At 41.3% G+C, this 144179-nt stretch overlaps 1 protein-coding gene across 1 annotated transcript; it reads left to right on the top strand.

The window, feature by feature from the left end:
- Positions 1-50590: 50590 nt before the first annotated feature.
- On the top strand, positions 50591-140642 carry LOC118535891 (collagen alpha-4(VI) chain-like). Its single transcript, XM_036092516.2, has 37 exons — positions 50591-50666; positions 53982-54584; positions 56778-57365; positions 58065-58670; positions 62472-63101; positions 67208-67753; positions 68098-68652; positions 72060-72394; positions 73356-73434; positions 75439-75584; positions 75739-75831; positions 77680-77733; positions 84820-84891; positions 86049-86075; positions 87947-87991; positions 90020-90073; positions 92325-92387; positions 92720-92785; positions 98913-98966; positions 99084-99119; positions 103671-103733; positions 105476-105538; positions 106599-106661; positions 107202-107264; positions 109568-109618; positions 114058-114093; positions 114198-114260; positions 115709-115771; positions 116955-116990; positions 117966-118002; positions 120853-120864; positions 120953-121446; positions 129535-129625; positions 130934-131617; positions 132676-132775; positions 133270-133499; positions 140052-140642. Exons 1-37 carry the CDS (start codon positions 50591-50593, stop codon positions 140225-140227), a joined length of 7053 nt encoding a protein of 2350 aa, XP_035948409.2. The 3' UTR covers positions 140228-140642.
- Positions 140643-144179: the final 3537 nt, after the last annotated feature.

Genomic DNA, 144179 nt, shown 5'->3' with positions numbered 1-144179 from the left:
TAATTAAAATTAGAGCAGAAATCAATGAATTAGAAACCAGAAACACAGTAGATCAGATCAACGAAACTAGAAGTTAGTTCTTTGAAAGAATTAATAAGACCGATAAACCACTGGCCAGACTTATCCAAAAGAAAAGAGAAAGGACCCAAATTAATAAAATTATGAATGAAAGGGGAGAGATCACGACTAACACCAAGGAAATAGAAACAATTCTTAGAAATTATTATCAACAACTATATGCCAATAAACTGAGCAATCTGGATGAAATGGAGGCCTTCCTGGAAACCTATAAGCTGCCAAGACTGAAACAGGAAGAAATTGACAACCTGAATAGGCCAATAACCAGTAACGAGATTGAAGCAGTGATCAAAAACCTGCCAAAAAACAAGAGTCCAGGGCCTGATGGATTCCCTGGGGAATTCTACCAAACATTCAAAGAAGGAATAATACCTATTCTAGTGAAGCTGTTTCAAAAAATAGAAACAGAAGGAAAACTTCCAAACTCATTCTATGAGGCCAGCATTACCTTAATCCCCAAACCAGGCAAAGACTCCATCAAAAAGGAGAATTTCAGACCAATATCCCTGATGAATATGGATTCCAAAATCCTCAACAAAATCCTAGCTAATAGGATCCAACAATACATTAAAAGGATCATCCACCACGACCAAGTGGGATTTATCCCCGGGATGCAAGGTGGTTCAACGTTCGCAAATCAATCAATGTGATAGAACACATTAATAAGAGAACCATATGGTCCTCTCAATTGATGCAGAAAAAGCATTTGACAAAATACAACATCCTTTCCTGATTAAAACTCTCCAGAGTATAGGGATAGAGGGAACATTCCTCAAGTTCATAAAATCCATCTATGAAAAACCCACAGCGAATATCATCCTCAATGGGGAAAAGCTGAGAGCCTTTCCCTTAAGATCAGGAACATGTCAAGGATGCCCACTCTCGCCACTATTGTTCAACATAGTACTAGAAGTCCTAGCAACAGCAATCAGACAACAAAAGAAATAAAAGGTATTCAAATTGGCAAAGAAGAAGTCAAACTCTCTTTTCGCAGACGACATGATACTTTATGTGGAAAACCCAAAAGATGCCACCCCCAAATTACTAGAACTCATACAGCAATTCAGTAATGTGGCAGGATACAAAATCAATGCACAGAAATCAGTTGCTTTCTCATACACTAACAATGCAACTGTTGAAAGAGAAATTAAAGAAACAATTCCATTTACAATAGCACCAAAAACCATAAGATACCTCGGAATAAACCTAACCAAAGAGGTAAAGGATCTATACTCTAGAAACTACAAAACACTCATGAAAGAACCTGAAGAAGACACAAAAAGATGGAAAAATATTCCATGCTCATGGATTGGAAGAATAAACATTGTTAAAATGTCTATGCTACCCAGAGCAATCTATACCTTCAATGCCATCCCGATCAAAATTCCAATGACATTTTTCAAAGTGCTGGAACAAACAATCTTAAAATTTGTATGGAATCAGAAAAGACCCTGAATCGCCAAGGAAATGTTGAAAAAGAAAAACAAAGCTGGGGGCATCACGTTGCCCGATTTCAAGCTATATTACGAAGCAGTGATCACCAAGACAGCATGGTACTGGCACAAAAACAGACATATAGACCAATGGAACAGAATAGAGAACCCAGATATGGATCCTCAGCTCCATGGTCAAATAATCTTTGACACAGCAGGAAAAAACATGCAATGGAAAAAAGACAGTCTCTTCAGTAAATGGTGCTGGGAAAATTGGACAGCCACATGCAGAAGAATGAAACTCGACCATTCTCTAACACCATTCACAAAGATAAACTCAAAGTGGATGAAAGACCTCAATGTGAGACAGGAATCCATCAAAATCCTAGAGGAGAACATAGGCAGTAACCTCTTTGACATCGGCCACAGCAACTTCTTTCAAGATACATCTCCAAAAGCTAGTGAAACAAAAGCAAAAATGAACTTTTGGGACTTCATCAAGATAAAAAGCTTCTGCACAGCAAAGGAAACAGTCAACAAAACAAAGAGGCAACCCACAGAATGGGAGAAGATATTTGCAAATGACACTACAGATAAAGGGCTGGTATCCAAGATCTATAAAGAACTTCTCAAACTCAACACCCAAAAAGCAAATAATCAAGTCAAAAAGTGGGCAGAAGACATGAAAAGACACTTCTCTGAAGAAGACATACAAATGGCTAACAGACACATGAAAAAATGTTCATCATCATTAGCCATCAGGGAAATCCAAATCAAAACCACATTGAGATACCACCTTACACCAGTTAGAATGGCAAAAATGGACAGGGAAAGAAACAACAAATGTTGGAGAGGTTGTGGAGAAAGGGGAATCCTCTTACACTGTTGGTGGGAATGCAAGTTGGTACAGCCACTTTGGAAAACAGTGTGGAGGTTCCTCAAAAATTTAAAAATAGAGCTACCCTATGACCCAGCAATTGCACTCCTGGGTATTTACCCCAAAGACACAGATGTAGTGAAAAGAAGGGCCATATGCTTCCCAATGTTCATAGCAGCAATGTCCGCAATAGCCAAACCATGGAAAGAGCCGAGATGCCCTTCAACAGATGAATGGATAAAGAAGATGTGGTCCATATATACAATGGAATATTACTCAGCCATCGGAAAGGATGAAACCCAACTTTTACATCAACATGGATGGAACTGGAGGAGATTATGCTAAGTGAAATAAGTCAAGCAGAGAAAGTCAATTATCATATGGTTTCACTTATTTGTGGAACATAAGGAATAGCATGGAGCACATTAGGAGAAGGAAGGGAAAAGTGTGTGGGGGGAATTGGAGGGAGAGATGAACCATGAGAGACTATGGACTCTGAGAAACAAACAGGGTTTTAGAGGGGAGGGGGGAGGGGGGATTGGTTAGCCCGGTGACGGGTATTAAGGAGGGTATGTACTGCATGGAGCACTGGGTGTTATACGAAAACAATGGATCGTGGATCACCACATCAAAAACTAATGATGTATTGTATGGTGACATAACATAATAAAATTAAAAAAAACCCAAAACCACAGTAATCAGAACAATATGGTATGGGCATAAAAATAGACACAGATCCATGGAACAGGATAGAGCACCCAGAAATAAAGCCACACCTCTATGGTCAATTAATCTATGACAAAGGAGGCAAGAATATACAATGAAGGAAAAGATAGTCTGCACAATAAATGGTGTTGGGAAAACTGTACGGCTGCATGCAAAAGAATGAAACTGGACCACTTTCTTATACCATACACAAAAATAAACTCAAAATGGATTAAAGACCTAAATGTGGGGCCTGAAACCATAGACCTCTGAAAGAAAGCATAGGCAGTAATCTCTTGGTCTTCATCCATAGCAACATGGTTATGGATATGTTTCCTCAGCCGAGGGAAAAAAACAAAAATAAACAATTGGGATGGCACCAAAATAAAAAGCTTTTGACAGTGAAGAAAACCATCAACAGAACAAAAAGGCAACCTATGGAATAGGACAAGATATTTTGCAAATGATATACCTAATAAGGGATTAATATCCAAAACATATAAAGAGATTATATAACTCAACACCAAAAAAAGCAAATAATCCAATTAAAATGGGCAGAGGACCCAAATAGACATTTTCCCAAAGAAAACATAGAGATGGTCAACAGACATATGAAAAGATGCCCAACATCATTCATCATCAGGGAAATGAAAATCAAAACCAAAATTAGATATCACCTCACACCAGTCAGAATGGCTGGTATCAAAAAGATAAGAAATAATAGTTGTTGGCAAAGATGTGGAGAAAAGGAAATCCTTGTGCACTATTGGTGGGAATGCAAATTGGTAAAACTACTGTTGAAAACAATATAGAGGTTCCTCAAAAAATTAAAAATAGGATTACCATATAATCCAGTAATTCTACTACTGGGTATTTTCCTTCCCAAATTGAAAACACTAAGTTGAAAAGATATATGCACCCCTGTGTTTATTGTAGCATTATTTACGATAGCCAAGATGTGGAAGAAACCCAAGTGTCCACTGATAGATGAATGGATAACGATGTGATATGTACACACACACACACACACACACACAAATGGGGTATTAGCCATAAAGAATGTGATCTTGCCATTTGCAACAATGTAGATAAACCAGAGGGTATTATACAAAGTGAAATAAACCAGGCAGAGAAAGACAAATACCATATGATTTCACTTATATGTGGAATCTAAAAAACAAAACAAATAAACAAAAACCAGAAATAGAATCATAAATACAGAGCCTGGGTGGCTCAGTCGTCAAGCGTCTGCCTTCGGCTCAGGTCATGATCCCAGGGTTCTGGGATCGAGCTTCCGCAGGAAGCCTGCTTCTCCCTCTCCCACTCCCCCTGCTTGTGTTCCCTCTCTCGCTGTGTCTCTCTCTGTCAAATAAATAAATAAAATCTTTAAAACAAAACAAAACAAAACAAAACAAAACAAAAAAACAAAAAAAAGAAAGAATCATAAATACAGAGAACAAACGTGGTTGTCAGAGGGGAAGTTGGGGGGGTGAAATAAGTGAAGGGGATTAAGAGGTATGAACTTCCCATTAGAAAATAAATAAGTTATGGGGATGAAAAGTACAGCATAGGGAATATAGACACTAGTATTTTAATAACGTTTTATGCTGACGAATGGTAACTACTTATTGTGATGAGCATAGTGTAATGTACAGAATTGTTGAATCACTATATTATACACCTTATACACCTGAAATTAATATAACACTGTATGCCAACTACACTTCAGTAAAAAAAAGAGAGAGAAATAATATGGAGAGATCACATCCCATGTACCTTTATCCAGTTTCTCCCAATGGTAACGTCTTGCAAATCTGTAGTATAATATCATGACCAGGAAATTAGTATTGAAACAATCCACCAATATCTGCTTTTCGTTTTCACTGGACAAAATAGAAAATTCAGAAAATTTCAGTTCTACCATAATAGCAAAGACAAGAAAAATTGATGGAGAACGTCGCTTCACAATTTCTGCTACCATTTTCTAGGTTTGCAAACTGTGAGCACATTACCTAACATCTTTAAATCTCAATTTTCTCATCTAAATGGGCCAACATCAATGGGGAGATTAGTACCTGCTTCACAGGGCTTGCAGAAGATTGAATGAGATTATGCCCAGAAAGCGTTTAGCACAGTGCCTGGTGTAACTGAGGCACTGGACAAAGCCCTGTCCTGCAACATTTGGCTGTGCTCTATACTCTTCTGGTCGTTTCAGGGGATCATCTGTCAGTGCAGGCAGGGCCAGAAGGCATGGTCCCGGAACAGTGTTGCCTCTGAGCTGCTTGGATTCAGCTTCCTGGAGACTCATCGCCTTGGGGAAACAGAAGCAACAATAGCACCACCTCAGTTATTAACAGGCAATGTGTTTATCAGGTTCTTTTCTTCCCGTCTATGGGTATAGATCTACAATTCTTTATGAAATCCTTGGAGTCTGATGTATTTTGGAATTTGGAATTCATAGAAAAAAAAAAAAACTCCCCGAGAGTAGGAGTAGGACTGATTTCTTTTTTTTCTAAAGATTTTATTTTTATTTATTTATTTGAGAGAGAGAGAGAGAGTGTGCGAGAGCGCATGAGTAGGGGGAGGGGCAGAGGGAGAGGTGGAAGCAGACTCCCTGCTGAGCAGGGAGCCTGATTCGGTATATGTGCTGCCGAAGCGAGCACAGGGAGACTGATTCGGGGCTGGATCCCAGGACCCTGGGATCATGACCTGAGCTGAAGGCAGATGCTTGACCGACTAAGCCACCCAGGCACCCCAGGACTGATTCTAATGAGGAACTGGAAGCACACTTATCCACCTGGATTTCAGAATTCATATGAGCTATTGCTGTGTACCGCCCTTCCTCACCCCCTTTTGAATAGGATTTTCTATAGCAGGGATCATCCTAGGTGTCTTATCATGGTATGTTGGATATGTGTATATGTGAAGCAGATTTCTAGTCTCTTTCATTAACAGCTCTCCAGTCAAAAGGAGTGATATTAAAGGAGCTGCCCCCAATGAATCACACCCAAGGGGTCCCATCCATACCTGAACGTGATGTAGAGGACAAGATCAAGCTGATGTCATAATGATGTGAGGCAGGTTGCTTGTGTGGATCAGTTATCGTCTATACCCTCCAGCAAGTTTGTCTGCCACCCAGGGGCAGGCCTCTCCTTCCTGGACATAGGCCTGTGGTAACCATACCCTCTGCAAAGACTTGAATGTCAGCCTTCCAGGTCACCATGGCCCTTGCCGAAATTTCTCAGTTCCTCCCTTGTTCACTTTCTCTCAGCCATAGAAGCAGTAGCTGCTTTCTGAAATTTCTACTTCTGTAGGACTAAGATTCCTTTAAAAAAAAAAAAAATCCCTTTCAGTAATTAACTTCTTTTTAAGAGTTTGCATTTCTTCATGTTTAATTTTCCTATTAAAATTACCTAAATGGTTTCTATCTGCTATTACCTTCTATCCCATAATTAAAATATGCTTTTATTACACTATGTAGTTAATTACGCCAGGATCCTGAACAAAGAAAGAATACATTGTTTCTAGCAAAAGAGGTAAAGGTTCTGGGGACCGGATGACAGGATTTTCTTTGTTTTAGTAGTTAAGCTTCCAATCTGGCCGATGTCCAAAATAGTAGCCAAAGGCCCTTTCTGGGTAGCAACTTAAAAGTGCTTCCTCTCCACAAATTCTCAAAGGTTAAACGTGTAATATCAAATTAAGGAAGTTTCTACTTTTCTGATGATCTCAAGCTGGTTTATTAAAAGTAGAAATTGAAAATATGATCGTCTCCGTCTTTTTCAAAAGAAATTACGTTTTTTTATCGCAGATCTTCCTGTTACCCAATTAAGTGGCAGGTGTGTTGGTTTATACACATTTTCTCCCGGGCATGGGGAGCCATACTAGCATGTGCAGAATTAAAAACATCAGCAGGAAATGAAAGGAAAAGCTCTCAGATGTCTACTACCCAGTAAGGAGTCATTTCAGCTCGATTTTGCAGAAATGAACAATGAACGGCTTGCATGCTTCCCCGGGCAGGTTGTGCCCCTCCCCGTGCCTGCCTGGAGATCAGCTCCACTAGTTCAGAGCCCCATTCCACCCCTGTTGTCTCAGAGTGCCAGCCAGGATTTCCACGCGGTGTCTCTGTGCAGTGACAAATATCCCTCTAGGAAGCCTCTCTGACATCCTGGGAGGCCCGCCTAGATTATCATTTCAACCTAACAATTGTGCCTTCTCTTAGGGCTTTGGTTACAAAGGTGCATAGGTGATGAGTGATCTACTCGAAGAGCCCTGTTTTTCTTCATTAGTTTTTAGTGCTTAATTTTGCAGAATACCAGGTTTGTCAGAAACATTCATCCTGTCTAGAAGGAATGCACACTAAAGAGTATTAGAAGTAACACATTTTAACAGATTATTTCAAGTTTGACTATAGGATATCATTTCTAATTATATAAAAACAATACTATACAATGTGACAAAGGTCCACGCAGGAGAAACCTAATGAGAATAAAATCACCTGCCATTATTAGCACAATTCCTCCTGTTAGTGACTCAAGCTAGTTCCTGACTTACCTGAGCATTTCCATTTCTAATGCTGTATATCTCTATCCCGGCACATCACATGACTGGATGTATACATGCCTTTTCAGGATGGGATTAGGTTCTAGAGGGAAATGTGCTTTCACTGGAGGCGCTTTTGTTTAAGATTTGTTGACTTGATTTTCTAACATGACTGTCAAGAGTTTGCTCAATGTTTCTCTTCTAATTAAAGGAAAAAATAGGTAGAGAAAAATGTTTTTCTTCTTACATTTAAGCTTTCTTGGAAATCAAATTTATTTTGAGACCCAGTAAAATATTCTTAGTGTAAAATTAATCTATAAAAATCAGTAATATCTGCCAGCACCTCACGGTTTAAGCTATTTCCAAAGGTAAGTAAGTAATTTTGTTAACAATATTCCATTAACATCAATTGAGCACCAGTTGTATTCCAGATACCACACAAGTTGATAGGGATACAGTGTGTAAAACACAACAACTCTACCTTGAAGGTGCTCAGTTTGGTGGAGGAAAACAGATATTTGAACAAATAATTGTATCAAAAAATATCAAATCACTGCATCAAATGGTATTACAGATACTAAGTATTACAAGTGAATGAATGCACAACAGAAGATATTAATTTAATGACTAGGAAGAGTGAGTGAGTCAGGGAAGGTTTTTCTGAATCATTGTTTGAGCTGCAGACAAGTCCACATGGGGGATGAGAAAGGATTGTAAGTAGAGAGAATGTGCCGAAGTAGGAAACAGCATAGTGAGTTAACATAACTTCCAAAGACCGTGTTTCTAAGAGTGATTTGCAGACTAGTAGACAGGCCCTAGGGTGGCCCCCATGTTCACACCTGTAAGTGTGGGCCAGACCCATGACTTCTAACCAATTAAATATGGCAAAGATTATGGAATGTCACTCACCTGGTTACATTACTAATATATATGATGTGTGCATGTGTGTATATGCATTTATATGCATATATATACACACACACTATGTATACTTACTATATAAGATATATACATGTGGAGTGCCTGGCTGGCTCAGTCGGTAGAGCGTATGACTCTTGAACTTGGGGTCATGAATTCAAGCCCCACATTGGGGATAGAGATTACTTAAAAAAAAAAAAGAAAAGAAAAGAATGTGTGGAGCCCCTGTGAAAACTGTAGGTGAGAGGCAGTGGGAGATGAGACCAGAAAGGATGGTGGGGTTCAGTGGCAGAATGCCTCACATGATATACAAGGGAATTTTGACTTTGTTCTGTGGAAGAAAGAAACTAAAGAGTAGACGCTCCTAACCTGGGATTCATATATAGCTTCAGGAGTACCGTGAACACCATGAAATTAGATGCAAAATTTTGTTTGTGTGCATTTTCCTTTGCAAAATGGTCATAAATTTTGAGATCCCTAAAGAAGTCCATGACTACCTCTTCCTGCCAGGCAAAATTAGGAGCACTCAGGTAACATATAGGTTATCCACGTGGGTAATAATGACACTTACCATTCTGCCTGGTGCCAGAAGAGGCAGCTATGTGTCAAGTGCCCATCTCTTCATGAATTTGGGGAAACGAACTGAAGTTTGCTATATGATGGTGAAAAGGGGGGTGTTATATCTCAATAAAAAAGTAAAAAAGAGAAGGTTTGGGGGTGGTACAGCTACTTCGTCAGAACCTCAAAAGGAGGCAATTGCTTTCATCCATGCTAAATACAAATGCAATCCCTGCCCTTTGCCTTGTCTATAATACTCTTCAATTTCTCTAATTTTAGCAGACTTCTTTTCTTTGAAAGCACTTAAAATGCAGCTAGTCCAAATTGAGATGTGCTGTAAGTATAAAATTTATACCAGCTCTCAAAGGCTTAGTGCAAAAGAGAACATAGAATATCTTATTATATTTAATATTGGTTACATGTTGACATGACAATATCCTAAATATGTTGTATTAAATAAAATACTTTATTTTATTTTTTTTTTATTTTTAAAGATTTTATTTATTTATTTGAGAGAGAGAGAATGAGAGAGAGCACATGAGAGGGGGGAGGGTCAGAGGGAGAAGCAGACTCCCTGCCGAGCAGGGAGCCTGATGCGGGACTCGATCCAGGGACTCCAGGATCATGACCTGAGCCGAAGGCAGTCGCTTAACCAACTGAGCCACCCAGGCGCCCTTAAATAAAATACTTTAAAAATAAATTTTAGCTCTTTTGTTGACTCTTTCATATGTGTCTCCTAGAAAATTAAAAATTCTACATGTGGCTAACATATTTCTGTTGGCAGCTTCAGACTGTAACACTTGCTTTCCAAACAACATCTAGGTGGTGCTCTAGTCATATGTTACTTGCTGGGTTCTCAGGGAATCAGAGGCTGAAACGGGGGGGAAAAAAAAAGAGTCCTACTGGGAGCACTTTGTGAACAAAAGTGGGAGGAGGAAAGATTGGGAAGGGGAGCATTTGGCCAGCGTTATAGACCTGACAAAGTCTCCTCTGGTCTAGAGGAAACTCCAGAGCAAATATTGTACTTCAGAAGTGTCCCACTTTGGGCACCAGTGGTCAGGCCCTTATATTGCTGCCTTGCTCTGATCTTGGTTGAGGGCTATTCCAAGAAGAGGATGCCCTCCATTGAAAGCGGCAGCAGATGCAAAGGAGTTAAGAGCTGGAAGCAATCAGCCAACCATACTCTTCTTAGCTGGACAGTGAGTTCTTTCTTGAAGGGGGTTCTGACCAGAACAACTCAATCTGCCAGATTATGTTTAAAATCACTTTCCAAGGTCCCTCCATGTTCTGGGGATTGCTCTAAGGGTCAGTAGCCTGAACAATTTCATATAAAATTTAGTAAGAGCCACTATTTTGCTAGTACATCCAGCTCCAAATTGCATATGTCCCTAAGGATTCTAATTTGTTTGATCTTTTAACATTAGTAGTAATAATCATTTGATAAAGTGCACAGGTCTTGGGCGCCTGGGTGGCTCAGATGGTTAAGCGTCTGCCTTCAGCTCAGGTCATGATCCCAGCGTCCTGGGATGGAGCCTGCCTCAGGCTCTCTGCTGAGTGAGGAGTCTGCTTCTCCCTCTGCTCCTGCCCATGCTCGTGCTCTCTCTCTTTCTCGCTCACTCTTTCTCTCAAATAAATAAATGAATAAAATCTTTAAAAAACTTGCTGAATCATAAGATATGCATACGTTCAGCTTTATAAGATCTTGCAAAAACAGTTCTTCAAAGTGCTTATAGTAGTTTACATACCTGTTGGGGAACTGATCAAAAAGACATGACCCCCCCCCCCCCCCAGCGCACCTGGGTGGCTCCGTCAGTTAAGCGTCTGGCTCTTGGTTTTAGCTCAGGTCGTGATCTCAGGGTCCTGAGATCGAGCCCCACGTGGGGTTCTGCGCTCTGCACAGAGTCTGCTTGGGATTCTCTCTCTCTCTCTAAAATAAATAAATAAATCTTAAAAAAACAAAACAAAACCCATGACTCCTAATTGACATTTGAACTAGCCCTGGGGGACTCAGAGGCTCCTCACCCCTTCCCCTGTTCTTAAAGTGTGGGTTCCTCTTGCCTTTTCTGCTCCCAGGGGCTGCTCCAAGGACATAGCTTTGAGATGGTGATGTGGTATTAAAAACACCTGCATAATACACATAACAGCCCAGTTAGGGCCTCTTTATAAGCTTTTAAGATTTAGAGGGTGGGTACGGGTATCCATTGTCTTGCTGCCACCCAAGACACCCAAGACAAGCCTTGTATGTAAATTCCCTTTGCTATTATTAAAACTGCCACCTACCAACCTGGAGTGGCCTGCCTCTTTCTTTGGTCTCTCCCAGCCCTCTGTATACAGGGCTGGTTTCAGATTATACCAGGGAAGTTCCAGAGAGGGTTGTGAACCTACAACAGCCACCAGCAACATATGAACGTTCCAGTTCCTCCACATTCTCACCAACACTTCATATTGTCAGCCTTATCCATTTTAGTCATTCTAGTGTGTTCTAATTTAGTTTTATTAGTTCCGAATTCTCTTGGTACTAGTCACAGTGAATAGGTGTATGGTTGATCTCTATCTTCGTGCACTTTTTCCTCTACCAATTTAACATCCACCTTAAATGGTGAAATGTAATTAAGAAGATGTTGAGCTCTTTGATAAGGGGCAGAGAGTACTATTCCTCTTAATCACCTAGTCTCTATTATGTGACTTGCAAAGATTCAGAACTGGCAGATTGTCAGATTGTTCCAGAGCAAGGTCTGTAGGTATGCTGGACTGGTATGCTTTTTACCAGTCTAGAAAATACTCAGCAATGTGGAAGTGAGGAATTGCCATTTCTGTAGCCTCCTGAGAGGAGGGCTGTGTCTGTGCTTGCTCGGCACTGCATCCCCAGGGGGCAGCATTCGCCTCCTCTCATTCTTGAGTCCCCGCCAGAATGACGGAAAGGGATAAAGAAAGTGCAAACCAGGGGTTTGTACCTGGCAGGATGTGAGCTTAATGTAGCCTGCAGATGCATAATGTTGGCTCATGGTGTTTAGAAATAATTAGAATCAGTTATATTTTTTATTTTATGTTATTTTTTATTTTTTAAGATTTTATTTATTTATTTATTTGTCAGAGAGAGAGAGAGAGCACAAGAAGGGGGTGTGGCAGGCAGAGGGAGAAGCAGGCTCCCCACTGAGCAGAGAACCCCACTCAGGGCTCAATTCCAGGACCCCAGGATCATGACCTGAGCAAAGGCCGATGCTTAACCACCTGCACCACCCAGGCGTCCCAGAATTAGTTGTTTTTTAAAAGTTGGATTTTCACACCAATGTTTGAATTTCTGGCTTCTCTTAGGAGAGACTCCTAGGCCCGTACTCTCTTCTTGGAGAAGCTGTCTGGAGCTGAGCAGTGACTGCTCCAGTGATGTGGGACATGTGCTGTTCTACTTGCTTCCTACCCCCAGTCTGCTTCTCACACTGACATTCTTTGCCTGGGGTATGGAGCTAATGTGCTCTGAAGAGTTCCGGAGAAGCTTCAGACTGGAAATCATTCCTAGACCAGACTAGAATCCATCCTAGTGCTAGGTTCATAGTAGGTGTTAAATAGATACTTATTAAATGGACAAACGAGTGGCCACGAGTCCCTTCTAGAGTAAGAGGCTGTGAGACACGTAGTTCCTCAAGAAGACACAAGGTGGTGGTGTGCTCTCAGAAATCCACATACATGCCCGTGCAACCAACTGGAGAAGCCAAACACCATAGTCCTGATTTTCTTTACACGCCAAAATTTGAATTCTGTCTGCCATGAATATGTGTGCATATCTTCTAATAATATAAATACACTGTAATCTTACATATATCCTAACAAGTGTATCTTTAGCTACACATATACACATACACATATAATAAAAATGTTTAAAATTAGAAGAACCCGTGGGGGAAAAAAAATACAAAAACAAAAACAAAAAGACCCGTGGAAAATTAGAAGATACATAATTAGGATATATATAATGAATATATGTAATTGGGATATATACAATTTGGATATACATACAATTAGGATATATAATAGAATATATAGGTATAGTTAAAATGCATTTACAGTTTTTATATAATTAATATATTATGTATATAACTAGTATCTATTAAATGTCTATATATAAAATTAGGAATATACGAAGTTAGGATATGTAATCATATATACAGTATTCATGAACAATTAAGATGTATATACAATTATATATTTATACAATCAGAACATATAATTATGTTGAACCATATGAACGTACAAATATTTGACTATTTAGACCTTGAAAAACAGCCGTTTTATGTAGTTGAACCTAATGTTTCAAATGGGCCAAAGTTATTATATCTGTTAGAAAACAAAGCTCATCTCGTGCTTTCTTTCACTAGAATTTTCTCTCTTAGTTTCTAAATCTAATGTCCTCAATCTGTCAGTAACATGAAAAATTGGTCCCTTATTGGAGTAAGTGAGACAATATGACCAAGAAACCAAGGACCAACAGTTGTTTTTGTTTTCCTCATGTGGGAAATCACAGGGCAGTGTTTGTGGGCAGGGAAATGATTCCATTTTCCCATTACGTGGGGAGGAAAGGAGGTCACTGAAATTTCTATAGGAAGTCAGGCAGGGACTGAGGCATCAGGGATGGAGTCTGGAGGGAGTGTGGGAACACCTCAGGGCCATCCGCCTGCACCCAGATAACTCATGAAAGCTTTGTCTCCTTACAAGACGTGTGAGGTGATGGAGCCTGGAAGAGCAGTGTTCAGACACATTTAGGACCAAAGGCAAAACAGCCTGAAGGGTGGCAGAGGAAGAGATTAGGAAGGAAGGAAAGTTCAAGAACATGGACCCAGCACAGCAGACATGGGATTCACCCCTGTCCTGTCATCATTAGCATGACGCACGCTGTCCCTGACACCAGAAGTTCAAGGCCATGAGGCCATGGAGCCATGGTCAAGAGTCTTGGCTGGAAACAGACCTTGAGCTTCCCATGTCTCCTTTTTAAATCTAGACCGGTGGTTCTCAAAGTGGGGTCTCTGCACCAGCAGCGCCCAGGAACCTGACAGAAATGCACATCTGAGGGTCCTCCCTGCCCAGACCTCCTGAATCAGAAGCCCTAGGAGTAGAGCCCAGCATTCTGGGGGTGAGCAGGCCCCCAGCCCCAGGTGAGCCTGATTCAGCCACAGTGTGAGGAGCACTGCCTCCTTCCCATCACTTCCCCACAGCCATACCAATGAATGGTAGTCCTCCCTGCACCCTGGGCTCCACACACCTGCCCCATCCTGAGCCTGAAACATCCCTCTCCCTCTCTGCTTTGCTCTTCTCTGCCCTCCTCTAGGACGGGTGTGAGGCCCCCCAGGCTGACGAGATGCTGCTCCTCTGGCCCTCCCGGCCCCCAACTTACCTCTCCCTTAGCAATTATCAAATGCTGTCTGAACCATTGGCTTATGCACTTCCTGTTCACTACAGTGTGAACTGATCCAGTCACTTTGTTCTAATCTGCCATGTCTGGTCACAGAATGCTTAGTATTTGTTGACTGAAGTAATAAACTATCACTACGAGGCTAGCAGCTTTACACAGACTAATACACTACTATTACCAGTAATATTCTCTCTTCTGCCTACAGCCTCCCAGGGCAGTGCTAATTCCAGAAGCCCTGTGCAAGCCTGAATTTCAAAACTTTTGCTGCTTCTTTATTTGGCTGCTTTGACCGTGAGGCCATTTGTGGGAAGGGAGGCGAGGAATTCAACCACTGACAGCCTGGGCCTTCCTGAGCAGGGGCTTGCGTGCCGACCAGTGCCTTCCGGAGCTCACCGTGTCTCTGGGTCTGTCCCAGCTCTCCGTGTGGGTGGGCTGTCCTAGTGCAGGATGAGGGCATTTTGACCAAGTAGCTTTGGGTCCTTCACATTGGAAAATTCTACTGTGCTGCATGTCACAGACTTGGCCCAAGGTGCAGGTGTGATTGTATGTCCTGGCAGACCGTCCCCAGACCATCCCTGTCATGAGGCTCCACCACCAAACTCTCAAGATTTTCTGGAGAATCCATGAACTACTGAAAATGTGTTCCTTCTTATGCCTGGTCAGCCTATTCAAATATAGAATGCTACTACTCTGGCTTCATTGCCAGTTTCTGGCCAGGAATTTCCCCCCTGCCCCCGAAAATGTGCAGAGAAGATCCACTGTAAGTTTTATAGTCTGCCATCTCTATAAATCCTGTTTTTCCTTTTGTTCCTTCATTCATTTCACCAACTCCCTAACACATGAGCAAACAATTTGCATGTCCAACAACCAAATAGTGTGAAGAATGGCTATATGTATGAGTTATTATTTTTTTAAAGATTTTATTTATTTATTTGTCAGAGAGATAGCAAGAGCAAGAGAGAGCGCACAAACAGGGGGAGAGGCAGGCAGAGGGAGAAGCAGGCTCCCCGCTGAGCGGGGAGCCCGATGCGGGGCTTGATTCCAGGCCCTTGGGATCATGACCTGAGCCGAAGGCAGACACTTAACCAACTGAGCCACCCAGGTGTCCCTGTATGAGCTATTCTTTGACACATTTAAATATCCTGGGAAGATATCCTCGCTAAGTCAAAACAAAACAAAGCACTCAGAATAATGCTAATAGTATGATTTAATAGATGTAAACATTTCCTTTAAAGATATATTCTGTATATGTAAACATTTATTTGTATATATGTATATATACACAAGTATGTATGTATACAGAAATGCATAAAGAAGAGACTGGAAGGATACATACAAAACTAGTGATAGTGATCACCTCTGGGGAGGGGGTGAGGAGTGCTGGGGTGTTTAGGAGGACTTTCGCATACTGCTCAGGACACCTGAATGCTACGTGAATACCAAATGTCTTAGCTTGTGTTCCCCAGGAACAAGCTGCTATGCTATTAGGAAGTGCAAGCCCAGGGAGCAGGAGTGAGGGATGGTTGTGAGTCAGAGGAAGAAGGGGACCCTAGACAAAGATGTTAACAAATCAGCTGTTTTGTTTAATCCCATGGGATCCTTCCAGAAGAAGCTATTAAAACTGCTCAGTCTCAGGACTGTCGAGAGTGGTTTAAACATGGTGGATCCAAAGGAGAAACACCACTCTTACATGTAAAGAAAATTTCACTGTGGGGGCCAGTGGTGTCCAGGTTCACCTTCAAGATTATCCCAAGTGGTTCATTCTTGGAAATGCTGGTTGGGTTTAGTCTTAGCAGCCCTGCTCCCCTTATGACTCCAAGGTCAGAGCCTACGAGCCGAGATACTTACAGGAGGAAGTGGCGACCAAGGCTCTGGCTATCTTTGCTTGGGGGTTTGGGGAGGAAGAAAGTTGTTAAAAAGTACCAGATATAGGAACTCCCATACATGTCTGCCCACGGATGAGGATGACTTCAACATGCCTCACCAAAACATATGTGGGAAGTAGCTATGAAGTTGATATTAATACCCTCAAACCCCACGCTCTCTCTTTAAGTTCTTGGTGGATAGAATCTTCCAGCAAACTAGATGCTAATAAGCATTTCCTTACTTTGTGAGGCATTCGTCTGGTTTGGGCTGGCCTTTTTCCAAGGCTACTTTCTCCAGGGGGAAAAATGTCTTTAGGGACCCCATTCATATAGAAAAACTGATTCCCACCTCCTAAGTGTGGCATACGCTTCCTCTGTGATCTGGCTACAGCTTGTCTTACTCTACATCTCCTCACTGCCCCTTGCTCACTGTACTACAGCTGTGGTCAGCCCTGTGAAGTCATACGTTCTATCATGGGTAATGTACTATACTGTCCCCACCGCCAGAATTCTTGTTACCACCCCTCTTCTCTTTCCTTCAAGAAGCCTTCCCTGAACACTCCTCATCTCCAACTGGATTGGCTTTCCTCACCTTCCCCAGTTATGAAGCTGGCCCTACTGCATCGCAATTCCCTCTTCACGTGTCAGTCTCCACCACTCAGAAAACTCTTTGAAAGGCCCACAGTCTTGTTTTCCAGTGCCTCACAGACGCTTGCCACATAATAGTACTACAGTACTTACTGAATGAAGGAAGAAACTTAATTGTAAGGTTTTTATAGTTTGTCGATAGTATTTATAGTTTATTACTAACATAATTAGGGTTAAAATCCAGTTCATCACCAGAGAACGAAAAGACAAGCCACACACTGGGAGAAAATATTTGCAAAGGACCCATCTGATAAAGGACTGTTATCCAAATACACAAAGAGCACTTAAAACTCAGTAATGAGGGCGCCTGGGTGGCTCAGTCATTAAGCATCTGCCTTCAGCTCAGGTCATGATCCCAGGGTCCTGGGATCGAGTCCCACATCGGGCTTCCCTGCTCTGCGGGAGGCCTGCTTCTCCCTCTCCCACTCCCCCTGCTTGTGTTCCTGCTCTTGCTATGTCTCTCTCTGTCAAAAAAATAAATAAAATCTTTAAAAAAAACAACAACAAAAAAAAAACTCAGTAATGAGAAAACAAGCAACCTGATTAAAAAGTGGACAAAAGATGTGAAGAGAAACCTCACCAAAGAAGAGATACAGATGGCAAATAAGCATATGAAGAGATGCTAAATATCATGCCATTAGGGAATGGCAAATTAAACAACAGTGAGACCTCACTACACCTACTAGAATGGCAAAAGCCCAGAACACCGACGACACCAAATGCTGGCTATGATATGGAGCAACAGGAACTCTCCGCATTCATTACCGGTGGGAATGGAAAATGGTACAGCCTCTTTGGAAGACAGTGTGGAAGTTTCTTATAAAATTAGACATACTATCTATCACCTTATGATCCAGCAGTCATGATCCTTGGTATTGACCGAAATGATCTAAAAACTTGTATCTTCACAAAAACCTGCACATAGATGTTTATAGCAGCTTTATTCATAATTGCCAAAACTTGGAAGCAACCAAGATGTCCTTCAGCAGGTGAGTGGATAAATTGGGCTACATCCAGGCCATGGCATATTATTCAGCGCTGCAAATAAATGAGCTCTCAAGCCAGAAATGACATGGGGGAACCTGAATTGTATATTACTAAGTGAAAGAAGCCTATCTGAAAAGGCTTCATACTACATGACCCAACTGTGTCACATCCTGGAAAAGGCAAAACTATGGAGTCAGTAAAAAGATCAGTGGTTGCCAGGGGTTAGGGGGAAGAAGAGATGAATAGGTAGAGCATAGAGGAGTTTTAGGACAAACTACTCTGCATAACACTATAATGGTGGATACATGTCTATTATGCATTTTTCCAAACCTGTAGAATATACAACACCAAGCCTGAACCCTAATTAAACTATAGAATTGGGTGGTAATGATATGTCAATGTTGGTTCATAGATTGTAACAAATATACCACTTTGGGATATTGACAGTGGGGAAGGCTATTCATATGGGAGCAGGAGACATATAGAAACTCCCTGTACTTTCTTGCTTAATTTTGCCGTGAACCTAAAACAGCTCTAAAAAATAAAGTTTAGTTAAAAATCCAGTTCCTCTGACTCCAGTGATTTTACAATGAGACTCCCATCCTTTTCTCCTTGTACCCAACTCCTAGAAGGTACACAAACATATGGTAGATACATGTTTAGCCAGGTGATAACTCTGTTGTGAGATTTTAATTAGCCAAAAAACTTTTCGTCTGAAATAACCGGAAATGTTGACATAAGCTGGTGTGTAGATTTTGCGGAGACAGATACATTATAACAGAGACATGTGAACTATTTTCTCTAGCTGAAGGGAATCGATTAGACCTGGGCTAGAGCAATCTGGTTCAATGACCTACAGGAGTGTAGTAATGGTGGCCTCGAGGTGATGAGGCTGGCGATGGTGGTACACGGGGTGGTATGGATGAGGATGGCGGCGATATGCATGGTGGAGGTGGGAGTGCTACAGGTGGCAGTGGTAGTGATGGTGATGGTCGTGGTGATGACCATGGTCTTGGTGGCGCTCGTGGTAATGGTACGTGGTCTGGGGGGTGGAGGCGATAATGGTGGGAGCGGTTTGTGGTGAGGCATGTGATGCTGGTAGAGACGGCCCAGCTTGAAGGAGAAACTGCCCTCACCGAGAAGTTACCAGATAGCAGGGAGAGCCCCAGGAAATGGGGCCTCCAACCTCTAGGAGCATCCTGTGGTCGGGTGTGGTGGTCTGGACCGCCGTCCCCGCGCCCGCCCCGGCCCCCTCCAGGTCCCCGTGCACTTTTTTTTTTTTTTTTTTTTAGTTCAGGGCTGTATCTTGTGTAACGTTGACATTGTTACTATTTTGCACTGGTTTCTGTTCCGGTTGTGATGGGCTCCCGGGTGGGCAAGAGCCTGTGTGGATGAATGTGAGATCCTGGGGCCTCTCCCCCCACCAGCGCCTCAAAGCTGCCATCATGAGACTATCCAGCTACTGTTTCAGCTTCTGTGCAGATGCCCCCAAGCCATTAATTTCCCCAACAAGATGGTTGTGGTTGACGGGTATCCGCTGAAAATGTGCATGGCGTTTTAGCCCTGTAAGACGGCCCCCGGGCTGGGTCACTTCATGGGACTTCTTAAACAAAACGTCTTTCCTATAGGATCATCTGTGTCCCATTTACGACCAAAGAGAGAAGAGGCAGCCTTCTGTGCCTTCCTGCCTGACGTCGCCCAGGGCCTGCCCATTGCTCACCGCATGACCACCAACCACTGTGCCCTACGCTGCAGGAAACTGTGAAAGCCTTTTCTCCTTCCGAAGCATGTAAATAATCCCCTGTACAGATCATGGGGGTGGGGGGGCTGTTTTGTTATGGATCAGACATGGTGAAAATGTTCTTCCTACAGGAAGTCACTTACTTTTTTAAATTATTTATTTTTTTAAAGATTTTATTTATTTGATAGAGAGACACAGAGCGAGAGAGGGAACTACAAGCAGGGGGAGTGGGAGAGGGAGAAGCAGGCTTCCCGCTGAGCAGGGAGCCGGATGCGGGGCTCGATCCCAGGACGCTGGGATCATGACCTGAGCCGAAGGCAGACGCTTAACGACTGAGCCACCCAGGCGCCCCAGGAATTCACTTACTTTTTAAAAAAAATTTTAAAAAAGATTTTATTTATTTGACAGAGAGAGAGAGAGAGAGCAGGAGGAGTGGCAGGCAGAGGAAGAAGCAAACTCCCGCTGAGCGGGGAGCACCGATATGGGCTCGATCCCAGAACCCTGGGACCATGACCTGAGCCCAAGGCAGACGCTTAACCAACTGAGCAACCCAGGTGCCCCAGGAATTCACTTACATTTTACAATGTCCTTGCGAAACTCTTGCATCTTGCAATAATCTCATACTGCAGCTGAGAAAACCCAGGCCTGCAGAGGATAAAGAAGTTGCCTAAAGTTATCCTTGTCTTAGTCTGAGTTCCCCGAGAAAGCAGCACGTGAGACAAGGGCTTGTGTGCAGGTAGTTTATTTTGGCAAGTGATCTCAGGGAATATGAAGACAAGGAGGAAGCACTAATACAAGGGTGGATGTTCTTGACTGGGTCGTCACTCTGGGCAACGGGGGCTCCCCATAGCTTTCTTGGGGGATCTTCTGGGAAGCTGGGTAGAAGGTACTAAGAATTGTCTGCATGAGCAAGACAAGTGAAGAATCTGTTATGGGCTCTGGGTCCCTGTGGGTAAGGTTGCTACTGGGGTGGCGCCTATGTGGGAAGGACTGAGAGGCTCCCAAGCAATCTCTGCCTTAGAGAAGCCTTGGGCAAGACCCAAGGAGATAACAGTGCAGCCGAGGCAAGCTGCATCGCTTTCCACCTGCATGAAGCTGGTGAGCCAACATGTGAAGTCAGGCATAAAATGTAGGCACGGCTTTTAGGTGACGAAGCAGGGACTTAAACCAAGTCTGCCTAATTCCGAAGTCCATATTCTTTCTATTCTCTCAAGCGGTCAAGGAAGGACACATGTAAATTCTCACCATTATTTACGACTAAAAAGTCAAACTCAAATCATTGGCTATTCCCAAAGCTCAGTTTCTTATTTGCTAGGGTCACTACAGTTGTCCCACTATGACATCCACAGGAGGACGCCGTGCTTTGCACTTTAGCGTGTGCTCATTGTGACCTTTAGGTGGCGCTAGCCCATCTTGGCCGCCCCGGGCGGGTAAGGTGTGTGGGCTGTTAGACAAGTCAGAGTGGAGGATGTGATTTGGCAACCAGCAAGTTCTTTATTAATAGAGCAAGCAACATTTATGAAGCCTCAATAAATAGAATTTTAAAATAACCTTTAGAACATCATGCTAAAATAAATAGCAGGTTTTTATTTCCCACTGCTGCTTTTCTATAAAGATATTCTCTGATGTTCCCTCAAGTAAAATAACCTACAGCCCCCAGCTTTTGCAGACAGGGTAGATTTGGGAGTTTGCAAGTCGTTAAGTGTGGACTAAGGCCCACCTGTGTGAGAATCATTTTGGGTGTCAATTGAAACACAGATTCCTGGAAGTCTTTCCAGACCTGCCATGCCAGGGTCACGAGGGAAATCTGTGTGTTTACCACACACTGGGGGATTTTTATGCAGTCCAATTTCTGAGTCTAGATTCTATTTCTCATCTTGCTCTGAAGGGCCAGCTTGTCAGGAATCCGTCCTGAGTTGTCTCCCGTGACTAACTGGTACCAAACCCATCTGAAACAAATTAAACCTTCTAAAATTTACAAGGCTGCCGTTTAAACCCTGCTCCTTTTCTATTCACCATCTTTTCTAAGAACTGGCTGTGAGTCAGGGTTGGTCACCAGCGTGGCCACCTGATTCTTGTGCTTTGAACCTCCCTGAGCTGGAGCAAGGCGGCTCACCCTCAGGAGAATCTGCCTTCTGGCCACACTGCCAGGTGGGGTGGTGGGTTTGTATCGTGTCAACTTGTCTAAGTTGGAACTACATTTTCCAGAGTTTTCTTTCCTGCATAGTGTAGAGCCCATGAGACACTCTGTGTGAAACTTGAAGTCAGAAATGAATCAGCAGCTATATTGTCTTTAATGCTTGGAAGGTGGGTTTGGGGTGCCCGTTGCTGTGGCAGCTGATGCTCGGGGTGGCGCTCCCCTGGTTGGGGTGGGGCAGAAACCCTGCCCACACCTCTCGGCTTCTGCCCAGTCTCCTCTATGCCTTCTCCAACTCCTGCATCGGCTGTGTGTTTAGCTCTCTGACAAAGGGCACCAACTGTGCCTGCAGGTCCCTTGCACCACGGAGGCTGGGAGGCCATGAGAGACCGACCCGGTTCCATCCATCTTTGCCCTTTCCTGCTCCGCCTGAATATTCCAGCATGTCCTGTTTTTTTTCCCACTTCACATCCATCTTTACTTTTGCCGACCAGCCCTGCTGATTCAGTCCCCAGTACCAGATGTGGACACAACAGCCTTGTATAAACTGTTTAACCGTCCACATTCCTTTACAAAAGCCATTATTATTTCTATTTCTCCTAGCAGTTCTCTGAGTCAACCCTGACTGACACAGGTATGGAAAAAAAAATAACACTATCAGGCAAATCTGAAGCCTATCTACGTACTGATTTCTTATGACGAATAGTTTCTTGAATTTACCACAGTCATCATATAGCACCGGTGTTGTCACAGATAAACAAACAAACAAACAAACAAAAAACCAAAACTGTTAACAGGTAACAGGATTGCCCAGGATTCTGCAGACTTGGGCCCTCTTTTCAGATATCCTTGCCAACAAAGGTAGCCAGAGCTGGTCTTCTAATTATAAATTATTCCCAATGCTTCTCTTAAGAGTCTACTCTTTTTTTTTCTTTTTGGTTTGTTTTTTCTAATGAAGAACCAAGAGAAGACAATTTGGGACAGACTATAGGATATTTTGCTTTTTGTCACAGTTACTAGAATTTACAATAAAGTGGAAACGTGGCTATTGAAATTTGAATGAATCGCAGGTGTTTGGCTTTGAGAGGGGTCTGATAAACATGGGGAATGTTATTCTCCATTGCCCTTCCTGCATAAAGACTTACTTCAGTGGATGAGTAAAAATTGGTGTAGCTTCCTTTCAGGCCCTGGCAAGGGAAGTGGCAGCCCTGTCAACAAGCCTACCGCCCAGAGCTTTGTTAAGGCACAGTCTGGCTGTCACCTTTGTTCTGTAAGTAATCCCCAGGAAGTTTGTCTTCTTTCTGCTAGAAATAAGAGCTCCCGTGTATTGAGCTCTTTCTATGCACCAGGGCTGTACTAAACATTAAAATATATTATTTCGGTTCTTTCCATAGTCCTTTGAAGTGATACCATGGATGAAGAACATCTCTGTAATGTGTCCAGTTTCAAGTAGCTAGCAAGTAGCGTGCTCTTTCTCTACACCGGTAACTCCCACAGTTCCCAGGGAAGCGGCTGCGGCAGCACCACCTGGGAACTTGTTAGGAATGCACATTCTTGGGCCTCATCCCTGATCTACTGAATTAGAAACCCTGGTAGTGGAGCCCAGCAATCTGTTTAAAACTTCCAGGTGACTCATGCACACCAACATTTGGGGACCCCTGAATTAAAAGAGTCTACAAGGTCATAGACAACCAACTAGTAAGTTGAATTCCAAAGTTCCCAAATACTGTAGGCCACTGGCGAAAGGAAAGTTATAATGGGTTAGGGTACTACAGGAAGGTTCTTGGGGAGTAGATTTGGTTTCTGTAGAATTATCAGAAACTGGACTTAGTAGAGCAGAAAGGGAGAAAGTTGGGAAAGAGTGAGTTATGTTTCATACATTTTTTTTACAAATCCTTTTTTTCAGATTTTAAAAATTGAAGTATGATTAACATACAATGTTATATTAGTTTCAGGTGTGAAACATTGGTTCAACAATTCTATACCTTACTCAGTGCTCACCACAGTAAGTATAGTCACCATACGATGTTATTGCAATATTATTGCATATATTCCCTATTCAGTACTTTTTATCCCTGTGACTTATTTATTTTATAACTGGCAGTTCATATTTCTTAATCCTCTTTATCTGTTTTGCCCATCCCCCCACCCACTACCCTTCTGGCAACCACCAGTTTGTTCTCTCTGTATTTAAGAATCTGTTTGGGAGTGCCTGGGTGGCTCAGTGGGTTGGGTATCTGACTGTTAATTTTGGTTCAGGTCATGATCTCAGGGTTGTGAAGTTGAGCCCCACATGGGGCTCCATGCTGGGCATAGAGCCTGCTTGGAATTCTCTCTCTCCCTCTCCCTCTGCCCCTCCCCTCCCACTCTAAAAAAAAGAGTCTGGATTTTTTTAGTTTATTTATTTGTTTTATTTTTTAGATTCTACATATGAATGAAATCATATGGTATTTATCTTCTCTGACTTATTTCACTTAGCATAATATCCTCTAGTTCCATCCATGTTGTTGCATATAGCAAGATACTCTTTCTTATGGCTGAGTAATATATATCTATCTCATATCTCCTTTAACCATTCATCTATGGATGGACACTAGGGTTGCTTCCATATCTTGGCTATTGCAAATAATGCTGCAATAAACATAGGGGTACATATATATTTTTCAATTAGTGTTTCATTTTCTTTGGGTAAATACCCAGCAGTAGAATAACTAGATCATATGGTAATTCTATTTTTAATTTTTTCAGGAAACTCCATACTATTTTCCACAGTGGTTGCACTAATTTACATTCCCAATAATAGTGCATGAAGTTTCCCTTCTCTCCACATCCTTGCCTACACTTATTTCTTGTCTTTTTGATACTAGTCATTCTGACTGGTGTGAGGTGATATCTCATAGTGTTTTTGATTTTCATTTCCCTGATGATGAGTGATGTTGAGCATCTTTTCATGTGTCTGTTGGCCATCTGTATGTTTTCTTTGGCCATCTGTATGTTTTCAATTCAGGTACTTTGGCTATTTTTTAATTGGATTGTTTGGGGTTTTTAAACCCCTTATCAGATATATCATTTGCAAATATCTTCTCCCATTCAGTAGGTCACCTTTTTGTTTTATTGATGGTTTCCTTCACTGTGCAAAAGCTTTTTATTTTGGTGTAGTCCCAATTGTTTATTTTTGCCTTCCCCCCCCCCCTTTTTTTTAAACAGGACAAACCCAAATTTAATTATGTATATACAGAAGCCCCATAAGAACATGAGACCCAAGGACAATTTGGGTAATTGAGGTTCATATGCCATCCTGAGCTAAGGAATGGGATAGGGTCCTGGGGCTTCAAAAAGGAGGAGGGTAATTCACAGGACAATAAGAAGAACAGATGTTTGGTATTAGATGTTTGTCCTGCCATACAGATAGGTCATTCAGATAAGAAGTTATCTCTGGTAATAGATTTCTTTTTGGGCCAGGCCCCCTATCTAAATCCATTTAGGCAGTTAAGGAAGAGGTAAAAGGTTTTTTTGAGTCTGCTGGATCTTCTTTTTTTTTTTTTTTTAAGATCTTATTTATTTATTTGAGAGAGAGAGAGCAGGCTCATGTGCGTGCACACTCGCACCAGCAGGGGTGAGGGGCAGAGGAGAGGGATAAGCAGACTCCTGGCTGAGCAGGAAGCCCGAGGTGGGGCTCGATCCCAGGACCCTGAGACTATGACCTGAGCCAAAGGCTGATGCTTAACTGACTGAGCCACCTAGGTGCTTCAAGTCGGCTGGGTCTTGACTGCCTTCAGCTCAAAATAATCCACATGCCACAGTGGCCTATTTTGGGGTCAGGTATTCTGCTCTTCCTCAGGAAGTTTCAGTCCATAAATTGAGTTGGTAGATTGCTTCATCTCACTGAACTGATCTCTTAGTCCTGAGAACAGGTCAGTTCAGTTAAACGGGGTGTCTCATTTCAGGACGTGGTTATGCAGATGTGTTTCCAAAGTGAGACTAGGTTTCCAAATTCCAGAGCGATCAGATCAGGTTGTTTCACCTTTTTCACAAAGATATATCTTACCAAGTTGTTGATAGCTTAAGAGAAAAGAGAAGATTTCCTTGAATCCAGCTCAGTTTCATAATCTTGAAGTAATCAGAAACCTGCACTTGTCAAAAGGCCTTTCCTTGAACCTCCTTGAAGGCGAAGTACTTTTGCAGGAACACTTTCTTGAAAAGCACCAGTGTAAAGCAATAACTGTATCCATTTAATTTATCTGGTCTTTACAATCATACTCATGCTCCTAAAGATTTTGTTAAAGGATTTCTTTTCCTTTAGTGTCTGCAGTCCTTGGTCATGCCACTTTGAAGAATAAAGAGGTAGACCAGACCAGGGCAGCAAAGTTTATTGAGCGATAGTACAAAGCTCCCAAAGAGACAGGGGACCTGAGAGGCTAGCCCTGCTTTTTCCCTTTATCTGAAGAGACATATCCATAAATATGTTGCTACAGGTGATGACCAAGAGATTACTGCCTATGTTTTCTTTTAGGATTTTTATGGTTTCAGGTCTCACATTTAGGTCTTTAATGCATTTTGAGTTGATTTTTGTGTATGGTGTAAGAAAGTGGTCCAGTTTCATTCTTCTGCATGTAGCTATTCAGTTTTTCCAACACCATTTATTGGAAAGATGGTTTGTTCCCCATTGTGTATTCTTGCCTCTTTTGTTGTAGATTAATTGACCATATAGGTGTGGATTTATTTCTGGGCTCTCTATTCTGTTCCATTAATCCATGTGTCTATTTTTTGTGCCAGCACCATACCATTTTGATTACTGTGGTTTTGTAGTATACTTTGAAATCTGTGATTGTGATACCTCTGGCTTTGTTCTCCTTTCTCAAGATTGCTTTGGCTATTTAAGGTATTTTGTGGTTCCATACTAATTTTAGGATTATTTGTTCTAGTTCTGTGAAAAATGCTATTGGTATTTTGATAGGGATTGCACTGAATCTGCAGATTGTTTTGGAAAGTATGGATATTTTAACAATATTAATTCTCCCAATTCCTGAGCATGGTATATCTTTCCATTTGTTTGTATCATCTTCAATTTCTTTCACTGACGTCTTACAGTTTTCATGGTATAAGTTTTTCACCTCCTTGGTTAAATTCATTCCTAAGTAGTTTATTCTTTTCAGTGTGATTGTAAGTGGAATTGTTTTCTTAATTTCTCTTCCTTCTACTTTGTTATTAGTGTATAGAAATGCAACCGGTTTCTGTATATTAATTTTGTATCCTGCAACTGTACTGAATTCATTTATCAGTTGTAATAGTTTTTTGGTGGAGTCTTTACGGTTTTCTATATATAGTCCTCATGTCCTCTGCAAATAGCGACAGTTTTATATCTTCCTTATTACTGTGGTTGCTTTTTATTTCTCTCTCTTATCTGATTGCTACAGCTAGGACTTCCAGTACTATGTTTAATAAAAGTGGTGAAAGTGGACATCCTTGTCTTGTGGCCTGATCTTATAGGAAAACCTTTCAGTTTTTCCCCATCAGGTATGATGTTAGCTGAGGGTTTTTCATATATGGACTTTATTATTTTGAGGTATGTTTCCTCTAAACCCACTTTGTTGAGAGTTTTTATCATGAATGGATGTCATATTTTGTCAAATGTTTTTTTCTGCATCTGTTCAGATGCTCATATGGTTTTAATCCTCCCTTTTATTAATGTAATATGTCACATTGATTGATTTATGATTATTGAACCACTGTTGCATCCTGGGAATAAATCTCATTTGATTGTGGTGACTAATTTATTTTTTATTTTTTTAAAGATTATTTATTTTTTTATTTATCAGAGAGAGTGAGCAAGAATGTGAGCACAAGCAGGGGGAGCTGCAGGCAGAGGGAGAAGCAGGCTCCCCGCTGAGCAGGGAGCCCAATGTGGGACTCAATTCCAGGACCCTGGGATCATGACCTGAGCCGAAGGCAGGCGCTTAACTGACTGAACCACCCAGGCAACCCTGTGGTGACTAATTTTTATTATGTATTGTTGAATTTGGCTTCCTAATATTTTGTTGAGGGGTTTTGCATCTATGTTAATTAGAGATATTGGCCTGTAGCTCCCTCCTCCTCCCCCTCCTTCTCCTTCTTCTACTTCTTCTTCTTCTTTTGTAGTGTCTTTGTCTGGTTTTGGTATCAGAGTAATGCTGGCCTTGTAGAATGACTTTGGAAGTTTTCCTTCCTTTTCTATTTTTTGGAATACAGTACTTTTAAAATTTGCTGATGAAAGAAGTGTGGATTTATTGTGATGAGTAATATGGAGCTATTCCAAATGTCTGAGCAAGGGAGTGATCCACTTAGCTCAGAAAACTAGGAAAAGTTTACTAAGTTGGAGAATTCTTTGTGCATTTATACTTCAGTGAAAAAAAGCAAGGGTAAATTTTAGGTGCAAAATGTGTGGATGTGCACATGTATGTATGTGTGTGAGTGTGTGTAAAATGCTGGGATGGGGCAGCTCCTTCCCTGGACAGCTCCCTTCAGTGACACTTGTGATCAGGGCATGGTGAAGATGTTGGCTAACTTACTAAGGCAAAGCATTTTTGCTCATTATCTATGCCTGCTCTTTAGTCTGGGCAACAAACAACCATTACTGATTTGCATTAAACTCTGTTCTTCTCAAATGTTCAGCTGTCCTCACGCAATGTTGGCAAGAGTAGAGATGAGAGAAAACTGTGCTAAGATTCAATTTCTGGGAATTTCTTAACAAGATATGCAAACTGACACCTTTTTTACTTGCACACTGCAAGAATAATTTCCATTTCTTTTTTTTTTAAGATTTTATTTATTTATTTATTTATTTATTTGACAGAGAGAGACACAGCGAGAGAGGGAACACAAGCAGGGGGAGTGGCAGAGGGAGAAGCAGGCTTCCTGCGGAGTGGGGAGCCCGATGCGGGGCTCGAACCCAGGACCCTGGGATCATGACCTGAGCCAAAGGCAGACGCTTAATGACTGAGCCACCCAGGTGCCCCGAATAATTTCCATTTCTAAGGAAATTTTCAGTACCAACATTAATCTCATAGTCTTTCTCCTTCAGAGAATTATGTGGAATTATCTTTATATGTTACTTCTAACAGGAAACAACTGTATTGAAATATTCTCTTATATTGTGTAGTGGTTTGGGAATACAAAAAAACTAGAGACTCTCAAATGAAAGCATATACTTTAAAGACTGAATTATGCTACTGCCAGCTGCAGATTGGGATACGGACTCGGGCAGAACTGGATCTGAATTTTAGGTCCCCTGCTTAACCAGCTGTGTGGCCTTGGGCAAGTCACACTTTTCCAAACCTCCAGAGAAATAGAAATAATTAACCTTTGAGAGTTGTACAAAGGATTAGAAATAATGGATAGAAAGCAGGAAGCATGCTGGACACATTGGAGGCCAAGTAATAATTAGGATTATCTAATATACTTAATAATGTTGTAGTCGTCTTAAATGAAGAAAATGCACCCAGATTTTTTTTTTATAGTGGGAAGACTGTCCCTACATCTTTAACACTCCTGAAATACTGAAGATGACTTGTAATGATTTGAGATGGCCACATCTTGAAGATAAATTCCGAGAAGTGGAATTGCTCAGTCTGAGTATATGCATTCGTAATTTTGATAAATATTTCCAAATTGGTTTCTATGGGACTTCTATCAGTGTGCTTTCCCACCAGCCAAGTATACGAGTTAGGCAGATGTTTTTTGATGACATCCTTGTGGAAGTTTTACATGTCTGCACATTCTTTGATGCACCTCCCATTGAGAGGTGTCCACTCCCTCTGAATCTGGATTGGTTGTGATTGCTTCATGATGATATATGACTTCCGAGGCTATGTCATAAAAGGCCATGTAGCTTCTGCCCAGTTCACTTGGGATGTTCACATTATGGAAAGCAGCCATTCTGAAAGAAGTCTGACCACCCTGACCACCAGTCTGGACCCTGATGACTTGCCCCTCAAGTGTATGCCTCTGCATCTTCCCTCTTTCTAATCCAGGGCTTTCTCTGTTAAGGGGTGGGGGGTGTCCATTGGGTCTTTTAGTGAGCTTGGTTGAAGTTGTCAGCCTTGGGAACAACCCTTAGCTAACAGGAAACAGAGGCATTCAGTGCAGTTTGCTTCTCAGGAGGCTGCAGCAGGATCAAGCGCCTGATTCAATAACACAGCCTCTGTTCTGCCTATCCTTCCTCCCTGTCTTCCTCTTTCCTGCTTCCTGGCCTCGCCTTCCAAATTAATCACCTGCCTCCAAGTTGCTGTGTTAAAAGCTCTGCTTTAACTAAGACACTTACGTCTCTCTAGATTAGAAAAAAGGAAACCACTCAGGGAGAACACAGACCCAAGGTGCACATCTCTGCCAGGAGTGTGTCTGGTCCATTGTCCTTGGGTTATAAATGTGCCTGGCAGCCTGAATTCTGGTCTAAGCCCTGATCAGATAGATGGCGAAACAGATTTTTCCTCTTTCCTCTGGCAATCAGCTCCTTGATTCCAGCTTTTAAATGAGCTTTGCAGAGGGACTGACATCTCCAGCATTGTGTTCAGAGGCTGGAGCCAGAGGCTAAAATTTGTTGAAAATTCAGCTTTTATCCTTTGGATTCAGAAAAGACCTGACAAGAAAACCCTGCCCGTGGCCTATGCCATTTAGATCGGAGAGATGAGCTCAGCTGCTGGTGGTCACGTGGCCAACCCGTGTCTTCATCTCTGCCCACTGGGCAGGAGTTCTTTTTCTTTCTCTGGGCAGCACTTGGCTTGTCTCTCTTGAGAGAGAAAGGGAGTGGCGGCAGGGGGAGGGGAGGGGAGTAGAGAGAGGGACAAGCAGACTCCACGCTGAGTGCAGAGCCCAATGCGGGGCTCCATCTCATGACCCTGCATGGGCCCTCATCTACTGGGGCTCAGTGAGCATGTGGGCCCAGGGTCTGTCCTGTATGGAGACCCCAAACCCCACTCCAAGAGTATAGTTTCAGGGGCATTTCTCCCTCCTTTCTCAACCCAAATAATGGCCTCTGTCATATCTTCCTGTAAGCACCCAGCTGAATCTTCCATTGTGCTGAAACAAAGGATTTTTGACTAGTTTGTGAGGGAAGAAAGTATCTTAGCACAGACCAAGGTGGAAGGTGGGGAAGGACAGACTAATAGCATGTATACGTTTGTAAATCATTTATCCTGCTGCAAATTCTCATGAGCCAACATGTGAAGTAAATGAATCAGGAGAGAAACAGAGGTGGGAAGTGGAAAGGCGAGAATCACTCAAGGATGATTGTTAAAAATACTTGAACTCCACTCCGAGTTAATGGGATCAGAAACCCCCAGAGGATTTTATAACTATTCAAGTTTGAGATCTTCTGGTCTGCAGGGTCTGGAAACTTTTTGCTTCGCCCATGAACTGGCATTCTACTTTGAGCAAGGAAAGGTCAAATATAAGGTCCATCAGGACAGCTGCAGCAGACCACATGGCCCTGCCCCAGCTGTAAGGGGTGGCAAGGTCATGGGCACATGTGCAAGTGGGAGGGTGGGGGCTGCTTCTGGCAGTGCCGTCAGAGGGAAAACAGGTCACTTGTTGATTGACATTAAGGAAAAAGAAAGTGTTCAGGAGAGTTATCTAAAACTTGGGAATAAAGTAAAAAGATGACTGTCTGACATTTTAAATGCCACACTAGAGCATTTTCTAAGCCTGCCTCAGGGTCATCTGAATCTCAGGGGATATAACTTTGTTTGATTTGCTATTCACAAAATGATTAGATCCCATTTATTTTACAGCTTTGAAAAGTTAGAGATTAAGTTGCATTAAACTAAGAAGGGACTTTTTTTTTCTTGTCCAGCAGAGAAGATAACCCAGACATTAAGGTTTTATCGCCTCGTGGGGCACGAATCAGCATTGTATCTGACTTGGCACTCTTATTTTAGCATTCATTTTCTCCGCTGACTCTATAAATGAAATTTCTCATGTCCTCATGGAACTGGCTTTGCTTTTCTGCCAGTTTGCACGTTAATGAATTGAATAAAATGTTGAGTGTGCTTGTTATCTATCCGTAGGCGAATTATGATAACCTTCAAATTATGTTTTGGCAAAGCATACTGAGCGGTTTTAGGTCTGAGGAGTAAGCCGAGGCAGTAAGTAGGAAACCAGCCAAAGGGCTAAGAGTTACATCTATCAGATGCCAACTGAGACGATGAGCCCTAGAAGAGCTGAGGTGAGCAGTTCAGGATGAAGGTCACGAACACGACAAGGCTCAGAGCGTCATACTGTTTGGGTGCAGCGTCCCTGGGTGGACCAGGATTGTTTGGAGGCCCTGGTCCAGACGAGTCACACAACGCTTGCCCTGTTAGGAAGCTCAGTGCTAAGTTCTGTGCTCAATTGTTCTTCCTTTCTTCAGCCCAGAGTTTCTGATTCATTTTCCTCCTTTCTTGCTTTTTTTCTTACTTGGTCTCCTTCTTTTTGTTTTCTGTTTGTTATTTGAGGTACCATCTTATTATAAGCTGTTAAAATTCCTGTTATAGCTAAGCAGTGAAAAACTGATCAAGAAAATCAAGGTAGATGCCTCAGTATTACAACTTGACCTAAGTGCACATGGTTGTTCACAATTATGAGGCCCTTTGTTTCTATTTTGTTTTAGTTTTTGGTTAATATCTGTAGTGTCCAATAGTTTGAAGCTGGAGCTGTAAGTCTAGATAGAGGTCTTTACTATTAAGTTAGAAGAGAACAAGTTTCAGGTTACATTTATCCAGTTAGACATTTATATTTAAGCAGGACAAAGAGGCAGAGTAGGGTTAGAATTAGAATTAGTTTACAGACCACCTGTTTGGCAAATCGAGAAAGTGCTGGTTCTTTCTTTTGCAGGAGCTCTTGATAGCACCCCACATGAAAGAAAATGTCTCCGCTGTGACAGTGTTCTAGGGGCACGGTTTGGCTCACAGTTTAGGTAAGCGAGGGAACCAAGAATCCTTCCAAATCAGGGGCTGGACACCAGAACTTTTGAGAATCAAGCCTCAGGCAACATTTCCAAAAATACACTGGGCTTGTTAAATTCTTATATCCTGTTTGTATAATGATGGGGAGCATCCATAGTATAACTGGACAGTGCACACGTCTAGAACATCACCGATTTTACCAAAGAACCCATTTCCAATGGTCATGTTAACTAACAAAATACCTGGTGTTGGCTGGAGACAAGGACAGCTGAAGACTGATGGTAGCCGTCTCTGGGGTGCGGCCTTTTGATTAAGTGCTACCTGACCATCCAGATTAGGGCAATCTACTTCTCCTAGGGCATAGATGAAAACCAAAACCTACATGCCATACTGTGGGGAAACGTTTTAAAGATTTACCAACCACATCACACTCAGGATATGGGAACATTTACTGTGCTCTCTCTGGCTTGTGTAGGAATTAAGCCAGAATATCTTTGAATCAGCCTTGATTAAAATTAAGTTTCATAATTTCCATAGCAGTAAATTTGAAAGAATAGTAAGTGCTTTGAAAATGCAAAGCACTGCTTTACACAGATTATGAAGATTAGAAAAGATTTATACAGAAGTTGCAAAAAAATGGGGTTCAGCATGTTTTTAACCTGTATCATGGCATCATAAAGTTGATTTTCAGGCTAAGTTAGTTTTCTAGAGAGGGAGCGTTTCCTGTAATAGTCCAAAGTTTACTTAATATAAACCTTGGAAAGACCATTGATTAGTAACCTTGAGATCATTAGTTTGTGTTATGAGGAACTACATTTGTTAGAGTATTTACTGTAGACGACAGTGTTTATCACTCAAGGTTGAAAGCTACGTTTGTCATTGGAGATTGAATTTATGGCTAACTTTGGGATTATTGATCCCCTGACTATGATCTCTTGATCTTGTTGTAATTAACTAGTCACAGCATGAAAATTTAACTTTTTTTTTTTTTTGAGGAAGTTCTTGCACAAGTTCTATCCAAATAAACATTAAATATCTGACTTTAGCAGATAAAGACACAAAGCAAATTTCCTTTCTCCTACAGCGGGTTTGGATCTCTTGCCCTGTAGCCTGTTGAAGTTGTGTAACAGAATTACTGAATATATTCTGGATATAGTTTTAAAAATTATGATATATGAATGACCAAAAGTCCAGGCTTTGACTATATGAAGTTTGGGTATTTTTGTTTGTTTGTTTGGTTGGTTTCTCAATCCCTTCCTGTCTGCTCTTTGTCATGGGTGCAGATATCTTATCTCTCCAAGGAACATAGCTTTTGGAATTAGTCTGGATTCCAAGAAGCTAGTGAAGTGCCATTCCCACTGTGAATACTCAGCCAACATTTTGGTGATGACTGGGACTCTTCATGTCTCTGGGGATTCAAAGGTCCTGATGCCTTCCTCTCCAGCCCAAAATGAAGAAGGCCTTTATGTCTCTGTTTATAGGTGGTGGGGGTGGGGAACAAGACTGTGGTCCTGCATATCCCTTCCAGCTTCCAGATCAAGAGGAATTTGAGGGGCACCTGGGTGGCTCAGTTGGTTAAGTGTCTGCCTTCAGCTTAGGTCTTGATCCCAGGGTCCTGTGATCGAGTCCCACATTGGGCTCCCTGCTCAGCGGCCGGGGTGGGGTGGGGGTGGGGGGAGTCTGCTTCTCCCTCTCCTTCTACCCCTCCCCCCTGCTCATGTTCTCTCTCTCCCAAATAAATAAATAAAAAGTCTTTTAAAAAATTTAAAAGAGGAATTTGAGAGGGAGACAAGTCTGATGTCACCAATGGAAATAGAAGCTAGTTTATATACTAATATGTACATGTTCTTCTAAATAGGGTCTCATATTGGCTCGCAGAGTTGACAATCATCCCTCTTCTTCATGGCTGCTAACATTTTATCTCCTGAAGTCTTCACGAAGACATTATGAATCATAGATGACATTTCTTGCACCATTTCCCCTCTTGCTATTTCTTACCCATGAAGGGCTTGTGAGGGGTGGCTTACATCCAAGATTCTGCCACCGGCTGTTTGCTGTATACTTCTAACTGAATACACTAAGTTACAAATCTGTGACTAGCATTGCCTCATTCACTCCATTAGTTATGAAGAAATGTCTTTAAATTTTTAGAGCACTCTAGCTGTAACCATCTTTTAGGAATTCCTGCGTATAGCACCAAGCCTAAAACTCCCCTCCCTGGCTCCTCAATAACCCCTTCCCTTTCTGGAATCACTGTGAACTCCATCTTTTGGGTAAAGGTCCAGGTTTTGTCGGGTCTGAATAGTATTAATTCCTTGGTTAAATCCCATTATCCCTGCCATTTCCCTCCCTAATTTCTGAGAATCATCCTTTCATCCTCTGCCATCTGCCCTCCCATCAGTAAGGAGGAAAATGGAGATGCCTATTTAAGGCAGTTTGCAGATAAAAGAACAGAGAGAATATAAAGATAGTAGAGTGAGTAGATGTGATCAGTTACTGAAGAAAATGGTTGTTAATTGCTTATGTGTCTCTTGGGCAAATTGTATCACCTTTTACAACCTCAAGTTTTCTCTGCAAAATAATGAGGTTTGACTAGGTGATCTGTAAGATCCCTTCCAGGGCTAAATTATACAAACATTTGCTGCTGCTAGATATTGTATTCGGCTCTAGAATTACCGGTAGCAAAAGAAAACAGGAAGAGATGTTGAATTATCCGGTGTTCATTGATGAAAAGAGTGCAGGCTTGCATCTGCAGAGATGGAGTAAAATGCAAGTAAGAAAGTATAATTTAGGACCCTGGAAAAAATTTTAGATTGTGTCTATGTAAAAGTCGTAATGATGATTCTGTTACAAATGACCAAAATAAAAAAAAAAACAAACCCAACAAAACAACAAACCCTCAAACAAGCAAACCAAAAAACCCCCAAAAACAACAACAAAAAACCCCCAAACAAACAAACAAACAAACAAATAACAGTGAAAGGGCAGGTACTTGGTACTTGAATGTCCTCAGAGTTTCATCTCTGCTTTCCTCTGTGTTTTGGGGTCAGGCTGGCTGCCCCACAAAGCTGAAACCATGGCAACAGACAAATTCAGCATTTTATCTTTAAAGCTTCATAACTAGAGATGTTGGGGGAAAAAAATCTAAGGAAGGATTTTGATTGGTCAGGCTTGTGTCATATGCTGACTCCTGGACCAATCATAGTGTGGGGACTGTAGCTCCCACTGGAGCAGAGGATGGAATGGAAGTTTCTCATAAGGAGGCTATCATTCCAGGTAGGCAAAGAGTAAATGACTGTTTCATCTTGCCCTGGTTGTTCTCTTTATCCCTTTGACTCAGGGTTTGGGTCTACCATATAAATTTGCCCTTTTCAGAAGTCCATTATACCCGCAAAGCCCCTAGATCTTTTAAAAAAAAATTATGAGTTAGCTCCTGACTGAAGTTTGCCTGCCCAGTCTTCTCAGTGTCTATCTCTAAGTGCTTTTCATGGTAATGACTAGCAACCTTGATATATTTATCTCCGCTACAAGCAAATTGGCCAGAGGTGATAAAGTCCATCTGATAAAAACCACCAAGGAGACACTTGCCATCCAATAAGGTTAACTTGCTGAGTAAGGGGACCACACACCAAAGGGGCACCTCACCAAAGGAAGACTCAGGCTTGTTGTAGTATTTAGGGGGTGGTGGGGTTTAAGTAAAATTTCAACAAAGCAGTGTAATGCTCACTCAAAGTGAAGCAGGGGGTGTATAAAGGAGTTGACATCATGCCTGGGCTGAGATGAGAACTCAGGGTCCTGTTTCCTTGGAAACTACAAAGTTAAGATAAATGTGGAATGTTGCGTTCAAAACCCTTATCTGAAGCTCTGCACCTGGGTTGGAAATTGAGGCTGTTTTTCTGTGTTAAAATGATTTAAATCCTCTAGGCAAAAAAGAGGTGTTTCATTCTCACTAAATGTGATTTCAAACATCAGTTTCTGACAATCCATGATCTTAGAGAACAAGTTTTCTCATGTCCTTTTGTTAATTAACAAAAAGCATTCCCCCCCCCCCAAGCTTCGCAGAAGAGATTGATTCTCTTCCACTCATCAGGGTCTCTCTTGAAATAAAAACATGGTTTTTGTAATCAAACATCAAGGAGTGAGTTAAGGTGAAAATGTCATGTCAGTCACAAAGAGAAGTTGGAGGTCCTTTGAAGTTTACATACATTATTGAGGCAATTATTCACCATTTATTCACTCTGCAAATATTTGTGGAGCTCCTACTATGCTAATCTTTGCAAAGGGATAGAATTTTTATCCTTGAGCAGGTCACAATTTAGTGATGGAAACATTGCAGAAGGAAACAAGCCCGGTACACAAGGGTGAAGACAACGGTGGATATTGGCATAGATGTTTTCGAGAGCAAAGAGGAAGAAGTTGTAAACTCTGAGCTTAGGAATTTGGTCCAACTCATGGGGAGAATAGTCAGGGGGAGGCAGAATCTGAGGTTCTGAGGTGAGGAAACTTCGAGTTGGAGAAGTTGGCACATGTAGCAGACGCTGTTGATGCCATGCCCCAGATCCGCTCAGTGCATCTCTGAGCTCCCCTGCAGCTGTGGACAGTTTCTGAACATGCACATAGCTTCCCACCATAGTCTTCCACTTGAGAGATTTCTCAGTTGCCAAGAGAGCTTACTCAGCCTGCTCACAGGGCAGCTTGAAAGCGCCAAGGATTTCACATCTGCCCCCCTTTCAGTTCTCAACCACTGAGGGCTGGCATTCAGTGACTAAATCCCAACTGTATCTCCCTGGGATGATTCTGAGGGCCATTCTGAGTTTCTCAGAAGATTCCCATGGAGACTGAACCTCGGTTGCCTACCACAGTAACATACACATTAAGGCAAACTTCTGGGCTTTTATTCTTTCAGGTCTAACTTGCCATATTCCCTCTCTTCCTTCCTTGGATGGCTTTCCAAATAAATTGCCTACACCCAAGTCCTTGTCTCAGGGTCCGCTTTTGGGGGAACCCAAATGAAGATGGCAAGCTTCTCCCCTATGGGAGAAGAGCAGACAAGGAGAAGTAGGAATATTGCTTGAAGGTCAAGAAGTGGATACAGAGCAGAACAAAATGGTGAATGCTCTGAAGTAACAGAAAAAATAAGGACCTTGATATTTAACCAGGGTGTGTGTTAGAGAGTTTAAGATCTTGAGCCTAAAGTTATCTTGGGGTCTAAGCTACTGCTTTGGGGAATGAAAGGGAGACAGAAGAGGGGGATGCTGTGAGGTGGGTGAATCAGAGGGGAAAACATGACTTCCTGAGCAGGAGGGAACAAAAGACTGAAGTGCTGGTTGGCATTGAATATCTGAACTTCACTGTTTTTGCTGAAGGATTTTGCATATGATGGCTTGATTATTTCCCTCAGGGAATATTTAGTGAGCACTTACAGTTTCTTAGCTATATATGATGTTATTCTATTTCCAGGTAGAGCAAAGCTCTGCTCCTGTTATCCCCACATCAGGAATAATTAAGGGACAATTGATGAAGAGTGAACTAACCTATCATTTTGGAAGTTATCCTCTGTGTAGGAGGCTCTCTAGATTTTAGGTCAAATTTAACAATCCTGGAAAAACACAGAGAAGCCTGAATTCAACTCTGTTACTCATACACTATCCTTCTATTAACAATTTATTTTGGGAAACTTCACTTAACCCCATTTCCTTGAATACTTATGCCGGAATTGGGTCTAAGTATGGGTCTTTGGATTTTGAGATAATGGTGAATGACATGTATACAAAATGTGATGGAGATGGTAGTTGACCGACCCCTCCTCCACCTCCATTCTCCCTCTCCTTCTTTTATGGTAACAGAGTTGAACAGGGCACATGGTTGCTTGGTGGGAAATCAGACCTCAAGCACCCCTGCTGCGGGATGTGGCAGTGTCATTAGGCTCTGACCAGTGGAATGTGAGTGGAAGGAATGTGAGCAGCCTCTGACTCACTCTTTTAGGAGGAAGTCTGTAGGGTTAGCTCTTTCACCCTTCCCACTGGCTACCATGGTGGTACTTGCAGAAACTTCAGATGCCCCATGTTGAATATTAGCTTGGGTCCCTGAATGACTGTGTGGAGGAAAGCTGCTTGCTGACCTGGAACACTCACCTTGGACTGAACTATGTGAGAAGGAAATGACCTTCCCTGTTAGGTTTCTTTTTATAGCTGCTTATTAATTCTTAGTTTAACTCATGTATATATACACATATAAATACTTATATATTTCCTTTGACTCCATCCTGATTTCTAATCTGGTTGGTGTGGGCTGGTTTAGAACATCCAAGATGAGTACAGACACTTGAGCTTTATCCTGCTTGGTAAATGTTATCAATGCAGACAGTTTTTGTTGTTGTCCAGTTCATTAATTTATCCACCCATCCATCCACCTATTCATCCATCCCTTATACCTACTATTTTGAGACCTAGTATGTACAAGACCCTTGGCTGGGGATATCCAGGGGACATGAGTGACCCAAAGATGAATTATACCCTGTTCCTGCTTTCAACGGGCTCATAGTCTAGAGACTTTAGGTGGAGACTAAATCATTGAAATAAGGATAATTAGGATTAATTTTTATTCTAGGAATTTTTAATTAAATTTGAAAAAGTCTAGTTTTATTTATATTATTTTATTATTATTATTACTATTTTTTGAGAATGCTGTTCCTGGTAAGTTTTTGTATGCATTTTTGAGACCAGTGTTTACAGAAGGACTCTTTTTATTTAGTGGCAATAAAGCACGCATGAGAAAAAACAATGCATCAGTCACCATAAACACTGTTTTTTGCTCCTCCCTTCACCCCCCCTCCTTTCCCCCAGGAGTAGATTAAATACTGGAAAAGCTGATGTGTCATTGTACCCTTGAGCCTTGCTGTACTCTAGGGAATTCCCAAGGCTCAAACAGCTTCTTAAGGGATGAAGACCAGAAGGAGGAATTAAAAGAACAAGTCCGAAAGATTTTGCCAGGTAGGAGGAAATGCCTTTTCCCAGTGAGAGTTTGGTAGGTGGGAACTCTAGTTTGTTTCCAAGTATTTTTGCAAATGCCCCGCTTCTCTTTCACTTCCAGGCAGAGAGAGACAGGGACATATAGACAGACCAACAGAAGAGAAAGTGATATAGTTAGACCTCGTATAGCGAAGAGATGGAGAGAAAATGAGACAGGGATGAAGATGTGGAGGAAAAACCCCAAAGAGTATCTCTGTCAGATATAGAATAACCTTTAAGATTCAAAGTGTGATGAAAGGAGATCTGTAACTCTGAACTTTTGTGGAGCAGGAAGATGTGAAATATTTTAAGATTGGGCCCAGAATTTACCATCTGTGTGGAAAGGGGAAACCAATTTATGGGGACTCACACATGTCTCATGAATTATTTCACTGATGCAAATCTTTGGGAGAATTTAAACATGGAGATTAGTGTTAGAACTGTAAGGCCAAAGGAAGAAAGAAAACACTAAAGACTCAGGGAATAAACAAGGCTTTAGTAGAGATATAAATTCAGGTAAAAATGACTCTCTCAGAGCAATCCCAGGGGCAATTTTGAGTTAGAAATAGAGTTTTCTCCCATCTAGTTTGCCAGGATTCATATAATTAGACTCTCATTTTCCTTTCCATTTGACTACCATACACAATTTTAAGAAATAAGTTAGGTGATTATTTAAATTTTTAATGATAAATTTCAAACATAGAGCAAAAGTTACAGAATTCAGAGGGAATACGTGTATACTCACCACTTAGGTTCACCATGAACATTTTAATATAGTTGTTTTTTCACGTATCCATCCCTCTAGCCATCTGTTAATCCATCTTATTTTTAAATGCATTTTAAAGTAAATTATAAACATCAGTAAATTCCCTAAATACATCAGCATGCATATCATTTACTAGAGTTCAAGAAAATGATTATTTTTATAAAGAACTTCAAGAAAAGTTAATATAAAATTGGTCAGATTCGGATTTTATGGGCAATTTTTTGATGACTGGGGTTGATACTTAATACATTTAAATTCACTGGACAGACAGGGATGGTGACAGCTATTAAGGATGACTTCTGTGGGGTGAAAGGATCAAATATTGACTGAGAATTATTCCACAGGACTACAGGAGAAAAATCTAGCACCTTTTTGTTCTCTTTTGTATTGATCTTCAGAAGCTAAGAAATAGGCCCAGGGAATTGCAAATGCAAAAGGGTCCTTTTTATTTCAGCCCCCGAGTGTGTATGCCACAGGCTTTTGAAAGTAGCCTGCCATCACATATATTCTGTCTGGTAGTTTCTGACTCATAGGAATGGGCTTTGAAAGGTCTAGGGATGCATTTATTCATTACCAAGAGTAATGAAGCCTCGTCTACATTTTTGCAGAAATAGCAAATTTGGTGCATTACAGAGTCACTAGAAAGTGAAATAATGAATGTTATCTACCTGATATTTTGGCCTGAAATAAAAACACCATGAGTCTTTTAAAAAAGATCATACAAGAAATTGTTTTGCCCAAACATTCCAACCTAATCTTATGTCTTATGTTTGAGCAACTCAATGTGTAAGTGAATTTTTGTGGCTGTGAGTTTTAAAAGATTCACCTCTGGCTGCATCTCTCCCCTGCATCCTTGGGCATGGGTGTAGTCATAGACTGGCTCCATTTTAGATTTCTCAGAGATCTTAAACCAAGTCCCTTCTAATACTATGCCTGTGATCTGGTTTTACTTATTCTACAAATTTGCCAAATGTTTAGTTTTATGATATTTGTTCTGATTATATTTTTTAATACAAATGAATTAAAAATAAAATTATAATTAAAATATGAAAGTGAACCCAGTTGGCTTTGAGTCCTCCATTTACCAAAAAATAATGGCCTAGGGGGCACCAATCTTCCCAAGAATGCCTCTAACTCTTTGTATAAAACATTCTATCTTAAGAACAGGAAATCCTTTTTTTCCTGAACAAATGAATTTATGCAACAAATCTTTCTGAGCACCTACTGTGTGTCAGGCACTGGGGATATATCACGGAAAACAAAATTCCTTGTAGCACTTCTAGTTGAAGGTGGGACATGACAACAGGTAATTCATAAAAAACATGATGAATATTACATAGCATGTTAGAAGGTGATAAGAAAAGAAGAAAAGAGGAAAAGCAGAAGGGGGTAAATGGGGTTGGGTGTGCTGGGAGTACAAGGATGGGTAGCAATTTTAAGTAGAATGGCTGGGGTGGACCTTACTGAGATGACATCTGAGTAAAGACTTGAGGTAAGCCAGGGAATCAGCCATGTGGATATATGGGGATATATATCATATATGGGACCACATGGGGATGTGTGTAGATATATGGGGATATATGTAGACATAGATGGACATATAGGATATATGTGGATATTTGTGGATATATGTAGATATATGTGGATATATGTAGATGTGTATGGATATATAGGGATATATCTGGGTATATGGCGATATATGGGGAAGAGCATTTCAGATGGAGGAAACAGTATGTATAAAGACCCTAAACAGGGAGTGTAACTGGCTTATTTGAAGAACAGCCAGTAGGCCAAAGTGATCAGGGTCTAATGTGCGAGGGTGAGAGGTGAGTTAGAGAATACTGGGGGCCGGATTACATAGGACCTTGCAGCCTATTTTGTTTTTTCACTCTGAATGAAACAGGGAGCCATTGGAAGCCTTGGAGCAGAGGTGACTTAGATTTTAAAAGGATTTTGCTGGATATATGTTGAGAATAGACTTCAGAGAGAAAGGTTAGAAGCAGGGAGAGCCATGGAAGTTGTTGTAGTAATCAAGCAAGAGAGATGATGGTGGCTTGAACCAGCCTGTTTGCAGTAGCTGTGATGAGAGGATCAGTTTCTGTGTAAACAGCTTTAAACGTTGATCCAGCATGATTTCCTGGCAGGTTGAATGGAGGGCGTGTGTGAGAGAGGAGTTAATCATAACTCCATGGTTTCTGGTCTGTGCTACAAGAAGGTTGCAGTTGCCAGGAACTGAGAGAAATGAACAAAGGGAGGGAAGAAGGAAGGAAGGGAGAGAGAAAGAACAAAGGAGAGCAGAGAAGGGAACTGTTTTAGGTGCTGAGCATATATTAATGGTAAAGACACAGTTTTAACAAATCTCAGTTATTCATTGAAATACATGTACAAGTTTCAGATGAAGAACAGAACAGGGAGTGATTTGCCATCAGGCTTGGGTTAGGAAGGTGATGCGTGAGCTGGGTTGTGAAAGGTGACTAGAGCCTGCAGGTGTGTGTATGTGTAGGTGTGTGTGCACGTGTGCGTGTGTACTGGGGCCAAGGAGTAGTACAGAGCCTTCTAGGCAGAAGGAAGGAATAAGTGACATATTCTGAATCATCAAAGTCTGAGTGGACTTGGCAAACCACACTGACTTATAATTCTATAAACTCCAGAGAGATTTGTAGCGTGGTCAGTGCATCTTGCAATCCGTAAAGAAATATCATTACCTTTCCAAGGCCTTGATAGGTTTGTGTCGCTGAATTTAGCGGGTATTTTTTCAGTTTGTCTTAAAAATTTTTATTATACGCTATTTAAGATATGCAAAAAAGTTCAATGGCACTTAAGTTATTTTTAAGCTGAGGCCCTGCAGACAAAAGTGAAAGATTCAGCCCAAAGAACATAGACAGCTAAGATTTCAGAACATAAGATTTCAAAGAGCTTATCTCATCCAGGTGACCACCAACTTGCTTTCACACCTGGTACCCCACTTCTCCAATTGAGGGAATTTTCTCTCACTGCTGTAACATATGCTGTTCCTATACAAACCTCGCTTTCATCATAGTGTGATTATTTCCTAGACATAATGAAGCAGAAATGTAGCCACAGCTCTTTGATTCAAGCAATGCATTTTTTCTCTTGGAATAAAAAATGCTGAGGCTTGGTTCTATCAGTGAGAAAGGATTCAGTTTTTGGAATTTTGTTCTGTGGATTATTTGCTTGACAAGGTAATGGTAACCTCCCAAGTTTTATAGCTTTCTACAAAGTCTTTCCTACCCCATTAGCTTCTGCTGTCTTCACAGTAACCCTGCCAAGTAGTGATGGTGCAGTATCATAACCTCTATTTTATGCTGACAGAGCTGAGGCTTAGTGAGTTCAAGAGACTTCCAAGAAGCTACATAACAAGAATGTGGCAGGGTTGACACTTGAACCAAAAAATTCAAAGTCAAGTTCTATGCAGTTTTTACTGCTCCACACTACACTTTCTTCTCAGATTCTGGAGCAACTTTCTTAAAGGACATAAAAGAAATAAGGGACAGGGTGTATGATGCCCTAGGCAATTGCAGAAGGCCATCTTGCCCTTATTTACTACCCTAACTTGCTCTTTCTATGTTTCTTGGTGATAGGAAGTAGGGAGTGGCAGTGTCCTGACCTGCCCCAAGTCTTTAGAGGGGCCTGATCTACTTAGTGGATTGTAGGGATTCTTCCTGAATGAAACACTTGAGAAAGATAGGGTAGTTATTCCCATCTCTGGCAAAACCACGCTCATGAAATGCTGGGGTGATGGAATTTATAAGCTACACATAACTTGGAAGAGTTTGAGTATGATTTTGCCGTTGGATTAAAGCACTCAGCAGTTCAAACATTTATATAATGATCACAAAAGGGAAAGATTTATTAGCTTCAACAACGTATCCAGCACTGCAAAGATGTCTCAGATGGTGGCTCCCCCCTCTGTGTGTTCACAGCCCAGTAAGGCAGATAAACAATTAAGCAATGTCAATGCAATATGGCAAAGAGAGTAGGTGACCTATGAACCAAGCACAGTGGGAAACTAGGTGAATCAAGATATGAAGAGGGCCTAGGATATTTAAAAACTGCCCAAGAGCTGACATTCTATTCAGTTCCCAAATTTTCAACACCTTACAAATTGCGTGCTACTCTTGACATGACCACAGCTGATGGGAGTGTCATGGCCATCTGCACCCATTTCCTGCTTTGCACACTGCCCTGCTGAACTCTGCCATTGCAATCCTTATCCCTCCCTGGAGGAATGCTCCAGGATTCTGCATCTTGTTATTTTTTTTCTGAGCCTCATGACACATTAATTGTCATTGAAATGTTTGACACAGCCTCCCTCAAATATGTTACAACAAAGTTCTGTATATATCCAAGCCGTCATAGGATTCGTGAATGGGCACAGAAAGCAAATGCTAATGTTTATGCAATAGGTTAAGGCTAACCTTCATTTTTCTTAACTGTTAAACATGCCGTGTGGATTCTAATGTGATGTGTGCAGAAGAATCCGTTCATGTCCCCCAACTGTTTGCCTTCTGGAGCTTCCTGTGGCCCAGGACTGTTCTTGTGGTATACTCCAAGACTGTCTTGTAAGAAAGCCAAATAATACAGTGCTTAAAATAATCGTGTTTAAATGACCAGAAAAAAATTGAAAAAAAAAAGAGAGAGAGAGAACATAGCTCTTTACTATTTTAGGGAATAGAGTATAATTACAAAGCAAATTGAAAAAATGTGTTAAGTTAATTTTGCACATTTGCATTGGGTCTTTCATCTAAATATTTTGAAGCTTCTGCTTACCTCTCAGTCAGGTATGTGTAAAGAAAACCTTTTTAATTGATCGCCTCTTCCCTTTCCCCACCTAATTGATAATAGACACTTGCTTTTTTTCATGTGGAGCTGAAGATGCTGTTGAAAGTAAGTGGAGCAGACATCTGTCTGTCTGGGAACCGCTGCATGCTAAATGCATGGAAGAGTGGTTTTCAAAGTGTGGTCCCTTGGATCCACCCAGCATGCAAGTTCTCACCACCCAAACCTATTAAATCAGAAACTCTGGAGATGGGGTCCAGGAAGCTGGGTTTTAACAGGTCCTCTGGGTGATTCTGATACAATGCTCAATCTAAAAGCCACTGGCGTAGGACATTAGAGATGGCATCTTTTCATTTTATTTTCGAGGGGTCAATAGAGGGAGAACAGGAAACTTGAAGGAGACTGGTATATAAAGCACAGCTAGTTTAATTAAATGACATGAAGGTGGTTTATGGTTGAAGACTGAGAAGCTCTACCCAGGTCCCCTCTTCTATCCCACCTTCTGAGTTCATGCATGTCAGAAAACCAAAGGTCTCCAATAGATGTATGCCCTCAGAGCTTATGCATCACCTGGTGTTTGAGCTCCAAGAAGGCTTGCCCAGGTTCCCTGCACTCCAAAACTTTACCTCTCAAGGCCTTGGATGAGCCCTATTTGGGGTTGTCCAATACCTCTTCTGAGTCCTTGCATGTGCTGTTCCATACCTGGAATTCCCTTTCTCCACTTGCTCACTTGTAAATTTCTATTCCTCCTTTAAATCTCAACTCCAGCATCATCTGCTCTGTGAAGCCTTCACCAAGTGAAGAGAGATGCTCACCCACTGTGTTCCTCAGCACCTTGTACAGATTTCTATATTATTTTGCTCATCCCACAATATTACAATATATCCATCTCTTTCTCTCCACTAGAGTTCCAAGTCTTCTCAAGAGAAGAACTGTTTCTTTCATCTTATTTCTAGTGCCTGGCATATTATCTGGTAAACAGTAAACACTCAATAAAAAGGTTCCAAGAGTATTGCAATACTTTTTTCCTCTCTCTATGAATTATTATAATTCTGCTGAACCTTTGAGAGTAAGTGGGTGACCTCAAGACCCTCTGCCTCATATTATGTATATTTCTTAAGAACAAGGACGTTCTCTTCCATGACTACAACACAATGATCAAACTCAGGAAATGTAACATTGATACAGAATTATTATATAACATTCAGTCCATATTAAATTTTTACCTGTTTTCTCCCTTTATGTCCTTTATAGACTTTTTTTTTTCTAATCCAAGATTGTTCATTGCCTTTAATTGCCACTTCTCCTTAGACTGTTTTAACCTCAGTTGGTTCCTCAGCTTTTCTTTTTTATTTTTTCATGACATTAATATTTTTGAGGAGCACAGGTCAGTTGTTTCTTAGACTCTCTCCAAGTTTTGGTGTATATGGTTGTTTCCTCATTATTAGATTTAAGTCATGGGATTGGAGGAGAACTACCATATAAGTGATATAGTTTTCTCATGCATCACATCAAGAAGTATGTGATATTGAGGTAGCCTACCATTGTTGGTTACATCATGTCCACCATGTTTCTCTGTTGTAAAAGTACTTTTTTGCCCTTTGTAACTTACAAGTAATTTGTTAGGAGATACTTTTTTTTTTTTTAAAGATTTTATTTATTTATTTGACAGAGAGAGACACAGCAAGAGGGAACACAAGCAGGGGGAGTGGGAGAAGCAGGCTTCCCGCAGAGTGGGGAGCCTGATGCGGGGCTCGATCCCAGGACCCTGGGATCCTGACCCGAGCCGAAGGCAGACGCTTAACGACTGAGCCACCCAGGTGCCCCTGTTAGGAGATACTTTGAGACTGTGTTAAAACCTTGTTCCCCATTATGCTTCTACCCAATAGTTTTAGCTTCATTTGATGATTCTCCCCTGAATCAATTATTACCATGGTGGTTACTTGCAAGATAATTTTTTTTAATTGAATGAATCAGTCTTAGAAAATAGATTGTCCTAGTCAACTATTGAACTATTTGACTTCTCTCAGCATACTTTGAGAGAAGTGTCTTTCTACCCCACACTCATTAGAATTATTTCCAGAAAGAATCAGTATTCTATGCTAGCCCTACCTAATTGCTCTTCTTTTAATGGCTTCATTTTTTTTTTTTTTTGCCTCCACAATGAACCCTACATATTCAAATGCAAAACCCCTTCAGCAGCTTAAATTAGATATAAACATCTTCATGAAATAGTATATAAAATATAGGTATTAAGTCCTTAATCTATAGACCTTTTTCTCTTCATCAATGTAAATACACATATGCACAGCTGTAAAATGTTTATAAACTTCTGGCTTTTCCACTGGATTTCCATAAAAAGCTCTGGTACTTTATTTACAACTAACTAAAAATACTTCTCATTTCTTGTGATTAGTTGCATTAATACTAATAATTAGGATATAACAGAATATAAAAATGTAGATACCCTATTTCAAGGTTTTCTGTTTCATCCAACTTTATTAATCCAAGAGTTAAAAAGGTACGGTATGGTATTTTATTGTAACAATAGTAATAATAATCATAATCATAACATCTGAATTTATTTTGGATCATACTTCCTGGCACTTTCAAACTCTCAAGCTCTTTACTCTCAAGCTCTATTCTTTATGATCATGCATTCGTTTACTTTGCCATTAGATGAAAGTTTATTGGGGAATAAGATATTTACAGTCTTAAAGTATCTTCCCTCAAATTACCTATATACCTTCATGAGGAGGCAGTAGTGGGAGATTGATGTAGAAACTGAGGAACAGAGAAATCCAATTATATCACATCTATTATTGGAAAATTATTGGACCAATACCCTGGAGAGTGTTTGTAATATAGTGGGCAATGTAGTAGGTGTCCCAGATCAGTATCAAGCCCTTGAGAGTCCTCACATAAACCTCAAAAGGTGAACTGGCTAGCTCAAGTCCACAAAGCAAATGGTCAAGCTGACACCAGAATTAAGGCTTGACCTTTGAGGTCAAGGATTCTCCCAGTATTTTCTGTTACCATAAAATAGTAAAATAGATGTGGTTATCTCACATCCTTGAGTCATTTCTAAGTAGTAAATTAAGCATGCACAGTAGAAATGTGTCCTTAGGGAAATAGGATGGCTCCACCTCCACTTTCTGTTTTTTTTTTTTTAAAGATTTTATTTTTATTTATTTGACACAGAGAGAGAGAGAGAGAGAGAGAGCACAAGCAGGGGGAGCGGCAGGAGAAGCAGGTTCCCCACTGAGGAGGGAGCCCGATGCGGGGCTCAATCCCAGGACCCTGGGATTGTGACCTGAGCCGAAGGCAGTTGCTTAACCAACTGAGCCACCCAGGCGCCCCTCCACCTACACTTTCTGGAAAGAGAGCTTCAGTTGTTGGATAGCTAGGATTTCTGGGCATCATGGTATGATTTCCATACAATGTTCCTCTTAAAGGGCCCAAGACTGCAAAGTGATGTAGGCACAATGAGGATACTCCCCCAAACTCTTTGATGCACGTACAGTATGTGTTTAAAGTTTCCTGAATTTCTTAGTGTTTCTGGTATGTAAAGTTCCTCCCCCCAAATAGATTGTTCAGTTCTCTAAACATAAAAGCAAGGTTTGTAATTCCATTCTCTGGAGCACCCAAATACAGCATTTTGCACATAAAACTGCTCTGTGAAGACCAGTTGGTGGATACAGGAACTTAGGGCTTGAGTTCACGTTTTTACCCCACGGTACATTGCTCACAGGTCTTCATTTTACATGAGTTGGGCTCTGGAGAGTTGAGTGACAGTCTGGACTTGGGGATTTTCATTGAAGGGTTAGAGTTCCTGTCGTGCGCTGTACCTGGACTCGGGTTACATGGGACAGAGCCTGGCAGTCCATGGCCGTGTAGCTGTCATGCTACTTAACCTTTCTGGGGCCCGATTTCTTCATTTCCATCAACAAGATGAGCTGAGTAAGGTCTGCTCTGCTGGCCTTTTCCAGGTTTGAAGTGAGGAACCTGGAGATACCAGCATAGTAACTTACAAAGTAGCAATCAACTGAGAGTGAAAATTAAATGAATTAAGTAAAAAATATAAATTAAAACACACAAAACAAAATAACTTCCTTATTAGTGCACAATGCAGAGTATTAGTGTTCCTCTACCTCTATGGATTCTGAGTTTCAAATTAGAGGCAATACTTCTTTACTTCATGGTGGGTATCCAAGAAGACTTACTTTATTTAACAAGCACTTTAAGAGTGATTTCTATGTATCAGGCATAGCTGAAGTGTTTTACAGTAATGAGCTCACTTAATCCTGATGGCAAGACTACGAGGTAGATGTCATTCTTGTTCCAGTTTTATAAATGGGGAAACTGAGACACAGGGCAGTGAAGCAACTTGCCCAAGATCAACTGTTAAGTAGTGGGTCTGGGATTCAAATTCAGACAGTCTATCAAGAATCCTTACTTTTAACCCCCTGAGGATGCTGAGGATGGCTGGCTAAGAAGATAAAGAGGAGGTGTTCCCTGTTCCAGTTGAAACCTCATTCAATGTGAATGTCATGATTTTCTTATTTTTAAACACATGGACTTCTTTAGAGTCAAAAAAACAGAAATGGAATTGGGACTGGATAATTTTCATGGAGGCCTTCAGGAATGAATCCAAGTTTAGGGGAGGGAAGTCTGATATTCGGCTTCTTCTGGGAACATATAAAATATTTTCAGGCTATCCTCATTTTATCAGGCAGATGTGCTCCTGAGATATTTGAATATTTCTGCATGCCACAAATATTTATAAGGTCATCCAATGCTTGTATAAAAATACAAGCAAAATCATCCAGAAATGTTTATGTTCCACCAAACGAATTCAGTGTGTGAAACAGAAATTCTACCCATGCCCCATATGCTTTATCCTTTTATAGTCCTATCTGGACAATTTTAAACAGTGAAGTCTGAGGTATACACTCTGGGTGTTTACAAAACTCTTCCTGAGTTGGGTTAGCAAGACCATCTTCCCTGCACAATTGAAACAATGTAGCAATAAGCCCTTAATTTTGTATCAAGTTTCTGTTGGTCTGGGGAAAGACATGGTTCTATATATTTTTTTAAATCAACTTTTTGAGATATAATTAACATATGATATGATGCACTCATTTAAAATGTATGAAGACAGAATTTTAATTATGAGGTTTCTTTTTTTCCCCTAGGTCCATATCCAGAATGGAGACTTGGAAGGCGTTTTGGGAGTTCATCATTCTTGCAGCTAGTTTTGGCTTCATCAAGTCACAGAGAATTGGTAATGCATTGGATTCTCTAAGCCAAAAATGATGACCTTGCCAGGGACCTATGGTAGTGACAATCTTAAAAGAAAATAGTACAGAAGCTTCGTAATTAATGGAAGGGAAATGCTTCTTTTCAGGAGAGCTTAGAATCTAGAAGCTTTTAGTGAACAGCGGGCACTTGATTTTTTTCAAAGCTTAACCTCAAATGACAAAAATAAATAAATGAATAAATAAAATAGCTATTAAAAAATGCTATACTTCTGAATGTATTACCAGGCTCTCCAATGCTTTTGTAAACATCGGCCTACTCTCTTGACTCCGCATTTTGCTTTGTCTCCTTTAGCAGAGCTGTTCTGTGAGGTAATTGTCATCATGAGATGCATAGCTTCGCTAAACGCCAGTGATAGCTCTGGAATTTTTTTTGCAGTCATTTTAACAGATTGTTGTGACTTTTCATGCTGAAAGTCTCATGAAGAGAAGATTGTTTGAGTAGCCCGAAGCCCCACTGAGACAATATTGAGGTTTAAATATTTATATATAATTACATACACTGTTATTTGTTGGAGAAAAAAAAAACCCCATGAAGCTTTCTAAATTTTCCCTCCAGCTCTGACTCCCCGCTCTTGTGAACGGAAGCTGTGACAGTCAGTCTTTTCATGTTTCGAACACCTTCTAAAATGACAAAGGGCTGGTGGAGGGGTTAAGAAAAGTAACAATGTATGAAAAGGTAATACATCTCTCGAGGTGCACATCATGGAACCCATACTTATTTGCCTGGAAAACTGTTCCACAGCTGTGAGTTTTCTCCTGTTCGGAAAGATCATGGAAACACTCTCAAGTCTGTGTTTGATTTCTTCTGAAAGAGATGTTAAGGGGACAAACCAGGCAGCCATCCCTGGAGCACTCACTGAATTCTTTCCTCTCAACAGGATTGCATTCTGGAGCACCAAAGGGAAGTAAAGCTTAAAGGGCCATGAGCTCATTTATTATCTGCCTTTTCAATAATCATTCCACTCGGCTTTATGATCAAGATTAGGCAAACTCCTGAGAAGTGGGACTCTGGAACCTAGAAGTGATTCAATGTCCCTAGAGCACACCACCCTTCGTCAGCCCTTCTCTGCCTAAACTCTTACAAGGTCTTTGCCTTCCTATAATATGGATTTTTAATTTAATCTTCATTATGGCAGTCCAGAGTATGAACTGGATGTCAGGAGACCTGGTTTCTAATACTGGCTGTTCGAACTGATTTACGTGAGTTACTTTGCTTTCTAGGTCTTATTTCCTTTATCTGCAAGATGGGTAAATTTGGTTTACATTATTCTATACTTGCATTTTTCAATACAGTGGCCACTAGTCGCATGTGACTATTTAAATTAAATTAAAATTCAGTAAAATTTTAAATTTATTTTCTCATTTGTGCTAGCTACATTCCAAGTGCTCAATCACCACATGTACCTCGTGGCTACGGTATTGTATTACATTATCTCATAGGATTCTTTCTAGCTCTAAAATGTTCTGATTCCCTTATTTGGTTTCATTAATGTTCAATATTTCCATTCTTGTGATATCTTCTCCCTTTGTCCCTCCCTCTCCCCTTCTCTCATTCCCAAGTATTTCCTTCCTTAAATATTTTTTTGGGTGACTACTCTATGCTAGACACCTGAGTGATGGACAAACAAATGAAAGATACAGTGTCTGTTTGCATGGAGCCCACTGTCTAGTTGGGGAGATCGCCATTAGTTGAATAAGCACATTGATGAATGTTACATTACAAACCAAGATAAAAGAACATGATTCTATGGGAATTTATTAGAAAAAAAGAAAAGAGAGAGAAAGGGAAAGAAATTCAGTGGTTGGACTAGCATGTAGGGGCCACATGGAGCTTGGACCACGGAGAGCAAAATGGAGCGGGGAGAGTGAGTGTGGGGCCAGCCCCAGCCAGTATTTTAACTCTCCTGGCACAAGACCAAATGCAAAATGTATTTAACCAGCATGGGATAATCATCCCCTGGTTGTTGAGCCACTTGAAACTAACATCCTCTTCAGCTGGTTTCTGCTTTTGTTTCTCCTCTCTCTCATCACTGATTCATGGGTTCTCCTACCATCAGCACGGACAATCACATTGCGACGTGTGGGGGAAATGTCATGATGGTTACTGACAAACAGAGAGATCATAATCACCTCTTCCCTTTTTTTTGGTCCGCATGAGCACAGTGTTTAATTCGTGTATTTACTTCTTGTCACAGAAATGCAATGTTTGCGTTGGAAGAGACCAGGTCATCTGGTCAAGCCCTTATAGTAGAGAGATGCAATCTGAGACGCAGAAAGATGAACTATTGGCTCAAGTCCTGCAGTCAGCTGGCTTCTGATCCCTTCCATGCTGGAGACCAGGGTGGGCCCAGCTGGAGCACCACTCGCTCTGGCCACTGTTGGGGTTGTGTTTCCGGGGTTGGAATTGGGTTTGGAGGTAGTTGTACAGTGCAGGCTTGAGTTCAGGGAGCCAAAGGAGCCAAATGGGAGCCATGCTTATGGTAATGCCACGAGATAAAACTAAAAGGGGCTGGTGGTAGCTAGGGAGTGCCAGAGGTCAAAGCCGGAAAGCAGATGTCTTAGGTCAGGTTCTCTAGAGGCAGAGCCTGGGACAGGGATTTGGTGAATGTGTTATTGTGAGGGAGTACTCTTTAGGACAGACCTGTAAGGGAATAAGAGAAGTGAGACAGGCTGGGGGTGAAGAAGCCAAGCAAGGATGTAGCCTCAGATAACATCCAGCCTTGGCCTGAGCCATGGAAGATGCTGGAACATAAATGGCACCATGAGCTGTTTCAGTAAGGCAAGGGGGCCAGGTGCTTGTAAGCCCATATGATTGACCATTGGCCACCCAGGTGGTATAACTTTCCAGGTTTCTCCAGATGTGGCTGCTCTGCTCCCTTCAGCACGGACAGGTCTCTAGACCAAGTGTCAGAGGGGAGCAGTTCACTGTAGCCCTGGAAGCAGGTGTGCCGGGCAGCAAAGATCTAGGCGGGGCACCAACAGCATCCTCTCCTGGTTGAAAATATTTTCTTTTATTAAGTTTAAGGGATGGGTGGAGGGCCGTGGTCAGGGATCTCACTGAAGGGGTCAGATGTCTGTTAGAATGAAACAGAGAGTGGCAGGTGAACAAGGGTAGATGGTGGCCATGAGGAAGCAAAGGAAGATGCATATTAGCTATTGTCAAAGAGCTGTGCAGGCCGATCTGCACACTGTGAAGGCAACGAATGGGGAGAGATAGCGTCACCGCCAGAAGCTGTCAATTTTGTGCTGTTTTATCTTGAATTGACTCTCTTCCCCAGTCTGCAGGGAAGCGTCTGTGGGAGATGTCGTGTTTCTAGTGGACGCCAACATCAACCCCCAACATACCCGCAGCATGCGGAGCTTCTTGCACATCATGGTAAACAGCTTCAATGTCAGCAAAGAGACCATCCGCGTGGGGCTGGCTCAGTACGGCGACATGCCCCATTCCGAATTCCTACTTTCCACCTACCCCCGCAAAGGCGATGTGTTGAAACACATTCAAAGCTTTCAATTTTGGCCTGGGGGCCACAGATTGGGCCTGGCCCTGCAGTTCCTTCTAGATCAGCACTTCCAGGCAGCAGCAGGGAGTCGGGCAAGCCAGGGCGTGCCTCAGACGGCCCTGGTGATCAGCAGCAGCCCAGCTGAGGACGGTGTGCAGGAAGCCGCCGAGGCCCTGAGGAGGGCGGGCGTCTGGCTTTATACCGTTGGTGTCAAAGATGCGGTTTTGGCCGAGCTCAAGGAGATTGCGAGCAGTCCTGAGGAGAAGTTCGCCTCTTTTGTTCCCAACTTCTCTGATCTGGGCAGTCATGCTCAGAAGCTGCGGCGACAGCTCTGTGACACTTTGGCAAAGGCAGTTCAGCCTGTTGACAATGTCTTTCCAGGTACAGAAGACTTGCCCCTTCTTGTTTCTGATCTAGAAGTCACGGAGCTCAAAGCTTTATCTCTTCTTCATCTCTCCCACTGTCCTTCTTATTTTCCATATGTATGCATGTTGAATTTTAATATTACAATCTCACTAAACTATCTGTACTCTATGCTCCTCTCCAATCATTGACCAGAGACTTACCATCTTTTTAAATAAATATCATGGGCCATATGCTGGTTCTATATGCAGATGTAGTGGAAGTCCATTTTTGGAGGAAGAATATTTGTTCCTAGAATGATATTCTTCCTAGATTGAACTTATCCATGTTGCCTGGATGGGGGGTCGAGGAGGGGAGAGGGGCAGTAGATCTTCCAGGAAGCTTGCTTATTGCTTATTTTATTGCCAGTGTGTTGGTATAAAGTATTGGTTATGAGCATGAATTTAGGGGAAAGTACGGTCTGGGTTCAAGTCCCACTTCTCCACTTTTTAACTGTGTCAGTTTGAACAAGTTACTTTATCTCTCTGAATCTAAGTTTTCTTCCTAGGATGGTAGTACCTGCCTCAGAGAGTTGTTGAAATCATTAAATAAAATTATGCAAGTCAGGTGCTTATCGCAGTGCTCAGCCCATCAGAGGTGATAGCATTATGATCATTACCTGTGATGATCTAACTCATTAGCTTTGTACTTCTGTCAGTGGTGATGGGGCAGAGACTTGCCGAAATCCTTTATGAGTTAATTACTTAATTCTATGAGAAAGCAAAGACCTTTGAGCAGAGGAAGAGAAGCTTGCTAGTGGTTTTCATCAAAATGCATAAGAGGATAGAGCCTTCATTACTTATTCATTATTGTGGCATTTCTACAGAAGGTAGGTAAATTGGAAGAAGTGCTAAAACTTTTCACCCATTTGATGCTGCAAGTCTATGGTGGCAGTATTGCATTTGTACAACCAAATTATATACCTTGCTTTTGTGTATCACTTCAGGGTTTACAGAAAGGTTTTATATACTTAGTAATACTAACTACCATTTGCTTGGTACTATATAGTTTGCCAAACTTGTTTACATTGCCCAACTGACTGATAGATACATACATAAGGCGATTCTTTGTTAGACCCATAGGGATGTGTATGGTACATAAGGCAATTAGTATTTACTTTTACATAGATATGTAAGGCAATTGGTGTTATTATTATTTGCATTTTTCAAGTGAGGAAACTGAGGCCAAAGCTAACATAACTGGATGGCAGAGCTAGGATTTGATTCCAGGATCTTAAGACCAGATGCATTCCAATAGGACAAGTGTCATGGATTGTGTTCCCCAGAAGCAGAGCTTGAGGCAAGGATTTGGATTTACATTATTTATTATGGAAGAGCTCCCAAAGGGTTGGTAAGGATGTGGGGGGTGCAGGACAGAGAGTAGAGAAAAGAAAGGAAAAATGTGATCTCAGGCAAAAGTTCCAGAGGGTAGTTTTAGCTTGATCCTACAGGAGAGCTCAGGAATATAAATTATGCTTCAGCTAGGCTTTCATATATTGTAGGCAAAGCAGCTCCAGTAGCTGAAGGGAAGTCCTCCAACGTACAGTGTATAGAAATGGTAACAAAGAATTCAAAAGGACTTGGGCAGAGCACAAATAATGTCTGCTATAGTAGATTATCTTATTTTATCCTCCAAACAACTCTGTGAGAGTGTGAGGGCTGGTATAAAAGTTTCACTGCTGCAGAGAAGAAAGCCAAGTCTCAGAAAGGTGTGTGATAGATAGGTCACAGGGCTCCTAAGTGGTGGAGCCACAATGATGTGTATAATGGAATGCAGGACGTATTCCAGTTTTCTGACCTGTTGGTACCAGTACTCTTGTAGAGATGAAGTTTATTACCACTGGAAAGAGGACAACTCCTTTCTCAGCATGCTACTACATTTATAGAAGGGGTTTTCTTCTTCATGAGATTCAAGGGATTGTCCAAGTGTGTTCCAAGATTAGACATATCAGTAGAACAAGACAGAAGCCTCAGGAGATGATGGAGTTGAGGGACGGAAAAGCACAAAAAATGTTGTCACTTCTCTGAGCACTGTCATTTAGGGTATCTGAGGACCACAGAGTCTAGTCTGACTGGCCCTGCTCTCCTTTCTGTACACCATTCAGCCCCATTGGTTCTAAGCATTTTGAGTGAAGACTCACAGACTCCATGACTTTTGTCCTCTTTCTTGCAGCTTGCAGAGAGGCAGTCTTAGCAGACATTGTCTTCCTAGTAGACAGCTCAACCAGCATTGGACCTCAGAACTTCCAAAAAGTGAAGAACTTCCTTTACTCTGTCATCTTGGGGCTTGACATCAGCAGTGACCAGGTCCGAGTGGGACTTGCTCAGTATAATGACAACATCTACCCAGCCTTTCAGCTGAACCAGCACCCTCTGAAGGGTGTGGTCCTGGAGAAGATCCAGAATCTTCCCTACCGTACAGGAGACACAAACACAGGGAGGGCCCTGGAGTTTATCAGGATGCACTACTTGACTGAGGCAGCTGGCAGCCGGGCCAAGGACAGGGTTCCTCAGATAGTTATCCTGGTGACAGATGGGGAGTCAAATGATGAAGTTCAGGAGGCAGCTAACAAGTTAAAAGAAGATGGAGTGGTTGTTTATGTGGTAGGGGTCAATGTCCAAGATGTCCAGGAATTGCAAAAAATAGCTAGTGAGCCATTTGAGAAGTATCTCTTCAACATCGAAAACTTCAACACCCTTCAGGATTTCTCAGGACGCATTCTTCAGACTCTGTGCTCAGCAGTGGAGGGTAAGATAAAAGGTAAGAAGCTGCATCAAAACCCAACATTCCAACCAGGACACCTAATTACGGTATGAGCCGGGATGCACTGAGTATAGTGGAAGGGCAGGAGAAGGAGCTGGCTGCCATCTCTGGAGAACCTGGGGGGACTTCCTAGGTGAAGGAACATTGGAGCTGGGGGTTGAAGAATGAATGCAGTTCTCATGGGTAGAAAAGGACATCCTGCCATGTTGTTCAGAGGAAGTCCAGAAGACCTATGTTCTTGTCCTGCCTGTACCACTTTCTAGTTAGGTGAGAGTGGACAAGCAGCTTTACTTCTTCATTTCAATGTTCTCATCTGTACAGTGAAGATAATAACACTTGCCTAGTAGGATGGCTTATGGGGATTAAATCAAATAATTGTATAAAAATTGCTAGCACAAAATAACTGCTCCATATATGTCCATTTCCCTTGCCTCTTCCATTGGTGGAAGAAGAATAGGTGAGAGGTGCTTTAGTCTAATAAAGCAGACAACAAAGACAGCAGGGTGGAAGAGGGAGAGAGTCTTGTGATTGGTTCACACAGAGGAGGTGGGAAGAATAATATGCACATTGTTACATAATTATAGTACCTCTCCCTCTTATATTCCCTGCATCCTTGTATTCAGTTTTCATGAGATCTTGATTTGATTTACTTTCTCCTGTATGTCTTTTCCTTCTTCCTCCTCTCTTCAATTCCAGAATTCACCCAAGCTTATGCAGATGTGGTCTTTCTTGCCGACACCTCACAGGGCACATCACATGCCAGTTTCCAGTGGATGCAGAATTTCATCTCCAGAGTGATTGACCTGCTGGATGTTGGCAGGGACAAGTACCAGATTGGGCTGGCTCAGTATGGTGGTCAAGGCCACACCGAATTTTTGCTCAATACCTACCAGACCCGGGATGAGATGATTGCCCATGTCCGTGACCACTTTTTGCTCCAGGGTGGCTCCAGGAGGACGGGCAAAGCTCTGCGATATCTTCATCAGACTTTCTTCCAGGAGGCAGCAGGAAGCCGGTTTCTCCAGGGTGTTCCGCAATATGCAGTGGTCATGACCTCAGGCAAATCTGAGGATGAGGTCTGGGATGCCGCACAGACATTGAGGGAAAAAGGCGTGAAAGTCATGTCTGTGGGTGTACAGGACTTTGACAGGAGAGAACTGGAGGGGATGGCAACCCCACCCCTTGTATATGAGATGCAAGGACAAGATGGAGTCAGACAGTTGATGCAGGATGTGGGTGTGGTGATCCAGGGGACCGGGCAGCTCGGGTTCGGGACTGCGTCTGAGAAGGAGCCTGTAGTAGGTAAGGTTTGGTCCCTACATGTGTGAGCCGCTGGAAGGTCTCAGAAACTCTGGGGGAAAGAGCAGAGAAGGGGGGCATTCTGGATTCCTCAGTACTGCGATACCAGCACCAGTGCAGGGGGAAGAGGAGGAGGCATGGGGCTTCCTTGGGCATACACCCTATATCGGTTAACTGTGGTCACAGTGAGGCTGCATAAGAAGCCATCCAAAAAGTCAGTGGCTGAGAAGAATCATTTATTTTCGCTGATCTGCTGGGGATCAGCTGATCTTTGTTGGGCTCAACTGAATGGCTTTCCTGATCTTGCCTGAGCTTGTTCACAGATTTGAGATTTGGCTGAGGGTTGGTTGATCTACATTTGGTTCTGCTCCATAGCTCTCATCTTCCTCCTGGGATTATTAGGCTAGTCTGGACATATTATTCCCATGGTAACTGCAGAGGTGCAAGAGAGAAAACCTAATTACATAAGCACTTTTAAGACCTCTGCTTCATCATCTGCTAACATCCCATTGGTCAAGCAAGTCATATAGTCATGTCATCGTAAGAAAGTATGTTTCCCCCACAGAAGTGAGATATAGGGAGTTAATATCTCTGAACAATAATTCGAGTTACCATATGCCTTTTCTAGGAGAAGGAGCATTCAGGCTTCTCCCCAGAGAAGCTGGTGTTCAAAATGCTCAAGGGAGGTGCTATTAACATTTTGAGTGAGACATTCATAGTGTAGGATTGTGCTGTGCATTGTCAGAGGTCTAACATTCCTGGTCCCTGCCAGTAGCATCTCCAATGACAATTCAAACCGCTGCCATATATTTCAAAATGTCCCCTGGGGATGAGAACCATTGAACCTCATCTCCTGCTAAGTCCCTTTATACATTCTAACCATTAGCCAAGCTGAACTGCTCACCATTTGCTATATATGTGTCATACTTTCCCTGCCCTTCCCAAGGGCACTGTCTCTGCCCTTGAATACACTGTACCACCAGCCTGGAATGCCCACAGACAAAACTTTATCCTTCAGTTGTTAAGTTATCCTCTTGGCAGAGCTTCTGGTTGATCCTCACAACAGAAGTGATAAATCCCTCCTTTCTCTGAACTATCATAACTCTGCCCAGACCTCTCAACATGTAAAGCTTGAAAGTCCTTGGAATTTTATAGTCAGAAGAGACAAACACATGTGAGACAAGATGAGGAAAGTCCAAGCAGGGATAATAAAAAACTAAGAAGCCCCTTACAGACATTACATTAAGTAGAAGTAGAATAGAAGGGGAGGGGAGGTAATGGAGAATCTGACCTGGGAGGAATTGTGTTGGTCCCTCAATAATGGGTATGGTCTTAATATACAGGGAGAAGAAAAGAGCCTACTCTTGGTAAGGGGAAGAGCATCAGTGAGGGTGTGGAAGTGGGAATGGGCTGGATAAATGTGGAAGAAAGTGAAAAAAATGGAGCCGATTGGAGGAGGGGGGAGGGTTTGGAGGTAGTGAGAGATGAGATTGATGAGGTAGAATGGACCCCAAGGGTCTCAAAGTCCCTGGGAGGTAACTATAGGCTTTTAAGCAGGAAAAATGACATGACCAAAATGGTCTTTAAGGAAGGCTTCAGGGGGCAGGCTGAATTCCACATGACACCTCAGACTCAGAAAGACTGTAAGGCTGAGCTGTCATCTATCCACATATGGAGGAGCCACCTGGGTCTAGACCAATGGTGGCTCTGATGATGAGGAAAGGGAATGAATCTTGAAGACAACTTGAAAGGAGAATATAGTTGACCCTTGAACAACTCAGGGGTTAGGGGCCCTTACCCTGCCCCCACAGCTGAAAATCTCCATGTAAATTTTGACTTCCCCAAAACTTAACTACTAATAGCCTACCGTTGACCAGATGCTTACAGATAACCGAAAGAGTGGATTAACACATTTTTATGTGTTATATGTATCATATACTGTATTCTTTAATAAAGTAAGCCAGAGAAGAGAAAATGTTATTAAGAAAATCATAAGGATGAGAAAATAAATTTATAGTACTGTACATATATTTATTGAACAAATCTGCATATAGGCAGGCTGAGCCACGGCTGCACAGGGTAGGCTTGGCATGGGAATGGCGATGTTCTACAGCCTGGTGGTTTCTAGTTGGTAGAGGCAGCTGCCAGGTGGGCCCGTGGCCGGTGGCAGTAGCCTTGAGGTGTAGTACACCTGCCCCATCTGCCTGGAGGTGTAGCTCTAGCCTGTGGCCATGGGCAGCTGTGGCCCTCCATGAGTGCACTGGCCTCCAGAAGGTGGAGGGACAGGGGCACCACCATGGAAAGGGGTCTGTCTGAGACCCTGGTGAGTGAAGAACCAAGTGGGAGGGTGCGGGTATACCAGGGGCTCAGGGCTTCCTGCACAGTGTCATCCCTGCCCTCTGCACATGTTCCTCTGCTTCAGCCCAGCCTCCTGCCCCAGCCCTGGCACTTTACCTGACCACCCCATGGACACACAGGGCAATCTGCAGCCCTGTCTAGTCCCAGGGCCCTGGGGGCTGCTGATGGCCTCCGAGGGCCGGCCTCGTACTCAGAGGCTAGTAGGCACCTTTGATTGTATCTGTAGAGACTTGGGTGGGCAGTTGTAAATAAATGCCTTGTGGCTTTTGGTGCCAACTCTTAAAAAGAAAGCCCACACGTGTAAGAGGACCAGCACAGGGCAAACCCATGTTGATCAAGGGTCAACTGTAATAACACTTGGTACCAACAGGTGAAGGAAGGGAGAAGTCAAAGATGCTTGGAGTTTCTCTAGAAAGTGTTTCAGACTTGGCAAAATCAGGGGCAACACTCTTTTTAAATCTAGGATTGTTTTTGGTTCTTTATAAAAAAGGGAAATTACAGGACCTCGAGAGGCCAAAGATAAGTCAGAAGGTGATTCTGTTGCCTCTCTAAACTTTGTTTAACAGGACTCCGCTGTCTATACCTTGGCTTCAGCCTTCTGCATGTGTGATTTTGGCTCTGTGCTAGGGAGATTTCTGTTTTCATATGTCAAAACAGATTTGGACCTTTTTGGTATGTGGACACAGTGGGTTTCCCTGCATTAGGCACTGTCTTAAATTTGGAGGAAGGCGTCTCCACTCCTCTTGGAAGGGAGTTTAGGCAGGTACAGCTCCATTCTCCCATTTGAGGCAGGTTCAAGTGAAGGTTCTTTATAGCAGAATGAAAAAGCCAGTTAGCCCAATTTGTGGACAAAGATTTTTCATAGGCACTTGCAATATTTCATGTTGCCTCTGTTGAAGTGACATGAGAGTTATCAGAGAAAGATGCACAAGTTAATAGTCACAATTTCTTATTTGCATCTGTACGGAGAGGAAAAATTATTAAATGAAGGAGGTTTTAGGCCTATAATAGAGAATTTGACTCAGTGTTTCCTGAAACTAGAAAAATGAAGAAAAAAAACTAGTCAAGCCTGGCTCAGATGCTTCTAATGGACTTTGACAAATTGAAAAAATGATCTTAAAGCACTTTCTTGTGGATATGCATATATTTACATATTTTGCAAGTGATGTGAATACTCTTCCCAGTGAAAAATTCTGTGATAAGTACGAAACCTGTGTTCTCTGACCATCATGCCAAATACTGGTCATAAAGGCTTCCACTAAATTCTAAAACTCATTAATATAAGTTAGTATGACATATTTATTAGAGTTTGTAATACTACATATATTATTATAGTATATAAAAATGTAGCATAATACAACATAAAAATATAGCATAGTACCAAATGAGTATTGTCTTTATTACTCTGTTCTCATGCTAAAGCTTGCTTTCTGTTTTTGTTTATAGCATGTCCGACGGCTATCCCAACTGATTTGGTCTTTCTCATTGAGGAATTCAGCTGGGACAGGCAATCAAATTTCCAACAGGTTGTCAGCTTCTTAAAGACCACAGTCAGCTCTCTAAACGTTCGTCCAGATGGTGTGAGAATTGGCTTGGTCTTGTACAGTGAGGAACCACGACTGGAGTTTTCCCTGGATGCATTTCAGAACCCAGCCAAAATCTTAGAGTATTTGGACAAAATAACCTACCGGAGAAGAAGTGGAAGGACCAAGACTGGAGCTGCTTTGGATTTCCTAAGGAACGAGGTTTTCATTGAGGAGAGGGGCAGCCGGTTCAAACACGGTGTGCAGCAGCTGGCTGTGGTCATCACGGAAGGCTTCTCCCAAGACCAGTTGTCCAAGCCAGCTTCCCTCCTCCGCAGGGCAGGGGTTACCATCTACGCGGTGGGCACCCACCTTGCCTCAGAGAGTAAGGACCTGGAGAATATAGCATCATATCCTCCTTGGAAGCATGTCATCTCGCTGGAATCCTTTCTGCAACTCTCTGTTGTGGGAAACAAGATTAAGAACCAACTCTGCCCTGAGACCGTGGACAAAGGTGTTTCCATTTCTGGGATGGGCCAGGCTCCACAAGAAGGTAGGAGATCTTTTCCAAATTTCATCTTTTTTTTTTTTTTTAAATCTTTACTCTGCTTGTTCCATATACCTGCCTCCTCTACTCCTTATCCTAGGAAAGATTTTGGAGTCAGTTTATTAAAAAACAAGAACACAAAACTTATAAAATCATTATTTTGTTTTGATTCTGAACAGTGCAAAAGAATATGAAGTAAAAAGTGAACATTCCTCCCTCTTCCTATCTTAGCCTTCATCCCTTTTATTAGTTTTTAAAATTTTTTGAGATTTTTTATCTTTAAAAGGATTTATTCATTTAACAGAGGGAGAGAGCACAAGCAGGGGGAGCGGCAGGCAGAGGGAGAAGCAGACTCCCCACTGAGCAGGGAGCCCGATGTGGGGCTCGATCCCAGGACCCTGGGATCATGACCTGAGCCAAAGGCAGACACTTAACCCACTGAGCCACCCAGGTGCCCCCTTTTTATCAGTTTGATGAAAATATATGTAATTTATAGTAGAAGCCTTAGGGATCGAGGTATGGATTTACTAAATCTTAAGCTCCTTGAAGTAGAAAATTATTTCTAAAAAGATAAGAACATTCTTGAAATTAAAAAAATTTTAACTTAAAATATAAATGAACATTAATTTGCCAGTCTTTTGTGTAGAGCCAAGGCTTCTTTGAATATGAGCCCTGCTGATTGGAGTTCCATATGTTTTCTTCATCACACATCCAATAGTATAGTTTCTATAATTTCTAGTTTCAGTTTCTTTAAAGTGGGAAGAAAAGCTAGCCACTTTTGAAACAATCTGAGTATAGAATCCTGATTTTTATGGTCTCAAAAATTCAGTGTTTGTAGCGCTATCTGGCATACCAACAACTTCCTTTAAAACAATTTGCTTTTATTGGGTCTTTTCTAAGCAGTTAACCTGGTTTTCACAGACATAATAAACCTCTTTTATTCACACTCATATCCTATTGATTTGTACAATATTTGATTTGTTGTGTAATTGTAGTAACAAAACTTCCATAAATAGGCTGAGCACAAACCCATGTTACTCTTGGTAGGCTTATTCTTTGTTGACCTTACAAATAAAACAGTCAGTTATTTTACCAGCAAAAAATGGGTTTATTTGGGAATAGCGGAGAACTGCAATTCAGGATGGGCAAGCTATACCAACAACAGTAGGTGAGTCCAGCAAACAAAGGAGAGGAATATTATTTTATTGAGAAGGAAGAAATTGGGAGGGATTGTTTCGAATGAAAGTCCATTGGAAAAATGCAAGAGCTCAGAGTGGTGGCAGTTTCTCAGGCTGAGTTGCTGGGGCGGTTGATTTCTTGTAGGAGATGCATTATTCATGTTTTTCGTATTGGGGCTGTAATTGATTCTTTCCTGCTGAGGATTCTTCTGTTGGGGCCTGAAATGGACAAGTGGTAGGGCATTGGAGTTCCCCTTTTTGCTCTCTGGTCTCATTTTAGAGATGTTTCCCTTTATTAATTTTCACATCTTCCACTGAGTGAAGCAGAACTGTGTTGTGTTACCCTTGGGGGCTCCCAGGGGGGAGGGCACTTGGCGTATTGTGGGAGCATCCCTCACGTGTTACTGATGTGAAGGGAGGAAGTCAATTATCTGGTGAGCCATTTAAGAGGAAGTTGGTTAGAAGAGCTCCTACTGTGTATGCAGTTTGAAAAAAACACCAGAGAAAACATAGCAGTTAAGTATATGCACCTTGGAGTCAAACTGCCTGAATTTTAAATCCCTAATTTTCCACTTACTGGCTATCGTAAGTATCTTTGTGTCTGTCTGTTCATTTGTCTATTTTTGTCCACCCATGCTAATATTTCTAAGATTCAAATCAGGATAATAGAAAGAAGTTGACTACTTGAAATGTAGATAATTAACTTAAAATTCAAGGCTGTGATTATATCTTCAGGGGAAAATCACTGAGCCTTTTTTTTAAACAATCATTAAATAATCTTGTAATTTCTTCATCACTTGTGCTGAGGTCTAGAGATTTAAAATATCTAAATAAATTCCCATCTTTCGCTTTGGCCTGTATTTTTTATCCCTTTCTCTTTTCTGAGAATGAGAAACAAAATCATTAAATATGAATTTCATTTCCTTGTGCACCCCCTCCCTATAATCTGTAGGGAAGAAGGAGAGAAGCCTCCTTTTCTCTTCTTCTAATTCACAGACAGTATAAGGGCTGAGAGTTGATTTCGTTCCCAGACTGCATGGCAGCTAAAATGAAACCTGGAATCAGGAAAATCAGTCCCAAATCTAGAGTGGTTAAAGGTAAATGGAAGTTGGGGCAATTTTACCAGAAATCTGTCCTGGATGACCATTAGATCCTAATATCTACCATTTATTACTCATCAGCTATGTGTCAGATACTCTGCTAAGCACTTTGTGTATGTAATAGATATGGATGCATAGCAGCCTCCAGGCTGTAAAAATTATTCTCTCTCTCTTCCCTCCTGCCTCAAATTCCCATCTGCCAAGATTGGCATGAATGTGTAGTGCCAGACGCTCTTCAGGGCTCTGGGATCCTTTGGACCGTGCAAAGGCCCTGGGCTGCTATGGAGTTGCTTTGGACCACTGCTGCATGGGGCTGGCTCCAGAGATGCCTCTCCCTGCCCAGTGGTCTTTTTCTCAGACTTGGGCCAGGCATCTACCTGTTATCAGTGGGTGATGGCTTCAGGTAAGGTCTGAATTTTTGCCTTCTTTTTCTATAACTTCCCCCTCGAGTCTCCAAGCATTCAACAAACACTACCAGAGAGGTGGATAACTATTTTCCACACCCTTCCAAGTCACACCCCCTTCCAATGCCTGCCCCGCTAGGGTAGGATTGCCAGATATGATGTGGGATGCCCAGTTACATTTGAACTTCATTCAGATAAACAATAAATACTTTTAAAGTGTAAGTTTGTCCTACGTATCACGCAGACCAAGGTCCTCCCAACCGAAAGGCCTGACCAAGGGAGCCCATCTGCTGCCTCAGACCCCTTCCCTTTCAACCAGGAAACATGAAAAGCTCTTGATTCTTCCCTGGGACAAGGGAGTCTAGAGATTAAAAACACAAGGCTGGACCGCATTTTCTGAGAGGTGCAAGGAGAAAATTATGTGTCTTTTTTTTTTTTTGAGGACTCTGCTATGTGACAATGGGTGATCTTAATCATTAATTTTTAATACTCAGCTCTGCTGTTTTTCTATGATCTTGTTTCGTCCTCACTATAATCTTACTGAGTAGGTGTTAAGATTGCCATTTGACAGGTTAGGAAATAGAGAGGCAAAGGGGCAAGCCTGGATACTAAGTGGTTGAGAAAGGATCTATATGTAGAGCCATTTTGCTCTTTGGAGTCTAAGCCTTAATACACAGTGATTCACTTAAGTAAGGCTCATTTAAAACAGAAGGGTTTATATTAAATCAATTAAGTTTCAGAAAGTGTACTCTTTTGCCCATATTTTAAGAAGTCTGACTTGCATGAGAAACAGGAATATCGCGGACTCAGATAACTCCTAGCTTCAAACACGTCCTGATATTTTACTTTAGCTTGTCCTCAACTTCCCCATTTGAGAAATGCCAAGTACTACTTACTTCATGTCTCAAATGCGGTTCACCAGAAACAGACTCTGAGACAAGGATATGGATGCAAGTGATTTATCTGGGAGGTGCCCCCTGGGAATACTGGTAAGGAAGGGCGTGGAGATTTGAGAAAGGAAAGGAAGGTGACCAACAGAGGCTGAATTAGTGAGCAGGTAATTGCTGTAGGCATCTGGGGCTCAGTTCTGCTGGGGACTCAGGGAAATTGTGTAGAGTTCACCTCAGAGTTGTCCTACCCAAAGGGCAAGGGAGCTGGGTACGTATCCACTACTCCCCTCTCAGTCATTGGTTGGTGGCTGCTTCCAAACTCACTCTCAGGCATTTCGGCCTGCCTGCTGTGTGGCTGATCAGGCTTCTGGTCAAACAAGATCCCTCACCAGAGTCACAGGTGCTTTCAGTAGAAAGCTGTTGGCTCTCAAGGGAATAATGAGAGCTGAGAGCATATGGGTGGGGTCAGGATGAATAGCTTTGGCTACGTGCTATCTCGCACCCCGTTCTAATGGGTCGCTCCTTCTTCTTATTGCCTAGACTGTGTGCACATTGAGAAGGCCGATATTTACTTCCTTGTTGATGGATCTAGCAGCATCAACCATGATGATTTTCTCGAAATGAAGACATTCATGAATGAGGCGATAAAGAGGTTCCAAATTGGGCCTGACAGAGTACGGTTTGGAGTTGTTCAGTACTCAGATGGCATTGATATTCAATTTATCCTCAACCAGTATTCCAGTGTGTCAGGACTGAAGGCAGCCATTGATGACATCCAGCAGAGGAAAGGTGGTGCCATGACTGGTCAGGCCTTGAGCAGCATGGCTCAGGTCTTTGTGAACACCACCCGCAGTGGTGTGCCTTGGTATCTCATAATCATCACTGATGGTAAATCTGAGGACCCGGTGGCTGAGCCTGCAGAGGCATTGAGGAGAGAAGGAGTCATCATTTATGCTATTGGAATAAAAAATGCTAATGTTATGGAGCTCAAGGAGATAGCTAAAGATAAGACGTTTTTCACGCCTGAGTTTGATTCCTTGAAGGCCATCCAACAAGATGTGGTACAGGACATCTGCTCCTCAGAGAGTAAGAGTTGTTTCTTTAGTCTCTCTTTCCCTGCAAGTGTATGTATTGAATCTAATTAAATAGGCTTCATTCTCAAAGTGTGGACTCACTGGGGTCCAAAAGGGAATGTTGGATAGAGTGACTATGACCTGGAATGAAGCAAGCTGGTTAGATTCTATCTTTATCATACAGCTGTGTCTCCTTTGCGCTAGGTCACAGAAAATTTATCTCATTGACTTCCTCTCCCACCCCCTTTAAAAATATTTTCACGTTTGTATATATGCCACCCTGGACTGTCCCTGGGGACTTATAATTAATTGGTTTCAGACTCTGAGTGAATGTTCTGTTCTCCCTTTTGTCCCCAGCCTGTAAGAATAGGCAAGCTGATATTATCTTCCTGATAGACGGTTCGGAATCCATCTCCCCAAAAGACTTTGAAAAGATGAAGGGATTCGTCAAGAGAATGGTGAACCAAGCTGATATTAGTGCTGATGAAATTCAGATTGGCCTTTTGCAGTTCAGCTCAACTCCTCAGGAAGAATTCAGGCTCAACCAATACTCCTCAAAGGCGGACATCCACAGAGCCATCTCAAATGTTCAGCAGATGAATGATGGCACCCGCACTGGGAAAGCCCTGACTTTCACTCTGCCTTTTTTTGACAGTTCAAGAGGAGGGAGACCCAATGTTCATCAGTATTTGATTGTGATCACTGATGGGGTTGCCCAGGATGACGTGGTCATGCCAGCCAAGTCTCTCAGGGACAGGAACATCATTATTTTTGCCATTGGGGTGGGAGAAGCCAAAAGTGCTCAGCTTTTGCAGATTACTGATGACCCGCAGAAAGTGTACTATGAAGAGAATTTTGAGTCCCTGCAGAACTTGGAGAAGAAAATTCTTCTTAAGGTTTGCATTCCGCAAGGTGAGTGACAGAGGGTTTGTTATTTGATCCATGAGCCCATCGTAAGTGTCAGGGATGCTGTTGTCTCTCTTAATAAAATAAAACAGATCCTTCTAGCTGGAGGAGGGAGGGAGGGTCACCCTGAGGGGAGGACAGCGGGCCTGAACCCTGGATGCTGTGGTTCACCTTCCCCTGGGGATTCTTTCAATTGTTCTCATGGCTGTCACCACTCTGGACTCCAGGGGCCTGAACCTTCTCAGAACCTGCCTCCAGAAAGTCCTTACAACTCTTAGGTTTATTCCGTGTAGATAGAAGAACCAGACTGGAATATGTAAACACAATTTACTGAAGATTTGGGCATACCAGAAGGGAAATAGAAGCAGAGAGTAATATCAGGTACATAGGTGCTCTTAGGAACTAGAACACAGTTTTTTTTCTATGTGGCTTTGTACAGAGGCCTCTCTACTTTGTTGCCAGGGGCTTTCATGTGGCTGAGGACATCCTCAACCCCATTTTATCTCTTCAAGTTTTTATCCTAACCAGTAAGGTCCAGAGACAGGTGTTCTTCCGCCCAACAGTCTGCATCTGCTCTTCCCCCAAGACTTGCCTTATAATGCGGAACTGACCTGGAGAATATCTTCATGGACAACGCTCCCTCTTACCCACAGGGAGTGAGATTCTCCAGCACAATCACAATAGAATCAGAATGGCTAAACTTTAGATGGTCCCTTTTTGTGCCAGGGGCTATTCCAAGGGCTTCCACATATTAAAACACTTAATCTTCACATAACCCTATTAAATAGATACTATTTTACAGTTGGGGAAACTAAGGCACAACAAAATCAGGTTATTTGGCTCAAGTAAATAGCACAGCTGAGATTTAAACTTGAGGCAGTCTGGATCTAGAGTCTGTGTACTAGATATTGTTCTACATTGCTTTTTGGTATAGCATGGTAGAGCATAAGAGGGCCTCTCAAACTTTAATATGCATTTGAATAACCTGGAGCTCTTATTGAAATGCAGATTCTGACTCAGTAGGTCAGGGTGGGATTCTGCCATTCTAACAAGCTCCCAGGTGATGCTGATCCCACTGGTACTCAAATTACACTTTGAGTAGGAGGGTAGTATACTATAATGTGTAGTAAAGTGTAGTGTAGTAGAGTACAGTACGGTATGATATTGTAAGGCATAACGAAGGGTAGTATAGTATAGAGGAGTTTAATATAGTATGATATAGTATAGAATGTCATCGGATGGCATACAATGGTATAATATGGTATAGTAATACATAGTAAAGTGTAGTATAGTATAATAAAGCATAGTATAGTATGAAATCATATAAAGGAGTGTATAATGAAACCCATAAAGCCCAACATTCCTACACCAACCCCATGTGAAGCAGATACTATTACTATGATACCTAATTCCCAGATGAGAAAAGCAAGAAAGAGGTAAGAAACGTAGATGGGAAATAATGGGAGTCAGGGTTTGAACTTTCCAGAACCTTGGTGTTGAAAGCTGGAGCCAATTTTCTAGAGTATTAAATTAATATTTTTGTTTATACTGCGTAAACGATATCACTTTGCCATGTCCTTGGTGAATTCAGAAATCAATCAAAAAGAGTGGATGTGTGAATTTATTTTTTAAGTAAGCATGATTGTGGGTTGTCCTGCATTAAGTAGTTCAGATTTTTCAGGAGTCAAAGTCCATTTTTGTTTGTTTGTTTATATGTACCTAGGTATTATTCCAGGCAGGAGAAAAGATACAGGATTCCAGCTTCTCTTTTCAGATTATTTTGTACCACATAGTAAATTAAGATTTACATTCATCTTCAGCTTTGTCTTTTGATTTTTTGATAAAATCAGCTGCATACCTCAATAATGGCTGGAGCCTAATTAATTCCAGAATTCTAGGATCATAAAGCTGAATCATAAAGACCTTAGAGATTACTTGGCAAGGTTCAACCCTCTACATTAACAGGGAAAAAAATGCTTGCATATTCTTGCATTTGCAGAATAAAGCCAGCTGAAAATGTCCCTGGGGGAAAATGTAAATTAGAAATGTTGGAATAACATACCATATTGCAGAAAGGAAATTCCTTTTTTTTCTGAAATGAGATCTGATGTAGAAATGGGATTTATATCTGTGAAAACTCCTTTTGGTGAATTTCAATTAGAGATTTAAAAGTCAAAACAAAACCAAGATATTTTATATGAAAGGAGGGGAGGAAGGCATTTTCTGTCTTGGCAATTCGGGAAGCATATCTGGCCAGCTAGCAGAGAGTGTATTATTTAGGGGATGGAAAACTCATGGCTCAGCCCTGGATCTCAGATCCCTGAGAAACTTTAAGACATAGTTTATGACCATTTTCACTGGTAAAGGGTCCAGTATTTATTTATTTTCTTCAAATTTGTCCCCTAAAATCTGCAGTTTTGTTTTTATTGATTCCGAGCCAAATACTCCAGTGTGTGCTGGTCTAAGGAGAAAATGTCCACATGTCTTGGCTTGCCCCGGACAATTGAGAGTTATGCTTGTTGTCCAGAAGTAAATAATAGTGGCCCTTTTATGACTGTTAAGTTACATTTTAAGTCATTTGTCCAGATTCTAATTCAGGTGCATTTGTGACCAACTTTTGCCTCCCCATTGGAATTTTGTGCACGGTCTTATTATTCACCAGTGAGTGGGTGGGTATAGCCTGAAAGATCAGTGGGTTTTCAAATTCTCACAACACTCTTCCAGGAGGGCTTAATAATTTTCAGGTAGAAGAAACAGAAAATTGGGAGTGATTGTCAGTCTTGATCTTTTGTAATATGCTCCCCTGAAATAAGGTATATGCAGAGGTGGTGAATAAGAAAAGAAACTTTCGGGGAAGAAGGAAATAGTACAGCATGTGCTGAAAGAGACTCAAGGCTCATTTATATTCCCTTCTTTATTCATTTATTAAACATTTAATGAGCATCTGTCTCTATTAGGTATTGGGAAAGTAAGATGATGTAATCCCTACTATGAAGGAATCTTTATTTAGTGGGAGAGAAGTCCAAGTAAAGTAGCATGGACATACAGGGGCATTTAATAAGTCAACTTGAGGACCTGGGGACATGAGTCAGAGAGGGCTTTAGGGAGGGGGGTGGTTCTCTGGAACTGGAACTTGAAGGACATGTATGGGTTAACCAGATTGGGATGGAGGAGAGGGGAAAGGACACTTCAGGTAGAGGGAATAGGCTGTACAGAGGAACAGAGGTATGGAACACTCTATGTTGTGTCAGTTAGCTTTGCCATCCACCAAATTAAACACACACTGCCATTGTCTAGCTTCCATTTCTGTGGACTGGCTGGAGATTCTTCTTTCAGGGTTGGCCGATGTCTTCTGGGCTCAGTCATGCATGTATAAATGACTAATTTGATTTTCTTCTCTTCCACCTTCAAAGGATGCGACATAGATTTGTCTGTAGGAGTTGATATTTCCACTTCCGCAAGGCAAGTTCAGCAGAAACTTCAAGGGTTACTGCCGGAGGTGATGCGACCATTGGCCTTGCTTTCCAACATCAGCTGTGGTGCTCCCGGTGGCCTCAACCTGATGTTCCGCTACTTGGTCCCTGGCTCAAATGGCCAGCTTATCTTTGACTCAGGCTTTAAAAAGTATAGTGATGATATTATTCAGACATTCTTAATTCATCAGACTGCCACGAGCAACTATATGGATGCGGATTTTTTGCAGTCCCTGGGAGATCATGCTATCCATCTGTCTTCTGCTAAAGTGAAGGTAATAAATGCTGAGAACCCATGATATGGCACCAATTGCCAGGGTGGGAGGGATAAGACTTTTGTAACGGAGGCCAATAAACTGTTCTTCACTGGAGATTTCACATAGAGGAAAACCATAATCTTACTCAGTAAAGACCAGCAAGGGATATGTTTTCATTCAATCAACAAATATTTACTAAGCCCTAGAGGTTCTGGGCTAAATAATGCCAGTAGAGATAAAAGGATAAATCCCTGCCCTCAAGTTGCTCACAGTTTAGAGATCCAGATTCTTCCATGGTGCAAATTCATTCCAAAGACAACTTGGAAGATATTAGCTCCTTATGATCACTGATTGTCATGTAGGGTAGGGCCCATTATTTTTCCAGTCAGCACTTTGAACTATCTTTAGTAACTAGCTAATGGCCTATTAGTGGTCCTCCCTTCCTGGAGCCCAAGAACTACATACCCACTAAAGCCTACAGAAATGAAAAGATCTTATGTGATGTTTATTAGGAAATGTCATCCCCAAACTTTGCAAGTTACTTTAGTTTTTCCTTCCATCATGCATCCAGTGGATTTATTTCTTAAAATATCGAATTCACTTTTAAATTAAAATTTTCTGTGAATAAAGGTGACACACTTTAATTATAAAAATGCATCAAAATTTTGCTATTTTTGCACTGATAAAGGTGAGTATTGTAAGACCATTTTTGGAAGGTATTTTTAAGGGAACACATTAAGCTGGTTCAAATTCTTTTTTTTGGCAGGGGGCCTTGGGGATATTGAAGTAAAAGTGAATGTGTAATAAAGTAACAAATGGGTGAAATGAGACAGGGTGAAAGACTGGATACAACCAGAAAAGCTAAGCTTATCCTTGCATTGTTACAAAATGTGCAACTTCCAGCATTTATCTTTCCCCTCTCCCCTTCCTCCCCTCCATCCTTGTTCCCCTCTACCCTCCTCTCTCTCATAAACAACAGGTCCTTTTAGTGTTTACAGACGGACTGGATGATAATTTCCAGAGACTGAAGATAACATCTGAGCTTCTCCGCAGCAAAGGCAAGTGCTCATAGTTTCCCTGGGAGGGCTGTTTTTCCCACAGGGACCGAGATGCTCTTTCACATTTCCAGATGGCGCTGGATTCCATTAAGCCTTCCATAGACTAACCCAGGTGGTTGGAGTTCAGTGCCCGCAAGGCTGATGCTTTGTATCAATCAGGGCTGAGAGAACCCAGGGTCCCATATCCCTGACAGTGACCGAGGGTCACTCTGACTGAGACAGGACTGACCAGTTATCAGCCTGGCATCTGCTTTTGAGGGTTGAATGTGCAACTCCTACTTCATGATGAATGGGTGCCATTTGCTCTTGCAGGCTACCAAGGGGTCCGTACGTCTCTTTTTTCTAAACTCTGGAATCACCCTCAAGTTGGGCTTCGCTTTTCCCACTGCCCTTCCTTCCTCCTATGCTCACCAATCTTCCTCTTTCTTCATCCCCCAAGGGCTGCTACTAGTCTATATGGCACCTTTGTGAAAATAGAACAAGATGCCGATGCTCTGGGTGGATGCGACCCTGTGCCTGGGCACCTGGCTTGAAGAGTAGTGTGCTGGCTGGATTTCAGGGCCCCCCAGCTACAGCCATGTGCCCTTGCTCCTCTGTTCGCACTTCGTGTCATATAAAAGCTCTAAGGCAAACTCAAGATGAATAAGCAGCAACTCAAGCTCCCTGTACCCCTCTCCCTTCTCCGTAGAGTATGTTCAGTATATTCCTCTTGAGATGATGCTTTCCGTTGGTTAACAATGTGCTGGAATACCTGCTGTGATAACTTGCTCCCAACTGGATTTACCACATAGGAAGTTTAAAATGTTGCGAATCTTCTGGAAGGGAATTTGAAGTATTTGACAAAAGACGGCAAACTTTGCCTACGTGCTAGATCGGCATTCCATTTCTAGAAATTTATTTTAAGGAATAACTAAGAACATGTAAACAACTTTTTAAAAAAAATTTTTTTTATTGTTGTGTTAATCCCCATACATTACATCATTAGTTTTAGATATAGTGTTCCATGATTCATTGTTTGTGCATAACACCCAGTGCTCCATGCAGAACGTGCCCTCCTCAATACCCATCACCAGGCTAACCCATCCTCCCACCCCCCTCCCCTCTAGAACCCTCAGTTTGTTTTTCAGAGTCCATCGTCTCTCATGGTTCGTCTACCCCTCCGATTTCCCCCCCTTCATTCTTCCCCTCCTGCTACATTCTTCTTTTTTTTTTTCTTTCTTAACATACATTGCATTATTTGTTTCAGAGGTACAGATCTGAGATTCAACAGTCTTGCACAATTCACAGCGCTTACCAGAGCACATACCCTCCCCAGTGTCCCATCACCCAGTCACCCCATCCCTCCCACCCCACCCCCCACTCCAGCAACCCTCAGTTTGTTTCCTGAGATGAAGAATTCCTCATATCAGTGAGGTCATATGATACAGAACATGTAAACAACTTTTAACCACAAGATTGTTAAGTAGCTTGTTTAAAATAGCAAAAAGCTGATGTATGTATGTATGTGTGTGTGTGAATTTACTGTTCAAAATATTAACAAATACTTATTCTGAAATTCTATGAACGGTGATTTCTAGCCAATTTGAAAAGTGTCCTTGTCCATTTGTTCTCTATTATGTGGGCAAATCCACATGATTTTTTAGTGCCTTCATCAGTAGGATGAGCTCATGCTTCAAATCCCAGTGGCTTAAACTAGCAAGAATATATTTATCTTATGCCTTATGACCATTCATTTGAGTCTCATTCTCATCACTTAAGGACCTAGGCCGAAAGAGGGTCTGTTCCTGTGGCAGGGGACAGGAAATGGGGCAAATTATGCACTGCTCTGAAAATTTCTCGTAGGGAGTGACACATGTCACTTCTGCTCTCATTTCATTGGTCAGAAATGCAGTTTGAGACAAGAAGGATATAGGAAGGGTGGGATGATGCATGAATATCTAGGGCCAGGACAAAGAGCGTTCAAAAGACATGCAAGTAAATCTCCGACCGGCTGGTATTTTGAAGGATTCTCTGGGCTCCTCTTTATTGGCCTGGAAGGTGTGCATAAATTAGAAGAGCTCCAGGAGCTAGAATTTGGCAGAGGATTCATATATAATCAACCTCTGAGCATCACACTGCCATCCCTCCCAAGCATCTTACTGAAGCAACTTGTAAGTATTTTTTTCTTTTTAACACCATCCTTCACTAGGTCTATTCATTCTAATAATTTTAAAAACCCAGAGGGAATTTGGTCTCTTTAGTGTGTAATGTGACACAGGTTAACACAGATGAAAAAAATCATGTTACATGAGTTCTGCTTTTCAGGACACAATTGTGGAAAGAAGATGCTGCAATATATATATAAAGTGTTTTGGAGAAGATGGGTACCAGGGCGATGGTGGAAACCCTGGGAGCAAGGTGAGAATTTGTTGGACATGGATGGTGCTGGGAGAGAGATGGCCTTTCAGCACCCACTACATACCAAGCCCCGTGTTCTGTCTTTAACACACCTTTGCTAATTCTACCCTCTAACAAACCTTTGAGGCCAATGTTACTTCACAGGTTGCAATAGAGGCTTAGAGAGGGAACATTACTTCCCCAAAGTCGCACAGGTACCAAGAGGCACTTTGTGATTTAAGCCCCTGTGACTATCTGACTCCAAGGCTCACGTTCTTTCTACTGTATTATGCTGTCTCCTTACATTTATTTATTTGTCATTTATTTGACAAATAATTTCACAGACAAATTTCACATACTCAACCACCGCACAGAGGTTTTCACTTGTCTACAAAATATTCCCTTACGCACCAGCTGCTTTTTTTACAATGGTCACTGCCTCTTCCCCTCCGAGCTGATGTTCTATTCTATAGCATTAAACTCTGAGGAAAGACTCACGAGTGGTCACTTTGCATCTCTCTATTAACTCCATGGTGAAGCAATAGCAAAATTACCAGGTCCCACTTTTAAGGGAGAATAAATCTCATTAAAAATGGTCCTCAGTTCTGCGGGACATGAGGTGTCCTTCACACATGAACTACAGCTTTATGATGGCGGGATCATCCCAAATCCTCATGTAAGGTTGAATCAAACCCATTGGCTTTGCCCATCTTTTCCCATTCTCTCTTTGTAAGGTTTTCTGTGAGGTTTTTGGAATGAGCTCTTACTGACTTTGCAGATCAATCTTGATTTAGAACAGTATAAAGTATATAATGACTTTTTGAGAAAAATTGAGGTTATGCCTTAGCATTAGATTTTTTCCCCCTTGCGTTGTTCTTAAGTATCAGACTGGAGAATCAGGAAATCAAGCTTGGGAATCTCTTGATATGTTTTTATGCAACTCAAGGACTTTGCCTCAAAGGTCAAAGATGGGACTGTTTTGAATAATTGACTTCTCTGCTCTTTATGTCTGTAAGAATTCAGTGGTTGGTTGTATTGATGTTCATGTCTTTGTTGATCCCAAAGAGTATATGGCTCCCATATCTTATTTACCATTTTTAAATTAAAGAAACACATCTGGCTATAAATGGCAAGCCAAACTTCCCTGAGAGGAAATGGTTTGTGTGTTATCTAAGAAGTAAAAAAGAGGAAGAGAAAGAGATTGGAAGAGACTAAACAGCTGAGTCATACAGTAATAACCATTTCTCATAAGTAGCATGGACGGTAACACCTTTGCTTACTGACATTTTGAAAAACAAGGTCAAAGATCTCTTTAAGAGGAGAAGTGTTCCTTAAACATTTAACTAGAAACTAGTTTTGGTTTGGATTTTCAGAATAAAATGGCTTAAAACGATATTTTGGAAAAATAAAAACAGGCTGACATGCCAACTATTAAGACAAACAGGTATTTCAAGTTTTCACTTTAAGACAGGCCAAAAATATTTGTTTCTACATGTCCCTATACATTGTGCTCAACATTTAGTTGATTCTCAATAAAATGTCAACTCAGTGAGACAAAGGTATCTATCAGTAACAATTTAAAAAAATTTTAAAATTTATTATTATTATTATTATTATTAGAGAAAGAGCACAAGTGGGGAGGGGCAGAGGGAGAGAGAGAGAGAGAGAATCTCAAGCTTTACTGAGCGCAGAGCCCAATGTGGGGCTCAATCTCATGATGGTGAGATCATGACCCGAACTGAAATCAAGAGTTAGACGTTTAATGGACTGAGCCACCAAAGCCCCTACTAATAACAATTTTTATTTTATGTAGATTTAAGAAAAGAATTTAGAATCCAAGTTATTTCTTTTGATTTCTTTTTTCCTCAGGGAAAGCTGGGTGCTGATGGATTACCTGGTCATCCTGGTGAAGAAGGTGGACATGTAAGTACTGAATCTTATTTTTTTTTATTTGAAGGAATATAGTAAAATGGGTCAAATATTAGAAATACTTAATTGCACTTAAGTCATGAAAATTTTTCTCATCTATGCCATTTAAAATGGGTTTAAAATATCTATATAAAAATAACTATTTGTTATAACAAATGTTAGGTGTACAAATTTTATAAAAATATAGTCTCTAAAAGGTGTTTAATGATGAAGGGTGGTCATTTTAACCTGAATTTGAGATAACTGAAAATGTGGTCTGTGTCTAATGAGTATGTATGTAACAGTAGTTGTTAATCGTGAGCTGAATTGCAGGTACTTTGTTACTATTAACGAGGTAGCTATGTTTGTAAGTGATTTAACAAAATAAATTGAAGAGAACCAAGGCCATTCTTGTAACAAGATCCCTCAGATGCCTTCCTGAATGACCAAAAAGGCGATAGAGTTATAGTTACTCACCAAAAGTTTGCTTACAACCCTGGATATATCCCTGGGCACAGGAAAGTTAGCCATCGTGTGATTGGTTGTGGGGAAAAATGTATATTATAGAGAGAATTGCTAGCTAAGGGACTGGAATGCAATAGGGCCCGTCTTTATTACAACATAAAATATCAAAAGGATTCGTAAATGTCTTGGTTTTCAGTTAATTTTAAGTTGTGGAAAACCACTTTACCACAGGTGTCTATTTTAAAGCTGATATGTATACACCACTGGTTCTCAAACTTTCGGTCTCAGGATCTCTTTACACTCTCTAAGATTATTGAGGACATCAAAGCTTCTGTTGATATAGTTTCTATCCAATGATATTTACCATGTTAGAAATTAAAATGGAAAGAATTTTATTTTATTTTATTTTTGAGAGAGAGCGAGCGTGCATGAGGGAGGGGAGGGGCAGAGGGAGAGAGACAATCCCAAGCTGGCTCTGTGCCCAGTGCAGAACCTAACACCATGCTCCATCTCATGACCCTGAGATCATGACCTGAGCCAAAATGGAAAGAATTTTAAAATATTTATTTATTTTACTCCCAAATAACAAAAATAAGCCCTTAATATAAATGACACATTCCTTTATGAAAAATAACTATCTTTTCCAAAACGAAATAGATGAGTGAGAAGAGTGGCATTGTTTTACATGTTTTCAGTAGTTGTCCTATTAGAAGGTAGCTGGATTCATATGTCTGCTTCTGTGTTGGGTCTGTTGTGGAACACTTGCTTGTGGTCTCTTAGAAACTCTCCTCTACACTTGGGAGAGAATAAGAGTAAGAAAAGATAATAGCATCTTTGTGTAATTGGGAAAGTAGTTTTAATTTTCTGAGCACCCCCTCCCAAAGGGTCTTGGGGACCTGGGGGTCCTTGGACCATACTTTTCAAACTGCTGAGATATCCAAACTTTAACGTTCTCATCGCCCCCTTGGAGTTGAGCATTGTTTTACTGTTTTGAATATTTAGGCTGCTGGAACTTGGAAAATCAGCAGAAATTAGAAAAAGAAATGCAGCTGTTGGGAGCTATATAAGCCAATTCATTTCTTTGATTATATTTGTGGGAGAATCGCTCAACTTTTCTCTCTTTATTTTGCCTCAGCAATTATAGTCTTAGATGTTAGAAATACATTCAGAAGTGTGGGCTGTGGGTATTTGCTGTTTTGTTCAGGTATGGTGCAAATATTCCTTTCCATTTTTATGATGTTTTAAAATGTCCTATAAGTGTTATTTTATTTCTGTCTGCTTGGCCTATGGTTCAATAAGCGTGGCCAAATTTAAGAGAATAATTTAGAGTCTGACCAACCTATTAGGATCATTGACACCAATTCCAGACAAATAATATAAACCAAGCCCTTGTCCGTCTAGAGTAAGAGACAAATTTGTCTTCCTTCTCCACTGTCTTAACATCCTGAAACCAAGATGGTTTATAAAGACTCTCTAGTACAAAGCTAGGAATATGATGTGAGTGATATATATACGTTTATATAATTTAAAATTTCATAGTAGCCATCTTAAAGACAATAACAAGAAATAGGTGAAGTTAATTTTAGTAATTTATTTAACCCAGTCTATCCAAAAGATAATTATTTCAACATGTAACTAATATAAAAATGGATGATAGTTTTTAGAAATACACTCTCTTTGAAATCCTGTGTGTGTTATACCCGTAGCACATCTCAGTTTGGACTAGACCCTCTGCAAGTCCTCAGGAGCTGCGTGTGGTGTATAATGGCTCTAGGGTCTGGTGTTGTTTTCTTTTTACTGCATTTCTCACAAGAGAAGGTGACTGTAAAATATGTTGTCTCCTGAATGACTTTTAATGTTGTTTCCCCCAGAGCAGGTAGATTGGTCTGCCCAATGGCTGAGACCTCTCTCTGCAGATGGCAGGTTCAGAACGGGGCTATAATTTGTAGGTTCAAATTGAAAGCATATAACAACAAAGAGCTAATTCATTGTTCCAGTTATTTATTACTCCTCTTCCCCCGACCCCCCCTCCTACCCCCTGCAAAACCCCAGTGGTGTAAAACAACAATCAATTTATTATATCCATGGACTCTGGGGTGGGGAAACTAAGAAGAGAAGAGGGGGTGGCTCTCTGCTAGGTGTCTGAAATCTCAGTTGGGCTGACCAGGCAGCTGGAGGACCCACTGCAGAGATGACTTCCTCTCTCTTGCTCTGGAGTTTGGCTGGGATGGCAGATGGATGGGCCATAGTGGTCCAAGGACAGGTATGGCAGCTGGGTCTGAGAGGGAGCACCCACCAGGGACAGACAGTCCGTCCTGAGAAGCAGCATTCCAGGAGACCAAGGCTGAAGCCCAAAGCTTCTGAGGGAGCCTCAGAAGTCACGTGGTAACTTGTCTGTCACATTCTATTGGGTACAGGCAAGTCACTAACTCCAGACCAGATTCAAGGTGGGTGGGGATGGGGATTAGACCCTTCTTCTCGATGGGGGTGTGGCAAGATCATATCCAGAAGAGCACTGTAGATTTTGTTGTGGCCATCTTTGGAAAAGACAATCTGCCAGACTCATGAATTCTATATATTTTTTAAGTGTACCTAGTATGAGATGGTGGTTTAAATATGCATTGGTTACCTATCAAAGCCTTATATATCAAATTAGATTATCTAGGGTCCCCAAAAACAGTAATGTAACTTCAGTAGTAATAAAACTAGCTAACATTTGTTGAGAACTTCATATGTGCTGGATGCACGGCTAAACATTTTGTATACATTTCCTCATTTCATCTACAAAATAAGATATTACTGTTATTATTCTCATTTCTCAAAAATAACTTGAACCAGCCTAGCATTTGAACAGCTTTTGATCATGTTATTCTTTCCACAGAATCATGGCTATAATTGATAGCTTTAAACCACTAGCGGGAGACCAGTTTTTAAACAGGATAGAGCTTAGTATCTGAATGAAAAACCCTGTAAGCCCAATTTTTTTTCAAAACAATTTGACATAGGTACCCATTAAAGGGTGATTCCTGTTTTCTCATGAGAACATTCTAAAAAATGCTTTTGCCCAATTGGATTATATAAACTCTGAGGGATATAGGTGACAAATCTCTACTTACAATATTTAACTTATTTAGTTACACATGAACATTTTAAAGTCTTTCATTATGTAAAGTAATATAATAAGAAATTCTGCTTTTTTCTCTTTCTCATATTTTATCAAATAATTTTATTACAAATTCTTCCCATGGAGTTTCTATATCAGTTTTCCCAACATTCCTGGAGCTCTGTTTTGGAAACACCTTCCCTGGTTTTCTAGAGTATATTGTGTTCCCTTCTGTCTAAATTGTTTCAGATAAACCACTTTTGTGGGGGTGTGTGTGTGAGAGAGAGAGAGTGAGTGAGAGCAGGGGGAGGGGCAGAGGGAAAGGGAGAGAGAGAGAAACTTAAGCAGACTCCATGCTCAGCATGGAACCTGATGTGGGGCTCGATCTCACGACCCCGAGATCATGACCTGAGCTGAAATCAAGAGTCAGATGCTTATCCAACTGAGCCACCCAGGCATCTCTAAGATAAACTGCTTTTTAAGTCTGTTTATAAAGTCTGTCATTGAAAATTTATTTTCAGTTTCAAAAACCCATTGCCTCATTTTTCTTGTGAGAATATTTTTATGGTCTTCACAGTGTAATCATGAATTCTATTGCTTTGAAAAGTGATTTTTAAAAATCTTATTTGCATGACATCTAACATTTGAAATTGTGAGTTCTCACTGTCAAATACGACAAATACATTATCTCTGTTAGATTTCTTTACCTCCTTTTTTCCTTCTTTTTTAACTGATCTGGTAGGTGACATCCATAAGGATCCCATAAATAATCTCATATTAACATTGACTGGGTGTCAACACTGTGCTGTTCAAAGTTAAGCAATGGAGAGAGTATTCTGAAATATGAGAATCTTTGTGAGGACTTTGTGAAAACTCAAGTTTAAGAATATCTTTTTTCCCAAGGAGTAATTTTGGGAAAACTCATACCTAATTATGTATGTATAGTAACTGAAACTTTAGAAACTGGGAATAGAAGTCATAAGAGTAGGTTTTTTTCTTTTTCTGCACAATTTTCTTTTAAATTTTTAGTTGTGGCAAACTACACATAACATAAAATTTACCATCTTAACCATTTTCAAGTGTACAGTTCAGTGGTATTAAGTACATTAATGTTGTTGCCAACCATCACCACCATCCATCTCCAGAATGCTTTTCATCTTGCAAAATTGAAACCCTGTCTTCATTATCACTAATTCCTGATGACCCCGTCTCCCCAGCCTGTCTCTTCCAACCACCATTCTACTTTCTGTCTCTATGAGTTTGACCAAAATAGGTCCTCATTAAGTAGGTTCATACAGTATTTGTATTTTTGGCTTATTTCATTTAGCAGAGTATCCTTAAGATTCATCCATATTGTAGCATATCAGAATATCTTTCCTTTTTAAGACTGAATAGTATTCTGTTGTGTGTATAAGGACCCTTTCTCTTTATCAATTTATCTGTTAATGGACACTTGGCTTCCTTCCACCTTATGACTGTCGTCAATAATGCTGCTATGAATATGTGTGTGCAGATATCTCTTTGAGACCTAGCTTCCAATTCTTTGGGGTATATACCCAGGAGTAGATTTGGTAGATTATATGGTAATTCCATTTTTAGTTTTTTTTTTTTTTTTTTTTTTTGAGAAACTACCATATGTATTCCACAGCGGCTGAACTCTTATATTCCCATGGAAAGTGCGTAACTGTTCCAATTTCTTCACATCTTCAACAACACTAGTTTCTTTTTGTTTTTGTTCTTGATAATAGCCATCCTAAGAGTGTTTTGTTTTGTTAAAAATAAACTTTAAGAATTTTCCCTTTGTGTCCCTTTGTTAGGGACATTTGTTTTGTATATAGCAACTCTTTCCTAATGAAGGCAATAACCAATTATTCATGATTGGTAACACTGTGTAGTACAAAATAGTAAAGCGATATCTTAAAATTAAATTTTCCAGATGAAACTTAAACACCACACATTGAACCTAAAAATGCAGACAGATGAGGAAGAGGGGGGAAAATAGACATTTACTTGGCATCTACTGTACGTGAGGCTTTGCGTTCGGCATTTCGTACCCATTATGACATTTCATCTTCGTGACAATCCTACTGATATGCGCTAATACTTTCATTTCATAGATGTGGAGTTCAAAACTCAGAGAGAGTGACTTAAAAGGTCAGATAGAGAAGGTTGGAGTTGTGCCCAGACCCCTGTCAGTCTGATGCCAGAACCTGTGCTTTTCTCGTTATCTCTTGCTGTTTAAGTACAAAACACCTCACTTGTCCAATCTGTATGATTTGTGAGGTACTTTCTTTCATTCTTTCTTTTTTTTTTTTTTAAGATTTTATTTATTTATTTGAGAGAGAGAGAACGCGTGAGCGAGCATGAGCAGGGGGGAGGGGCAGCGGAAGAGGGAAAGTCCAAGCAGATTCCCATGCTGAGCATAGAGCCTGATGCAGGGCTCGATCCCACGACACTGAGATCATGACCTGAGCCGAAACCAAGAGTCAGATGCTTCACCGACTGCACCACCCAGGCACCCATGAAGTACTCTCAGTACAGATTCTCATGCATTCAATACAACGATCTTATGAATCGTTAGCATCAGTATTACCAAGATCCACATTTTATAAATGGAGGAAAAAGCAAGGTGGAGGCAGAACTAGGACTCGAACCCAGGTCCTTTCATTTTTGATCCAAAGTGCTTCTCACTTTAGTGTGTTCTCTTCTACTATCCCAGGCAGCTTATGTTGTGAAGTCATCCAACCTCATTAAATCAAAGTGAGATTACATTTGTAGACCCTCTTGATGAAAGCTCATGGGATATATAGTACTTTCTAATTTACATTTAATCAATTTGGCAAAGGCATGATATCTACCATTCCCTTCCCTATCCAATACCTAGATCAAAGGTTATATTCACTAATATAATTTAGGAAGTCACTCTTCAAATCCTGATTGGATGTACGCTGTGTGCCAGACACTGTACTTAGGGCTGCAAACCTAGAGATAAATAAAAGAGACATTGTCCTTGTCTCCTAGAAGTTCTCCAAGTATCAGGAAACAATATAACACAGAAACAGGGAATAGCACACAATGTAATAGAAAAAGCTTCTTAGAGGAGGAGGTGACATATGATCTATACCTTAGGAATGGACAGGAGTTCACCTAGAAGAGAAAGAGTTAAATAATGGTTGATTCTTTGCAGAACCACAAGGAAACCTTCATCTAATTTTAGCTGCCAGAAGGAAATGTTCTGACACACCTTCTGTTTGCTTGAATACTGAAGTTTTGCCCATGTGGCTTGAATGACTTGATCAAAAATATAGATAATTCGGATTTGTATGATTTGGGGTTATCAGTATGGGCAGTTGACCGATGGACATTGTGATTGTCTTGTAGGTAATCTGATCAGGCCTTTGAAGATATAGAAGTAGTTGTAAGGACAGTGTCATATGTTAGTCATTCTGATGGTCATCGTTGCTGATTTAAATCGGTTGGGTGATGATGGAGATAGTTGCTTGACTGTCTCCATGTGTGTCTTTATTCCATAGGGAGAAAGAGGCCCTCAGGGCCTTCCTGGACCCCGAGGTGAGGAAGGATGCCCAGGTGTGAGAGGACCTAAGGTGAGTGTAAACCTCCAGCTGTGGAATTCTTTCGCTGTCCCTGTTTTATCCCTTGAGTTTGAGGAACATTTTACTTCTTCAGCATAGTTTCTTAGCTTTTTCTCAGACTGAGGGTTTCCCAGAAGTAGAGCCTGAGAAAAGGAATCAAGTGCAAATAGTTTATTGGGAGGGGATCTCAGTAAATACTAGCAAGACAAGAGAGAAATTAAGGAAGGAAGGTGACCTAAAAAGGGTATGGCATCAATTAGATTACCACTGTGGGTAGGCGGAGCCTAATCCTGCTGAGGAACTGTGTGAGCCAGTGTTGAACGTGCACCTCAACGTTGTCCCATCCAAGGGGGCAGAGAGCTGGGGTATTTATACACCAAATCCTATCAGGCATTATTTGCAAGCTGCTCCCAGTGGGTATTAATTCCCCAGCACTTCTGAGCTGCATTGCATGTGGACAGGCTCTGGTACCAGAAAAAGCCCTCAGGAAAGTATTTTTATTTATTTAAGAGAGAGCTGGAGGGAGAGAGAGAGAGCACAAACAGGGGGAGGGGCAGAGGGAGAAGTAGACCCTGCTGAGCGCTGGCAGTTGGAAGGGGGTTTGAGAATACTGAAATTTTAAAGCCTAAAGAAATAACGGGTAGGGCTTCTTTTTCAGTGGTTTCATAAATGTCTCTTAACCTTCCAGGATTAGAGACTCTCCTTAAATAAGGCCAGAAAATTTTCTCCACAATCTCCGAGTCCTATAGAGGGTTTTTCTGACCATAGCAACCATATTCTGTTCATTCTAACAAGTTACTCTTTCAATTAATTTGTCCTGTTGTTCCTGGGAGCCTTCTCATGCTTCTTAGACAGTATATTCTCACTTTTGTTTGAAAAAATATGATTGTGCTATTAATAAGTGGCAGGTCATTGCCATTTTCTACTCACCCCTACTACGTTAGGAGTTGCCGATAGGAATTTTTCCAAGTCACAGGCAAAGGGAAGCGGTAGTAATCAGAGTGCTGTGATGTCTCCAGCGATTATAGTCACTGGAGAAGAAATCTTCATTTTGGTCTACTAATTGCATTTTCTTGGAATTCAGGAATATATGGTGTCCTAAGTGAAAGAAGGTTTAAAAATCTTATTCAAGCTCAGTTTGTTTTTTTTTTATTTCCTCCTAACTTTAGGGAGCAAGAGGATTTTCAGGAGAGAAGGTAGGTGACCTTCCTTCCTCTTGCTTAAACTGGAGAGCAATTTCTTTAGGAAACAGTACTGAGTCCACTTGCTTTTCCTTTGCTTGAGTGAGGTGGGACTTAAAACTTTTTGACAAGGGGAAATGTCAGATGATGTTAATAGCCAAACTGCCATGCTAATGAATGGTTTAAGGCAGGGACATATATGAAAATGTATAATTATCTATAATAATTGAGCCACCGTATTTGTCACGTGACGCTCTGGAAGCATTGGTCCTGAATTCAAGGTGTGGTCGTCAAGGTGAGTATCAAATGGGAGATGGATGCCAGGACAGGGCTGGTAGGAAAGGACCTGGCACAGTAAGGGAATGACTTTACATTCAGATTCAGAGGCAAAGTACCCATTCGCTCATTCATGCACTCAAAAAATATTTTTGTAGGTACTCACTCTGTTCCCCACATAATCCTTGGCAGTGTCTACAAAGTGATGAACAAGACAACAAGGGCTGATAGAGCTTCTTTACTCATGTCTCCTGGTACCACTGATTCACCCTTATGGCCGTGGCAAATATATCACATAATTTTAGTCTGCGAGTTTGGTGTGCTTGTTTTCAGGCACTATCGCAGCTGTCTGAGACTGACAGCTGACAGACTGACAAAAAAGTGCCTGAAACTTGATGTCCTCGTACCAATAGTAGGAGTACATCAACTATTCCACACATGGTTATATGCGTTTTATTTGGCTTGTGAAACTGTGGACTTTTTTTCCCCCAAAAGATGCTTTATAATAAATATGGTTTTTTAAAAAAGATTTTTATTTTTATTTATTTGAGAGAGAGCTGGAGGGAGAGAGAGAGAGAGCATGAGCAGGGGGAGGGGCAGAGGGAGAAGTAGACTCCCCGCTGAGCAGGGAGCCCAACTCAGGGCAGGACCCTGGGATCATGACCCTACCTGAAGGCAGATGCTTCACCGACTGAGCCACCCAGGCACCCCTATAATAAATATAACTGTCATTCTGATGTAGTTGGCAAAACAAAGGGCCTATGAGTTGGAAGCAATGGAATACTTGATGAGATGTCACTCTGCAGCTGCCAGTTTTTACTCTTATCCAGTTAGCTTCAGGCTTTCTATTCTTAAGGAGTTTTCTAATGGTAAGTCTCCCCAAATACATACATATGGATACACTCCCATTTAAGTCCTCCTTAATCTGAGATCGCCTGAGTTTCCATTATGCAAATTAGTTCAGGCATATTTGCCAGTCTTTTTAAATTAAAAAAAGCCAATGACAAGAGGACCATCTTTAACATGCAGACAACCAGTGGGAAATTTTCTTTCAGTCTTGTGAAAGAGTTACTACTTGTTCCCAGTGCAAAAGTTGAAAAAAAAAAAAAAGTCTTTCTTTTTTTCTCTTTAATTTTTTTTTTAAATTTTTTATTTACTTGACAGAGAGAGACAGCGAGAGAGGGAACACAAGCAGGGGGAGTGGGAGAGGGAGAAGCAGTCTTCCCGCCGAGCAGGGAGCCCGATGCGGGGCTCGATCCCAGGACCCCGGGATCATGACCTGAGTGAAGGCTGATGCCCAACGACTGAGCCACCCAGGCGCCCCTCTTTCTATCCACTCAAAATTTGAGTTTCTTTTTTTTCTTATCTTTTTCGCTGGAGCCTAAAACTGTCAGGAAAAACCGTGTATAATGCTAGTGACTATTTTGGGAATGAAAATGATCATTGTTTCTTAATATATGAATGCAGTATATAAATGTCACTTTGGAAGGTCTAGATTCTTCTTTCTCCCAAATAAAAACAAATATTAGCAAGGAAATTAACATCAAAGCAATAAGCACGTACACCTGGTCCTCTTTTCTCTACCAGTTACATCTCCCTTTGTTCCACAGGGAAGCCCTGGTGATGAAGGTGTTGACGGCTTGGTTGGGGAACAGGTATAGAAAGTTTCTCATTTCTATGTTTCTCCTCTACTAGCTTGGTATTTATGCTCTCTATTTATACTTTCCATGAAATAGTCTAGAAATGTTAGCATGCATACTCAACAGTGCCTAAAGTTAATCTATTATTTGCCCGTATCCTCAAAATATAAGGACCCTAGAAACGTAGCTCTAATCAACTGCCTCCCATAATAACATGTGATTGTCCAGTATCTTATTCCCATTTATTTTTGTTCAATTCTATCAATTAGATATTGTTATTATTATTGTTTTACTTAGTCATTGCTTATCCAGCTTTACCCTCATATTTGTCACTTTTGCCGATGCCTTCAAAGGAACATGAAAGATCTTGTTTCTTTTGCCTCAGGTACAAGTTTTAGAATTTCTTTTAATGGAGTTTATAAACTCCTTTGGTTTTTGTTTCTCTGAAAATCTCTTTATTTTACCATTTTTCTTGAAAGAAAGTTCTTGGGGAAATAATAATTTTCTTTCGGCACTTAGAAAATGGAATTTCATAGTCTTCTGGCTTCTATTGTCTTCTGTCTCTCATTAGTGCTATTAAGAAGTTATCCATCAAGCTCATTGTTGTTACTCTTGTCAGCAATCTTAAAAAAATATGCTGCTTTAAAAATTTCCCTTTCTTTCTAGAGTTCTGCAGTTTCAATATGATGTGTCCAGGTGTGAGTTTCTTTTTATTTATCCTGCTTGGAGATTTTTAGGTTTTTGAATCTGAGCATTTGTGCCTTCTGTCAGTTTTGGAAACTCCTTAGCAAATTCTCATTTTGAAATGTTTATCCTTCCCATTTTCTCTATTATTTCTTTGTGGAAGTCTAATTAGAAATTTGTGAGACCTTATGCTATCATCAGTGTCTCTTAACCTCTCTTTCATAAAATTTTCTGTTTGTCTTTCTGTACTGCATTCGGAGTATTTTCTCCAGTTTCAAGTTCACTAATCTTATGTATTTTGTGTTTAATATACCATTTAACCTGTCAGATGGATTTTTAATTTCAATTATTCTGATTTTCACTTTAAGAAGTTCTATTTGATTCTTTCTCAATTCTGCTTGGTCTCTTTTTTAACAGCTGCATATTATTTTATTCATTCTTTTTATAAAACCTATTTAAATGTATGAAATATACTCATTTTATATTCTGCATATGATAATTCCAGTAGCTGTAGTCATTACAAATCTGATTTTGTTGCCTGTTTTTTCTGCTGGCTTCTCCCTCATGGTGTCTCCCTCATGTGTGTTGTGACTTTTGATTGATTGATTGATTTGATTTGATTTTCTTTTCTCTCTTTTTTCCTTTTCCTTTTTAAAAATTTTTCTTTCTTTTCTTTCTTTTTTCCCTTTTTTCCCTCTTTTGTGACTTTTGATTTAAATTCATTTTTAAATGAACTTCATCTGTGAGAAGTCATTAAGGCCTGCGTTGAGGTTGTTTCTGCCACATACTTGGTGGCATGTCCTCCTGAGATCACTTCGAAATAAATGATGAGATTTGGTTTTTCACATTGCATTCACGGAGTGATCAGAAGTCCTGAGGACAGCCAATAGCTATTACTTCTCTGGATTTCTTCTTTCTCTTTACTATGTTTTGTTTTTTTTTTTTAAGATTTTATTTATTTATTTGGGAGAGAGAGAATGAGAGAGAGCACGAGAGGGAAGAGGGTCAGAGGGAGAAGCAGACTCCCCGCTGAGCAGGGAGCCCGATGTGGGACTTGATCCTGGGACTCGAGGATCATGACCTGAGCCACCCAGGCGCCCTCTCTTTACTCTGAACTCGAAGGATTTCTCTTGTTCTTTATCAGCTCACGAATGTATGTGGAGTATCTTAAACTTTGCTATCTGGAATTTTATACTGTTTTTCAAAGGAAGGATTGTTCAGGGCATCTACTCTGTCACATACAAGTCAGATGGTAAAGAAACTTTCTGCTCTTGGCTAGAATGTAAAACTACGTGAAAAAAGTTTCTGGTGTGACTTGATGTACAAAACTTCTTTGTATATTTCTTTTTCTTTTTCTAGGGTAATCGTGGAGCCCCGGGGTCATCTGGAGAAAAAGGAAATAGGGGAAATCGGGTATGTGTGTAAAAAGTGAGGATATTCTTCTCTTATATTTCTACTGCGTAAACTGAGCTTGACAGTTTTATTTTTAAGTTCTGGGAAATAATCCTCTAGTGGTTTAAGTTCTAGATTGGGAGTTAAAGGGCAATAAATATTAGCTATTTGGAAACTTTAGTGAAGACCCGCCCGTGCTGCTAGTGAAATGAGTGATGGAAACCAGCTTCCTTAGCCTTTGGAACAGTAATCACCATTCCCTACCTCACGGGCTTTGCAAAGCTCCCTGTCGCCAGTGATTTCAGTCTCACACCGCAGCCCTCTCAGCCACATCCTTCACTACTGTCAGTCCAAAAGTGTCCTTTCCAGTCAGATTGTACTACTCATTGTCCCCTAAGAATTCCTTGTGCATGCCCACCTCTGTGTCTTAGCTCATGTGAGGTACCCCATCCTCGAGTGGCTTTTCCCTGCTTCCATCTCCAGTGTTTATTTGAATATCACTTTCTCTCTGATTTCCAGCTCCTCTCTTCCCCCCTCAGGATACCCTCCTTCATCATAGTCTGCAGTGCTCTCTCCCTTCTCTACCTCCTTCCCATATTATATTTCTATGTAAGGAAAGGCCGATGCCTGTGTATGTACCACAGCTCTGCCTTCCTGTGCCCATGGCAGGTATTATTAAGCAATTATGGAATCCAGCCAGAGGGATCCATCTCAGAACTGTTATAATCAGCTTCTGTTGATTGACTGGATTAGATAAGGGGTGGGGTTATGTTTTTGTGTGCCCCTTATGGAATTAGAGTAATGCTTTTACCCCAAGGTGTGGATTGATTTCCTGATAAGTAAAACAAGGAGGCACAAGAAAGGGTTCTTTATTGGGGTAGGTTTAATTGATAAGCTGCAATTTGGAGATTAGATTTTGGAGAAGGTGGGGGGACACTACACTTCTTTCAAGACTGGAGAGCCTTCAGTTTCCATCTAATTTAGTTAAATTCAATAAACACATGTTAAGGGCTTCTTACTCGTAGAGCGTATCTAGCAAAACACTTAGAAAGTTGGGCACATCATAATAAGAACCAAATACCAGGCTCTGTACTCAGCATTTTAATTTATTATTCCATTTAATTTCCATAATAGCCTGATAAAATGGGTATATCTGTTTCACAAATAAAAAAATTGAATCTTAGAGAAGTCAAAGAAATTTGCCTAGCTAGTAAATTGGATAGCAGGGTTGGAATTTAGTATTAAGCAACTCCCTTTTATCATTATATCAGGCGAGGAAAGAGGTAAGGTGGAGTTATAAGTAATAATAAGAAGTAGCATGGGGCGCCTGGGTGGCTCAGTTGTTAAGCGTCTGCCTTTGGCTCAGGTCATGATCCCAGGGTCCTGGGATCGAGCCCCGCATCGGGCTCCCTGCTCGGTGGGAGGCCTGCTTCTCCCTCCTCCACTCCCACTGCTTGTGTTCCCTCTCTCGCTGTCTCTCTCTCTCTCTGTCAAATAAATAAATAAAATCTTAAAAAAAAAAAAAGTAGCATTTTTTTTTTTTTAGAGCCTAGAGAACGTTCCATTCCCAGTGTGTCTGAGAACCAGATCTCAGAGATGGGTCCCACTTCATTATGCTCAGAATGTGGCATGTACCGTCTAGAACCAGGCACATAACACAATTTGAGGAAGGTTCCTGGGGTGGGGGCTCTTCCCTACTCTGCAGGAACTACTACACAGAGGGGGTACCATTAACAGCAGGTTTTAAGAGAGGCAACCATTTGCTTATCATGTCATAGTCTTATGGCAAGTTGCTTCACCTCACTGGTTCCCTTTCTATAGTAGGAGCTCCAGAAATATTTTTCTCTCTTTTTGCCCCTTTGTCATGAGATCTTGCTGTGTCAGTGCTTCCCATGTCTGTGGTAGGGAAACCTTCTTATGTGTGTTTCTGTGTAGAAGTATCGGAGAAGCGGAAAGATCAGGGACTTGGTGGTAGGGAGAGCTGGGTCCAACTTCCCTAAGCCTTAGCTTACTTGCATGCAATATGGAATTCTTGAGTTGTAAGGGTTTAGTGAGGTAATGCCCACCTAGGGACACATATATCACAGACTTCCAATAAAAAGTATGCTCTTTTCTGCATTGCAACCTCGCCTATTTAGCTGCAAATGCTTTAAAGTTCAAGTACTAAATTGGTCTTTTAATGTGATTCTCATTTTCCCTCTTAATGTTCTCTTTCCTTTAGGCAATAAAGGATCTTTTAAAATGACACATGTTTTTTTTCCTGTGATTTAAGGGCTTGACAGGACCACCTGGACCTCCTGGAGAGCACGGAGAGCCTGGGTTAAGGGGAGACCCTGTAAGTGCTGGTTGAAGGATTCTGTTTTAATCCAGGAACTTATAAACAGTTTGCTTAGACACAAAGACAGCAATTAATTATTCATCATGAGACATCTGTTCAGCCTATCTTAGCCTTGCAACAAATAAGAGATTTGTGAGAAGACCCATCTTATAGAACATTTGGGTTCTTAAAGAGTTCACAACTTTAATTGCATTGGGTATTCAGGATTTCTGAGCAGGCCCAGACAATTAAAAAGTCTACTCTCGTGCCTTTAAAAAAATCATATTTCCTCTAATTTCTTTTCCTATCTTTCCCATCCATTTGAGGTAAGCAACCTTTTCTTTTCTCAGGGAGATCCTGGAGCAGATAGTTACATCCAAGGCCCTAAGGGAGAAAAAGGAAGGCGTGGACATTGGGTAAGATGGTCTCTGTTTGTTTGGGGATGCTGGTACATATGGGAAAGATGTAGCTGGTGAAGAAGGCTTGAGCGTTCCGACTGGATCAGCATAGAGAGCAAACCTGTGGGACTCCACTGCCCGTGGAGACAGGAGCTCTGAATGTTAATCTCCACTTATAGCCTTGTCCTTGCATTCTTGTCTAGTCATTCCTTTTTTCCTGAAAAAAATCTCATTTCCCACAGCACTAGTAACACAAGTTACTTAGTCTCCTTTATCCTTGGTTTCTTCATCTCCAAAATGAAAGCATCAGGCTCAGTGATGCCTAAGATCTTTTCAGTTTAAAAATTCTCCAGTTTCATAATGATGTCTTGATTTAAAAGCGGTCAGGCCATTACACCGCTGACTTGCTTTCCACCACTGCCAATGTTGATTGATGTGAATCGAGTACTAACCATTTTTAAAGATAAGATCCTTGTTTAGCTTGGAAGATTGGAAGTGTCATGACAGAAGATCTCACCAAAGGTGGAAGGCTTGTTAACTTCGCAGATGCTGCTAACTGGCTGGAAGCCATATTTAGATGTTTTATGTCCTAGTCATTAAAATGCACGACTGAAAGATGGGACTAAAGTAACCCAAGTGTCTCAGTCCTTACATCTCATCATTCCCAATTTCCAGAAACAGGGTCTGCACAGCAAAATTTTTACAACCTCTATTTGCTTTGGACTCCAATTTGCCTCCTTTGACAAAACTTTAGGATGTTGATTCTCTTCCCTAAGTTGTGACTCATTCACATCCATTTTATATATGTCCAGAACCTGAGTAAAATCCAGTTTGTAACAGGATCAGTATTATGTAGCTATGCCAGAAACCTGTCACTCCTTACTGCAAGAATTTCTCATCTTGTTGTTAATTACAGTTATTTTGGACAAAATCCATTGAGAGGGTTCTCTTGGGTGAGTTGAGATCAGAGAGCCCTGTGAATAGCTACTCAGTCAGTTACGAGATTGAGCTAAGAGAACAGCAGGGCAGTTCTTAACCCGTCTGGGCCCTGGTTTCCTCATCTGCAAGGTGGGAAGGTTAGAGAAACCATTTCAGAGTTTCCATGAGTTAATGGTTGTCATGGGAAGGAAGGTATATGAGTTGAGCTTTGTTTCCATGGTTTGCTCGTGGTTTTACAGCTAGGAAAGAACTTTGGCCTCTAGACAAACTGTCCAGTACTGTGTGCATCACAGCGATGGGGAGAACCTCCTGCTCACAGTTTTCAGAGGTCTGTCTCCATTGCTGACTTTATAGCTAAGGGTTAACTTGGAACAGCAGATCCCTGAATTGTGTGTGCAAACCAAAATTGTGACCCTCTGAAGTGGTGCCACGTCATACTGCACTTGTGTTCCACGTGGTTTCTACTCCCATGCTGAGCTCAAAGAAGGGTGCTTAGTATTCTCTGAATAGACTTGGGTAATAAAAGTCACTCTCACCGATTACATAAACCTGCGGCTGCGAAAGCTGAAATTCTAGCCTGTTAAGTGCCATTAGAAGATAAACCTCAAGGGGGCAGTCTTTCCTCGGTACAGGTTTCCTTGGCTATCTCGAAGCAGAAGCAGAGCGTTCCTACGAAACCAATCATAAACAGAAATGGAGTAAGCGAAGAAGCAGTTACCATAAATTTCTACAGAAATATTTTTAAGTGTTCCCAGACCCCAAAAATAACCTCTCTTTGGCTTCCCTGATACCTTAGGACACATCTTCATAAGGGATGCACAAAATAGATTGAGATGCACGAATGCTCAGAGTTCAAAGCTATGGCGGCTGGATGCTGAGATGATGCTGAGTGTGGTCCCCCGGAGCGAGCGTGGCTTGGCGGGGCCTCTCACTGTTTGGAGGGCGCGCTGCCTTTGTAAGCCCCGGTGGCAAAACACATGCTGAGTGCTGTTTTCACTTTTCGCCCTTTTCTGTAAAAGTGAAAATCCTCCTTGAATTTCTTTTGAAATTCAAATATTTTTGAAAAAAGTATGAACACATACTTTTAAAGAGGGAGGATACCTGTATTTGTTTCTGAGTTGGACCAAAGAGCAGGTTCTATGTTGCAGTTTGGATGGAGACAGTCCCCCAAATGAAGCAGTCTTTTATTTTTTTATTATTTATTTATTTATTTGACACACAGAGAGATAGAGAACACTAGCAGGGGGAGCAGCAGAAGGAGAGGGAGAAACAGGCTCCCCGCTGAGCAGGGAGCCCGATGTGGGGCTCGATCCCAGCACCCTGGGATCATGACCTGAGCCGAAGGCAGACGCTTAACCGACTGAGCCACCCAGGCGTCCAGAAGCAGTCTTTTAAGTGAAACAGAAACTTTATTGTACACCCAGTATGGAGGAAGGGATGGAAAACCCGTCATGCTTTTCCACTTCTGAGAAGGAAAACCAATACAACCCTTTTGGAAGGCAATCTGGCAACATACATCAGCTAGGACTGCTGTTTGTTGTTTATATGTTTTAATAAACATGGGTTTATATATTTTAATATACAATTTTTTATTTTAATATATGAGTGACAAAGCCTGACTGGCAGTGTTTAGCTAAAAACATGTTTTTGATAATCCAGGGAAAGGTGATTTCTGGTTTGGTACACTAGCTCAATGATGTCATCAAAAGCCAGGGATGTCATCAGGGACTCAGCCCCTTTCTTCCACGGTGCCATCCTCAGTGTGGTCCCTGGGCTTAGCAGCCCAAGCATTTTGTCTTCATTTTTACATAAAATGCCAGAAGGAAAGGCGCTTTCCTTTCATCAGGGCACTGCCAGCAATGTTCTCTTCTTGGCTCATTTGGCTCATTGACTGGCTCCTGTGCTCCCCACCTGCCCTTGCCCCATTTTAAGAGACCCAGAGAAGCAAGTTTCTGACAGAGGGAATGAGATTTCCGTGACTGGTTCAGACCTGTCACAATTTATCCCTTGGAGCTGGGCGTGTTGTCCCAAATGAAACAGATTTTCTTAGCAAGAAAGAAAGGGGCAAGAGAATTGTGTAGCCCCCAACTGTGTCTGCCATGGATTAAGGTGCGTATGTTCTTTGATTCAGTCTTTCCCATTCTAGAAATTTATCTAGAAGCTAATCATGGACCAACACAAAAATTTAGCTCCAAGGATGGAGATTAGATTATTAGATTTTTAAATCACTACACTGCTTGAATGTCCGATGATAAGGGATTGTTTATATAAACAATGGCACATGATCAAATATTACTAAGCCATGAAAAATAGTTTAGAAGACTATTTCATAACAAGGAAAACACTCATGATGTAATATTAACTGGGAATACAAAACCCTGTATTCAGCAAGAGTCCAAATTGGTAGAATGTAGCTATATCTATCTATTCTGGAAGGATAAACACCCAGAAATTATGCATTTTTTTCTTAACCTTATTCTCTGAATTGTTGAAATATTCTATGATGAACTTGTATTATTTCTTACCCCGACTTTTCATTTTGAAAAATTTTAAATCTACAGAAAAAGTTGTAGTTGCAAGAACAGCATAGTGAACACCAATTGTTAGCATTTAGCCATATTTACTTTACGTCTCTCTATACAAATACATAGGTAATATTTGAAATATTTTGCTGAGCCATTTGATTAGTTAATTATTTAATTAATCAAGGGTTAATTGAAGGTCTTACAACATTTCTCTTCCAAATATTCAACAAGTATCTTTTAAGAACAAGTACATTCTCTTATATAAACATAATACAGTCATCACACTCAAAAGAATTAAATATGGCACAAAATTATTTTCTAATATGCAGTCTAATATTCAGATTTCCACACTTGCCCCAATGATGCCCTTCATGTCTATGTTTATTGTTGTTGTTCTGAGATCCAATCAAGGACTATGTGGCATATTTAGTTGTCTTGCCTCAGTTGTATTCTTCAATCACAGCTGTTGTCCAGTTATTTGTTTGTCAAATGACATTGACATTTCTGACCAGTTATTTTGCTAAACATCCCCCAATTAGGATTTGTCTGATTGTTTCCTCATGACTAGATTCAGGTTAAGCATTTTTGGCAGATTAAGGAAGGTGGTACCTTTCTTTTCTTTTCTTTTTTTTTTAAGATTTATTTATTTATTTATTTATTTGCCAGAGAGCGAGAGCAAGAGCGAGAGAGGGAGAGAGAGAGAGGGAGAGCACAAGCAGGGGGAGGGGCAGAGGGAGAGGGAGAAGCGGACTCCCTGTTGAACAGGGAGCCCGATGGGGGGCTCGATCCTAGGACCCTGGGCTCATGACCCGAGCGGAAGGCAGACACTTAACGGACTGAGCCACCCAGACGTCCCTAGGCAGTACCCTTCTTAGTCACCAGGAGGGACACTGTGCCTGGCTGTCTAATTACTGGTAGATTAATTTGGTCACTTGATGAAGATGAGGTTCGCCAGACTTATCCATTGTAAACATACTTTTCCCTCCTTGTAATGATCAAGTAATCTGGCAATGATACTCTGAACCTGTAAATTTCTTGTTAGCCTGACAGTCTTTTACCCAATGATTCCAACATCTGCCAGAATGATTCCTTTGCTATGCTGGCTGCAAAAAACTGTCTACTTTTGAAATGAGAAAATGATAAGCATTTTAAGAAAGAATCTTTTTTATATCTAGACCAATCATGAAAGTGCCTTGTCTGAAGCCTCCTCTCTCATACAGCCTACTATATATCTATAAAAAATTCCCATTATAAAAGTAACACTACTGGGGCACCTGGGCGGCTCAGTCGGTTAAGCATCGGACTCTTGATTTCGGCTCAGGCCACGATCTCGGGGTCTTGGGATCCAGCCCCGTGTCGGGCTCCGAGCTCAGCGGGGAGTATGCTTCAGGATTCTCTTTCTCCCTCTGACCCTCATTTCTCTCTCTCAAATAAATAAATAAATCTTAAAAAAAGGTAACACTACAGATATTTGGGAATACAGAAAAGTAAAATGTAGAGAAAAAATTAATAGTTCTGGTAGCCAAGAAAAACATCAGTTTACGGAACTTTCCTAACATGGTGATGGCAAAGCTACTCTCCCTGAGAAAGTCAGATAAGGATCCCCTGGGCTTATTAAAACATGTTGCATACAGTATAAAGAAATGAGGAAACATCGTTTTGTCTTTCTCCATATTTGGGATAAATTATTCTTTCAGAGAATTTAACATATTTGAAAAGAATGTAATGACACATTTTTTCTCCTTCATAAGCTTTTTGAGAAACATAATTTTTAATGGTTGCATACTATTTCAATAAGTGTTTCTACCATAATTTTATCAACACTTCCCTCATATTGTGGGATATTTATATTGTTTCAGAATTTAATCTATTATAAATAACAGTTGGAAGAACAGCTTTGCACAAATGTTTTTATTTCTGTATTTCACATTCTTTCCCTGTTTATGTGTTCTTACTGAGTTAGCATGTGACTTTACTGAGTATCTAAAATATCCCTACTTGGGATCCAAGGTGGTTTCCATTTCTCCTGAAAGATGGACTCATTTTCTCTGGACATCACTCCTCTTCTCATTTCTGACCTTAAAGAAGTGAAAGCACTAGAGGGTTTCCTCATCCTGACTATGTGTAACTTCTCCCTCTGTCATCATCTGTCTATATTGATCACTCCGCACGTGCAGAGACTCGCTCTTCTGCGTTCTGTTTCTGTCTGCTATTCTGCATCCTATATGGTGGGTAGAAAGGGAAGTACTGGTATTTTTCAAATATTAAGCACAGGTTATTGGAGAATATGTCTGACTACTGTCCCAGCATGAAGAACCCTGAAGAGTTGTTACATGAACAGTCTTTGGGAAAAGGTGCCTGCAACATGGCTATTTTAAAACACCAGAATTAATCCTTTTGCTTCTAGAGGAGTACTGACCAATAGAACTTTCTGAGATCCAATATCCTATATCTGTGCTGTCTAATATGGTAGCCACTAGCCATGTGGAGTTACTGGACACTTGAAATGTGGATAGTATAACTGAGAAACTACATTTTTAATTTAATTTAATTTTAATGAATTTAAAATTGATAGCCACCTGTGGCTAGTGGCTTCTGTATTGGAGAGCTCATGTCAGAAGAATAAATCCAGAAGGATGTAGACATCTAAATTCATATTCCCTTTACTTCTTCCTTTTCAGGGACGTTCTAGTTTCGATGGACCTCAGGGGGAACCTGGAAATGTTGGCCCTCAGGTTAGTACAATCACTCATGGGTTGTATTTCACCTGCTTTTGTGGAGGAGAGAGGTCAGCTGTGGGGAAAGTTGGCTTGTTTCCTTCTCTAAGGTCTTTGCTTCCCTTCTATTCGTAGGGGTCAAGAGGAAGACGAGGTGTGCCAGGGCTGAAGGTCAGTGTTTTCTGGAAAGACTTGCTTCTCATTCCACAGATATGGCTACTTTAAATAGTTCTCTCTGAGGTCCAGGGGAGTTCTGGTTGGGCTGTCTGAGGTGGCAGGAAGATCACTGAGAAGTTTTCATCAAGACCTTTTCCATGAAGAAGAAAAAGTTTATATGGTTCTCTGCTTCCCCTCCAACCTAGTATAATCTTTCATTTAGGTTGCAAAGAAGCTAATAATACCTTAGTGAATGGTTTTACCTCTGAAATAATGATTTTTCCATTTAAAGACTTGGGACTTCCTGTGGGTGCTCAAGGGGATCTCATAGTCCCTACACGATGAAAAAAGATTGAGCTTTTGCATTTATCCAAATGGGAAGGATGTGATTTGAGGGTGGGATAGGGACTATCTCTGCCGGGGAACTGTATTTTACTAAGCAATTATCTAGCATCAGCCGCTGTGCTACACCTTTATTTCTAACACCTCAAGTAACCCTTCTACAACCCCAGGAGTTAGGAGCAAAATTGGTTACCTTTTACAGATAAGAGAGAAGATATAGATTTAGCAAAACTTGTCAGAGGCCACATGGCTAATAATCAGTGGAGACAGGATTCAAATACAAAGATCAGGATGCTCTTGGAAATTTTTTCACAAAATAAATTTATTATGTAGACTTCCCTCCATCACAGTGTGGTCATGCTCTGCTGGTATTTTTTTCTAGCATTCTCATGATTTAGAGATGGAGGAAAAGTCAAAGATTGATTTATGTCAACTCTGAGCCTGTGTGTGTGTGTGTGTGTGTGTGTGTGTGTGTTGAGCAATGACTTCTGACCTCCTAGGTACAAAAGAAGATGGAACCTCTAGTCTTCAGACCAAACAGGTTAGAAAACTATGGATATTGAGAAATTCCAAGTCTCAAAAATCCAAACAAGTTTTGTTGACACCAAGTAAAATACTATTTCTCACAAAATGTTTAGGATTTGACATAAATTCTTTTTTTTAAAAAGATTTATTTATTTATTTGAGAGAGAGAGAGCGAGAGTGGGAGAGAAAGAGAACACAGAGGGAGAGGGAGAAGCAGGCTCCCTGGTGAGCAGGGAGCCTGATGTGGGGCTCCATCCCAGGACCCTGAGATCATGACATGAGCCGAAGGCAGACACTTAAACGACTGAGCAATCCAGGTGCCCTGAAATAAATTCTTAAATAGATATTCTCTTGTACTATTAATTTGGTTTTAAAACTTGTGAAATACATAATGTCTTGAACTATCATTTTATCCCACTGTTTTTATCCCCACAAGGCAGAAAGAAATTGGCTAAGTTTTGGATAATTAAGTGGCTCTAGGCAATGGAAGGAATTTCCTGCTCTTGAATTATTTAATTCTTTTGTGATGCTACGTGTAGTTTATCTAAATATCCATTCAGTTCACAGTGGGTTCTCTGCTCAGTTGGGTCATGGTTATTTTTGTTTCCCTATGTGACCCCATCTCCTGTGTTATTCTTTTTTAAATTTAATTTAAATCAGAGTGAAGCCTGTGCTTACATTGAAAGTCAAACTGCATTCATTAAGCTTATAGTGAAAAATATATCCCTGTCCATTCTTTCCAGCTCTTCGGGAGCACTCACTTTCATCTCTGTGGGCTATTCCTTCTGGTATTATTGCTGTTTTTCTAAACAGCATGCTTACTTTGGTGTTTCCTGGTTTTCAGTTTGGGATGTTTTTCTCTTGATTCCTGATTCTGTGGGATAAAGATTTTCCATAACCTGTCCATCTCCTTCTCCATACACTTGCCTCCAGCTCATCCTTGAGATACACTTAGTTTCTCCACTTTTGGTCAAGTCAGTTGATTGTTCATATGATGACTAGGCAAATATTATTTGCAACTATGTAACTTTTGTTTCCCTTGAGGCACCCTCTCTTCTTATTTGCTTTGTGTTCTATGTGCCTATTACCAGTTAATTATAAAGCTCTGAGAAAACTGATAACTTCCCAATATATTCAAACACGTGGGGTTTATTTCTCTTGGATTTCTCCTTCCTGGGCCCTCTGTCCTCCTGCTCTAATTCAGACCGATTGTTCTCTGGGCCTCTGCACTGTTGTCTTCTCGGGAAAAACTGTAGAACAGCGACCTCTCATTTTGGGAGCAGAGAAAAATGTGTGCAAACTGCTGCCTTTCATAGGAAGCCTCTCCATTTAGCACATTGTAATCTTGATGAATCCCTGTCATTGTTTGCTCTTTTTCCTATTCAAGCTTTGATTTTTTTAAAATAAGAGATAAAATCCTAACTATTTGCAGACTCCACAGTGAAGTGGGCTTATCCAACATGTCAATAGTTTGCTAGTTAACCCAGTGTTGGAACATTGGTCATATAGATGCATTTATGTTTTTGAGGCTGTAACTTGCTAAAGATGAGCAAGTACAATCGGAAGAGTATAGTTTACAGAGGTACTGAATTCCAAATTACAGCATCCCTTGGACGTGGGGAAAATATGGCCCATTACTGTCTATAAAATTAGATACGCTGGCATCTACACGATGCGTATTAAATTGGAATTCTAAAGATTTTTTTAAATCGAAAACATTGTATTATGGCAAACAAATCAATGCAGAGCTTTTTTGGTAATAAGGGAAAACTTTAACTTGTTAATTATGATAAAATTAAGAACATCATTCGTTTTTTTATGTGTCCGTAAGCCCACTAGCCTCCAGCAATTATTTTCATGTTTGTGTGTTTCCGGTACTAGATAGATAATAAAGAGTTATTATAATGGGTATACTATTTTATGTCTGCTGTTTCCAAATCTTCCTATTATCATTTTAATATATTACAGCATACTCTGTAGAAGAACAATGATTTGCTAAACAATTCGTATGTTAAGCATTTGGGTAATTTCTATTATATTAGATATCATGGTCAGTGATGTAAAGAAAAACTGTATTACAGGGTTTTTGTTTTGTTCCTGCTTTTGCTTTGCTGAAATGATTTCCTTAATATAAATGTACAGACATGGAGGTATAATAAAAGAGTCTGAGCTTAGCTCCATAGAGCCAAACTGTTTTCAGAATGTTGCACTGTGAATGTCAGTAATGTTATGTGCAAACATTTCACAACCTATTTCAAAATTTCTAGCTACATGTCTTTTAAAACATACAAAGTGAGGGTTGCTGGAGGGGAGTTGGCTGGGGGGGTAATTGGATGATGGGCATTAAGGAGGGCATGTGATATGATGAACACTGAGTGTTAAATGCAACTGATGAATTTTTGAACTCTACATCTGAAACTAATAATGTGCTATATTTTGGCTAATTGAATTTAAAAAATAAAAAATAAAACTTAGTTATGTTTATAAATCTAGAAATCAACTGATAAAGAGCAGAATAATATAGCAGTAATGATTAAGAGAAGTGCTTCCCATTTACCTGAATAGTTTTAAAAACTTAAGAAGCATGAGGAATTGATCCACATAGTGATTAATTCTGAGTTTAAGATTTTTTCTCTTTGCAAATCTATGAATAAATAGTAATCTTCCCAACACATGAACATGAAAAAGAAGGCAGAATAATTCACAAAATGGGATTTATCTTCAATCTTAGAAAATGTGTCTTCTCTGTAAAAGTGAAAATATTAATTTGAGGGAGAAATTAAATCAGTTATTAGATGAATCGTGTAAATAGCTCACCCTTTGCCTAGAGAGCCAGCTTAATGCTGTAAGAATCTGCAGGTTTTTTTTTTTTTTAAGATTTTATTTATTTATTATTTGAGAGAGAGAGAGCATGAGTGGGGTGAGGGGCAAAGGGAGAAACAGGCTCTCCACTGAGCAGGGAGCCCGATGGTGGCTCGATCCCAGGACTGAGCCACCCAGGCGCCCCAGATCTGTAGGATTTTAAAGCCAATTTTCTGGGGCACCTGGGGGGAGCTCAGTCAGTTGAGCATCTACCTTTGGCTCAGGTCATGATCCCGGAGTCCCAGGATCCAGCCCCACATCAGGTTCCCTGTTCAGCAGGGAGTCTGCTTCTCCCTCTCCTTCTGCCCCTCCACCCGCTCCTTCTCTCTCTCTCTCTCAAATAAATAAAATCTTTTTAAAAAGCCAGTTTTCTGCCATTTCTCTATGTGCTTTATGTGTCTTGGCCCAGAATGTCACGCTTGTCGCTGTGTTCAACCTTCTGAGTTTCTTCACATGGGCTAAGGGTCCTTAACACCAGCGAGCATTTAGCCCATATCCCTTAGAAGGAATGGATGGGCTTTTAGGGACCTGTTATTAAGTTAAATGAGAGCTTGGGTTATTTAAACAAAGTATTTTTGCTTCTATCACCAGCTAAGATATCGGAAGGAGACATGCAAAGACTGGGAAAGACAGTTAAGAATCTGGTTTTCCAACATAAGTGGAGCCCCCTCTCTCCATATCCTCTCCAATCCCAAGAAAACAGAGCACAGACAATCAAAATCTTTTTTGTCTTTCTCTTGTGGCTCTCAAGTGACATCTTGCAGGAAAGGCTGGTTGCCTTCAATAGGAACACTAATGGTGCCTGGTGAACTCACTAAGTTTTGCTTATTTTGACAGGGTGTACGTGGAGAATCCGGTGAACGGGGTTACCACGGAGAACTTGGATACCCAGGCTCACAGGTTGTATCAGTGAACTTGTTTTTAGTGCTGAAGTTATTTGTTTGAAATTATCACTTAGATTCTTGGATAGGGATTTAACATATATCAGAATGGCCTTGGATATCTCTTTTCTGGGCCTTCCAAAGCAAATTGTATAGTCTCTCTCCCGGGCAGGTTAAACTCCAATAGCTAATATTTACTGAGTTCTTATTATGTCTTAAATATGGTCCTAAACGCTTGTATTAACCTATTTATTCCTTCAGTGGAGGGTTATTATCCCTATTTTACAGAGAGAAATGGAGGGGGGATGGAGAAGTTAGGTAAATTGGCCAATCTCACACAACTAGTGAATGATAAAGGTGGGATTCAAACTCAGGCAGGTTAGTTATAAAATCTATGCTCTTAATTACTGCCTCTGAAGCTGTGTATTCAGAGTACTCAAATTTGGCATGAAAAATCAGCAAAGTGTTTATTGAGTATCTGTTATACATAGGGCAATTTGCTAATAGGCGTGGGATGTTCAGAACATTAAGGCAAGGAAGGGTCTTGCCCTCAAGTGGGGTGTTGTAAACTATTCAGTGATAACTGGAAATTTGAACTTCCAACCAGTTCTTTTGGAGTCTTCTAAGCATAACCCAAATCTGTCATTCTGTAAATCCTTCTGGAACATGTCCTACATCTTTCTTTTTAAGGCCAAATTGTTCCCAAGTATCAAATGGAAGAACTTCAAAACAACATCTCTTGCTAACACATTGAACCATTCTCCATAACTTTAAAAATTCTATGAGCGTCAGGCAATAATTTTGAAAGGTTTCTGTTGTTTTTTGACTTGACAAAGGTACAAAAGAACAAAATGGGTGATCAAAGTGTAATTAGAGATTGTATTTATTTTATGATAGAAAATAGTGTCTGAATATAGGGGGATACAACTGAGAGATGGATTTTTGCCTTTCTTTTGATCACTGGCTTAATTCAAATTTGGACCCCCCACCACTGTCGCATCCTGGCTTTCTCTTTTATATTCACTTTATCATACTGCTGAGTCAAAGGGAACAAGCTGTGTTGTGAACCATGAGCAAGATAATCAATAAAACCTCTACTTAATTTCACTTCCCACTGGGATGTGGGGATAATGTTCTATTTAAATAGGTGATTACAATGACTCACGCAGGAGTATAGAATCCACGATCCATGCTTCTAATAGGAAAGCATTTCTCAGAAAAGCTGGAGAAAGATTAGTGTTGAAATCAGTAAAGTTAAATGGATTGGGGAGAAAATGGTACCTCCCCAGCAATGTGCCCGGTGAGGTTAGGCTATTGTACTATTGAGGACAGGCCTGTTGGTTCTTGATAAAATCAAAATGCACCCTCTGGTCCTCAGCCCTTGTATCTATAAAGAAAAGGTTGAATTTTCAAAGGAGATCAGTATCTTAACAGCCCCTATCATTCCCCTTTCAGGATTTAAAATTAGTTGGGCATATGAAAATATAGAAGCAATGTTCTGAAATTTTAGGGCTCATCAGATTCAACTGCAGAGGTGGTTACAGGTATGGATGCTGAAGGCTCACAGCCGGTGCTTCCAGTGGAGTGAGCCTGGGGTGCTCCCTGTCAGATGCTGCTGAGTAGTGTGTGATAAACATGATAGCAGTGGGTCAGGGCACCCTGATTTATGCTCCCATCATTGACCAAGGTGACTTTGTGGTTACATGGGAAATAAATAGCTCCATAAACATTGGTTGAACTTTAATTTCATCTTTGGACTAGGGACTGAGAGGAAGGCGAGGACCACCAGGAAATTCTGGACAAAGGGGCTTACCGGGTGCTGAGGTAGGTTGGAAAAACTAAAAGGTATAGTAGAGCTGCTCATTAACAATGGCCTGAGTGTTCTGGACTAATAACATAAAGCTACACTGTTTGCTCTGGGATTGGTGGGTATCAGGGGTTTCTAGCAATAGCTAATTTGATCACTGGGTGTACCCCCTTCTACTGTAGGTGCATTGTGGGAATATAGTGATCGATGAGATTGGGTCGGAGCCCCAAGGGTGTTTAACACAAGCTGATGGTGCCTTACCTATAGTGCGAGAAAAAATAGAACTATAAAAGGGGTATACAAGACTAATTTACTGCTCATAAACATAAAAGGAAGCATTACCATCCCAATTTTATAGATGAGGAGACCGAGGCTCAAAGGGTTTAAAAATGATTTGTCATCTGGATAGGAAGTGGCCAAACTGGCTCCCAGCTTGGTTCCTTCTGGTGCCCCTTCTACTCCTGACCCAGGATCCCAGTGGTTCATAGAAGGGTCAGATCTCATTGAGACAGATGATCAGGAGTGGCCTCCTAATGATGGGAGCATCTGATATAGCTTAAACCCCGAGCAGCGTGATTTAAGTTAGGGATAAGCATCTCGATCTGGAGATTCAAAATAGCAGCTCCAGGATGGCCTATGTCCTAGTTCTGTTCTTACTCTCCCTATCAGGAAGAATCTAACGCCCTATAAACTGACTATATTGCTTTCATTTTCATTTGATAATATTTTCTGTTTGGAGTGGGTGAAAGTCCAGGTGTTTGTCTTCTCGATCTCCTAGTCAAGTGGTGTTTTTCCCTCTAGTAGCCAGATCATTGCTCCAGTGCTCAGTACTTGGCAGATGTGGCCTCTCGCACAGAACGCCTCCCTCTTCCTCCCCGCTCCCTCGCCGCCCTCCCCAGCCCAGAGGTTAAATGTGCATAGGAAGCATTTTTTCTGTTGAAAGATACAATTAATTGTATAAAACATTAAAGGTGATTTGTGAGTATATTACCAGTTCCAGACCATTTCAATAATAACAAGAGTCAGATAGTTAACTCTGTGGCCCTCGAGGTGATTTTAGTCCTGATCTTATTGCAGGGGGTTCCTGGGCCTCCAGGGCCAATTGGTTCCAAAGGAAAAGCTGGACCAACAGGAATGAAGGTGAATATCAGAGAACACATCTCATTTGATTGCAGCTTGGGTTTTCTTATATGACTCTTTCCTTATGTGATTGTTTCCAGCAGGAGTTTCTGATATGGTTGGTGGTGGTATTGACTGGCCATTACCTTATAAGTGGATGGGTGGATACAGAGAAAGAAAGACATACAGACTGACATGTAGAAAATGGATGGATAGATGGCCACCTATATCAGTAGGCAAAGACATATCAATAAAAAGATAAATATATGGATTCAATACAAATAAAGATTCTCACATTCACACCTAGAAAAGCCAGAATAATATAAAATTCTCTTCCTGGTGCTTCATACCTGGTCTTGCTAATTTTCAGTGCCAAAATCTCTACTATATTTGTTATTATCTGTATGTAACAAGGTCCAGAGGAAGATACTTACCTTGGACTATATGGGGATGCCAATAGGACCTGAAAAGTGTGACTGTAGAATCTCTAAGGAAAATGACATAAGATTGCATGACCTCACAGGAGAAAATTAACTTCATGTTTACCATTTATTGCAAAAGGGGGAAGTTGGTGACGCAGGAGCCCCAGGCCTGCAGGGTCCCCAAGGACTAAGAGGGCAACCTGTAAGTCTACTTTCTCTGTTTTGGACTCTGGATTCAATGTCTTGTTTCACACCAAATTCTAACATTCTTGATGAATATTTGCGACACAAATATGATTTGATCCCCAGAGCTCTTGTGAATCTAAAGAGTCAAAGATTCTCAAACTCTTCCTATAAATAAAGAACCTACAGACGTCTCGGGGATTTATTTTGCCTTCTCCCCATGCTGTTGAAGAGGAACGTGCCAATGAGCCTCTTCTGTTTGACAAGGCTATTTTACAAGCATGTGAGACTATTTGGAATACAGACGTGTTCTATGAAACATTTTTTCCAGGGAAACACATAAGACAGGCAATCAGAATTGCAAACTTTTAAGTGCGTGGGCCCAATTACCCAGAAATAAGCTTTGGAGACCAAGGATCGTCAGAGGTTTACTTCAACAGATAATACCACCAGAGACAGGGCTATGCATTTATACCTCCCTTAGTCATCCCTTCTAAACATGAGAGCACGTTAGTGATTTTATGACTATTCTCAATTCACCATTTCATTGGAATGAGCTTTATGATATGGAAAAATGTTGTCTTTCCTGCAGCTCCTATTTATTTCTGAGATTTCTTTCGTCAACTGTGGGCAAAACCTGCTGTTGTTTGGCACTCAGCACTGAAATTGCATTTGTTAGTCAGGGGAGGAGAAAAAAGCAGGCTGAAAAGCTTAAACTTAAACATTGAAAGGGAAAGAACAGAACAGGATTGTTGTCAAATGGAATCTGGGACAAGTAGTGTTCTGCATCTACACTTGATCCAGACGATGAAGTTAGCACTGTTTAACTGTGTGAAAATACCCTGATTTAAAATAATGCAAAGCTTGTTCCTACTGATCTCTCCCTGGGACAGACCAAGCTGGGGAGCACTGCCTTTCTGGAAATGCCATTTCAGGAACGTCAAAGGCAGATATCTCCAAAAGAGACAGTTTGGGTCTCTGGGGTTGTAGATGCCTGAGGCTCTGTGTGTCCTTCAGTGGAGAGAAGATGGAGTAACAGCAAATGAACCTCATTTGCATCCTTTTTGCCCCCCAATAATTCATCTTTGGCAATCTTCTTTATCTTATTCTTTTTTATTTTCTAACATTTCAAATTTTCTTCCTTAGGCCACAAGAATGATCTTTGTGGCTTAAAATTTAAAATTGTCCTTCGCAGTTGACTACTTGGTTTAGGTGCGGTTTTTGTCCATTCAGCAAAAAGCACCTAAAAGGTTCTGAATTCTCTCCTTAAGATAGGAAGTGCACTGTGTATATGTACAGAGGCTAAGATTCAGCAGTATCAACATATTCATAACTGTTAGCATCACCTTCACCTCCACCTCGACCATCACTGCCTCCACCAACAACACCCTCACCGTGACCAAAATTACCATCATCACCACTGCGACCACCATCACCTCCACTACGACCACCATTACCACCACCTTCACCACCACCATCACCTCCACTACCACCACCACCGCTGCCACCACCTTCACCACCACCATCACCACCATCACCTCCACCACTGCTGCCACCACCTCCACCATCACTGCCTCCGCTACCACCTCCACCACCGCCTCTACCACCACCATCACCTCCACTACCACCACCACCGCTGTCACCACCTTCACCACCACCGTCACCTCCGTCACCTCCACCACTGCTACCACCACCTCTGCCATCACCGCCTCCACTACCACCTCTACCACCACCATCACCTCCACCACCATCACCTCCACCACTCCTACCACCACCTCCACTACCACCAATCACCACCACCACCACCAGCACCTCCACCACCAGTACTACTTGTCTGCCAATATTATCATTACTGCACTGTCAGCAGCAGAATAATGACTACTTTCTCAAGTACTTTCTCTGAGCTGGCATTTTGCCCCTAAAGTCTGTCTTTATCTCTAGAGATTTACCAAGTTCTAGAGCTTTTGCCATTCTTACTTTATCCTGCAAGAAAAGCCCAAGGGGGATTTTGTGTGGTGATTTGGCTTCCTACAACTGTGGTATCATCTTGCCGAGGTATAGAATCTTGCTGAAGAAGGAGTTAAAAACTGGAAAAAAAAAAAAGTACTTATACCATGGTCTTTTAAAATTTTAAACCTTTATCCTCTCCTTACCCTATAAAGGTAGCTTAGTGTTTATCCTGTGAGAAAGGATAAGCCTTTACCAAGCCCCTCTGCTTTCACCACTTCCTTGCACTGCTGATTAATCCAAGGGTTCAGATAATATAACCAACCAAGTACTGATATGGATAACTCTACCACTCATCTTGTGTCATTTTCTTAGGGCCTTTTAGGTCCAGATGGATATGGATATCCGGGAAGAAAAGGAAAAAAGGTGAGGCTTGCCTTACAGAGTATTATGAACTAAAAACTATAGTTTTTATTTTGTTTTATTAGACTAAGACTTATTATCCAGGTGGTATGCCAGAAATGGTTTCTGAATGCTGTTTATGACATGTTGTAGCTGCCAGAGTTCCCTCCTTAAAAAACAAGAGCTGATTTTGTCACTGCCTTATTTAAAAATCAAACTCCTTTCCTCATCTTCTGCCTGTGCCAGATAGTCCCCCCCCAGCCAGGAACTTCCCCAACTCCTTGCCTTTGCAAACACTCTTGCCTCTATTTAGGATGTACTTACCCATCTCCCTCCTTTGCCACAATTTTTACTCATTTTCTCAGACCAACTCAAATATCAACTTTTCCTTGTGGAAGCCTTCTTGGACTTCCATGAACAGATTTGGTTGTCCTCTACTCTGTGTTCCTAAAGTGTGTTGATCATATTTCTAGAGTAGCCCCTTTCCATTGAGGTTATATTATAATTTATCCCTACATATATGTCTACCTTCCAGTTTGTGAACTTGACAGTAGATTTACCTTATTCAATTTTGTATTGCTGGAACTAGCCTGGCACAGAGTAGGTACTCAAGTATGTTTGAATATTTCTACTCCCATAAGAAGATGGTATTTTAGCATGTTGTAGTTAATGGGTTGCTGACAGAGGTTTTGAAGAATGGAAATTACATGAAGCTTTTGAACATATCAAATGTCAGTTGCTACAGTTATTCTGAGTGCTTCAGTCTACAAGTAACCACTTATTGCTTCACAACATAAGAAGTCAGTAGGATGTTTAATGATGCCCAGCTAATTAACTCTGGGCTGGCTTCCCTGCAATTCTTTTATTTCCTTTGATGGCACTGGTGCCATTTTATTGATCAGGAAAACGCCCTGAGTATAATTAATGGGTATAAATGCCCAAAACATAGTAAGCTCTTAGTAAATATCTGTGCAGTGATGAACGATGGGGACCTCAGTGATCATCTAGTTCAAGCTTTTTGATTTATAGATAAGAAAATTGAGATGCAGAGAAGTGATGTAATGTGCTGATGGTCACACAGCTGGTCACCTATGATGGTCACACATATGTGATGGTCACACAGATCTGAGTGTAGAAGCTAGCCCATGGGATCCCCATCCTGACAAATTAAGTCTTTCTTCTCTAGTGGGGAGTTTGCATAGCAGGGAAATTCTGGGTAGAATTCAAATGTCCATATTTTAAGCCACCTATCAGCCCTGCACTAAATCCAAAGGCAGCCTATGCTTATTGTGGTGTGGCTAACACTGTGGAACACACAGATTGTGTCCACATTTCATGGGTTTTTCCTGGCAAGGCTTAATGGCCTCACCTTAAACAGCATTGGCTGGCTGGCTGCCTTCCCCTCGTCCGTTCACTCTCTTCTCTGAATCAACTGTTTCATACCTTCTCCCCTTCCCTCAAACTTCTAAGACCTGCTTTCCCTTCCACATTTCAGCAAACAATTGTGCTTCTTGTTTCATTAGTTAAATAGGAGAAATGAGCAGAGAACCTCTACGTACATCTACCACTACGTAGGCCAACAAACTTCCCTCTGTACCCTGCCTTCTCTCCTACTGCTATGGATGTGAGTCCATGCCCTCATCTAAGACTGATCGTGTCCCTCATGGACTGGATTCCATTCCCTTTTGCTTCGTTAAAGTCCTGGCTCCTTTCTCTTCTTCATCATCAAATTTTCTTCCCTCTCCATAGATCATTCCTGTCAGTATACAAAGAGGTGGGAATATAGCCCATCTAAAAAACAAACAAACAATAAAAACCCCTCACTTAACTACATAGTCTCATTGTTCCCTTTCTCTCTGGCAAAATTCTTTGACAGATTAGATCTGTATCTGTCGTTCTCACCCAGTGGTGATTTTACCCTCCAGGAGACACTTGGCAATGTCTGGAGATGTTTTGGTTGTCACAGCGGGGGGAGGGGATGCAAATGGCACCTAGTGGATAGAGACCAGAGATACTATTTTTCATCCTATAATACACAGGACAGCCCCTCACAACGAAGAAGAATCGTCAGGTCCAAAATATTAGTAGTGCCGAGATTGAGAAACTCCACTTTCTTTCCTCTGGTTCTCTCTAACTGATGACAACTGAGCCTTCGTTCCTTGGCCCTGCCCACTCAATGACATCTGCTTTAGTCAAGGTAAAACCCATGGTGCTGAATCCAGTGGTCTGTTCTCTGCCCACTTCATACTCCCAAGTCTCAGCAGCATTTGACAAAGGTGATCATGGGCTTGTTCTTAAAACCTTTCCTCTCTCATCTTCCAGAACACAGCACTTCCCTGTTTTTTGCTGCCTCCTTATTCTCAGTTTCTTTGGAATGTTCTTGACCTCTAAATATTAGAAGACTCAGGACTCTATCCTTATACTTCTGTTATTCCCCTCTTTACTTACTTCTCAGGTGACCTTATCCAGTTCCATGGCATCAAGTATCATCACCATGTGATCTCCAGTGTACTTCTCCAGCTTGGACCAATCTCTTAAACTCTAAACATGTTTCCACTTTAAAATTGGCGTGTCCCAAAACAACCTTCTCCTCCTCCTCCCCCTCCTTTTTCTCCTTTTCCACCTCCTCTTCTTTCTCCTTCTTCTCCCTCTCCTCCTCTGTCCCCCTCCTCCTTCTCCTTCCTTTTTCTTCTTCTTTTGTTTGTTAACCTTTGATTATGGAAAAATTCAAACATATGTACAAGTGGAGAGACTAATATAATGACACCTCTCCCCATGTACCCATCACCTAGCTCAAACAATGAAAAACCCTTGGCCAGTTTTATATTGTTTTATATGTACTCCACCATACATGTATCCTTCTCCCAATTATTTTGAAGCAATCCCAGATATCATATATTCCATGAATAGATATTTCAAGTTGTATCTCTAAAAGATTCTTTATAAATATTTAAACCATAATACCATTATCAACCTAAGAATTAACAATAATCTTTTAATATCATCAAATATCCAGTCAGTCAAAACTGACTGCCCTGACAGCCTGCCCCTCCTCTAGCCTTCCCCATCTCAGGGAGTGGAGCCTCCCATCTGCCAGTTGCTCAAGGCAGACACTTGCTGCTTCTTTAATAAATGTCTGTCTCTCACCTACTATATTTCCCCATCAACAAATACTGTGAGTCTACATTCCAAGTACATCCAGCATTTCATCACTTCTCACCTCTGCCGCTGCCACTCTCTGGGCCAAGCCATCTAACTGGCATCCTTGCTTCCACTCTTGCCTCATCTAGTTAGTCCTCTGAATAGCAGCCAGAGTGCTATTTTATTTTATTTCATTTTATTTTATTAAGATTTTATTTTCAAGTAATCTGTACACCCAACATGGGGCTCGAACTTGCAACCCTGAGAACAAGAGTCACGTGCTCTACTGACTGAGCCAGTCAGGCACCCCCAGACCCATCTTTTAAATGAATAATCAGATCACGTCATTTCCTTTACTCAAGGCCCAGCTTCAGCTCCTGATTTAATTCAGAATTAGCCCCCCTGTTAACATGGCCTACAAGACTCTATACAATCTGGTCCCTCTGTGAACTCCCTGACATCATCTCCTCCTGCTCCCCTCCTGCCATTCTGCTCCAGGGTTCCTCAAACACAGCACACATTCATATTCTTGCCTCAGGGTTCTTCACACACTCATCCTTCTGCTTGAAATGCTCTCTCCCAGATACGTGTTTGGCTGGCTTCCTCAAGTTATGCTGGTCTTTGCCCAAATGCTGCCATTACCAAAAAGCTTTGTCTGACCACCTTATATAAAATAGTTACCCCCTTCCCAAACCTATCTATGTCATTCTTTATCCCTTAATCCCCTTTCTAGAATAGCATTTATCTCTCCCTGACATACATTTTTTCTTTGCTAGCGGGTAAGTTCCATGATAGCAGGGTCTTTGTTCTGTTCACTGCTCAATTCCCAGTGCCTAGAAAAGTGCCTGGCATGTAGTAGGTGCTAACTAAATATTTGTTGAATGAACAGTTGCTTTATAGTGTGCTTTGATCTGACAACGAGCACCTGCTTTCCAGCAGTCAATTTGGTACCCCTTCCTTTGGTTTCCGTTGGATCAGACCTCTGGTTATTTAGACCACTAGATAAAAATGCTTAAGAAGGAAGTTCCATTACACAATATGTAATACATAGTCCCATCGTTCCCTTCCTCTCTGGCAAAGAAGGAAGGGGAAGAATTGGTAAAAATCATTTGCAAGTTGTTTCACATTGAATTATAGAAATAAAATATGGCCACTTGGGAGTAGCTCAAGATAACAAGTATTGCTATAGCTGTTTTTCCTGGCACCTGTTTTGAGTCTGTTTTCTCAAAATTATAGTTGTTTCTTCTTTTTCCCTGAGGAATGTCAAAGAAAGACTTAATCTCATGACATTAAGCAGAACTTTATCTCATTTCCGACACTAGGGTGAACTTGGATTTCCTGGCTCTCCTGGTGCACAAGTAAGAATTTATCTTTCCGGGTCTGGCAGCTGGTATGCAGCATGTGTCATTTGTTTGTAGTCATTTTTCTTCAAACTCAAGGTTTTGCTTTTGATTCTCTTAAGGGAGAAGATGGTGATCGGGGCCACCGAGGAGAGAAGGGGGCAAAGGGAATCAGAGGAAGGAGGGTAAGAATTAAAGGAATTTCCCAAGATCTATAGAGGTACACATCATGACACTACTCACAGGAGCATTTCTATTGGGTTAATGGACTTCTCAGCAGGAAGCTCTTCTCCTCAGTCAGTAAACGTTCTACACCTTTCTCAGGCCATCCCCACCACGCCCCCCCTCCCTTAATACCACTCTCATTGATCTTGTGAATGCAAATGCAGCTCATCAAAGCGTAATAACAGAAAATCCAAGTTGGAGTTTCAGTCACACAATATCAATATCTATGGTAAGTCTGGATATCATTTGGAAGGGTATTGTTTTAGCTGCAGAGCAAACATTGCTATTTCTGTAAGATTTTTTCAAGCCTTAACTTTCTCTTAGCTAATTTAGGACTAGACTCTCAGGAATGTGGCTGCCATCCTGGTGGACGTTGAGCCATGTTTTCATTGTGCTTTGTAGAGTCCACCATTAAAAATCCATTCCCTCAGGTTCCAAAGATTCAATCTCGAAAAGCTGCAATCACTGGCAGCTCTTTTCCGAAAGAGCCTGTGGATATCTAAAACCTTGATAGTTTTTATCAGATAGACATTAGAGAGCAAGGCCTTCTGGGAAAAAGACATGGACTATGTTCAGTGCAGAAAAGAGGAAAGATGGGTTAGCCTGGTGATGGGTATTGAGGAGGGCACGTTCTGCATGGAGCACTGGGTGTTATGCACAAACAATAAATCATGGAACACTATATCTAAAACTAATGATGTAATGTATGGGGATTAACATAACAATAAAAAAATTTAAATAAAAAAAAGAAAAGAGGAAAGAGAATATTTATTATCTAGGGGCACTTAATAATTGGTATTTTCATACATTGGCAAGGACATAAAGAAAAAAATTGATCTATGCCTAACTTGGTTTGCTGCTGGCTAATATTGCCCTGCTCAGCTAAACTTATGTCTCTGGTTTCAAATAAAAAAGGACAAAGCATCAGTTACATGCAGATAATGCCATGTCAGTTCAAATACCTATAAGACAAGCAGTGAGCCGTGGTCAGCATACACCTTTTCTCAGACTCTAAAGACCACAAGGTGGTGAAAGAAATTTTCCTTTCTCTTGATGTCAGGCTCTCAATGTATATTTCCTATTCTTTTAGCTATATGACCTGGAGTCTAAACTGAGTATTGAGTCATCCTTTAAGGCTGGGTTTGGAAGTGTGTGTCTGTGTGTATGTCCACATGTTGGCTGGGCTTAGGTCTGTAGGGGGCGATTTAGATGGCTCCCGAAGGAGACTGCCTCCCTTTCTACCGTTGGTGTCTCACTCCATTGATACAGTTCATAAACTAAACGGTCCATAGCAGACTCATTGGATCTTAGAAATAATGACAACTTAGTATCTCAAACTGGGTCTGATGGTTTTAATTGAGTTGTATTCAAGAGGAGAAGCTTATTCCTTTGGTTTGGCTATTTTTAGGGTAATGCTGGCTTTCCTGGACTTATTGGAACTCCAGGTGACCAAGGCCCTCCAGGACCAGTGGTAACATGGACTCGTCTTTCTTTTATTTTCAACCTTTGTGTAAAAGTGAATAAGGATTTGCTAAGAGCCATCCGAATGAAGAAATGAACATTTGGGAGGCACTAGGAGATCTGTATAGGGAATGAGCCAAATTTGCTTTTGAGGACATTAGCTTCAAGTCCTTACACAGTATATTTATTCAATGTATATTGTTTACTTGAACATGGGGAAGATATTAGAGCGGCTGGAGATTTATAAACCTGTCTGAATACATAATACATAAAATTCACTGGAGACTGAGTTTATCAATGTAAACAAGATGAGCAACAACATTTATGCAAACACTAGAAGGAAATCCTAACAAAATGTGACATTTATATAATCTGAACTAAATTGACAATGTTGCAAGTCCACACATATTTTTAAAATTCCCTGGGAGGTCATTTGGTATGAAGGGAAAGACTTTGGGGCTATTGTCATTTTGCACCACGCCTTGTCCTATGAGGCTAGGCTGTCCTTTCATGAGAGATGGTACAGTGAGTGAGCCAGGGGCTGAACCTGGTGGTTTCACTGCATTTAGGGTTTACTGGAGAGGAGCCACAAAGTCATAGAATCAAAAATTTGAAGGTAGAATGACGCACATCCCCATTTTACAGATGAGAAAACAAAGGCTGAGAAGATTATAGTGACCTGCCTGAAGTGACAAATCACTACCTTGTAGAATCTAAATAAAAACAAAGATCTCTAGACTCCCAGAGTACCTCAGTCAGGCCTATCTGTTCTGAAGGGTTCCAGGGATGACTTGTTTAGCACTAGAGCAGAGTTAGGATGGTGGTGGGTAGCCTGAGGAGGAGGGATAGGGAATGGCTGGGGTCTACTTTAGAACTGTATGGTCCTGAGATCTTGAAAGGCCTTTTCCTGAATTGGATCCTAAACTGTGGCTTGCTCTCAAGATGACCTGATCTTCTAAGAGTCTTTATGTAGCGTATTCCCGGATATCCTAGACTCTGAGGTCTGAGACACACCTCCTAGCCACTCCAACTTTCTTCCTTAAGGGGTCAGCCAGAATTCCAGGGCCAGGAGTGTAGGGGAAGAAGGGGGTCTATGTACTATGATATCTTTCTGAGAATGTTTTGCCAACTCCAGAGAATAATGTATTGGACCTCAGAATCTTACATTTTAGACTCATTTCTATTCTTCCCAGGGCATCAAGGGGCTCAAAGGCTTGGCAGATATGACGGTAGGTGAACATTTTAATTCTAAACCTATTCTTTTTAGCACATGAGGCTTTCCACTTTCACAAGGTAGAAATCTGTAAAGATTCTTTTGTTTCTCCTCTTATAAATTCTTTTAGTACCTTACGTTTATAGATTTTCCTCTGAAATGTCATAATTACATCAATGAAAAGAGTAGAATAATATTTGAAGTCCTGGAGGCAATCTGGATGTTTTTGAGTACTACTGCTGGTTGGCATGAAGGGAAAGACTTTGAGGCTACAACTTCTACACAATATGCCTTTTTGTAAAGTTCAGAAGTTGCTTATAAAGTATTTCTAAGCCAACATATGGTAGAGTCTATCTTCATGTCTCATGACACACCTGAAAACAATCTGAAAAGTTATGATGGTTTTTCATCTCACAAGCACAGAAATACTACTGCGGAGGGAAGGAAGTGGGGACAAGTGAGAACCAAGAAGTAATAGTGTCAAGGGATAAACAGAACACCGAGGAAGAGATCAAAGGAACAAAGCAGAATTCTAAAGGGGTGTGAAGGGTCCATGTCTTGGCAGTCATTCTAAAGAAAAATTCCCGGAATTGCTGACATAGAGATCCAGGATTTGAAGACATTTCTTTGCCTTTTATGCCAAGATTTCTGGATTGAAACTTCCTCAAAGTCAAATTTGATTCCATTGCTTTGTGAGGCAGATAAAAAAATAAAAAAGAGTTCCCCTTATTTACCTATCTCTAATAATATGAGCACTCTATGGTATATAAAATATATTTTAAATATGTTTAAATATCCACTGTATCTAGAAATATAACTTATGGATCATTTCATCTGCTGTAACAATTTTTGTGTTTTCTATTGTAGCTTAAAAAGCTTCAGAAAGAAACTGATAATACCCAGATGATATTTCTAAGTCATGAGAGTGAGATTGAATATGCTTCAAATTAAATACTTTTTCCTTTTCCCTCTTTCTCCATCTTTCTAACAGCCTTGTGAAATCATTGCTATCATACAAGAGAACTGCCGTAAGTTGTTTGGGAAAGGCTCAAATGGGGGCCAGTGGTGTGAAGTGGGGATGAATCATGGTCGTGGACTGGGGACATAAATCACCTGTGGATTTGACTGAGGTTTGGGAGGTACCATTGTCTATCATGAAAGGTTCTTTTTTTAAAAAAGATTTTATTTATTCGTTTGAGAGAGAGAGAGAGAGAGAGAGAGAGAGAGAGCACGAGCCGGGGGAGGGGCAAGAGAGAGGGAGAAGCAGACTCCTTGCTGAGCTGGAGTCTGACACTGGGCTCGATCCCAGGACCCTGAGATCATAACCTGAGCCAAAGGCAGATGCTTAACCAGCTGAGCCACCCAGGGGCCCCATGATGAAAGGCTCTTATAAATTAATATATTTGGCTCAGTCTCCTTTTGGGTAAGTAATCTTCACCAATGTGGTCTCAGAAATGAGGTGGCTGAAAGGCATGCTGTCTCAACAGCGAAGAGAAATTCCATTATCATGTGGAATGAAAGGCAATGCCAATTGCATACCTGCATGTCTGCATCTTGGTGCTTCTTATCACAAAACAAATAAAGAAAAGCTTTGTTATTTTTATCCCATCCATTTAAACAAGAGGGATCACCAGGGAGCCTTCAATAAGAAATGTGTCCTTTTTTACTTGCATTTATGTTTTAAAAATGGAATTACAAATCATCAGATCTTAATATTTGGTCACATCCCCAGACTGGAATTTACTTAGTGTCTTCAGTGTATTCCTGGATATTTGCATATGTACATTTCTCCACTCACTAGCAATAGGGAGGGAACAGTGATTTGGCAGAGTGCTTAATTTGGGTGCTTGGGTTCTCTCCACAAACACCCAGCCCTGCTTATTCAAACTCCATCTACTGTCCATTCCCATTCAGTTGCTGTTCAAGAAGATTCTGAAGTCCTTTTTCTAGAAATCACAAAAAATAATACCGTAGTTTTGTCCACAAAGGAAGAATGTCAGAGTTGACCATATCAAAAGTTAAAACCCCTTTATACTGAAGAGCACTGTGAAGTCAAAAGTAAAGAGAAAAGTGGGGAACAAAATATACACAATATAAGCAATGGACCCAAGCCAAGGACCTAATTTTGTTAATTCTGTCATGTCGAAATATATACAATTGCTCCCACTCAATCATTTTTATCCACAAGCACAGATATTTCATATTTGTTGAACCTAATGTAAAAAAACTCATAGATTGAAAATGGACAAAAGACACGAATGGAAGCTTCAGAGAAGAAAAAATACAAATGACCAATAAACCTGTAAAAACGTTTGACCTCACAGGAAGTCAAAGAATACAAACGAAAATGAGATACTCTTTTTGTCTCTCAAATTGGAAATATTTTTAAAATGAGAAAAAATTCTCTATCTAAATTTGGGAAATGTATAAAATGCATATTGCTGGTGGGAGTGTCAGTTGGTACAACCTTTCCGAAGAGCAATTGGACCCTGCATATCAAAAGCCATAATTATAGAGATTTATAGAGGACCACAATTGGACAGAGATGCACAGATACATGTACAAGCATGCTCATCACAAAGGGATGTTGGTGGGAGTATCATGAGACATCTATAGTGGACTAGGTGATACTGCTCTAAATTATTAATGAAAATACATTGTGTAAGACTGATGAATCACAGACCTATATCTCTGAAACAAATAATACATTATATGTTAAAAAAAAAAAAGAAGATAGTAGGAAGGGAAAAATGAAGGGGGCGGAATCGGAGGGGGAGACAAACCATGAGAGACTATGGACTCTGATAAACAAACTGAGGGTTCTAGAGGGGAGGGGTGGGTGGATGGGTTAGCCTGGTGATGGGTATTAAAGAGGGCACGTATTGAATGGAGCACTGGGTGTTATACGCAAACAATGAATCATGGAACACTACATCAAAAACTAATGATGTATGGTGATTAACATAACATAATAAAATAAAATTAAAAAAAGAAAGAATACATGTTTATCATATGCTAAGTAAAAAAAAGATTCAGAATAAGACATATACTAAGGTCCAAGTTTTTATAAAATAAAATAACAAATTAAATTTATACAAATACATACATAGACATTATGAATTAAGGATAATTTTAATTTTTTGTTTTCTGATATTTTCCATAAAAATATATTACGTGTGCACACACACTTATACATAATATATAGTATATGATATATATTGTATATTATATACAGTTTTAGATGTGTGTGTATATGTATATGTGTGTGTGTGTATATATGTATAGTTTCAGAATAGCTCAGTGAATTAGTTAAGTTTAAGTTCAATACAGCATGACCTCAGTGCTCAATAGCAATGACACAAAGGTATTTCTCAGATCAAAGCCAGGAAGTGGCCAGTCTGGGGTTGATATGGAGCTCCACTGTATTCAGGGACATGAGCTCTTTATTCTTTTTTGCTCTGCCATTGTCGGGAGGGTGTTTTGTTTCCCAAATCACCTCAAGGTCCAAGATGTTGGCCAAGCTCCAGCCATCAGGAAAAGAAAGGGAAAGGGGATGGATATCTTTTTGAAGTCGTTTCAACCATTTCTCTTATTCTATTGTTCAGAATGTAATAGAATAGCTCCCCCACTGGGAAATGGAGTCTTTTTTTCCAGGCAGCCATATGCCCAGAGACTGAGGATCTACTACTATAGAAAAAAGGGAAAATGGATTGGGAAGCAAATCAAGGTCTTTGCCAAACTCAGGCAGGAGTCAGAGAAGGTCACTGCTTGAATTTCTCAGAGGAGATGGTTTTTCAATATTGAAGCACTCACCTGGAAACTGGACAACTATAAACTAACAATGTCTTGTTTTTTCTCCAAAACAATTTCCCTTCCAGCTTGTTCAACAGGTAAGTAATATATCTTCTTATTCACTCAAATGTCACCTGTTCAGAGGCATTACAGAAAATCTTAAATCTGCGTGTCCGTTGTGTTAAGGTGTTTCCAAATGCCCAGCGTTCCCTAGCGAAGTGGTCTTTGCCTTGGACATGTCCAATGACGTCTCCCAGTCGGATTTTGAGAGGATGAGAAACATTCTATTATCTCTGTTGATGAGGATGGAAATAAGTGAGAGTAACTGCCCAACGGGCGCCAGAGTGGCCGTCGTTTCGTACAACGCCAAAACAGACTACCTGATTCGCTTCTCAGACCACAAGGGGAAGCCCGCGCTCCTGCAGGCGGTCAGGACAATCGCGCTGCAAGGCTCGTCTGGCAGCAGGAACCTTGGGGAGGCCATGAGGTTTGTCGCAAGACATGTATTCAAACGTGTGCGCTCAGGCCTTCTCGTGAGGAAAGTGGCTGTGTTCTTCCAGGCGGGCTGGGCTCACCATACGGATGCCTTCAGCACCGCCACTCTGGAGCTCAGTGCCCTGGACATCACCTCTGCAATCATCACCTTCACAGAGGAGCACAACCTCCCGGATGTCCTGCTGGTAAGCGGGGGAGCCCCTGGGAGGCAGGGGCTTAGTACCTGCTTCTTACCCTTCCATCAAGGACCTCGTTATGGACTCTGCTACTAGTGTTAACTACTAGTACCAACTGGCCACTCTTGAGCGCTTCTTCTGTGCTACGTGCCTCACAAACATTCACTTATTTAATATCCCCAAGACTCTATGAGGTGGGTATTACTGTATACCTCCATTTCAGAGATAAGAAAACTGAGGCTTAGAGAGGTTAAGTATACCATCAAAAGTCAAATATGTGGTTAGTAGCAGATTGATATTATCTGCCTTTAGAGCCTATGCTTCCCCACTATGCTAAATTGTATCAGGAGAGTCTGTAGAATGTAACTCCCTTTCCTTTCCTTTCCTTTCCTTTCCTTTCCTTTCCTTTCCTTTCCTTTCCTTTGTCTCTCTTCTTTTTCTTTTTCTTTCTTTCTTTCTTTCTTTCTTTCTTTCTTTCTTTCTTTCTTTCTTTCTGTATAAAACACATACCCATATAACAAAGTGGGCAAAGTGCTTTAATTTAAAATGTACAGCTGGATGGATTTTTATAAATGTTTAAACCCTTGTGACCAAGACATCATTCAAGATCTGGAACCCTTTCAACATCCTCTAAGTTTTGCTCATGTTTCCCCAAACCACACACTCCACAGAGTCACTGCTCTTCTGGCTTCTGTTGTAGTCAAATAAGCAGTTTGGCTTGTTCTGAACCTTCATTTCAATTGAATTCTATAGCATATATAGTACTCTTTCGTATCTGGCTTCTTCCACTCAACATGATGTCTGTTCTCCTTGTTTATCTATGTTGTGTATGTGGGGAACTCGTTCTTTTTTACTGCTGTTCTGAACTATGCTAAGTGGGTATTTACCACAATTTATTTACCTATTCTCCAGACTTGACTTTTCTGACTGAAACCCATGTAACACATTCTCATGGAATATATGGGATGATCTATCAAAATAAAGAGTGGTTCTCTATTTAAGAGACTCCAGGATGCTTATGAATGTCAGACTGAACCATGTGACATTGCCAATATTCAACTGTGTTGGACCAGCAAAAGTGGAAATGTCATATGGTTCAACCTAATAGCTAATCAATTTAGCTGTGCTAGACCATTTAATTTTCTCTTAAGGAGAAATGGTAGGTGACAGACACTGTTATCACAGCTGTGAATATGCTTCTAAGAATCAATAGGTAAAATTATGATAGCTTGCAAACCTTTGGACTACATGCCTTGGGTTTTGAGAAACAAAGTTAAAATGCAGAGCGTTGAGTTCCTTGTTTGCTGTTACACCTCTCTTGTCCAGTAGGATGTGTGGACAGAGATGGGCTAGCAAGAGGGCAGCTCTCAATAACTTCCTGAATGGATGCATAAAGGCAGGGTGTAACCAAATAACAGTTAAAATTAGAGATTGGCTCTTCCATCAACAATGAGGTGCCTTTGGAAAAGTCTCTTCATCTTTCTGAGTCTCATTTTGCTCAGCTCTAAAATGGAGAGAGGGTCACAAGTGAACGTTATCGAGCTCCCTCCCTGGTGTAATGATCTATTTTCAAAAAGGCATCTCCCTAACATTTGGAGAGTGATCCTTGGGGTAGAGTTACATTCCTCAAATGCCCATCAGTGCGGCTTTATGAGAGGATCCTGGGCAGACTGTTGGGATCTGATGTAGGGTTACTATTTTGTCAGGATGTCCTTGGCCTCTTAGTTGCTTTGGGTTCCAGGTAAAAGGGTATAATGGTATGTGAAAAGAATCTACCAGCTTCAGTATACTTGGACCTCAGCTCTGTCACTTCTGTCTGCTCTCCTTTCTGTTTCTTGGACATATTCCTGCCCCGGGATGCTGGAAACCAATTCTGTTTCCTAAATGTAACAATGTAGAAGTGTTACATTGTTGCTTGCCAGTTCACATATAACGGATGACCTCGTTTCTGTTGACACCGGCAAGGAGAGAAACTGTAAAAATGACAACTCCCTTCTCAGGGCCTATCAGAAAAAGCCTCATTTCTTCATAACTGGGCATATGGCAGCCCTTAACCTCCCCCCTACTCTGTGTGTTAGCCTTAGGGGGATCCTATTAGGAGAGTAGGAATATCCTATCATTTGTCTTTGGAATTATCTGCCTGAGGAATCTCTTTGACGTTCTGTGAGGTTTTTGTCTTTCACCTCTATGTTATTTTATTTCACAGAACAACACCCACATGCTTCTCTGGAAAAATGATGGTTGTTCAATTTGAAATGATTATATAAACAGATGCCCGAACTTCTCAGTCCATTTAAACGTTTTCGGAGGCCGTGGGGGCATATTAAAAAGATCTTTTAAGCCACCCATGAGTCATCTTAGCCCTAAAAAAAAAACCAGTTTTGCAGCATTGGACTATTGTGCCTGGATCCAATTGCCTGTGTGTATCTCAAAATATTTGCCCCATTTTTTAAAGTTAAAAAGCAGAGGATTGCAGGGAAAATGCAATTTGAGTGCCAGGTTTCAAATTTCATTTTTCTTTATGAAAAGTCTAGTACATGTTCCCTTGAAACGGTACCCAGGAAAATAGCTCGCATTTATTGACTCAGACACTGTGCTAAGATCTTTCCACTTATTGATTCATTTAATCCTTATAACAACCCAGTGAGATAACTATTATGGGCCCATTTCTCAGATGATGAAACTGAGACACAGAGAAGTTAAATAACTTGCTCAAGGTCTGGAATTCTCATCAGCAATGAGATTTTGAGTTCAAAACTCAAGAGCAGGAAGAGAGTTTAGAAGTTCTAAATTCTCTCCATGTATTAATTCATTTTATCTTTATAATACTGTGAGATAAATCTCTGAACTAGCCCTATTTTTATTTCTGTGTATTAAAAAAGGAGAATCCAAAGAATGGAATGCTGGCTATCATGGAGACAAGAAAAATCAGCTTTAGAGGATAGAAACATGAAGAGGAAGGTAAAAAAAAATGGGGGAGGTAATTTTAAATTTTGGTGTAATTTCAGGATTCAGAAAAGTTATGGAAGGACTTTTTTTAAAGAAAGTGTTGGGTTGCCTAGAGAGGCTCTTTCAGAGGCCGTGGATAACCTGCTGCTGAGGCCTTGTGGGTTGCTGTTTTCCATTAGATTGTTACTGCTCTAAGGCCAGGGTCAGCAACCAAGGGAAGGAATGAGGCAATGAGACTTCACACTCTGTTTCTGTCCCATGTGTTATCTGGATGTGTTCTTGACTCTGGGGCCTCAATTAGTCACCTATAAAATGGGGATAAACTCACAGATTTGTTGTAAGAGTTCTAAAAGGTAGTGCCTACCGGGACATGGAACTGACACTTTCTATGTGTCTACTCAGTGGATAGCCATTATTATCACCATCTCTTCAAGGACCTGAAGAGTGCCTCTTCACCCAGTAACTCTTTATTAAATTAGCCAGCTTCTGTTTAGTAAGCACCTATGAAGTTCCAACCACCATGCTACGTGGTTTTCATGCCTTGTCACCTTAACCCATCACTATTCAAAATGTGGTCCTGGGACCAGCAGCATGAGCATTACCCAGGTCCATGAAAAATGCCAAATCTCAGACTCTACCACCAATCTAATTAATTAGGCTCTGCATTTTTTAAAAAGATTTTTTAAAATTTATTTATTTAGAGAGAGAATGCGCCGAGCAGGGGGAGGGGCAGAGGGAAAGGGAGAGAGAGACTCTCAAGCACACACCATGCTGAGAGTGGGCTGGAGCCTGATGGGGACACCATCCCAGGCCCTGCATTTTTAACAAGATCCCTAGATGGTTTGCATGAGTGTTAAAGTTTGAGGAGTGTTGGTCTAATTCTCATAACTATCCCATAAGTTAATAATGATAATCTACATTTCCCAGATGAGGTAAGGGAAGGTCAGAGGTAAAGCAACTTGTTTTAAACTGCATAGTCCTGGAATTTGCACTCCAATCTGTCAGGTTTCCAAGTCCCACTATGCCACCTGCCACCTCAATCCAATGCCAACCCCTAATGTTAGCTGGGAAGTCCAGGAGGAGGCCGCTGTTTCACGGCAGTCTTGGTGGGATGGGACCATGCCAACTGCAAGGAGTCGGGGCTGGACTTAAGCTCCTGGGGTCAGTCACAGGTTGCATGACTATTCTCTCTGTCTGCCTCCTTCCCCATTTTGCCCATTTTCCCTTGTTCCCCAAGTCCTCGCCTCACCTGGAAGCCAGATGGTTTCTGTTTCCCTCCTTAGGGTCCAGTTAGCTCTCCCTCTGTCCAAGGCAAATCCTCCTCCCTGGCACTTGCTTTCTTCCCTTCTATTCCCATCCAAGCCAAGAGCCTCCCCCAGCTCAGTCCCAGGAATGAACATCGTCCCGTGACCTTGGCAGCTTTAGACGGCAGCTGAAACATTGGATTGAACCCTGTGGGTCTCTCCAGCTCAGGGCTCATGGGAACTTCTTTAAAAATTGGGGGCTGGTGTTTGAGGGTTGTCTGAATCCTTTGAAAATATATCTTTCTGTCTATGAAACAAAAGAGGACGTGAATGCAAATCCATGTGCCATGTCTTCTCCCCTCCATACACTCTTGTCTTTAGTATATAACTAGTCCCAACAGACCACAGCTGGACATTCAGGAATGAAGTTGGTTGAGAGAATCGCCAAAGGCGTTGATTCAAACTGTCATAAAGCTTTGCGCTTCAAGCAGATCACTTAGTCTGTGTTTAAGGTACTCTGTTTTTGAAATTTCCTTCTCTGGTGCTGATGGGAGTTTGCACTAAGACTCAACAAGCCAATTTTCTCCTCTCCTCGTACTGATTCCCTCCCACACTGTCTCTCTGCTTGAGCTTTCCCAGGAATCAATGACTAGGACCATGCTGGCAAGTCCAAATTCAAAGTAATTAGAGGTTCATCAATGACAACTAAGTATGGATGAATCTACACTGAATCATAGTCCCCTATGGACTTTCATTGTGTTTTTGTGTACTTGTTCCCACAATTTTATTTTTGCAAGAACAGTACAAATTTTAAGCATGATCACAAAATTATTCTTCCTAAGAAAAGTTTTTTTAAATTTAATTTTATTATGTTATGTTAGTCACCATACATTACATCATTAGTTTTTGATGTAGTGTTCCATGATTCATTGTTTGCGTATAACACCCAGTGCTCCATTCAGTACATGCCCTCTTTAATACCCATCACCAGGCTAACCCATCCCCCCACCCCCCTCCCCTCTAAAACCCTCAGTTTGTTTCTCAGAGTCCATAGTCTCTCATGGTTCCCTAAGAAAAGTTTTTTAAAAAATGTAAGTTTTGTAACTATTCCAATTCAGTTGAATTTGGTAATTTTCCAGTAAGCAGACAACAGATGGAAGAGTTACATCCTCTGAGTTGCTTGGAGTAGAAAAGGTAACACAGTGTCCTAAACATGAGGCAAATACAGAAGATTAGAACTGAGGACCGGGCGGTGTTGAAACAGGAAGAAAACTTGTGGCATCCATTCAGACCCTCAACTCTATTGTTGAGGAATCTGAGGCACCAGAGCCTTGTCCAGGGTCACGCAGCCAACCATGGCAGATCAGGGACCAGGACCTGGGATCCTGACACCAAATCTGTTACTGCTGCATTGGACTCTTCCCATGGACCAAACTTGGGGGGGATGTTTGAATTTCTTTGACGTCTTTCATACTACCTTAAAAATTCACACAAACTCTGCATTTTATAGCACACTTCACCTAGGTTTCCTGTGATTTAAAAATAATATACACGAACTTAGTGGTTCCCCACAACTCTTGGAATAAAATGGATGCTCCTAGGGTTATCTCAGTCTTCCCATAGCTCCTGGAACACTGCCATGGATCCTGATTTCAGCAGCTTTTCAAGTTGCCTCATGTGATTTCCAGTAAAGCTACTAATGTGCCTCTACTGTTCTCTCTAATCCCTGGTTATTAATTAGGTCCATTTGGCTTGGCCGGTACTCAGATCTGATGACCATGTGGAATAGATCTGAATGTTGAATTTTGGCAACTCTGCCATTTTTCTTCAGGTCAGTCTCCTCCATCCGGCAGGGGGTTCCAGGGTTTCAGATGTGCTGTGTAGCTGCACACTGGAGGTGGGCTTTCTCTAATCTCTGGGGAGCGGGAACACTAAGGAGAATTCTGTAGACAACCACTATCTACCCCTGGGCCTTTGTACATGCTGTTCCTCCACACTGTAATTCTTTCACCTGCTTCTTTGCTATGTAAGTATCCTACTCATTCTTCCCAAAGTGCCAGATGTCACTATCTTCATCAGGCTCCCTCTATTCCCGTCGCTTCAAATGAACCTCCTCTTCCTGTGTCCCTAAAACATATTATTGGACCTCTTTCTTTTTTGAAAGTTGTTTGTCTCTCATTCCTGCTAGGTTTTAAGCTCTTTGAAGATGTGACTGTCATTTTTGTATCTCTGCAGGGCTTGTTAAGACTTCTATTTAGTAGCTGTTTAATCAGTCTTGGTTGATTTGAATTGAGTCAGGAAAAAGCATAACCAGGTGAGGAACAAGAGAGGATTCATTTTGCCTTTCTTCTCAAGAGTCTTGGGAAAGTACCCATGTTGTTTTTGTGTTACATTAGCAAGCATAAAAGTTCAGCTCTTTATATTTCTTTCTCCACATGGGTTTTTCTTTCATGTAAGCTCACTCTGAGAGCTAAAGTTGAAGATATGCTGCAGTCCCAAGCAGAAAGACTGAAGAGCTCTGTCAGGAGGACATGTTACAGAAAATTCTTTTCCAAAGTAACCTTTGCCTGTCTTCTCTCCCTGAGGGCTAGCATGACAGCTTCATGTCCCTAGCACTTTGATTCTAGAGGAGGGTCCAGAACCTACTTGGTCCTGGCCACAGGGATGAAGGGGGAGGAGCGGCGGGGCCCTATCCTTCATGTTTTGACAGAGAGCAGACAATGTGATGGACAGGACTAATCTTAGATATTCACCTCATATCTGGAGAGAAATAGTCTGACAGCATTCCGAATTTCGTCGTGAGGTGGAAGTCCTGCAAATAATCTCCATTTGCCAGGGAAGGTTAACTGTGGAACCATTCATGTCCAAGTCTCAATGGCTTAACATAATAAAGTATTCTTTCTGCCATCTGTCACAAGTGAATGTGGATCCTTGGATATGGGTGTGGAGGGGAGGAATGTTTTGCTCTGTGCAGCCATTTCAGCACCTGGGATCCTATCAATGGCCCCATCATACCGAAGGGCCTCTAAACCTTTTTCTGAGTCCTCTACATTTGGCTGGCAGATGTGCACACACAGAGTATCATGCATGTGCTAGAAATGGCATCCATCCACCCACATGGCATTGGCTAGACCCTACTTGTGGTCCCAACTAACTACAAGGGATGGTGGGAAATGTTGTCTGGTTGTGGCCCTAGGAAGAAGAGGGAATGGGTTTATTGATTAACTAGTTGTCACATGAACTTGTTGGATTTATTGTTGTTATTATTGTTTGCTTTTTAAGCTTTGATATCAGTTATTACATTAATCATAATTGGAAAGGTTGAAGGAAGGAGAGAAATAGATTTGCCATCCCTACAAAGCCTTCCCTGAGTCTTCCTCACTCTTGCCTTCTGACTCTGGTATGTACCAGCCCTGAACACCAGGAATATGCTAGAGAGGCCTCCCCTATGGTATCTACCTCATTCCATTCTAATGGTGTATGACCTGTAGGACCACCTCCTTGAAGGGCTGCCTGTTCGTGTTTATAACTCCCACCACACTGCATCTTGCATACTGTGGACAATCACTGAACATATATGGAATTTATAAATGATTGTATCTTCAACTCCCTGACCTCATTCTAACACAACACAACACTGGCTGAGTTTTACACACATCAGGAGTCTGAAGACCCATGTGTCCCCACAGCAACAATAATCTAACATCCAGGTTAGAACTAGAGAACTAAATGACAATAAATAACTGTAATAGGTAATACCAAATTATTTATCGGTATATAATTACATATATTCTCTAAAACTATCATATGAATGTCTTTCTCATCTGAATTGGAAAAAGCATGAAAAACATGACTTGAAATTTAATTCCACTACTGATAAACTTTGCGTATGTGTTTGGATTAGGCGGATGGAACCAACAGATTTCACCTGTTTGTCTGGGAGACCGAGAGTCAGCAGGACGTGGAGCACATGGTCCACTGCACTCTCTGCTATGGTAAGCCCAGACAGCGTTTCTGATCAGACTGATGTCTTTACAACAGGATGAATTCACCGGTGGCCACAGGCCAGATCTGCCCTGCAGATGTGTATTTACTTGAATATGTGCAGAGTCTTAGAATCTGGGAATTCTTATGAAGTCCGGATTTCCAGTTTTTCTTAGGAATCGTCTTGAGAATCACAGACACTGTATTCCTTTGTGGCCACAGTCAGCCCAAACTGAGCTGTGCCTGACCTCTTTTGATATGAGTGCCCCACAGTCCCTTCCATCCCTATTGTCTTATCCCTGGTCCGCTCTGCTTATTTACCTGTCCTGCCAGTCTCCTGTAGATGGCTGGGCTTGTGTTCCTTACTTAGTGGCCCCTTAGTGTGCAAGGCAGACCCCTGAACTAAGAGTCCAGAATCCTGGGTTCTCAGCCTGGATCTGCTACTGACCACCAGTGGGATATTGGCAAGTCATTCAATGTCTCTGTGTCTCTGGCTTCCATCACTATACCTGCACTCATATTAATCTGTGCCAGAGAGAACTTTGTGCTGAAGCCCATGCATGCCCAAGCGTGTAGAGCTCTCATCCACACCCATGGCACCCGGGGCCAGAGTGAGTCCTTTAGGTGAAATTGAAAGGGGATTTAATCATTCCCTCTAGTCGATCCACACTTAGACTTAACACTGCCATAAGAGATTTGGCCCTGAGAACTTGGTCAAGTCAAATACAGTGGCAGCCGTTTGTAGAGTATGTTACAGTTGATGAGCTGCTTTCACACCCATCGAATCATTTGACACATGGTCTCTCTGGGTTTTGGTCCCTTCTGTAGAAGCATAAGCCTAGCTGGTATTTATTGAGCTTGAGCTCTTACTACACACTGGGCATTGTTCTGAGCACTTACATATATTAACTCATTTTTTATTTAAACCTCACAAACAACCTCATAAGGTACGTACTGTTATTATTATCATTATCTCCATCTGACAGATGAGGAAACAGGCATGGGGAAGGCTGAATAATTTGCCCAAGGTCACACACCCAATAAGAGAGCCAGGACTGAACCAGGCAGGTGTCTGTGAACCTAGAGATTAGAAAGCCGTGGCCTAGGGGTTAAAAACACTAAACGTAGGATTAGATTGTCTGAATTCATTTTTCTGAAAAATGGGCATGATTACTTACATTGCCCATCAGCTTACCTTGTTAACACAATGCAGGTAGCGCTCAGCAGCGTCTATTCTTACCGAGAGTCTGGAAATGTGTTTGCATGGAAAGGAAAGGGATCCGTGGTAACCCCAACCTCTCCTGGTACTTCCTCCCCAGACAAGTGCAGACCAGACCCAGAGTGTGAGCAGAGCGCGCCAGGACCCCTGGCAGGGGACATGGACGTGGTATTCGTGGTGGACAGCTCCTATGGCGTTGGTGCTGATGTGTACCGCACTGCCCTGAGTCTAGTGGATGGCATGCTCGACGACCTGGAGGTGGCTGCGCAGCCTAGCGTGTCCCTCCGTGGGGCGCGTGCTGCCCTGGTGATGTACACAACTCCAGGCTTCTGGCCCGGTGCAGGGCGCCCCCCTGTGCTGGAGGGCTTCCACCTGACCTCCTACGGCCAAAAGATACAGATGCGGAGGTACCTCCGTGAGGCTTCTGGCCGCCCTCTGCAGGGAGCTCCCGCCCTGGGACACGCCCTGGAGTGGACTCTGGAGAAGGTGCTCCTGGCAGCCCCTCTGCCCAGGCAGGTGCGGGTCCTCTTCGCCATCGTGGCCAGTGAGACCAGCAGCTGGGACCAGGAGAAGCTAAGGACTCTGTCCCTGGAGGCCAAGTGCAAGGGCATCACTCTGTTTGTGCTGGCCTTGGGCCCAGGTGTGGGTACCCATGAGCTGGCTGAGCTGGAGGGTGTGGCCAGCCTCCCCACCGAGCAGCACCTGCTACGTCTGGAGGGAATCTCAGGCCAGGAAGTAGCCTATGCCCAGGGATTCACGAGGGCCTTCCTGAACCTTCTAAAAAGTAAGCACTGGGGATGCCCTGGGTGAGGTGGGGAGAGGAACTCACTAGAGCCTGGTATTTGGGCGAGTACGTACCCACTGTACCTTCACACTTGCTGAGTGTGTCCTCTGGGGAGTCTCCAGAAAGCACCTTCACTCAATTTGCTAAAAACCATGAGCTATCGTTGCCCTGACACTATGCCAAACCTAGCGCTGCTTTCTTATCTGGAACCTCTCGTTTGGTGGCTGGGAGGCCTCAGGTTTCTTCTACTTAACCTCTTGATTTTGTCCTTTACCAAAATGAGAATTACAGTCTCTTCCTTATTTGTGAAGCCTACATTCAAATATACGTGTGGACGGACTTTGAAAGCACCAGTGTTGAACAAATATAAGGAATAGTTATTGTTATTCCTATATCCAGGAATATGGATTACAGAATCCAGGGGCATATAACAGTGCTTCTTAAATTTTAACGTAGACATGTACCTTTCAGGGATCTTGTTAAAATGTGCATTCTGATTCCTTATCTTTGTAGGAGGTGGAGGAGAGCATTCTAATAGATGGCTGGTGGCTTAGTGACTCTGAGAAGCAGGCTGAGGGAATCACTTTTCTAGTCTGTTTCAATTTCATTTTACTTAACTTTTAAATATTTTATTGTGTTAGGTTTAATTTTTTGTTTTGGTATACTCTTTTATGTTCTGATTTTATTTTATATAATTTATGTGATAGGATGAATTTCACGTTTTTATTTTGTTTGGTTTTTATTTTATTTTCTTTGCTTTTATTTTGGTGTTTGTTTTATGCCTTACTTGAATTTATATATATATATATTTTTTCATTTCATGTCAGTGGATTTTTTTGGTCTTTATGTTTTGTTTGAGTTTATTTTTATTTTTTTTGTTTATTTTGTTTTATTGTGTATTTTATTTTATGCTTTGACTTTTTGTCTTTTAAATTTTATGTCTTAATGGATAATATTTTGTTTTTATGCTTTATTTTATTGTATTTTATTTTATTTTTAAGTTTTACATTACTTTATGCGTGCTTTGACTTGATTTAATTTTTTAATTTTATTTTTAGGTGGAATAAACCAGTACCCATCCCCCGAGCTCATTGGAAAATGTGGGGGCCCAAACCGAGGGGACACTCTGCTGCTGCAACCATTTAGGCTTGTCAGGAGGTAGGCTGAAGGCGGAGCTGAGGTTGTCCCTCGGCTCTGTCCCCTGCAGAAGACTCTCCCCCTAAAGAAAGGTCACAGGTGATGCCAAGTCCTTGACCTGACCCAAACCATTGGGGCTAGGATGCTCCTCTGTTTGACAACTCTGATATGGGTTTTTTGGTTTTTTTTAATGTTAAGAGTAATATAGGGCCAATATAACAAATTTAAAGGGCACATCAGTATATAAAAGCAAAGAAATAACAATTTCTCATTCTACTACATCCTCCGAAGCCTTTAATCCCATGTCCCAGAGGCAAAATTAATAACGCCAACCATATTATTCTGATGTGTGTGCAAACATCTCTGCAAACCTAAGAAACTAGCCAATTTGATACCAAAGTCATCAGGAAATGCTCAAACCTGGTTTTTTGAGCCCAGCCGTATCAGTTGGGGACTGAACCTCCCAGTTTTTGTGGTTCAGTTTTGCAATTTGAGACGGAATTGTTTCTACACAGGTTGCCCAAGCTCCAATTTGGCCAATCTGGCTTTGCGGGTGATCTGGAAGCACTTGGAGGGACAGACATTTTGCTAGAGGAGAATAGAAAAGCCACAGTGAAATCTGTAACTTGGCAAGAAGCACTTGAAAATTATGAAAAGAATGGACATGGTGCTGAAGGAAATGGACAAGAAAGGCCTGCAAGACGAAAACAAACTGGAAAAGAAAGAAATTCAGGCACTGCCTACGGTAAAAACCAAACTATTTCTTGCTCCTTAGTTTGTCTTCATTAAAAAAAAAAAAATCCCTGTGCACTGTGTTAGCATGCAAATTTTGGCTTTTTAGACACTTTCAGATGCACAAATTCATGTACGTAACTAAAGACATTAATTTAAGAAAACATACGAAAGCTGACTTAGGTCTGACTATAAAACTAGAACTGAACAGCAGTTATTTCAGGGAGTATTATTATGGAGACAAACCCTGTGAAGGGTTTACTTCATTGCCCAGAAGCAATGATCTATTGCAGAAGTGGCAAACAGAACATACTCCTGACCTTGAAGGAAAGTAGAAGGTTCCTTCATCCCTGTATGAGTGGCTACATATACACTGACCAAGTTTAAGGAACATTTTGGATCCATCTAAAACAAGCGTAGCATCGATTTGATTACGGCAGGTGGTAATGCAAATGCTATGTTACCTCTTACATGGAATGAGCAAATTAAGCAAAACAGTAAACATATCTTTTCCATAGCTGAAAGAGGTTTCTCGTGAGTGGTGGGGGTCAGTCCTGCTTAGATTAAATGAGAGATAATTGCCCAGAAGTTTTGAATGTGACTAGATGGTTCTCCAGGGGCTCAGTTTTCTGATCTGTGAAGTGGGGATTATGTGAATACCTACCTCATAGGATTATGTTAAGAATAAAACTGGATAATTCGTGTGTTTGCCACATAGAAGGACACAGTACAAGTTAGCAGTTAAGATGTCAATGATATGTCCTACCTCTTAGATTCCAAAGCAAACAAATACATGTCCAAAGGGAAATAACAAAACCAGACAGACCTAGGAATTGGTGCTCCTGGCACGGGCAGCTAAACGTTAAGCATAGAACACCCGATCTTGCTAGTTCTTGTTTTTCTACTGTGTATTATCCTCAGGTAATCTTACCAAGGCAGTGATTTTCAGTCTTGGCTGTAAATTAGAATCGCCTGAGAATCTAAACATTCTCAATGCTTAGACCTCACCGCAGACCCATTCAGTCAGAATCTCTGTGTGTGGAACTTACCCAGGGAGTCCACTGGGCAACCAAGTGTGAGAACTACTGTTCTAAGGCACACTTGCCTACAAATTCAAGGTGAAGGAGATGGAGGAGAGATTACTGGTTATCTCATCCGGTCCTATTCACAGCCAAACACTGAGGCCGGAAGTTCCCCCCAGTGTCCTACAGTCTGTAACTTGGCTCTGGCCAGTTCCCCTCCTGTTGCATTCCAAGGGCACTCTAAACCTTTGCCACCTCCTCAAGCTCCTTCCCCCATGTCTCTTTCTCTAGCAGATGCCCTTATTTTATTTTATTATTTTATTTTTTGTTTTCAAAAGAAATAAAGGTAGCCACGTGCAACCTCCTGAGACCTCCTAGATGGCTGGTTGCACGCCCTTGCCTCCAGCCCTCCGCTCAGGGAAAAGAGCCAGCCCTTGTCTTCAAGTGTGTTGCGAACTGTCAAGAAAGACCAAAGGGCTCTTTCAGACCTGACTTGAGCTCCTTGGGACTTTCCCCACTACCTTCCTCTCCAAACCCCCTCCTCTCTTGGCTTCAGAAACAGCATTCTTATCTTGATCTTCCACTTCTGACCAGTTCATTCTTGTGGGCTCCTCTTTCCAGGTCCATCCTCACAGAGGGATCTGGGTTTTATGGAATCTGATGTTGATACAATGCCTACATATAAGCCTTTCTTTAAGAAAAAGAAAACAAAGATATTAAAATTAAGGACAAAGTGAGTATTTCTTTAGAAGAGGCTTATGCAAGTGAGGGGTGCAGAAGCTTAGGCTTCATTAATTTCAGAGCAAACCCGCCATGCTTTTCCCCAGGGCCTGTGGTCAGCCCCCCCGAATGCTCTGTGCACACACTGGCGGCAGCTTTCCTGCCAGGACTTCGGCTCTCCCCCCTGGACTGATGACTCCAAATCCATATCTTCTACCTTCACTGTGTTGAACTGCAGACCAATGTATTCACCTACCCTTCAGATTGCGCGATGGCACATGCCCTCAGTCATCTCAAACAAACTCAGTTACATGAGCTCCACTCATCTTTACCATTCAAACCTTCTCCTCCTCTATTCCTTTACTGGAATGCACCACCATCGGCCCAAGAATGGAAAGGCAAAACCCAAACATCACGCTGGTCATTCTCCTCTCCTCGCCTCCCCCCTCCAGCTGGTGACCAGATCTTGGTGTGACTTCCTTCTCAGCATCCCTCAGGTCCATCCCCCTTTCCCACATCTTTTTTCCAGCACCTTGGCTTTCACTTCAAGGGTAACTGCGGAGCTCTCTGTTTGATCTCATCTCTTCCAATTTGTCCCATTTCCAATTCCTGTCTGAGCACCAAATTATTTTTTTCTAGCTTGCCTGCACATATGGCCATGTCATTTCTCTTCTTCTATAGTTCCCCATCGTTTAGAAGATAGTGTCCCCATGCCTGGGTAAGGCACACAGGCCTCTGCAATCGGACCCCAGCCATGGTCTTCTGGGGCCTCACTGACCGCCACTCTCCTGCAGGTGCCTTTTGCACTATTTGCCCCTCATGCCCCGTTATTTATTCCCTGTCACCATGGAGGTGCTCACCTTCACCTGACTGTCTGCCTCCTCTCCCTGGTATCCACCTGGACTACCTCTACTCACCTTTCACTATTCAAGTTTCACCTCTACTTAGAGTCCATTCTGGCCCCAGGGAGTGTTAAATTTTCATGGCCTCCTTTGTGCCCCTCTATCTTCAGCCACATTCTGCCATAACACTGGCAATCTTTTATTGTACTTGTGATGAATTAAGTGACTGTCCTTTCTTTTCACAGAACCAGGCTGATCTTGGTATATTTTCAATTCTAGTGTTCTCTCCAAAGCACACAGATCTATTTTTTTGTTTTTGTTTTTGTTTTTCCTCCAGGACTACACTATAAGACATATATGCCAGGAGACAGACCCATTCCTATCCAACACTCATCTTTCCTCCTTTTCTTTCCTTTATTCCTAGATTTCATGGACCTGTTTGAGTAACACTGCTGTAGGATCTTTCTAAGAGGGCAAAAGTTAATATTCATAGTAAAAATAATGGAAATGTGAAATTGGAAGCTAGCAATAATTGCTTGGGTGAACATTTATTGGCCCCCAATGCCATATCCTACTGATAAAATAAAACTGAAGACTCAGAGGCTCCCTGAGTGTTAGGTTATAAAGAATACCTCAGAGATCTAAAGCATCAGGATTTACTTACCTATAGTTGCACTGACCACTCACTAGCCACATTGGCTATTTAAATAAATTTTTTTTAATCTTATTTTATTATGTTAGTCACCATACAATACATCATTAGTTTTTGATGTAGTGATCCATGATTCATTGTTTTCGTATAACACCCAGTGCTCCATGCAGTACGTGCCCTCCTTAATACCCATCACCAGGCTAACCCATCCCCCCACCCCTTCCCCTCTAAAACCCTCAGTTTGTTTCTCAGAGTCTATAGTCTCTCATGGTTCATCTCTCCCTCCAACTTCCCCCCTTCATTTTTCCCTTCCTTCTCCTAATGTCCTCCATGCTATTCCTTATGTTCCACAAATAAGTGAAACCGTATGATAATTGACTTTCTCTGCTTGACTTATTTCACTTAGCATAATCTCCTCCAGTTCCATCCATGTTGATGTAAAAGTTGGGTATTCATCCTTTCTGATGGCTCAGTAATATTCCATTGTATATATGGACCACATCTTCTTTATCCATTCATCTGTTGAAGGGCATTTCAGCTCTTTCCACAGTTTGGTTATTGCGGACATTGCTGCTATGAACATTGTGATGCATATGGCCCTTCTTTTCACTACATCTGTGTCTTTGGGGTAAATACCCAGGAGTGCAATTGCTGGGTCATAGGGTAGCTCTATTTTTAATTTTTTGAGGCACCTCCACACTGTTTTCCAAAGTGGCTGTACCAACTTGCATTCCTACCAAAAGTGTAAGAGGGTTCCCCTTTCTCCATAACCCCTCCAACATTTGTTATTTCTTGCCTTGTCAATTTTTGCCATTCTAACTGGTGTAAGGTGGTATCTCAATGTGGTTTTGATTTGAATTTCCCTGATGGCTAATAAAACAAACAAAAAAAAATCAGTTCTTTAGTTGCAATAGCCACATTTCAAATGCTTAGTAGACACTGGGCATTTATTTTTTATTTATTTTTTTAAAGACTTAAAAAAAATTAAATTCAATTTAACATATAGTGTATTAATAGTTTCAGAGGTAGAATTTAGTGATTCATCAGTTGCATATAACACCCAGTGCTCATTCCATCAAGTGCCCTCCTTAATGCCCATCGCCTAATTATCCCATCCCCTCACCTAACTCCCCTCCAGCAACCCTCAGTTTGTTTCCTATAGTTAAGAGTCTTTTATGGTTTTTCTCCCTCTCTGTTTCATCTTATTTTTCCTTCCCTTCCCCTATGTTCATCTGTTTTGTTTCTTAAATTCCACATATGAGTAGAATCATATAATATTTGTCTTTCTCTGACTGACTTATTTTGCTTAGCATAATACCCTCTAGTTCCATCCACATTGTTGTGAATTGCAAGATTTCATTCTTTTTGATGGCTGAGTAATATTCTATTATATATATTATATATAATTACATTATATATACATATATTATGCATATAATATATGTAATGTATATGTATATATTATTCCATTATATATATTCATATATATTATATATTATACATATCACATATGTATTCCACATCTTCCTTATCTATTCATCTATCGATGTACATCTGGGCTCTTTCCAAAATTTGGCTATTGTGGACATTGCTGCTATAAACATTGGGGTGCATCTGCCCCTTTGAATCACTCTGTTTGTATCCTTTAGCTAAATACCTAATAGTGCAAATTCTGGATCATAGGGTAGCTCTATTTTTAACTTTTTGAGGAACCTCCATACTGTTTTCCAGAGTGGCTACACCAGCTTGCATTCCCACCAACAGTGCAAGAGGGTTCCCCTTTTTCCACATCCTCACCAACACCTGTTGTTTCCGGTTTTGTTAATTTTAGCCACTCTGACTGGTGTGAAGTGATATCTTATTGTAGTTTTGATTTGCATTTCCCTGATGATGAGTGATGTTGAGCATCTTTTCATGTGTCTGTTGGTCATCTGTATGTCTTCCTTGGAGAAATGTCTATTCATGTGTTCTGTCCATTTCTTAACTGGATTATTTATTTTTGGGGTGTTGAGTTTGATAAGTTTTTTGTAGATTTTGGATACTAACCATTTATTGGATATGTCATTTGCAAACAAATATCCCATTCTGTAGGTTGCCATTTAGTTTTGTTGATTGTTTCCTTTGCTGGGCAGAAGGTTTTTTTATTTTGATGAAGTCCCAATAATTTATTTCAGCTTTGTGAATGATCTATTTAAACAAGTCCTTGGCTGTCCGTTTAAATTAGTTTGTAATGGTAGAGGGTGCCAGCTGATTGCTGAGCCCAAATCTATTTATTGAATCTATAGAACACAGCCAAAAATTCACATTTGGAGTACTTTCCTACTGACTCTGACAAGTTTTTGAGAAGCATTTGCTTTGGTTTCTTCTCCTGGACAATTTCCATGACCAACTGTTTACCTCACTAAGGGTGTATCTCATTCCCTTGGGCCCAGCACATCTGGCCACTCCTTCAAGAAAACTGGTCTGTGCTGATTATACCAATCGAGGTGTCTTCCAAGGAACAGACAATGAATTTTAGCCTCTCACTTTTTGAAGACATTATCGTCTTTATTTGGTCATGCTTAGAAGGCCCAGGGGAAAACTATCTGGAGGATGCCATTATTCTATGCTGCATGGCTGCCAACCTAAGACAAGCCTATTTTTCTGTAATATCAAATGTACCCAAGGAAATCTGTTCTCCCTGGAAGGCAGAAGTTACATACACAGGGTAATTAACGTCTGATTTAAAATTCAGGGCATCTCAGATCTTGCTCTGTTGTAACTTGTTAATTATAAATACTATTTTTCATTTTTCAGGAACAACATGTTTTTCTTATAATAGATAAATCTTAACTTCTTGGGCAAGTGTCAGGGTATAGTACCTATTAAATAAGTTGGATATTTTGCTAGGTCCGTAGAAGGCTGGATGGGTTTGGGATTAAGCAAGGGATTGATATGGTTTGAAAAAAGAGGGAAATGGGCATAATAGGCAAGTGAGGAGTTCTTGGTATCAGAAAGCTTCATTCATGCATTCATTCACTCATTTGTACATTATCTAGTGTATCTTCCATATGGTGGGTACTGTGCAAAATAATAGCGGTACTTGTATTGCACTTTTCATGTATGTTCTGTGCCATCTTATGACAAATTTGTGACGTGGGTTTTTTCATTGCTTTTATGGTTGAAGAAATTGGGGCTCAGAGAGGATAAGTTCAGGATAAGCTCAGGCTCACACAGCCAGTTGGTGGTGAGGTTGGGATTCATTCCCAAACTGTGTTTCCAAACCATCATTCCTTTGCTGTCATGCTCATGCAGGAAATTCATCTCTCCCTGCCTTTGTTTTGCTGTAGGTCCTTGTTCCATGGATCCAATGGCAGGGAAGTGCCAGGATTACACCCTGAAATGGTACTACAACAAGGAGAAGCAGGCCTGCCAACAGTTCTGGTACGGCAGCTGTGGGGGCAACACTAACTGGTTCAAAACCAAGGAAGAGTGTGAGGCGCGGTGTGTCCCAACACCCCTGTAGGGCAGAACCTCATTATGGCTTCTTCTGTTTTCATAGCCGAAGAAAACGATTTTACCTTTCCTGAGACAGTGCCATACAGCTCATCAGTTATGTAGCTCACTCTACAATCTCATAGGTCGGATTCCTAACCTCTGAATTTTTTCCTACCAGTGAGGACTTGGGCCAGGTGATTTGTGACTTGAGAAGGACTGCATTCTAGTAGCTAAAAGAGTAACTGAAACTTTCCTGCAAGTTTGTAAAGGACTTAGAACTGAATGAAAAATAAACTTAACTTGACCTATAACATTACTTAAAATTGTTTTCGGCTCTGTAGCAAAAGAAAACTCAGCATCAGCAGTGATTAGAACCTAATTTGAAAATGAGTTGAAACTTGAATTGTTGTGTATCCCTAGAGAACATGGAAGTGTTAGTCAAAGTGGGGGGTCTGGAAATTTTTAATGTGATATTTAATCCTTGCCACTCAGCGTAAAAATAAAGGTATTTTGGTTAAACCACTTGATGTGAAACTGTGTGTGATACCTGCATTATATTCTGTATTATATTTTGTGACATAGCAGTTGATGGAGAGGAAGCAGTGAGTTTGCCATGGGACCGATCCTTTGTCATCAATTACAATGACTCTTGTTCTTTGAAACTTGGTGACTCAACAATTAAACCTGATGTCATCAATGCACATATGAAATGAAGGGTCTAGGTTCACCCTGGATGAAGAATTTTTCCATAAAGATAGTGAGGAAATTATGGTTTTTGTGAGATCTTCCTCTGGCTTCATGGCTCTATTCCCAGGACTCTAACTTGGGTCCAGCCTCAGGGCGGAAGTGGGCACTGCATGGACTTCTAGAGCTCTGGATATTGAGGGTCCCTGGTGGGGGGCCTCAGGGGGATAATGTATTAATCAGCTTGGGCTCCATAGCAAAATACCACAGGCTGGGTGGTTTAAACATCAGAAACTTATTTCTCACAATTCTGGAAGTCTAAGATAGACTGGAAGTCTAAGATCAAGGTGTGGCCAATTTGGTTCCTGGTGATAGCTTCCTTCCTGGGTTGAAGAAAGCTGCCTTCTCACTCTGTCCTCAAATAGCCTTTCCTCTATGGAGAGAGAGGAGGGAGGAAGGAAGCGAGAGAGAGAGAGAAAGAGAGAAGAGGAGAGAAAGAGAGGGAGGAAGGGTTTTCTAGTGTCTCTTCTTTACAAGGACACTAATTCCATAGGATTAGGACCCTACCCTTATGACCTCATTTAACCTTAAGTACCTCCTAAAGGCTGTATCTCCAAATACAGTCACACTGGGGATTAGGGCTTCAGCATATGAATTTTGGGATGACACAGACATTCAGTGCATAATGGATCACAAGCAGCTGGTGGTTGCCTCCAGGGACCCAGAGTGGCGCTTGCTCTCTGGCAATTCCTGGTTCAATAACAAAAGCTGTCATTTCTAGAATCCTATTTGTTCCTCCTTTCAGCCCAGTGACAAAGGAGATGGGATGGGAACCAGCTTTATATAAAATAATCATAGAAACATTAAAATTTTTATTTAATTTTTGTAGCAATTATTTTTATCTGATCACAAAAGGGTAACTATGTGTTCATGGTAACAAATTTGTAAAACAGAAATGCACATGGAAGAAATAAAGATCAGTTATAATCTTTACTCCCAAAGGTAATCATTTTGGTATAATCCAGGAATGACTGGAATACTATCTTTTTTTTTTTTTTCCCCTTCCTTAACATACTACATGGTACCTGCTTTTGGCTAAAGCATGTTCATGATGGGAATGAAATGGCACATGCTCCATCTTGCTTGAGAGAGCTGTTCATCATGCAGGTGTGCATATGCATTTCTTTTAGGCATACCCTCAGCTGCGGTATGCAGGTAAGAGTTGAGTGTATCTATCCTGAGAAGGGTATGTGAGTTGAGCTGTGATCTGTTTTCCACTTCTTATTCCCACCCTGTCCTTCCAGCATCTAGAAGGTGAAAACCCAAAGGCAACGATTCAATAAAGGAGGAATGTTGGGAGGAGACTTTCAGGTGTTGGTTGTTCTCATTCTTGCAACGCTTATAAGGTCCACCTGCAGTTCTCCCAGCATTTACAAGATGGTGGTATAACCCTTCCATGGAGCTCCTCTGACCCTAGCAGAAAGTTCACTTGAAAAGCCGAGGTGGAGAGACAATCTTACCAAGGATCTGAAACCATGATATCATGCAGTTTATAAGGTGCTTTCCGACATTATTTCATGTATTTACCTACTCCCACCACGAAATCTTGGATGTTGGTATTGTTCTGATTTTTCCTGTTGTTCTTCCCATTCTCAGAAAAGTGAAGTGTCTTGACCAGGCACTTAACAGAAACTGGCTTTGAATTCCTTTTGATCCCAAGAACAGTGCTCCTTAGGCTCTACTCCACTGTTCCAAAGCATTAGATGCCACCAGAGAATTCTGAAGGTCAGAGTTGCGGGGGTTAGGGGTGGTGGGGCAAGGAGTATGGACTGAGACAGAAGAGAGAAATTTCCTGCTCCACATAAAGGAGCTTGACTTTGCTGTCTGCCTCAGATGCTCCCCACCAACCCCTGGGGGTTCTGGTCTGGCCCAAGTCTGGGAGAGGAAGCAGCAGGAATGGACTGAAAGAAAAGTTGAACTATGGTGCAGGGAGTCTTAATGACTGCCTTGGCGAACCCCACAGGGAACTCTGGAGCTCTGGAGCTAAAGGGCTTGCCAGATTGCCCCAGGGTGTGTGGAACTGGCTGGGCCTGTATCTCCTGCCTCCATTGGCAATTGGAAGTGGGCTGCCCCAGGAAGGGCATGCTCATGGTGAGGCAGCTCTGAAGGGGTCCAGCTGAAGGCTGTCTGCCAACAGCACGCCTAGCAGCTGGGGCAACTAGTCCTCTGCTAAGGGGGGTTCTGGGGATTGCATCTCCATCACAGTCCCTTTATGGGGACTGTCCTTTTGCATTCTGTTTCCACATCTCCAAAGCCTTCCAAATCCAACAGGACTCACTCAGAAGCATTAGTGCATCATTCAAGGCCTCAGAGATCAGTCTCTAGCCTCATTGATGGTGACAGTTGTTCTGTCCCTCCAAGTTTTCACTTGAGCAATACTAAAATCATGTGTAGTTTCCTGGAAATTCCACACCCCATTCATCCATGGTGTTGCCTGTGGTGATACTTCTGTGGATAGTGCCCATTTAATTCATTTGTTTGAAAAGTATTTCATAGGCATCTACTATCTACCAGGGCCATTATCTGTATCAAAATCCAGCTCAGCTCTCAGTGCCTCTGGGAAAATTTACCCTTTTCAAAAAAGGATTAGTCATTACCTCCTACAGGCTGCTTTGTACACACTTCTTTTTTTTTTTTTCCCATCATATTTACACCATTTGCCCATTAGTCTCCTTAGACTGTGAGCCTTTTCACCTTGGAACTGCCTGCCCTGCAGAGGGCCAGACAGATTTTCTTTGGGTCCTGAATTTGTAACTCTCTGTTTTCAAAGACTATTAGATATGAACCACTTGCTCGACTCTTTCATTCCATACCTCTTGCTCTAGAAAAAGCCTCTGCTTTGTAGATGTTCTGCATTTGTTCCAGACATCAGGGCATCAATGCTCCATCAGCCAAGTGGAAAAAATTTCGTGTGTTTTTAATTTCTTCCCTGGATCTATTATCATCACTATGCATTGCTGTGGGGATATTGGTTTTTCTGATGAAGGAATTAAGATGTAGAAAGGTCAAGTGACATCAAATCTCATGCAATGAATCAGGTTGGTAGCCTAAAATTGGAATTAAAATGTGCTTGGAACTGATGTGGCATCTGCCTGATTCCCTCTGCAAAGTGGAGAGGTTTTAATCATTGTGTGGATTGATCGCTTTGTAGTTTTAAACATATAGTGGATTTCATTGATTCCAGAGAATCAGAGGGTTTAGGGTTGCTAGGCTCCAAACTTGGTTCCCAGCCATCT

The sequence above is a fragment of the Halichoerus grypus genome, chromosome 1 (assembly GCF_964656455.1).
Source record: "Halichoerus grypus chromosome 1, mHalGry1.hap1.1, whole genome shotgun sequence".
Lineage (NCBI taxonomy): Eukaryota > Metazoa > Chordata > Mammalia > Carnivora > Phocidae > Halichoerus > Halichoerus grypus.
This window is presented reverse-complemented; position numbering and strand designations above follow the sequence as displayed.

Excerpts from the sequence above, each read along its gene's own strand:
- LOC118535891 (XM_036092516.2), top strand. The coding sequence starts at position 50,591 with ATGGAGACTTGGAAGGCGTTTTGGGAGTTCATCATTCTTGCAGCTAGT. Across the intron at positions 86,076-87,946 it reads GAGGATTTTCAGGAGAGAAG|GGAAGCCCTGGTGATGAAGG; the intron begins GTAGGTGACCTT and ends TTTGTTCCACAG. Across the intron at positions 90,074-92,324 it reads AAGGAAATAGGGGAAATCGG|GGCTTGACAGGACCACCTGG; the intron begins GTATGTGTGTAA and ends CTGTGATTTAAG.